The sequence below is a fragment of the Pituophis catenifer genome, unplaced genomic scaffold (assembly GCF_029215685.1).
Source record: "Pituophis catenifer annectens isolate HBS135680 unplaced genomic scaffold, rPitCat1.0.hap2 SCAF_13, whole genome shotgun sequence".
Classification (NCBI taxonomy): domain Eukaryota; kingdom Metazoa; phylum Chordata; class Lepidosauria; order Squamata; family Colubridae; genus Pituophis; species Pituophis catenifer.
In genome coordinates, this window is record NW_027256893.1 from 3,909,998 (window position 1) to 4,054,176 (window position 144,179).

The 144,179-nt window shown below is 44.4% G+C and overlaps 2 protein-coding genes across 3 annotated transcripts in view; one reads left to right on the forward strand and one right to left on the reverse strand.

Annotated features, from left to right (window-relative positions):
* Nucleotides 1–15,013: 15,013 nt before the first annotated feature.
* WDR59 (WD repeat domain 59) lies at nucleotides 15,014–95,599 on the reverse strand. Its single transcript, XM_070952916.1, is given in 27 exon segments — nucleotides 15,014–16,250; nucleotides 20,148–20,290; nucleotides 22,510–22,633; nucleotides 23,147–23,219; nucleotides 23,322–23,463; nucleotides 25,419–25,531; nucleotides 27,255–27,336; nucleotides 29,120–29,253; nucleotides 42,798–42,951; nucleotides 44,804–44,873; nucleotides 46,465–46,621; nucleotides 47,698–47,793; nucleotides 55,163–55,225; nucleotides 55,227–55,328; nucleotides 56,758–56,882; nucleotides 59,346–59,478; nucleotides 62,073–62,152; nucleotides 65,792–65,948; nucleotides 68,453–68,530; nucleotides 70,041–70,157; nucleotides 73,246–73,334; nucleotides 76,467–76,504; nucleotides 78,032–78,112; nucleotides 79,444–79,529; nucleotides 80,570–80,705; nucleotides 86,368–86,417; nucleotides 95,546–95,599. Coding segments are annotated over 27 exon segments (2,913 nt in total). The 3' UTR covers nucleotides 15,014–16,014.
* A 5,089-nt stretch (nucleotides 95,600–100,688) lies between these two features.
* ZNRF1 (zinc and ring finger 1) overlaps nucleotides 100,689–144,179 on the forward strand; it is a 55,048-nt gene continuing 11,557 nt past the window's right edge. For both annotated transcript variants that reach the window (XR_011600989.1, XM_070952767.1), the window contains exon 1: nucleotides 100,689–101,370. Coding sequence is in view for 1 of the 2 variants with exons in the window: in XM_070952767.1 (XP_070808868.1) it covers nucleotides 100,779–101,370 (592 nt within the window). In the remaining variant the exon portion in view is untranslated. The remainder of the gene's footprint in view (nucleotides 101,371–144,179) is intronic.

A 144,179-nucleotide genomic window follows, 5' to 3' on the forward strand; every position in this document is an offset into this window, starting at 1 on the left:
TCTGGATCTGCTGCACAGTGCTGGTGTGAGCCTATAAAGCCCTGATTCTCTCAAGGCTTCAGCTATCAACCCACCAACCCACCCACCCTTCAGATCATTTCTGCTACAAGGAAAAATGGCCACATTTGTTCCGGTAAGAAGCTATTTTTTCCCTTCTGTATTCTGTATTCTCCATCAGTGAAATGTGACCAAATATTTCTGCCATTTGTCCTCTAGCTAAGTAATGTTACCTGTTTACAGCCTTCCCCCCCTTACTTTAAAATGCACCATGAGAGCCCTCCAGGATTTGGGGATCTGCCTAGGTACCCTTCTTTTCTCGTGGCTAAGATCCAAGAATTTGGTCAATGCACGCAGACAAAACAATTGTCCTTTCGAACGTACCCAGCCCTCTGTTGTATGGAAATGCAAAATTGCAGGTGATAGGTCTCATGAACTTTGAATATTCAGTTTTTCACAATCCTAACATGGACAATGAATGAAAACCATCTAACTTCGATTGGATGTTGTTTATTTTTTTTATTTTTTAATCCAAGTTAGGAAGGCTGCAAGGGAAACTGGAAGGCACTTGGGAGAGGCTGTTGGAAAAAGACTTTGGAGCTTGGCCCAGAGCGAGGATTTTAGAATCACAGAGATTAAAGAGGCCTCCAAGGTCTTCTATTCCAACCCCCTGATCAAGGCAGAAAACCTTCTACCATCCCCAGACAAAACTTCTGCAACACAGCTGCCTTTTGTGGCTCTGGGAAGGGCAGCCTTCCTAATCCACTTGGGACTGCAGCTCCTTGAGTCTTCCAGACCAGGTGGCTCCAACCTTGGCAACTTTAAGACTTGTGGACTTCAACTCCCAGAATTCCTCAGCCAGCGGAGGAGCTCTGGGAGTTGAAGTCCACAAGTCTTAAAGTTGGCAAGGTTGGAGACCCGTGTCAGGTTTCGATGTCGTCTCAAATAAAATAAATTGCATTTCCAAACAAATAGTCTTTGAAGAAATCTTTCATTTTATTAAGCACGACAACCTGTCCCCGATTGTGGCGTAGCCAACACTGACTTCCTGACCCCAAACCTTCCCCTTCCGTTCCCCAATTCTCTGCGTCTCATTGGCCCTCTTCCAAATCACTCTCCCCATATCTGGTACTTCAGCTCCCAGGAATGTCCCGCCTCCCATCTCATCTCCTAGGGGATATTATCTTCAGGAAAAATAAGTAGGTGAGAAGTCAAGCGTCCTCTTGCCAGCTGCCCCCTCTTCTCCTTCTTATGTCAGCACTAGAGTAAATGCAGGTTGAAGTGCTGACACCCTGCTCCAGACAGCGTCCTCTTGTCCGCCAAAGGGCTAACCTATTGGAGAAAAGTTTAAATGGGGGGGGGCGTTTTGCAGACTCAGCCACCCCCCCCCCCCGGTCTCCTGGTGCTGAGAATTAGGGAACAGGGACGAATGAAAGATACAACAACCTCCAGCTATACTCCTTGGATCTTAAGTAGGTCCTTGGCTGCTCTAACTAGAGAGGGGAGTACATCTGGTTCCTGTCTGACTACAAACGTAGCTAATTCTGCATCTCAAACTCAGACCACAACCCACAAAATATGCAACTCCCAAATTCTGCAATGCACTTTCAGTACAGGTAGTCCTTGGAGGCTGCCATGGTCGTAAATGTGAAAAATGGTCATAACTCAAGTTTTTTCAGTGCTGTTGTAACTTTGAATGGTCCCTAAATGGACTGTTGTAAGCTGAGGACTACCTGTCCAGTTTAAAAGTGTTTTTCGGAGGAAAAAAAGTTCCGTACACTAAGTGTGTTTAGAAAAGAAGTACTCTTTTAGATGTAGGTATTTGCAAAAACTGTATATTGTGTAAAAGTGCGAACATCCTTGTTTGGAGATGCATGCATCGAATTCAAAAGAAAATTTGAAATGAGGAATGGGAAAGCAACAATTTGCAATACACAAGTGTAAATTAGAGGCAAAAAGAAGCTGACAGATTCCCCCAGCCCTAACCTTAAACTCCTGTGTCAAGTTTCCGAAAGATGCCCTAATTAATTCATGAGTCATGATCCAAACTTCAAAGGAAATATATTCATTTATTAGGCGCACCATTCCAGCAATACTCGGATGCAGTTAGGACTGATCCTACGTAGATTTACGTTCCCCTATGACCCTGTCTCTCCCCTCCTCTCTGGCCATGTCATAAATCACATTCTCCAATTAACCACTTTGGCTGGCTGTGAAACCTAACACCCTCCTTCTGATTGCGGTCAGAAAGAATGTATGGAATTCACTTCAGTTCTCCCTCTCTCCTGCTCATGGCAACTTGAAAGCTTTGCAAGTTGACACTCTGACTTTCTTCTGTGGTGCACAGTATGCCTCCTGCTACAAGAACAAGCAAGCCGTGCAGCTTCTGGGCAGAAACAGCTACTTCTCCCTCTTTGCCAATCCTCCGTGCCTGATCAACCACCGTCAGCGGCTGGCGTGCCAGGCTCCAGAAATGACACTACGGCAGATCAACCAGCTGATTCACATCTTAAGGCAGCTGAACCTGCGGGATGCCAAGAAGAAGCAACTTCCTGGTCAACAAAGGTGAGCCCCCCCCCCCAAAAAAAATGACCATTGCATCCTGACGGGGAGCATAGGCAGTCTCTGCCTGGAGTGGGATAACTCTCCATGGCCAACTCGCCATCGGGCAACTCGCTACAGAACAATTTAACAATTCAATTTCATAATTTAAATTATTTTTTAAAAAATATTTTAGTTTTTGCCATTCACATTTCATTCTGCCCCTCCTTTTGCATCCTGTCTTTAATGATTCTATTCCACTATTCCTTTGATATTAGTGTAAGTCTTGTCCCGTGGCGAGTTGTCATCGATCCATCTCTGCCACCCAACCCACAAGGAGAAGGGAGCAAAATAGGGAAACAGTAGCCCAAAGGAGTGGAATTTATGCATCTGGGAGACAGGGGGGGGGCAGGGGGGCGCTTACTCCATTTTGGGCAGTGGTAGAATTCAAATATTTTCCCCACAGGTTCTGTAGCCATGGCTTGGTGGGTGTGGCAGGGGAAGGATACTGCAAAATCCCCATTCCTTCCCCACTTCAGGGGAAGGATAGTGCAAAATGCAAAACATCTGGTGGCAGAAAAATCAGTTGCAGGAAGCACAAAGCCCTTCCTTCTGTATGCTCAGAATCCCTCTTTTAATTTCAGTGGATCATCTTCAATTTCCAAAATTCTGAGGGGAAGGGAAAAAACGTCCCGTCCATATTTTCCACATTATTTTATATATTTATTTTATTAGTTTGATTTATATGCCGCCCTTCTCCGGAGACTTAGGGTGGCTTACAATGCGTTAAGCAATAGCCTTCATACTTTTGTATATACCTGCTTAGTGGGGCTTTTGGCCCCCCCAAGCGGTGTTCTATTTTATACAAAGTCAGCTTATTGCCCCTACAAACCGGGTCCTCATTTTACCTACCTCGGAAGGATGGAAGGCTGAGTCAACCTTGAGCCTGGTAAGAATTGAACTCGCAGTAATTGCAGGCAGCTGGCACTAAGTACCACTTTAACAGTAGTTTAGTCCACTGCACCACATTAAGCAGGATTTTAGATACAAAAGTAATTAAAACTATATACTCCATGGCCATATCAAAACTCATATAAAGAATGGTTGCAGGAATTGGGTATGTCTAGTTTAGTGTAAAGAAGGACTAGAGGTGACATGATAGCAGTTGTCCAATATCTGAGCATCTGACTCTGCCCCAAAGAAGAGGGAATCAAGCTCTTCTCCAAAGCACCTGAAGGCAGGACCAGGAAAAAATGGATGGAAACTAACCAAGGAGAGAAGCAGCTTAGAACTAAGGAGGAATTTCCTGACAGTGAGAACGATGAATCAGTGGAACAACTTGCCTCCAGAAGTTGTGGGTGCTCCAACACTGGAAGTTTTTAAGAAGAGATTGGATAACCACTTGTCTGAAGTGGTATAGGATTTCCTGCCTGAGCAGGGGGTTGGACTGGAAGACCTCTAAGGTCCCTTCTGACTCTGTTTTTCTTATTATAATTCTAAACTGCCTTTTTAAAGACAGCTTGCAGCATACCAGATTTCAGTTTGGGATGGAGAAAGATTTGTAACGCAGGGCGGGCTGTATCAGGTTTCTTATCTGATAGAGATTGTCTGATTATCTGATGACTTGATTTATCTTGGCACCCCTCTCCCCTTTATCTTCTAGGAGTCGTTCAAGCAGTTCTTCCACAGAATCCCAAACTTCGGACCAGCACTGCCTCTTCTGCTTCCAGCTGAAACGTACTTCCGACCCTCCCTGCGTGGGATGAAGCCCCAGAAACCAAGAGGCCGAGCAAGAAAAGCTTAGCGTGGCCCCCGTTCCCCACTATTTGGCTCTCTCCGATTCCCCTCCCACCGTTTCAGGGAAGCCCAGGCTTAGCTCCCAAGCAGAGATGCAGGTTGTTGTTTTTTTTAATTTGATTTATATGCCACCCTTCTCCGGAGACTCAGGGCGGCTTACAATGCGTTAAGCAATAGCCTTCATCCTTTTGTATATTTATACAAAGTCAACTTATTGCCCCCACAATCTGGGTCCTCATTTTACCTACCTTAGAAAGGATGGAAGGCTGTGTCAACCTTGAGCCTGGTGAGATTCGAACTTACAGTAATTGCAGACAGCTGGTCTTAATCACAATGCTATCAGTCTGCTGAGCCACCAGGCTCTTAAGAATTCCTCACAATTCAGGAAAATGCCTTAATATCAGCACTGCCCTGCCCCAACCAGGTGCTCTCCAAATGCAGAGGAGGATTAGGGAAGCTGAAGTTTTAGAGCAGCTGGAGGAAGGATTTAAACAAATTTTGCCATGTATTCAGAGTTGGGGTGGGGGGAGGCTGAGTTAATTTAGGAGGGAGGGAGGGAGAGAGACGCACGCACACACAAACAGAAGTCCCTTACCCCCCAAGGCAGCCGCATCCCTTCACTAACCTGCTTTCCACCCCCAGGAGCATAACAAATTAAAGTTTAATTTGTGTGTATTGTTTAATGGACTGCTAAATTGGCCACGCCCAGCCAGTCACATGACCACCCAGCCACATCCACCCAGCCGGTCCGGGCCCCCCAACAGTCTGAGGGACCATGAATTGGCCCCCCTGTTTAAAAAGTTTGAGGACCCCTGATTTAGAAACTTTGTTCTAAGACACAGGTACCCAAACTTGGCAGCTTTAGGACTTGTGGACTTCAACTCCCAGAATTCCTGAGCCAATATGAGTCTAATGCAGGGATCCTCAAACTTGGCAGCTTTAAGATTTAAGCTACGCTGGCTGGAGAATTCTGGGAGTTGAAGTCCACAAGTCTTAAAGCTGCTAAGTTTGAAGACCTCTGTTCTAGGATATCCATTCCATATTGCTACCATGGTTAGCTTTCACTCTTTAGGGTTGCATTCCACTTATTCTTTAAATTTTACGGGGTAGCTGAGACTGTCCCCCCTTCCGCCCTTTCAACTACTGCAATGCTCTCTACATGGGGCTCCCCTTGGGGTGCACCCGGAGGCTGCAGTTAGTCCAGAATGTGGCCGCGCGGGGGATTATGGGAGCGACGGGGCGCTCACATATGATACCTCTCCTGCGCGAGCTGCACTGGCTTCCTGTGGTCTTCCGAGTGCGCTTCAAGGTGTTGGTGACCACCTTTAAAGCGCTCCATGGCCTAGGGCCAGGGTATCTGCGAGACCGCCTTCTGCCGCCCATAGCTTCCCACCGACCGGTTCGCTCCTCCTCAGGGTGCCGTCGGCCAGACAGTGCCGGCTGGCGACCCCCAGGGGGAGAGCCTTCTCTGTGGCAGCACCTGCCCTCTGGAATGACCTACCCCCTGAGATACGCACGATATCAGACCTCCGGACTTTTCATCGGGCCCTGAAAACACACCTATTCCATCTAGCCGGGCTGGCTTGATCCCATCCTCTCAGTTTTAATTGAATTCGGTTTTAATTGGGTTGTTTTTAAATCTTGGGCCGAAATTATTTAATTGTTTTTTAAACTGTTTTTAAATTTTATATGCAATATTTTATCTCGGCTGTACACCGCCCTGAGTCCCGCAGGAGAAGGGCGGTATAGAAATTAAATAAATAAACAAACAAACAAACAAACAAACAAACAAACAAACAAACATTTTAGCAATCCAGGAATGGCTGGTGAGACAGACTTTTCTTCTCTAAGTATGCTGGGCTTTTTAAAAGAATCCTGTCTGGGCTGAAGCTAGTAGGGTTTTTCAGTAATTCCAAGAAATGTTTGGCAGATTGGAAAAAAAAAAAAAAAAACAGGCAAGCAAAATGTAGAATGTAGAAGAGACTAGAGCTGGAAGGGACCTTGGAGGTCTTCTAGTCCAGCCCTCTGCTCAAACAGGAGAATCTACAGCGACTGTCCAGTCTCCTCTTCTTCTTCTCTCTTCTTCAAATGGAATAACTGCTGCCTAATAATCCTGGGATCTCAAACTGTGGGCCGGAATCACTCTGGATGTTGTGAACAATTTAGAATAGAGTCCCAAAGGGCCTTTTTCCCCAAAAGGGGAAAAAAATTAGCCGGTTTTCCGAGGCAGAGAGGGAGCCTTATCTGCATTTATACATTGTCACTTAGTTTGAGAAGCCTTTGTGAAAGAGACTAAAATTTGTAAAAAAAAAAAAATGATGAGCCCTTTGTGATGACCTTAGCCACGCTATTAAAAAGGAGGCCTCGTGGAGGTTACCTTGATGTCTTATTTTGGCATTTAACGAAAACAAGAGAATTTCCTGACTCTTGGAGGAATGGGGGTTAAACACACATGCCGCACTTGGATTTACATCCCTGGATGAGCACAAAACTCTCAAATTGGATTCCCATGGAACTGCATCCCAAACGCACGAGAATTTCTCCAAAACCCTCTCCTCCTTTGAAAGGAAGGCAAAAAGCTCTTTTCTGTCATGAAAACAGTGGAGTGAACTGTTGCAGGGGACAGTTCCCCTTCCCCACACAGGCAAACACACAACCAGGCACTCCTGTCAAGATTTTATTAAGCAATCAGACTAGAAACCCTTGCAGATAAGAGTTTTGGCAGTAAACTGTGAAATGCCTGCCAAGTCAGTTTTCACTCACAGTCAGCAAGTTTCTCCTCAGTCTGATTCAGTGGCAAAAAGTAATCCATGAAGCCAGAATTGGCCAAGGTCCAATCCAGATTTCAGGTAACGCGATGCGACTCTCAGGTTTTTAACTTTGACCGTCACAAAGCCTGAAGAGCAATCACACCCACTGTTGAGCCCCAGCTGGGTCTTGCCACTTTTTAGTGGGAGAGAGTGGGAATTTCTGTATGAGGAGATATTTTCAGGTCCAGTTATGGTGCAGGATGCAATTTGGCTTGAAAAAAACCGAGTCTTCCCAATGGAGCATGGTATAGGGCTGTGATGGCGAACCTATGGCACGGGTGCCACAAGTGGCACACGGAGCCATATCAGTGGGCACGTGAACTTTGCCATAGCTCAGCTCCAGTGCGCTGGCCAGCTGATTTCTGGGCCTTCCGGTCCCACTGGAAGTTGGGAAATTGGCTGTTTCAATCCTCTGGAGGGCCTCCAGGGGGAGTGAGGAAGGCTGTTTTTGCCCTCCCCAGGCTTCTAGAAAGCCTCTGGAGCCTGGGATGGGGGAAAAACAGGCCTACTGTGCCATCACGTGCTAAAAGTAGGGGCAGAGCACATTGAATTATGGGTATGGGCACACACCTGAGTCAGTGGTGGGTTCCTCCCGGTTCGGTCCGGTTCGGCCAAGCCGGTAGCGGTGACAATATGACGTCACCAAACCGGTTCTCCCCCCCCCCAGCCCTCCCACCCACCCCCACGTTATTCTTACCTTTTATTTGGTCCCACCCCCAATCTATTGCTGCCTCCTGAGTCCCAGCTGATGACTAGAGGGAAAAAAACTGTTTAAACTCTTGCTGCGGGGCTTCAAATGGCCGTCCTACAGCTGATCAGTGTTAAAAGCAAACAAATGAGTCGGGTCGTAAGTGCGAGGACTGGTCGTAAGTGCGAGGACCTTCCAGAAATGACTCTGACCAGCTAGCCATGCCCACCTAGTCACATGACCTCCAAGCCACACCCACAAAATAAGCCACAGCCACAGAACCGGTAGTAAAAAAATTTAGAACCCACCCCTGACGTGGGTGACCTCCATGCGCTCCCCCCACTTTTGGCAAGCGACGGCAAAAAGGTTAGCCATCACTGGTATAGGGTCTCCTGCTTGATCCAGGAGTTGGACTAGAACAGGATGTCCAACCTTGGCAACTTTAAGACTTGTGGACTTCAATCCCAGAATTCCTCAGCCAGCTTTGCTGAGGTCTTTGGCCATGCGGGGTAGACATTTTGGGTAGTCCAATACAGTGGTGGGTTGCTACTGGTTCACCCCGGTTTGGGCAAACCGGTAGCAGTGGTGGCGGGAGGCTCCGCCCACCTGCCCAGTGCGTGCGCGCCCACAAGCAAACCAGTAGCAACGGCTTTTGAAACCCGCCCCTGGTCCAATACCCGTAGTTGGAGCCTGTTTAGAAAAGGCCAGCTGCCTTCTCGAGGGAGAGTCAATTTCAGCAGGGTTGGGAGATGAAGCATTGTGGGGTAGGCCCTGTCCTTGGATATACGAGCCTTGATAGTACAGTGTTATTAACATAGCTGCCTGCAATTACTGCTGGTTCGAATCTCCCCAGGCTCAAGGTTGACTCAGCCTTCCATCCTTTCTAAGGTAGGTGAAATGAGGACCCAGATTGTGGGGGGCAATAAGCTGACTTTGTATAAAAATATACAAAAGTATGAAGGCTATTGCTTAATGCACTGTAAGCTGCCCTGAGTCTCCGGAGAAGGGCGGCATATAAATCAAATTAAAAAATAAAAAATACGTAGAGTATTGCAACATCACCCCACTCCATCCACCATCTGCATGGTTTGGAATCCTTCTGGGGTTGCTCTTGGGAAAGGCTGCTCCAGGAGTACATTCGAAGTAACTTCCCTCTGTGGACAGCCATCTTTCGATATTTGAGGGGCTGTCAGTCACAGAGAAGAGGGGGTTGACCTATTCCCCTGAGGGCAAGACAAGAAGGAAAAGATGGAAAAGTGATGAAAGAATAGAGTGTAACCTAAAAGTAAGGAGAAATTTCCAGTCAGTGGGAATAATTCAGCAGTTGGAAGGGCCTGCCTCCAGAGGTTGTGGTTGCTCCATCCCTGGAGGTCTTAGATTGGACAGCCATTTTGTCTGGAATGGCACAGGGCAGGCATCAGGGATGAAATGCTCCCGGTTCGGACCGGAACACCCAATCCGGTAGTGATGGTGGCAGGTGGTTTCGGAGAACTGGTAGCAAAAATCCCTGCCCACCCCTCCATGCCCAGCTGAACCGCACAATCATCAAGAGGCTTTTTAAAATTACGTTTAAAAGCATTTCTTCTTATAACCTCTTCGGCTGAACAGGTTGCAGAAAAAAATGCTTTGAAAAGCCTCTGACGATCCCAGCTGTGCCACGCGAGCATCAGGGGCTTTTTTTTTTTTTTTTTACTTTTAAAAGCATTTTTTTCGGCCGAAGAGGTTGTAGAAAAAATGCTTTGAAAAGTAAAAAAAAAAAAAAAAGCCTCTGATGATCGCGCAGCTCAGCTGGGATCGTCAGAGACTTTTAAAAGCATTTTTTTTACAACCTCTTCAGCAGAAGAGGTTGTAGAAAAAATGGTTTTAAAAGTTAAAAAAAAAAAAAAGTTGGACACGCCCATCCAGTCACATTACCCCCCCCCCCCATACACACACCAAGCCACGCCCCCAGAATCAGTAGTAACAACTTTTACATTTCACCACTGGCAGGCATGGCCAACTTGGGCAACTTGTGGACTTCAACTCCCAGAATTCTCCAGCCAGCTAATTCTGGGAGTTGAAGCCACAAGTCTTAAAAGTTCCCAAGGTTGGACACCCCACCTGGTGCAGGGTCTCCTGCTTGAGGAAAGGGTTGGGCTAGAAGACTCCTTTCCAATTCTGCATTGGGGAAAGGAAGAACAACAGGATAACAGAGTTGGAAGGGACCTTGGAGGTCTTCTAGTCCAACCCCCTGCTCAAGCAGGAGATCCCATTGGTGGAAATCCCATTCTCAGGATTCTGTTTCGGGGCTTCACTTACCAGTAGCAGCATGAACCACTTGAGCTTTGCAAATAAGACATTTTCATTTCACCAGCTCCAATGCTCCTTCAAGTGTAAGCCCAGGGCTGGATCATCTCAACTATTCCAAACCAGATTTTCCTTGCGTATCTTTCAGAGCGGAGGCGACCTTTTTGCTAATGACTTTAAATTAAACCAAGCTCGTTCCAATAGTCATTTAGGACAGGGGTCCCCAATCCATGGGCCACAGCCTATTCAGAATTGGGCTGCATGAGCGGTTAGGCAGAGTGGGTGCGCATGCATGCACTCAAACAGCCTGAGCAGCGAGCCGGCAGGCACTTACATGCATGTGCGATGGCCTGTTGCTCACTCCAGGGCTGCCCAGTTCCCCTCTCCCAGCTGGGCCACCAAGCTGCCAAGGTTGGGGAACCCCTGCACCCTCCTTGGAATTCTCCTGGTTTCTTTTCCCACTTGCCGTTTTATTTTTTATTTTTTATTTATTTATTTTTTTTAATTTGATTTATATGCCGCCCTATTCTGGAGACTCAGGACGGCTTATAATGTGTTAAGCAATTTTGAAAACCATGTAAGTTTTATTAAAGATTTTAAAAAAGAAGATAAAATTAATACAAACTAAGATAAGAGCCTTGGTACTACAGTGGTTTAAAGCACCCTGTTATTAACACAGCTGCCTGCAATTTACTGCTGGTTCGAATCTCTCCAAGGCTCAAGGTTGACTCAGCCTTCCATCCTTTCTAAGGTAGGTTAAATGAGGACCCAGTTTGTGGGGGCAATAAGCTGACTTTGTATAAATATACAAAAGTATGAAGGCTATTGCTTAATGCACTGTAAGCCGCCCTGAGTCTCTGGAGAAGGGCGGCATATAAATCAAATTAAAAAAAAAAAAAATTAAGTGGTAAGAAAGGGGGGGGGGGAAATCAAAGATAAAATTAAAGATGCAAGAAAGGGGGAAAGCGAACAAAAAATAGAAAAGAAAAAAAAAAGGAGAAAGAAGTGGCTTCTGATCTCCTTTACAGGAATTTTAAGTACAATTATAAATCAATCTCGGCCTCTATGGTAATTCTCTTCTTTCTATAATCTATCCTACTCATCACAATCATGTTTGGGTTTTTTCTCCACCCTGCCGCTTTAGATTTTGAAACTATTATTTCCATTGCTTAAAAAATGGAGAGATATCAAGCCAAGTCATTTGTTGCCAGGGGCGCATTGGGGTGCCCGTGGAGTTCCTTACAAAACCCAGGCTCACATGTGGTTGCCCTGGAGGCTCTGCCAGGCCGCATATCAGACAAGGGAAAGAGAGAACGAAGAAAAAAAGGGAGGAAACTGGATGCAAACTGTACCAACGGGAGAGGCAGGCCTGGCAGGCAGCGTTTGGGCAACCCGAGTGCTTTGGCTGGCACTGGGTGTGTAATGGGAAGGTTGGTTTGGCAATTGGGAAAGCCTGATACCCTTTTGCTGCAATTCTATGAAAAGGTCCCAGCATTGGACAAATGCATGCATCCCTGTTCCGAAGCGTCAAGAATGCCGTGTTAAATAATAAAAGAACAACGAAATAAAAGTCCCTTTTTGAATATGGGATTCTGGTGGTTTCCCCAGAGCAGGGGTCTCCAACCTTGGCAACTTTAAGACTTGTGGACTTCAACTCCCAGAGTTCCTCAGCCAGCAAAGCAAAGCAAAGCTGGCTGAGGAACTCTGGGAGTTGAAGTCCACAAGTCTTAAAGTTGCCAAGGTTGGAGACCCCTGCCCCAGAGTACCAACGAATACAATATAGGAAGTCCTCAACTTACAACGGTTCATTTAGTAACCATTCAAATAATAATAAATAATAATAATCATTTTATTTATATACCGCCCTTCTCCCGAAGGACTCGGGGCGGTGTACAGCCAGAATTAAAATATAAATATACAATGTCATAGTTGAAATTAATTAAAATAATTAAATAGTTTTGGCCGAATTTTAAAACCCAAAATTAAAACCCAATTTAAAATCATTCAGTTTAGACAGCCCCGCCTGTCGGAACAGTAGGGTCTTGAGGGCACGGCGAAAGACCCGGAGGTCAGAGATGTTACGAATATCCGGGGGCAATTCATTCCAAAGGGCAGGAGCTCCGACAGAGAAGGCTCTCCTCCTGGGTGTCGCCAGCCGACATAACTTGGATGAGGTACCCTGAGGAGTCCCTCTCTGTGGGAGCGAACTGGTCGGTGGGAGGCTGTTGGTGGCAGAAGGCGGTCCCGTAGATATCCTGGTCTTATGCCATGGAACGCTTTAAAGGTGGTGACCAACTTGGAAGACCACTGGGAGCCAGTGCAGCTCATGCAGGAGGAGTGTTACATAGGTGTAACGAGGTGCGCCCATAACTACCCGCGCGGCCGCATTCTGGACCAGTTGGAGCCTCCGGGTGCTCTTCAAGGGGAGCCCCATGTAGAGAGCATTACAATAGTCCAGACGGGAGGTGACGAGGGTATGAGTGACCGTGCGCAAGGCGTCCCGGTCCAGAAAGGGCTGCAACTGGAGGATCAGGCAAACCTGATAAAAAGCCCCCCCCATTCAAAGTTACAAAGGCACTGAAAAAAGTAACTCATGACTGTTTTTCGCAGTTACCACCTGCTCAGCGTGATCAAAATTCAGATGCTTGGCAGCAGATTCATACTTATGACCGTTGCCGCGTCCCGAGGTCAAGCGATCCCCATTTTGTGACTTCCTGGGGGAAGGGGGAAGCCAGATTCACTTAAAACAAACAGGTGACTTAACTTATCAACTGCAGTGATTCACTTAACAACCGTGGCAAGAAAGGTCGTACGGTGGGGCAACACTCGCTTAACAAGCGTCTCACTGAACGACAGAAATTTTGGGCTCGATTGTGGTCGTTAAGTCGAGGACACCTATAGCTTCAACTGGGGGTTCTGATTCACTTGTGGCCCTTCCTCACAACCCAGGCACTACCTAGGAACTGGGGGGGGGAGGGGAAAGAGACTGGTGACCAGTCCTTGCACTTACAACTGCTGTTTTGGACACGTGATCAAAATTTGCAATCAGCAAATATTTACTGCAATTGCAGGTTCCTGGGTTCGTGGCCTCGGCAGCCGGCATCCGACAGACAGAGTCAGTGGGGAAAGTTGGATTTGCTGAATGACTGTGTGATTCATTTAACAACTGTGGCAACAATGGTTGTGGAGTCAGGTGCGAGTCACGTAACAACTGCCCTGCTTTGCAGTTGCGATTGTCACCTTGTGAGCATGCAACCTAGTTCAGTGGAAGCGAACAAACCGGCTGACTCTGGACACGAAGGAAGGCTCCCGTGTTTCCAGCTGAGCCTGGAGTCCTTCAGCTTCTACCCATGGTTCTGGGCGATAAACGAAAGGGAGCCCCCAGGAAGGCCATCGCTTTGCTGCAAGCTCCCTTTGCTCTACCAGCAGCCCACAAGGTAAAGCACGAGGACAGGAAGGCAGCTTCAAAGGCCTGGAGCACTGCAAGGGCCCAAGGGAGGCTCCCCTCCCAGGAAGGAAAGAGACTGACGTGGCCCCATGTTTTTCTGGGGCCCCCTGGACAAACAGCCGGAGAGGAGGACTCCGCAACCCATTCAACCACTCCGGCCCATGAAAGCCAGGGAGCCCCAGGAGCAAGATGGGCAGCAGACAAATTGACTTCACAAAAACGGCAGTGATTGGCTTGAAAATGGCAGTGATTCGCTTAACAACTGCAGTGCTTCACCTGACAATCGCCGTGATTTGCCTGACAACTGCAGTGTTTCGCTTAACAGCTGCAGCGATTCATTTAACATCTGCAGTGATTCAATTGACATTGCAGTGATTCGCTTAACTGCAGCGATTCACTTAACACCTGCAGTGATTTGCTTAACTGCACTGATTCTCCTGACAACTGCAGTGGTTCATTTAACATATACAGTGATTTACTTAACTGCAGTGATTTACTTAACACCTGCAGTGATTTGCTTAACTGCAGTGATTCTCCTGACAACTGCAGTGGTTCATTTAACACCCGCAGTGATTCTCTTAACTGCAGTGATTCGATTGACATCTGCAGTGATTCACTTAACACCTGTAGTGATTTGCTTAACTGCAGTGATTTTCCTGACAACTGCAGTGGTTCATTTAACACCTGCAGTGATTTGCTTAACTGCAGTGATTTACCTGACAACTGCAGCAAAAAAAGGTTGTAAAATGGAGCAAAACTCACTTAACAACAGCCTTGCTTAGCAGTGGAAATTTTGGGCTCCATTGTGGTTGTAAGTTGAGGATTCCCTGTACTCCTCAGTTCCTCCTTGGAAACAAGGGTGCAAGAAGAGGCTTTTTCCTGGACATCCTACAAAATTCTATGCAAGGCACAATTTATTTGATGGGGCCCTGGAACCAGGCTTTATTTCAAATCAGTCTCACTCCTTACTCCTTACTGCAGGAAAACTGTGCGTGTCCACACAGGTGTGCATCTCCTGGCACTGTGCAAAGTTTACTGTGAGTCCACAACTCCAGGCACAAGCCACTGCTGCCATCTATTGGTAAGAATAAGCCATCTCTCACTTCTTTGTGTATCTCTTACTATACAGAAAGATCCTCGTGGACCAGTTTGCTGAAAGGAGCAGTAATAGGCTTTAAAACAGTGTTTCTCAACCTTGGAAGCTTGAAGATGGGTGGACTTCAACTCCCAGAATCCCCCAGCCAGCACTGCTGGCTGGGGGATTCTGGGAGTTGAAGTCCACCCATCTTCAAGCTTCCAAAGTTGAGAAACACTGCTTTAAAAGATCATATATAATAAAATAATAAATACATGCAACAAAAGGCAGCTAATCTTGGAGTCATGTTGAGGGAGGGAGGGAGGACGGGGTTTAACTCTTCCCCCAAATTTGCCAATAACTTCAACAGCTGCAGAACACGGAAATTTTTATAAAACTTTCTTAATTATTCAGTAAATATACAAAAATACACTTCTTCAGCTTCGTGGCTTGAAGGAAACTCTGACATGGTCTCTATGCTTCAGAGATGGTCGGCAAACCGAAATCCAGGCACCGAAGGATCTAATCGAAAGTGGGAGGGCTCAGTCCAGATTCCTGTCGGTACCACAAAGAATTTATAGGGAGCCAGAAACCATCGTTTCCATCGATGTGCATTTCAGCACCAAAAACACAGATAGCTCAGTCCTGAAATTGTTAATCCAAAGCCAAATATTGGCCCTGTTGTTTCAGAATCCAAGCCCCCTTTAAAAAAAATAAAATAAAATAATCTGCTCCTACATTTGTCAAATGAGTCAATTCCAGGGAAGCAATTACAGCTCAGCATCTTTGAAAAAAGGGTAATTTTCCAGTGGCAGGTGAGGTGAGGAAGAAAGTAAATACCTGCCACAGGATAGGTAAACCTCTCCAATTTCTCCAGGGTCCGTGCTGCAGTTGGGCACTCCCTTCCTCCCAAAGGACATGCTGATTCATTCAAGCATCCTACCCTGCAAAGATTGAAGACTTTTTTCGTGTCTTGGTAAAAATTATTTGTTCACTCTGATCTCCTCGTATAATCTCAAGACTTTAGAGGTCCGTCGAAAAAAGCAACTGATGTTGCAATGTTACTGGACAGAAGGCCTTCCAGAAGTACATGTTTTGGAGGGGGGGAAGACGCTGCCCCCCCCCCCCCGTTGTGAACTTTTCATCATACCAAGTTGCTCTTCAGCTTCCGTTCTCTCTTCTCTTCCGCTCGGTTAGCACAGAACATCCTCAAAAAGTTAGGCAACCACCAGGCACCGCATTTCACTTCTGTCAAGAGTGCCCTCAAGGAGACTGGCCATCCGTGTCAGAAGTCACCTGGGGCCTTCCTTGCCGGTCAGCAGGAGATCATCTGGCCTGGGAATGATCCAAGTCAAGCGCCGAAGATGGCCGGTCAGAAAGTGCTCTCCAGCAAGCAGTGGCAGCCGCAGCCCGTGGGACAGACTTCCTGGCTACGGAACCATTCCATCATGTGGCTGGTGTGCCCCCCGTGGCCGCAAGTCAGGCAGAAGTTGGAAGAGCCCCGCACGGCCACGTGGCAGATGGCACACTGGAAGGCAAAGCCTTTGCAGATGGCGCACTGAATGCCGCGCACTTCGCTGCGGCAGTAGCTGCAGAAGACGCCAAACTCTGCCAGGGGAGCAAGAGAGAAGGGGGGGAGTTGATTGGAGGGGGTGTCACAATTAAGCCCCAGTAAAATGGGGGGGGGGCAGTAAGGCCCAAACACTTAAAGGAGAAATGATACAAATGTGCTTTGAAAACAACCACTAACATTCCCTCCTTTCCCTTCTGAAACAGTATTTATATGAGCCAGCCGTGTGCGGCAGAAGCCAAAAAACCCAATGCAATCCTAAGTAGCATTAACAGAGGAATACAATCAAGATCAAGGGAGGTACTCATACCACTCTATAAAGCCTTAGTAAGACCACACCTAGAATACTGCATCCAGTTTTGGTCACCACACTATGAAAAAAGAGGTTGAGACTCTAGAAAAAGTGCAGAGAAGAGCAACAAAGATAATGAGGGGACTGGAGGCTAAAAAATATGAACGGTTGAGGAACTGTGCATGGTTAGTCTAGTGAAGAGAAGGACCAGTGGAGACAGGATAGCAGTCTTCCAATATTTATGGGGCTGCCACAGAGAGGAAGGGATCAAGCTATTCTCCAAAGCACCTTGAAGGCCAGACAAGGAATCATGGATGGAAACTGAACAAGGAGAGATTCAGCCTGGAAATAAGGAGAAATTTCCTGACAATGAGAACAATCAACCAGTGGAACAGAAGCTGCCTTCGGAAATTGTGGGAGCTTCATCCCTGGAGGCTTTCAAGAAGAGACTGGACTGCCATCTGTCAGAAATGATGTAGAGTCTCCTGCTTGGGCGGGGGGTTGGACTAGATGACCTACAAGGTCCCTTCCAGCTCTGTTAATCTGTATATAGCTGCCCAACTCACACCCAGCAACTGTGCAGGGTCTAGGACAACTCGCCACAGACAACTTGCTGTGGGACAAAACACAATTCACCACAGGACAGCTAGCTATGGCCAACTCAATCTGCTGCAGAACCAGAGTTCCACTAATATCGAAGAAATGGTGGAATGGAATCATTAAAGAAAGGATGCCAAAGGAGGGACAAAATGAAATGTCAAAAATTAAAATAATTTCTAACTATTCTAAATAATGAAATTGAATTGTTGAATTGTTCCACAGCATGATGTCCTGTGGCGAGTTGGCCCATTCTGACGCTGCACATACTCTCCTCAACAACAGATGCCCTTTTCAGCAATACAACCACGTCTGGGACACGAAGCTAAAGGAGACAAGGTCTTTCTTCCCAAAGTCAGCCTTACAGGTAGAAGTGCTGGAGGTGACCAGGCTGAGCCCGAGGGAGGGGGCAAACGCATCAGCTTGTAAGAGATCTACGGTCCAGCCCACCTTGAATGCCTCTCTTATCTCCCACTCATTTCCCTTGGCCGTTAGTAGTTCAGGCTCTTGTCAACAGTTTAAGCTTGCAATAAAACTTTATATTTGTTTGAACTGCCCGGATCTCCTGATTTTCCCAGCGCTTGACAAGCAGACAAAACAGGGAGTGCCTTGTTGCAAAAATTGTTACACAAGGCTGAACAAATGAACCATCTTCTACAAAGCTTCTCCAATTTCTCCGATTGGGAATGGGGTCCCTGTGGGTTTAAGGCTTGTGGAAAGGGTCACTCAGGGGGCTTCAGTCAGAGATCCCCACCCACAAGGCATCTCCGTGATTTTTCCCTGATCTTGAAAAAGGGCAGGACGGGGCTTTGGAGAGGATCAGCATGTAGGGAAACAGCTCACACATTCCAACATCTGGAAAAGGAAACTGCTTGTTTTGTCTTCCACTCTCAGGAAGGCCAGAGGTTGCTCGATGCATCCTTGGAGCTCAGTGCTCGCTTCCCATTCCGGTTTGAGGGATGGGTTCTCAGGACACCCTTTTGGCCTAGCTGAATCCCCCAATCCTCGGCTCCCCCGACAAAAAGGAAGCATCTCACCAGGCCAGATGCTCTCCAACAACAGGAAATACTGTAGCTGGGTTCAAATCAAGTCAGTGTTTATTATGGTCAGGGTGGATTTGATTTAAATCACATTGATTTAAATCACAATTTAAATCACTAGTAAAAAGGCTTGATTTAAATCAACTCGATTTAAATCATAATTTTTAAAGAGCAACTGTCATCTCTGCTGTGAAATTGTGTGAATGCATCAATGCAGTGCATGTTATCTCAGCTTCCGGAACTTGGATTCATTGAATGAGTTTACCAAAAATGTAAATATTGCAGAATATACAGCCTCGTGCTACATAACTAAGCTCCAGTTCTTGCTGAATAAACTAAATTGTTAATGTATCTTAAATAGAAAACTCTCTTTAGATAGAGTTTTATTCCAAAAGCATTTTATTAAAATAAATTTGATAAAAATAAAAAAAATCCGATTTAAATTTTAAAAATTCAATTTAAATTTTTTAAAAATAGATTTTTTAATTTTTTTAAAAAAAAATCATTGATTTTTATCCACCCTGATTACAGTCAAAGACAAGTTCAAAACACTCAAGGATTATCCAGTTAAAAATATTCCTGAATAAAATAATAAATAACAAATAAAATCTATATTAAAATCACAATTTGGCATCCAATCGGTCAGTTGTACACAAAAATAAAAACCCAGCATGGCCTAACTACTGTATAATAGAATATCACACTGTGAGGCCCGTAGTCATTAGATACTAAAGTGCAAGAGAATTTGATGCATGAATTGTGTAAAATCACCTGTTTCCGACATTATTTCCACATTGACTCTCTCCTGGATCAGTTTCCATCCATTATTCCTTGTATGACCTTCAGGTGCTTTGGAAAACAGGCAGCCCCTCAAATATTGGAAGACCGCTATCGTGTCTCCCCTGGTCCTTCTCTTCACTAGACTAGCCATGCAAGTCTAGCAAGTTCCTGCAACCGTTCATCCTATGTTTTAGCCTCCAGTCCCCTCATCATCCTGGTTGCTCTTCTCTGCACTCTTTCTAGAGTCTCAACCTCTTTTTTATAGTGTGGTGACCAAAACTGGATGCAGTACTCTAGGTGTGGTTTTACTAAGTTCACATGGGAGATATAATAAGTTTGCAGATTTGTGCGTTAACCTGGCAAGATTCCTGTCAATAAAGCTACTACTCTGAAATATTTCTTTTCCTAGGTTCCTTGGGACTGATGCTCTCTCTTATTTGAATGGCTCCCTCCATAAGCATCCCTGTTCAGCAGAGTCTAAAGGGGAAGAGATGGAAGAGTAGAACAGCTGACTGGATGGGGAGCTGCTGAACTGGAACTGCCGGGCCTTCTTTTCCCTTGAGGAGGACAGGTCCTTCCAGGGGGCCAAGACCTCTCACAGGAAGAGGACTGTTGTGATCCACCAGCAACCTGCGGCACTGGCAGCGGAGTTAAACAGTGAGGAGGCTGGGGAGGAACATGGGCCAGTCCTGGAGTCTGGGGAAGGCTCGGACGAGGGATCTGTGTCGGAGGAAGAGATGGGGCTAGGGCCATCTGGGAGCGATGCGCAGACTCCAGAGCCTCCAGAGTCGGACATCAGAGAAGCAGAGGAACAGAAGGAGCCTGTTCCTAGTGCGCGCATGCGCAGAGCTGCCAGAAGGCAAGAATGGTTAAAAGAAAAGGGACAACTCGGGAGTAAGGCCAGGAGATGATTGGCCCAGAAGGCTTAAAAGAGGAGCAAAGGCATGTGAGCCCTTTGCATGAAAGCAACGTTGTTAATTCAGTTCCCAGTCGGCATCTCTTTTTGATTTTGGACTCCCTGTGGCTTTGCCAAGTAGGTCTTTGGCAGCATGTCAAGGGAGATAAAGGTTGGTGATTATCCCGAAAGACTTCTCCGGAAGGATTTTTTGCAACTAATTGGGACTCAGCTGTGAATGAACGTAATTCACAGCTGTTGCAATAAAAGAGGTTTTTGGGACTACTCAGAACAAGGACTACCTACTGGGGACCCAGAGGCTTCAACTCACCAATTCCTTTATGAGGCTCGGGGGGGCAGGAAACAAACTTGAGGACTTCAGCACGTTTCTCTCGCAGGCCCCAGCGATACAGGATTTCTCCGTAGCACTTTTTAAAGTCATCAAACTGCTGCGTGTTGGCAGGATCCAGAAGCCTGGAGGACGAAATCCACAAACGGGCCTTTAGGTCCCTGATCGGGTTTCCACCCTTGCCTGGCTAATTTTCTTTGGCTCACGATTTTCAGTTCTGGCTTTGCATTATTGCAATATGCTTGATCTCTAATAAAACTATACCTGTCTACTCCACATTTCCTAGCTTACCAAGAAGTAGGCTGTGGTCTACTTTGTAGTTACAGCATTTCGCTGGCCTACTAATTTAGTTACTTTGCCAAAGAATGAAATAAGATTGGTTTGACACGGTCTGTTTTTAACAAACCCGTGCTGGCTACTAGTTATAACTGTTTCTAGATGTTCACACATCTGTTTTTTAATTATTTTTTTCCAGTATCTTCTATTCTCGACAAATGGAGCCAAGGATAGTTTTTATTTAGAAGTTTAAGTTGAGGCAGGTTTGACAGGAGGAAGCTCGCCCTCTTCAGTCATCTGGTCTTTCATGCTGTTTATAAGGAACAGTTTTGAATTGAGAATCTTCTCGTGTAATTAAAACAAAAACTGGACTGGGGTGAGATCTGGGTTACCGTCATTGTGTCAACAAAGTGGGCAATTTTTATCTGATTAGTTTGCCGAAATGTAGACGCAGCGCAAAGCTAAAGGATCTACCAGTTGCCAGCTACGAAGCCTAGTACTTCAATCCTTTCTTTGACGACTGAAATCTTTTTGTGTGAATGCCTCTGCACAAGAGCACCCAAAGTAATGATATCTAAAAATGTGAATTACATGGAGAAGAGGATCAGGAAAGCAAGACAGGCTCCTTCTAGAGCTGTGATGGCGAACCTGTGGCACGTGGAGCCATATTAGTGGGCACGCCAGCTCAGCTCTGGGGCTCATGCGCACGCCGGCCAGCTGATTTTCAGGCCTTCTGGGCCCACCAGAAGTAGGGAAACAGGCTGTTTCCTGCCTCTGGAGGGCCTGGGGGTGGGTGGGTGGGGAAGGCCCGTTTTTCTTTCTTACCTGGCTCCAGATCCTCTCTATTTATCTGGGAAGGGCGAAAACAGCCTTTCCCACCTCCTTGGAGGCCCTACGGAGGCTGAAAGGGCCCATTTCCCGACTTCCGGTGGGACAGGAAGTGACGTTTTTTCCTGTCCCCAGCCTCCAGAGACACCTAGAGAGGCTCCTCCAGACTCCTAGAGACTCCTAGAGAGGTTCTGGAGGCTGGGGACAGCAAAAAATGTCACTTCCTGTCCCACCGGGAGTTGGGAAATGGGCCCTTTCAGCCTCTGTAGGGCCTCCAAGGGAGTGGGAAAGGCTGTTTTCGCCGTTCCCAGTTACACAGAGAGGATCTGGAACCAGGTAAGAAAGAAAAACGGGCCTACTAGGCTATCATGTGCAAGGAGTGGGGGGGGGAGAAGGGGGTTGCACACGCATGCGCGTGGGCACGTGCACGCGCGACCCTCCCCCGCCCCCCCCCTCCTGGCACGCGATGGCAAAAAGGTTAGCCATCACTGTTCTAGAGTATCTATCTTCAAAGAAAGCAAAATTAAGCTCAAGCTCTGGTTCCTAAGCAGTTTAAGAGGTTCCCATAAGTCATCCAAGCTCCTCATGAAACCCAACACTTATCTGAAGGCACAAGACAGCTGAAACCAGAGGTCTGCAACCTTAAATACTCAAAGAGCCATTTGGACTCGTTCCCCACAGAAAAGAAAACACCGGGAGCCACAAAACCCTTCCCATGCCTGACTATTTCTTTAGCAGCCACAAAACTAGCATATGTAGTTGAATTAAATGTTTTATTTTCTTCTGAAGCTTTTCTTTTCTTGGATTTATCCATGGTTGGCCTACCGGGGGTTGAAAAGCTCAATAAATCGCGCACTGGCGGGTGTCGCACATTGGCAGTGGTGACACATATTTTGAGTGACAGGGTGAAAGAGCAGCAGACGGGTGAAAGAGCCACATGTGGCTCCAGAGCCGCAGGTTGCTGACCCCTGGCCTAAAGCAAGGATGGGTAACTATGGCAACTTATGGACCTATGGACTTTAACTCCCAGAATTCTGGGAGTTAAAGCCCATAGACCTTCAAAGTCATAGGTCATAAGGTTACCATAGTTGCCCACCCCAGCCTAAAGAGTCCACAAATCATATTTGAAACTGCAGCTCTTTACAACATCCCAAAGAGGTTGGGGGAGGGGGGAGGGCTCTCCATCATGGCCCCTTGTCTCCACCCAGCCAGGAAGTGGTTGGTGACTGGCTCTGCCCACCTTTTGTTCCTGTCATGCTGGTCTCTCTCTCGGTCCCGGGGATCAGCATACACCAAGTTCCCAAGGCGAAAATCGTCAGGCGAAGATTCGGCCCAGCCTAGCGTGTGTTCCATGTCTTTGTTGGCTACAAAAGTCAAAAGCTGATTAGCTGATCCTAGTGAGGGTGGTATCCAGCAAGAGAATCCCCCTCCCAGCCCAGCAACAAACATTTCTTCCAAAGAACCTTTCTTGCTTACAAGAAATTTACATTTTTCCCCCTGAAATCCATTCCTACTCCCACCCCATTCCAAGGGTGCTCATCCCAAATTGTATAGCTAAAAGTCTGAGAGATTCTCAGCCATCCAGGTCATGGTTGTCCCAAAGGTGCTTTTTCAGGAGCCAACTGGACTTCTCTTTTTTCCAGTTGCCTCCTGAAAAAGCACCTTTGGGATAATGAGACTAATGAATCCTTCAGCTAAATTAAACTGGAATGCCTTTAACAGAATGCCATCTCTCCTTTTCAAAAATGCCAGTCATAAGACAATAGAGGTACTCAAAGCAGTTACAGCACCCCCAAAGGTGGTGAATCTTTGTGATCCCAAAAATCAGAAAGGCGAAGCCCTCCAGGATACCACCCAGGTGGCAGAAGTGTGCCTACCTGTGTTCCAACTGCTGGTGCTCAGTCCAGGATCTGACATGCTGGAACAAGAGCCAGAGGAGGTAAAGCTGGGCTGTTGAGGGCAAAACAAGAGGAAATCACATCAGAATGTCTCCGCCAAAGGGCAGACCCTGGGCTGAGAGGGAAAAGAGCAAGAATGCAAATCGGCTCGTACGTATCGACTGTGGCTGGAGGGGTGCTGAGGAGCCAGGCCTGAGGAGGGGTTTGGAATTCCCTGCGGTCTGGATTGGGTCTCAAAGACGCTGCACAGCATAGCCAAGGTCTGCACATCGTGGAGCTGGCAGTAATGTGCCAACCTGCAGAGGGAAAGAAGAAGAAGAAGGAAAAAAAAAAACAGCCTTCAGCTAATTACAGGTTAAAATTTGGAAGAGAGAGGCTGGCTTTTCTGATCTGCTGATGACAAACCCAACTGCTAAATGTAACAGCGGAGAGTATTGCCTGCGCTCACACAGCAGCTTTCTGCCTGTAATTTACTATATTCAGCTCATGTTTAGGGCAGGAAGGAAGATGGATCTAACTTGATCGCTCCCCAGAAGAGGAAGGCTGGATATGTAAACCTTTACCTACTTACCTACCTACAGTATCATCTATCTGTCTTTCATCTATCTATCTATCTATCTATCTATCTATCTATCTATCTATCTATCTATCTATCTATCATCTGTCTGTCTGTCTGTCTCTTTTTCCTTCCTTCCTTTTCTTTCTTTCTCCCTTTCTTTCTATATAGCTATTGTCTGTCTGTCTGTCTGTCTGTCTGTCTATCCATCCATCTGTCTATCTCTCTCTCTTCCCTTCCTTCCTTTTCTTTCTTTCTCCCTTTCTTTCTATATAGCTATTGTCTGTCTGTCTGTCTGTCTGTCTGTCTATCTATCTATCTCTCTATCTCTCTATCTATTTCTCTCTATCTGTCCCTCCCTCCCTCCCTCCTTCTCTCCCTCCGTCTCATTTATTTGCCCCTTCTTGCTGTGGGGCTACTCTGGGCAACTTCCGTAAAACAGAAAAAAATGTAAATGTAACACTAGTAATTACTTCTACTACATTTCTCAGTGAATCTAAACCTGGCCTCTTGGTTTAAGGGTACAATATTGTGGGGAAGAAAGGAAACAGTCTTCTGTTATTACTAGTTACCACTGTTACTCTAAAAATCAGAATTCTTGTCCATTATTATCCCTCACAGCACTTGGAAATTTTTCACTCATTTTGAAAAGCTTGGTGTTAACCCAAAGAGTTCCAAGAAGCTACATTTCTATGCCTAATAGCGGTTTTCTTCTACGGTTTTGTCCACAAAATGGACCAAAGTTAAGTATTTTCTAAGTATGGCAAGGTAGGCCTCAAGTGCAGCAGGTCAGGTTAAAGAGTCTGGGAGGACACAGGTCAAATCATGAAGAAAAATGCCCAGCAGATCCAGTTTGGCTGCTTGCCCGGAGGCCAGGCTCTAAAGGAGAGCTTAGATGAAACTCTGTGTTATGGAGGGGGGTGGGATACATGGTTTTAGGGGTTCTGTGAGAGACTAAACTGAAGTTCACTTCAGTGCAGCCAACCTCCTATCATGAGGTCTGCCTCTTAATCTAGGACATACAGGTAGTCCTTGATTTACGACGACACTTGAGCCCAACATTTCTGTTGTTCAACGAGAGATTTGTTAAGCGAGTTTTGCTCCATTTTACGATCTTCCTTGTCACAGTTGTTAAGTGAATCACTGCAGTTGCTAAATTATGACAAGGTTGTTAAGTGAATCCGGCTTCCTCATTGGCTTTGCTTGTCAGAAAGTTGCAAAACGTGACCCCCGGGACACTGCAACCGTCATAAATTCGAGTCAGTTGCCAAGCGCCTGAATTTCTATCATGTGACCACGGGAAAAGCAGCAACAATTCGAAGTGTGAAAAAGAGTCAATAAGTCTATTTTTTCAGTGCCATTGTAACTTCGAACGGTCACTAAATGAACAGTTGCAAGTTAAGGACTACCTGTATTCATGGACATATTTCACAGCTTGAAAAAGTTTGGAAACCCCCGCTGTAAAGAATCCCATAATGTAATAAAAGGCCACAGTTTGGCATTTCCAAATAGGTTAATACGGTTACAGTTACACAATCTCGGAATGCCCCTTTTTCCCTTTTCAGTGTGAGTGCCAACCCAAACTTCCTAGGCAGTGACCCAAGAAACCAACACCCTGCAGATCTCCACAACAAGCAAACAGAGCAGCCGCTGCTGGGCCGCCCTCAAATGTTCCCCTTCCTCCTGCCTCCTTACAGAGACTCCAGGAGCTGGCGGCCGAAAGGGTGCTGGGCCCAGGGGGTCTCCAAGTCTGGGTCGGCGTTGGGATCCAGGCAGAGATCGGTCGCCACCGTGGCCAGGGACCAAACCTGGAAAAGAAGGCCACATCAGAGACATGCTGTTATAGGTGAAAACCTCAGATATGATTCGCCAGTCAATAGCACAAGCACTTAGACTTATATACTGCTTCACAGTGCTTTTACAGGCCTCTCTAAGCGGTTAACAGAGTCAGCCTATCGCCCCCAACAATCTGGGTCCTCATTTTACCCACCTTGGATGGATGGAAGGCTGAGTCAACCTCTTGAGCCATTGAGAATCAAACTCTTGGCAGTGGGCTAAGTTAGCCTGCAATATTGCATTCTAACAGGAAGGAAGGAAGGAAGGAAGGAAGGAAGGAAGGAAGGAAGGAAGGAAGGAAGGAAGGAAGGAAGGAAGGAAAGTAGCAATAATACGTAAGACTTATATACAACTTCATAGTGCTTCACAGCTTTCTCTAAGCAGTTTATACAGTCGGCAAATTGCCCCCAACAATTTGGGTCCTCATTTTATCCACCTTGGAAGGATGGAAGGCTGAGTCAACCTTGAGCCTGGTGAGATTTGAACTGCCAAATTGCAGGCAGCCGGCAGTCAGCAGAAGTAGCCTGCAGTACTGCACTCTAACCACTGCGCCACCACGGCTCATTCAGTCAAATCACAATCCATCTAATTAATTAAGATTTGCCCCCCCAAATAAAACCAGCCTAAAAATGACCACGATGCCGTCAAACTCAGCAAAAGAGCACTGTCTTGATTGCTTTCCAGAAACGAAACCACAGGACAAACAGGGCATCTCGATCTCTCTCATTTTCAGAGGGAGTTCTCTACTTGGAGATGACCCTGCACGATCCAGAGGGATCCCTCTCAAATGATATTCAGGAGGCCACTGGAGACCAGGCTGCTCTCCCAGGCCCCAAGATAGGGTGATGGTTGAACCTTTGTTGTCTGGGGGTTGGGTTATACACGGCAGTCCTCGACTTACAACCATTCATTTAGCAATTGTTCCAAGTTACAATCAGTCCTCATGGTTGCAACCATCGCAGCGTTGCCAGTCACGCGATCAAAACTTGGGGGAATCGGCAATCGGCGGGTGTTTACAATTGTTAAGATCATCACTTGCGACCATCCCAGCTGGCTTCCAATATGCAGTCAATGGGGGAAGCTGGATTCAATTAACGACTGCATGATTCACTGAACAATTGCAGTGTTTCACTTAAGAACCACGGCGGGGAAAAAAGGAAGTAAATGTTCTATCCATCTCTATCCTCAAATCCCTGAATTGGACAAGACCCTTGCAAAAGGAAGCTGGGGCGGGGAGGCAGGGGACTCTGCGAAGAGCAAAAAATCCAGTAGGTGAGGTCTGTCTGCGGGAGGCAGGAGGGAGATGTGGATTTTTGCTTAAAAAACAAGGGTCTCCAGTGACATCTCCCCCTCTCAGCTCAAGAGGGTCTCCAGACCGTCCTGTAGAGCAGTGGTCCCCAACCTTTCTGGCTTTGCGGACCGGTGGGGAGGGGAGAGGAAGTGGTTCCGTGTGAGTGGCAGATGTGTGCGCTTGCAGCTCTGTTTTTGTGAGTGGCGGGGACTCGTGTGCATATGTGAAGCTCCATTTGTGAAGCTTCACGTGCGTGTTTGAGTCCCCGCCAGTCGCGAAAATGGAGCTGTGCGCGTTCACCTGCCTCTTATGTGGCTCGGTTCCGAATGGGCCTCAGCCCAGTGCCCGGCCGTGACCCAGGGATTGGGGACAGCTGCTGTAGAGTGATGGAGAAGGAGCAGCACCTGCAAGAGGTCTCGGCGTCCCACTGTCAAGGCTGAGGCGGCGTTCTTCTGGCAGGTCTCCTGAATATCCACCACGTTTAGTCTGAAAGAGAAGAGGGGTTGCTGAGGGATGCACAGCCTGTTCTCCTTCGCAGGAATTCCAGCTGCCAGGTGGAGAACTTTAATTTCCCAGCACCTAGTCTATTGAAAAACAACAACAAAACCAACCTAGGGGAGAGCTTACATCAGGGGTTCCCAACTGGGGGTGGGAGATGATATTCCAGGGGGTGCGAAAACTTGGGTTTAGAAGTTTCAAAATTATAGTGCGGTGATGGCGAGCCTTTTCGGCACCAAGTGCCCAAACCAGAACATGTGTATGTGTGCATGTGTGCCAGAGCACCGAAAACCCAAAAACCAGCTGGTCAATGCACATGCATGCACTGGCCACCTGCTCTTTGGGTTTACAGTGCACATATGCGCACCAGCCACCTGGTCTTCGTGCGCGCCAGAGCGCCGGAAACCCAAAGACGAGGTGTCCAGCGCACGCATGTGCAGCAGCCAACTGGTCTTCAGGTTTCCAGTGCTCCGGCATGCGCAAAGACGAGCTGGCCAGCACACATGCACACGCCAGAAACCAGAAGAGCAGCTGGCGATGGCGTGTGTGCCCACAGAGGGCTCTGCGTGCCACCTCTGGCACGCGTGCCATAGGTTCGTCATCACGGTTATAGTGTATATATATGCATATAATTATTTATTTTTTTAAGGGTTGCAAGAATATATCAGAAGCATTCTGGGGACATGGAGTATAGAAAAAGTTGGGAACCCCTGGCTTACATTAAGCAAAGTGCTGTGCAAACAACCAGATCCACATGTGTAGAGATCAAGTTAACTACTTTGTTATACAGTTTGCCTATTATATGGAATCTCCCCAGTTTGACAGCCTTCTCTCGGGAACAATTGGATATGGTTCCAAGGAACCCAGGGGTGGGTCAGTTCTGGATCTCTTGCAATTGGGTATGGTCTCAAGGCTAAATTCTCAGGTTGGGGCCTCTCCCTTCCCTGGCTGGGTGTTTCCCTACAGGTCTTGTGCATTCCACGTGGCATAACCGAACATATTAGTTGGATTTGCATAGCGGGATGGCCCAGAAATATATATTTAGGGTTTTGGCTTAACAAGGCTGTGTGAAACCAGTCAATGCGGTTTGCAAGCAGCCTTTGAGGACGTGTTCTGAGCAAGTCCAGCCAATTCTGGTTTATGCAAGGTGCGTTATGGCTTGCATCATGTATGCACAACCCCAATCGGTAACATCAGGGACTGCCAGGCAAGCTGTTTCTTGAAAATTTATAATAAAATGAAAAGGGGAAAGGATTTCTATCGGGATGGGCAACATGTGCCAGTCCAAGAAGGGAGCATTCTGGGGAACTCTGTGGCGTTCTGTTCTTCCCTGGGCCTTCACTTTTTAGGGACGATGGGGCGCTTTAAGAAGTCAATCTTCTGAGCAGAAGCCAAATGCCTGGTCCTCAGGTAGATAAGCTCTTGGCACCCCTAAATTTCAGAATACAATCCTCCTGTGATTCCCCTCTTCTTCCCACTAGGATGAGGTGGCCGGGCCTGCCTCTCTCCAAAGGTAGCAATAGTAATAGCGATAGTACTTTTATATACTGCTTCGTACTGCTTTCCAGCCCGCTCTAAGCAGTTTACAGAGTCAGCGTCTTGCCCCCAACAATCTGGGTCCTCCTTTTATTGACCTCGGAAGGATGGAAGGCTGAGTCAACCTTGAGCCTGGTGAGATTCGAACTCCTTGCAGTGAGCAGAGTCAGGCTGCAATACTGCATTCGAACCGCCGCGCCACCATGGTACGAGATAAAACTATACAGGTACTCACATATACATCTCCCCTAATGATTTATGGACGGGGAGCAGGCAGGAGATATCCTGAATGATGACTTTGCCAGCTGCTTTGATGGGCCGGCTGCTGGCCTCGGTCCCCTCGCGTTTGCTCTTCCATCTCCTGGACTTCTGCAGGAGGAGAGATGTCTGTCAGGAATGGGGGAGGATGGAGAGCAGCCCAAATGCAACATCGTCAAGGATCGGAAAGCTTTGGGAACCAAATGATCCCTCCAGACTCTGCTCTACTTAGCCCACAAAAGAACAGCTACTATACCGAGGCTTCAGAAAACAGAAGGAAGGGCTGTGGTATTTTGGGGAGGGAGGGAGGCCTACAGAAGGGAGCTAAAGCAGGAACACAAGAACCATAAACTGAATCACACCACAGTCCAGTTAGCAGCAGATTGCCTAAGATGGGTTTTTCACACATACACCCCTAAAAAGAAACACAACACGCATAAATTCAGGACTGACCTTCTCCATGCAAAGCACGTGCTGTGCCATCAAGCTACAACAAGATTATCTCTGGAGAGACTGCAGGAAAGGACAACCTTCCAGTGGCCAAAGGTGGGTTTCTCCAAGGAAGACACCAATGCAACCTTTCCTGACTTGGAATAGTTAACTGTGCAGGGATTGTAACTCCCAGAATTCCTACTGAGCAGGGAAAGGCTGGTCTATTGCGTGCATTAGAAAGAGAATGGAAAGAAAGAGGCTTTCTGGGAATACAAAGGCTACAGCAACACAAAGCTGGCAAGAGAAATGAGAAGCAGCATCGCACAAGAACAAGCCGGCTTATTTATCTGGGGTTGCAAGTAACTCCTTACAGTTAAGAGCTTCAAAGATGGGATCTGCTGGTCATTTTACTCATCTCATTGGCTACAGTAGTGGCCAAAATGGTGGAAACCTTTTGGGGAAAGTGTATTTTTGAGGTTTGATGGCTAATAACACTTTTTTTTGGAGTTTCAAGATAATTATATTCCACTGCTGGAATGGCCTGGGAATAGCCCAGACCTTCACCCAATTGAAAATTTATGGAGCCGACTAAAGAAATTTGTTAGTCAGAAGTGCCCCAACAATAAAACCCAGTTAATAGAAGCAATCCTTCAATCTTGGTTTCACAGTAGAACAACTACAGAACTAAAAGACTTGGTTCACTCCATGGGAAGACGTTGTAAGGCCGTAATTCATGCTAAAGGTTTCCCAACTATTAACTGACATGGTGATAATTTTTGTATATCTCATTTTTTCTATGGTGATAATTTTTGTATATTTCATTTTTTTCTACGTGTTTCACTTTTCTTTATACTGTAACTGCTATTCTAATAACAAATCCTTCATAAAAGTGATTGCATTACATTCTTGATTCAATTATCTTTCCATCAATATATAATTTTATGGTATTACTGCAAAAAAAGTGGTGTTATTAGCTAGTTTGAGAAAATACATTTTTCCCAAAAGGTTTCCACAATTTTGGCCACTACTGTAGATTTTCTTTTCTTTTTTTTTAATTGAAAAAGTTTTACAAACAACAAATTTTTTCCTCATTTTTCCCCCCCATCCCTCCCCAACCCCCCCAAACCCTCCCTCCCCATGACTTTTTCATAGATTTTCCATATCATTAGATCAGTTCCAAGTGCCCCTAAGGAGGAAGGGAATGCAGGCAGAATAGGAGGAATGGTAGCAATTTAGCCACGTGCTCTGTGGGATCTCCTAGTTTTGACATCTAATTTGTAGGAGAAGGTAGATAAATGCCTTATAACAGGATAAATTTCCCAAAAGAGTTAACGTATTTCCCAATGACTAAAAGTTATTTATTTTCCAGGGCGGTAGGCAAGAAGGGGAATAACAATGGTGACCAGCGACCTTTAAAAATCTGCAAAAAGTCAGCAAAATGTGGCCCAGAACAACAATCCCTATATGGTGATTCCAGGTCATATTGGAGTGAGGAGACCTGCAACCCTATTCCGTAGATTTGGTTGCTTTGCCAGCAAATTTTGGCGGTGTAGTTTTGTGGGTACTGAAGGAGTTGCAAACAGGATGCCAGAAGCCTCTTACTCCTACCTTTAGGGTGCTGCACTCTAAAGTCTTGTTATAAGACTTGGAATAAAACCCTTTAGATTCATTTCCTGTCTGTGCAAAGGGTTTACATTCAAGGTGAGGACTTGGTACATTTCCCAGTTTCCTCTGCGATGTGCCAATGTTTGCTGCAGGGATTAAGAATGCATGCAGGCACAGAAAATCATGCAAAGCTCGTTTCCAAAAAGGTAAAGAGTGTATCAAAGGTCAAACTGCCGGTGCCACCATCACCAAGCAACTTCCAACATCTGGCTAGATATAGAAGAGTGTTGAAATATTTGGGATATGTGGTCTTTGGAGAAGTTTCCTGCTGTGAAAAGTTATAAGTATGACCTCACAGGAGGAAGTCACATGAAGTGATGCTGTGGTCGGAGTTCATGCCTCCCCCTGTGCATTTATGCAGCTGAAATTCTCACGCGCACCTTATGGACAATGGCAGGAATTTGTTAGCTGCTACTGCAGTCCTGTCATCTAAGCCTCCTTGGTTTCTGAATGTGCAGATTGGTATGTGTTCTGTGCTTAAAAGAGAGAGAGAGCATGAAGCAAAATTTGCAATTTATCCCTTCTTTTGCAAATCACGTATGCTTGCGTTAGATTTGTAATCCTGAATTCTTGTTCTGCCTGACAAGTCCTTCCATACTTAATTGACAGGAAGTTGACAGGGAAGATCAGAAAAGAAAATCCGTACTTTTACTGTATTCTCAGCCAATCTAACACAATCCTCTACGTTTCAAAAATAAATCACTTGGTGGTTAAAGTGGCCTCACAGCTCCACAGAGTATAAATCCACACTTGGAATTTCATGAGGTATCACATACAAACTTTCACCTTTAGTTAAAAGTGAAAAGAAATCAACGCAACAGAGCCTATCAACACGTATTTAATTGGGAGCTTGCAATTGGAGATATTTATCTTTAAAAAAAAAATAAAAACCACGATGCAGCCATGGTGGGAGTAGATTGCTCCTCCTATTTATACCCTAAATTTCCTTCTCCAAGTGTTTCTTAAAAATTAAAATAACATCTCTTGAAATCCAAAAACTGTTTGTGTTCTACAGAACAACATTTAGCACTTTTAGCTGCTCTGCAGACAAGAGTTGTCGCAATTAAAGGTGGGAAGCTAGTAACCCCTAATGCAGCCAGAAACATCCATTTTCCAGCAAATATGTTTTTGGCAGAGCCCAGACCTCATTGGCCAGCAATGATCTAGCCTGGCATGGAACCATGGAGGGCAGATATTACAAGACGGGCAAGGGCACTAATGTCTAAAGGATGTAAAGGCACAGGGGAAGGACGAACATCAGCAAACTGGAGTGCCTCGTCTTCTAGAATCAGGAAGAGGTTGCAGGAAAAGAGCTGTGTTAACTTAGGTAGGCGAATATCAGGCACCTGGTAGTCCCTTCTCTAACCAACCAATTTTATTTTAGAAGATCATACCTTTTTAGAAAAACAGTTAGGCAGAAAAAATGCTACCAGACTCCTTGGGATTGCTAGCATCGGAAAAGGGACGCCAGGAGAGGGATGCAAGTAGGGGCTGCATTCCACAAAACCAGGCCACCGTTCACGGAAAGAGACAGCCAAAGCGACAGAATTACGGATTGAGACAAGGAGCCAGCCCAAGAATAAGCCACTGGGGGTTTTTGTAGCACCCGTGAGGATCTTCACACAATCAGCAGAGCAGGTCACATACCGGGTCCTCCCGCTGCCTACAACTTCTTGGAGGAGCAAGCAAGAGGTGAAAACACTAGGATGCCCCTTGGCCAGTTTGGATGGGGAAGGAAATTGGCGTTAAAGATCTATGCTACCTTTTCTGGACTGGAGTGCATTTGCGATTGAGAAGTTTCCGGAAGGGGCTTTACGAAAACAACTTTGGCCCAAGAAAAAAAAAGGCTTTTAAGAGTGCAATGAGTGACTTCAATTTTTACCAGGTGGAAGACCCCAAAACAAGGAGAGAGATGCATAAACCAATGTTTAAGGGCTTAGCCACTTCCTCCAAAATCAGAATGATTGACACAACAAAAAAGACACAGCCCACCCTCTCGTTCCCAGTTCTGGCTAATGACCCCTTAGTCCTGCTGAGCTCCCTCTGTTAAATAGGACCCCAACTATTAACTGCCCTCCTAGCAGGGGTGAAATGCTCCCGGTTCGGACCTGATCGCTCGATCCGGTAGCAATGGCGGCCGGTGGTTCGGAGAACCGGTAGCAAAAATCCCTGCCCCCCCCCCATGCCCAACTGAGCTGCGCGATCATCAGAGGCTTTTTTTTTTTTACTTTTCAAAGCATTTTTTCTACAACCTCTTCAGCCAAAAAAATGCTTTTAAAAGTAAAAAAAATAAAAAGCCTCTGATGCTCGCACGGCACAGCTGGGATCGTCAGAGGCTTTTCAAAGCATTTTTTTCTGCAACCTCTTCGGCCGAAGAGGTTATAAGAAGAAATGCTTTTAAAAGCCTCTGATGATCCCAGCTGAGTTGCCTGATCGTCAGAGGCTTTTAAAAGCATTTTTTTACAACCTCTTCAGAGGTTGTAGAAAAAATGCTTTTAAAAGTTTAAAAAAAAAAAGTTGGCCATGCCCACCCAATTACATTACCCCCCTCACCAAGCCACGCCCACAGAACCGGTAGTAACAAATTTTACATTTCACCACTGCCTCCTAGCTACTTAGGATAGGTCACAGGTCAACAGCAGCAAAAGGGACAGACAAGGATTACGATGCTAAGATTGTCCCACTTCAGACGGGAAGGAAGAGGTTTCCAGAAGATTCCTCCAGGACTGACCACAGGCTAATATAATCCATTTTCTCTTTCACCCAGTTTTCCACAGGAAAGGGATTTAAGTTATTCTCAGTTTGGATAGTTGTTTGTTCATGTTGAAACTGTTGATGGCCTTCAGGAATGGCAAACCGCTTTTCGGTGGAAGCACTAATTCTGTACCCCGAGATACCATACCTTGCATGAGGAACATCTCAGAGGAAGAGGACCTAGATTTCAAGGCCATCATCTGTCTGGGGGCCAGAGTGATGCAATGGCCTAGAGGTGGAGCTCTCGTCTCACAATCAGGAGGCTGAGCGCTTGAGAATATATCTGCTGAATACAACTCCGCATTGGTGACAGGAAGGGCATCCGGCCAGTAAACACTAAGCTCCATTCAGTTGCTCAAGACTCCACCCCACAAGGGGTTAAGAGGTCTTTAAAAGAAGATGATGATGATGATCTATCTGGGGACCAGAAATGTGGCGAGAGGGGTAGAAGCACAAAGGGACACTTTGTGCTTCAACATGCTGTTAGTTGTTTAGGTATACCAGAGTTCTCCAACCTTTCAGATTTTGTGGGGTGGGTGGGGGTTTGGTTCCGTTCGAGAGGCAGGCAAGCAAGCACGCACGCAGCTCCATTTGTGCAAGGGGAGAGCACATGTGCCCGCTGCTCGTGCAAATGGAGTTGTTGTGCGTGTAAATGCCCACTGCTCGTGCAAATAGGGATGCATGCGTCCTGAATGCATGCGTTGCGTGCATTCGTCTGGATGCGTGTGTTCCGGTTCTGAACGGCTGAAGGCCTAGTAGTGGGCCATGGTCCAAGGGGGGTTCGGGACCCCTGGAGTCAACCATATTGCATGAATTGTGCTTTAGAAAACCCGGAAAAGTGGAGTTAAGGATGTCGTGTGGATCCCACATATATGTTACAGAGAGGACCTCACACAAGATTAAGAAGTACGCCCAATAAAATTATAAGGAGGATATTAACTTGGGTGCCTCAGCTACACTGAAAACTATTAGCAAAATAAAATCCACAGACTCCACTCAGCATGGAAAACCGCTCCCCCTTTCAAGAAAGTGGACGCCATTGATTTAACATTTAGGCCCGCTGTAAAATCACCATTTTCTGGATTTAGGGTTCCATGTGAATGACTCAAGTTTGCAGACTTTGCAAAGTGTATTCTCAGAGGGAGAGGTGAGGAAGTCCAAAGGCACTGGAGTCCCACTCTTAAAATAGCCAAAGATCCTGTTAGGCCACACCTGGAACTTCTAACTTGCATCAGGTATCTCCTCATGAGGAATTGCAATTACAACCAGGACAACGATTAAATCAAGTATGGCAGAATTGGGACCTCAGAGGAAAGTTGGGCAGGAAAGGCAACGCTCATATTACCTTCTCTTGAATTTGATCAGTTAAGATTCCACCCAGAGAGTTCCTAGGCCACCATTCTATCTCTTGGTTAGCCTAAATCTTTACCAGCCTAATTTTTTTTTAAAAAAAAGTTGCATATAGGTAGTCTTTGACTTATGGCCACAATTGAGTCCAAAATTCCTGTTGCTAAGCGAGACAGCTGTTGCGAGTTTTGCCCCACATTATGACCTTTGGGTTCACAGCTGTTAAGCGAATCACTGCAACTGTTGTTAGGAACATGGTTGTTAAGTGAATCTAGGTTGCCCATTGACTTTGCTTGCCAGAAGGTCGCCAAAGGGGATCACGTGACCCCCGGACACTGCAACCGTCATAGTCACATGCCAGTTGCCAAGCATCTGAACGTGGATCACGTGACCATGTGAATGCTTCAGCAGTCGTACGTGTGAAAAATGGTCATCAATCATTTTTTTCAGTGTCATTGCAACTTTGAACGGACACTAAATGAATGGTTATAAGTCAAGGACTACCTGTAATACCATACTGATTATATTATATTATATTATATTATATTATATTATATTATATTATATTATATTATATTATATTATATTATATTATATTATATTATTATATTATATATTAATTATATATTATATTATATTATATTATATTATATTATATTATATTATATTATATATTAATTATATATTATTATATTATATTATATTATATTATATTATATTATAATTATAATTATAATTATAATTATACCGTGTTTCCCCAAAAATAAGGCTGTCATATTTTTTTGAACCCTGAAATAAGCACTTGGCCTTATTTTCAGGGAGGTCTTATTATTTTGGGGCGCGTGGAGCAAGACGGGGCTCCTCTTGCCGTCTTACCTGATTTCCAGCTCTGTTTCCCTAACCCTAGCCAGAAGAAATGGCGGGGACCAGCTGTGAATGCAGTTAAATATTTTTGGAGAGGGCTTATTTTCGGGGAAGGCTTATTTTAGTGCATGCGCTCAAAAGCCTGATTGGGCTTATTATCAGGGAATGTCTTATTTTTGGGGAAACAGGGTATTATATTATATTAATTTATTTGATTCTTTTATTCGTTTTATTGTTTTAAATGAGGTTTTATAGTCTGTAAGCCGCCTTGAGTTGCCATGGGCGAAGAGGCGGCAATATGAATTCAATAAATAAATAAATTCAATAAATAAATTACATACATACATACTCTGGAGAGAAGGAAGCCCTTCTTCAGACTCATGGTTCTCCACTGTTGTTTCCAATTATAAGAAGTCCTCGACTTACAACAGTTCATTTAGTGACTGTTCAAAGTTACAATGGCACTGAAAAATGTGAGTTATGACCATTTTTCATACTTATGACCTTTGCAGCATCCCCATGATCATGTGATCAAAAGCCAGCTGCTTGGCAAGCGGTTCATTCTTATGACCTTTGCTGTTTTCCAGGGTCACGTGATCCGCTTTTTGCGACAAGCAAAATCAAGGGGGAAGCCAGATTCACTTAACAACGGGGCTGCTAACTTATCAACTGCAGTGATTCACTTAACAACTGTGGCAAGAAAGGTCGTAAAATGGGGCAAAAACTCACTTAACCAATGTCTCGCTTAACAACAGAAATTTTGGGGCTCCATTGTGGTCGTATGTCGACGACTACCTGTACTGCCAACCCTTAAATCAAGAGCAAACATTTTGTCCCAGATTTGGAATACTGGAAGGCCTGTTCTGAACATTTAAATGCTTCCCTTGCCACAGCAGGTGCAACCAGGCATGAAACTGTCAGAAGAAGATAAATGCCCCCCCTTCATCCTTTAACCTCACAGGTTACCTCAACTTTCTAGCTTGATGGATGCAGTTCCAAGTAAAGCACTGGTCATTTTTATTGTTTAAGGATGCTTACTGCCCCTAAACCAATTGCTTCTCAACTTCAGCAACTTTAGAATGTGTGGAGTCAACTCCCAGAATTCCGTTGCCCGCATGTCTGGCTAGGGAATTCTGGGAGTTGAAGTTCATACAGCAGGGGTGTCAAACTCAAGGCCAGATGTGGTCCGCAGTGTGCTTCAATCTGGCCCACAGGGCCATCCTGGAAACAGTGAAGGACCGGCCTGTGGTGCCTCTGCCATCAAAAACAGAGCTTGCGAGGGCTGCACACGAGCTCCGTTTTTGCTGGCAGAGGGTTGCAGGAGGCCGTCGCAGCTGAAAATGGAGTTTGGGAGCCTGTTTTCACTGGCAGAGCCCTCAGCCACCACAGCCACCCCTGACATGAGTGATGTCGAGCTGGCCACGCCCACCCTGGTCACACACACACCCAGCCCCCCCCCCCCCCCCCCCGAGGTCAAACACAACCCGGGATGCGGCCCTCAATGAGATCAAGTTTGACACCTGTTCTACAGGATGTGTAGCTAAGGGATTCTGGGAGTTGAAGTCTATACATCCTAAAGTATTTCTGGCTAAGGAATTCTGGGAGTTGAAGTCCATCTGGTATATCTCACAGTTGTTGAGGTTGAGAAACACAGCCTTAGAAGACTCGCCTTCCTATCCAAGTCCAGAATTATGCAATTTTTTTTTTTTAAATTGATTTATATGCCGCCCTTCTCCGGAGACTCAGGGCGGCTTACAGTGCGTTAAGCAATAGCCTTCATACTTTTGTATATTTTATACAAAGTCAGTTTATTGCCCCCACAAACTGGGTCCTCATTTCACCTACCTTAGAAAGGATGGAAGGCTGAGTCAACTTTGAGCCTTGGCGAGATTCAAACTTACTTTAATTGCAGACAGCTGGTGTTAAATTACAGTGCCTAGTCTGCAGAGCTATCCAGGCTCCTGGATAGCTAGGAAAATATGGTTTTCCAGCCCATCCAGCCCCAAGCCAAGCCAAGCCAAGCCGAGCTTCTGCCCTGTACTTCAATCCCAAGTTATACAAAGCCAACCAAGTGGCGGGTTATTCTTGGGCCTGTGAGGAGGAGCAGACAGAGTTAGCCAAGGGCGGCAGGAACACAGCACACAGTACCGGGAAGTCGTTAATCGCTTGTATGGACCAACGCCGTCTGGCAGAGCAAGGAGACATCTGTGCATGAGAATGTTACGCCCGGAAGAAGGGAAGGAGGAGGAGAGCCGTGGAGAAAACAAGAGAAAGGAAGAAAAGAACATGCAGCTGAGAAACTCTGGTTTTTAAAGGACTTGGGAGGCCCCAAAGCTGCAGAGAAGTAAAGCATGACCCGGCTGGAGACATTCCTCCCGCTGCTGTTCCTTTTCAAGGAAGCAAAAACGTACAGGGTTGACCCCCTCCCCCCTTTGATGGTCCATTGTCCCAGGACTAGACCTACCGATGGATGGAAAGGAGGGAACTGCAATCCACCCAACTGTTCGGAGGGCATCCGTTTTTGGGTGGCTTAGTTTTCCCTTTGCAGGGAATTCGAGAAAGAGGAGCTGCTAAGATTAAACCCCCCTTTTCCTGCAAGTTCATCTGTGACCTCCTTGCATTCCTTTTAGTCGGACCAAGGAATTCAGAACAATGACGGGCTGTTCGGAGCTGCTTCCACAGAGTTAAGAAAAACATGCACAGGGTTCGTTCTCAATGGAGTTCTGAGTTAGTAGTCCTGCTCACTAATCACCGTGGCTCTGAATTTGCCCGCTGGGCCACAGCTCGGCTCAGGATGGAGCCCCCCCTTTCTTCCCCCCCCCCAGGTTCCAGTGCTTTGTGTTCCCAGCCAAGCCATCTTAGAAGGCAGATACAGTCAGAAGCAAAGAAAGTTATCTTTCCAGACCATTTTATTGACTTCAGGCAACAGAAGCAATGATTAGATAGATAGATAGATAGATAGATAAATTAAAGGATGAGCAACTATCTTCCTTTCCATGCCTAAGTGGAGTTCAGATACAGATACAGATTAACAGAGTTGGAAGGGACCCTGTACGTCATCTAGTCCAACCCCCCGCCCACCAGACCCTACACCATTTTTGACAGATCTCCCCCTGATTTACAGATTAGGCCAGTGTTTCTCAACCTTGGCAACTTGAAGAGGTGTCAACCAACCCACTGAATGATGAGAATTGGAAGTTCACACCTCTTCAAGTGGTAAATGAGCAAGTTTGCATTAGGAGTAAACTTGTTAACTGAAGATCTTACAGCAATAGCACTTAAATTTATATACCGCTTCATAGTGCTTTTTACAGCCCTCTCTAAGCGGTTTAGAGTCAGCCTCTTGCCCCCAATAATCTGGCTCCTCATTTTACCAACCTCGGAAGGAGGGAAGGCTGAGGTCAACCTTGAGCCTGGTGAGATTCGAACTGCAGCTAGCAGTCAGCTGAAGTAGCCTGCAGTATTGCACTCTAACCACTGCGCCACCTTGGCTCTTAGGATCATATGGGTAGAACTGCAGGTGATCCTCAGCTCCTGCCATTCTCTACATTTTATGGCTGCCTGGGGCAGTCATTTCGAACTATGACCTGCGTATCAAAGCTGACATACCACAATGTTTTGGGAGACACACCTATGTTCACCAGACACTCTACCACTATCCTCATCCTGGTTTTGTGCAGTTGTGCAAGAGGTCCATTGCGCTCACATGGCCTCCGGGCCCCCTGAAAATAAGTGTGAGAACAGACTCTGCTTTTGCATGACTTTTGGAGGCTGCGGAGGCCACGTGAGAAGAGAATGCACCTTTGCATTCCTCCAGAGCATCCAAACATCCTTTGAGAACAGGTGTGCTTTTATACAGTTTCGGGAGGCTGTGGAGGCCATGGTGGAGTATTCTCCCAAGCCTTCAAGAACGAAGGCCTCATGCAACCCAGACCAGCCTTGGGTAAGGCACAGGGGCTTGTCAACAGAATACCACTTCAAGCTAAGTAGGTAAGATGGCGCCCCTTGGGGAATGGCACAAGGTGGCCTTTCTGAGTGGCAGCCGAGGTGCCAGGGCTGAAGTCAAGGGCTGAATGTAGAGCTGAAGGTTTCCTTCAGCATCCAGCAGATGCTCAACACACTACAGTGATTACAGGAGTATAGAAAATTGTCTCAAATACTACTCCCCCCCATTCCGCCCCCCCGAGACATTTCTCTCGCAGAAGATGGCATCTGGCCAAAGCTGCTGCTCTTTAGCTGTCAGCTTTCAGCAATGCCTTCCATGCCTTCAACATGCCCTTGCATTATCAGCTAAAGAAGAGGTAGGGAATTATGGCCCTTTCGTGACTTGTGGACTTCAACTCCCAGAATTCCTCAGCCAGCCATGAATTCTGTGAGTTTTTTTGTTTTTTTTAAATTTGATTTATATTCCGCCCTTCTCCGGAGACTCAGGGCAGCTTACAGTGCGTTGTATATTTATACAAAGTTGTATATTTATACAAAGTCAGCTTATTGCCCCCACAAACCGGGTCCTCAATTTACCTACCTTAGAAAGGATGGAAGGCTGAGTCAACCTTGAGCCTGGTGAGATTTGAACTTGCAGTAATTGCAGGCAGCTGGTCTTAATAACAGTGCTTCTGTCTGTTGAGCTATCCAGGCTCCTTGTGAGTTGAAGCCCACAAGCCATAAAAGGGGCCATAGTTCTCCACCCCTGAACTGAAGCAAACCCCAAGTCAGAACTCTAAAGAAATTTCTGCAAATTTCCCTTTTTGACCTCATTTGTCTTAGGACAGCTCAGCTTCAAGGTGTCCCAAAGGTGCTTTTCCCCCCTGAAAGGCAACTTGTCAGATCTGCCATCGTAACCGCTCCAGGCCTGCTTCACTTTGATGGCTCTGAGGGGGAATGCGGGGGATACAGGGAGCAGAGACTTCGAGACCCAGATGTGCCAACCAGAGACAATGGTTGAAAGATCCAAGGACACAGGCATGGGAACTGAATACAAACCCCCACCAAAGAGGAGTCAAACTTTGAAATGGTTACCAAAACACCTTGTTTGAATATCGTTACATATTCACAAGATGACCAAGGGGAGAAGGGCCTGGGAAAAGGGAGAAGCACTGGGTTTACGCAGGAATATTCAGATCCGGCTTTGCTTATGCTATGACCACTTGGCTTTAGTAAAAAAATATACCTTTTGCCACAAATGGAGTCGAGGGTCTTTCTTTCCTAAATGCCCAAGCCGGGACAGGCCTGACACAATTGGACTTTCTTTGGGGTTTTTCTCTTCTCTGAAAACATTTCACTTCTCATCCAAGAAGCTTCTTCAGTTCTAACTAACTTCCATTCCCCACCAGTTGGTTAGAATCGAAAAACGTCTTGGATGAGAAGCAAAATATTAAAAAAAAAAAAAATCAAGGAAGTCCAGTTGCCTTTTGGAAAAAGCACCATTACCTGGATGATTGCAAATCTCCATAAACACTCAGCTTCAAGGCTGGGTTTTTTTCCGGCCACGAGAGGTGACCTTCTCTCTGTCCTATCACAAAGAGTCCTATTAAAGGAGGGTCCTGCAGCTCCTAAGACAATATGGCTATAACTTCCTGGAATCTTTGCTGCACAAATGACCTTCAGGTATTTTTCTCTGAATGTTTGCCCTAAATAACTGTCTAGGGACACCTAAAGAATGACAGTAAATGGAGCTGTTCAGTCTAAGAAGTCAACAGGTGCAATTTTCTACCTATTCAAGAAAGGTATTTCAGAGTTTGCAACTGAGACGGTCTGAAGTGCCTGCAATCCGAAATGGAGGGCGCTCTCCAGCCATTAGGATCCAGCAGGACCAATGCTGAGAAACCTGCCAGGTGTGTGTGTATATCCTCCTGACCAACACCCCCAAAATCCATAGTTGACAGGGATCACTATAGAAGTGCGGGCACTGCCCACCCTGGAAAAACATGGACAAGACCTCCACACAATGGAATTTTCCTAGCAAATAAAAACCTAACAACTGGACCCCAATAAGGAAGTGCCACTGTACTGAATTAGCACTCCAACGAGAACTACAGGTGGTCCTCGACTTACAACCACAATGGAGCCCAACATTTCTGTTGTTAAGTGAGACATTTGTTAAGCGAGTTTTACGACCTTTGTTGCCACAGTTGTTAAGTGAATCACGACAGTTGTTCAGTTGGCCACACGGTCATTAACTGAATCTGGCTTCCCCATTGACTTTGTTCATCAGAAAGTCACCAAAGGGGAAATCACCTGGCCCTGGGCATCTTGCATCTGTCATAAATGTGAGCCAGTTGCCAATTGTTTGAATTTTGATCACGTGATCTTGGGGACGCTGCAATGGTTCGAAAAAACGGTTGTGAGCCACTTTTTTTTAGTGCCGTTGTAACTTTGAATGCTCACTAAGCGAACTGTTGTAAGTCGAGGACTACCTGTAGCAGCCTGCTGTCTGTCTGACCAGTCCAGCTTACCGAAGTAGAATCCTTCAGGATCACAGGGGAAGCCCCTGGCCACCCCTCAGGAGCTGCTAGAAGAGTAAGGGATTCCAGCAGGCTTTGCTGAACCAGCCGGAGTATCGGGCAAGGAGTATCCATTGGCTGTGGGCTTACCCTCTCCTTGTAGTAGAAGGAACTGATGGAGACCTGCTCCTTTTCACTACGCGTGGGACTCCCACCGTACAACCGCAGGTTGCCAGGGTTCTCTGTACGGATCTTCATGGGCGTGATGAGGCCACTGTGGTAGGCCGACAGGGCTGACAAGGATCTGAATAGAAGGGAAGAAGTACTGGTCATTCTTCAGTCAGATGCACCCTCCTTTGCAGAAAAAAAGGTTTGAAGCATCCTGACTGCACAGAATGCCGCAAACATTCAGACATGAATATCCACCCAGAGTATCTTTCCCTGGCGGAGTATTTCAGCCTTCCCCACGTTGAGATCCTCCATGGCATTACAGTCGGCATCCATGGTATAAATCTGTAGAGATTCTCAGTCATCCAGGACACGATTGCCCCAAAGGTGCTTTTTCAGGAGGCAACTGGACTTTCTTGGTTTTTCTTTGAAGGTGTTTCGCTTCTCATCCAAGAAGCTTCTTCAGCTCTGACTGGAGGGTGGGGAATGGAAGGATTTCCAGAGGGAAAAATTGCAGACTACAGGAACCACTTGCACCACTCAGGTGACCCCGAGGACATAGATAAACCTCCAAGTGCTTCAACGACCCTCTAAAAGGATGCAAAGGACCAGCTGTCTGCAAGGAAAATAAACCCTTCCCTTCCCCACCATCCAGTCAGAGCTGAAGAAGCTTCTTGCATGAGAAGCAAAACGTCTTCAAAGAAAAAGCAAGAAAATGAAGTTGCCTCCTGAAAAAGCACCTTTGGGACTTCCATGGTTGGACTACAAGACCTCCAAGGTCCCTTCCAGCTTATTCTATTCTATTCCAACTAGGCTAACAGCTGTGATGGCCTGAAGATATTATGCCATTAAAGCCATCAGCCCTGTTCTCTTTTGTGGCTATTCAAATGGTGAAGACTTGTGCATTACAGGTAGTCCTTGACTTACAACCGTAACTGAGCCCAGAATTATGGTCCTAAGTTATGCTACTTGCTAAATGGATTAGTACGTGGGCGTGACTGATTTCACAACTTTTTTTATTGGCATCACAGTAATTGCTGGCCAATCATGGTCTTGTGAACACTGGACGCTGCAAACGGCCCTAAATTTGTGAGTTGCCAAGTGCCCAAAATGCAATCATAGGAGTGGGGCGGATGGGGGGGGGGGGGAGGAGGGAAGACTGGCATCAAAAATTCGAACCTGAGTCATGAGAAGCCCTTGGGAGGTCTGTTGTACCTTCTAACAGTTGCTAAGTGATCGGTTGTAAGTTGAGGACTAGCTGTCCCCATTTCACAGTTTGAATAGTCTTTGGTGCAGGAAGATATTCTTTACAAAGGGAAGAAAAATTCCTTAGGGTATTTCTGGTAAGAACAGGGTGGTTTTCCACTGCTGTGTCGAATTTCCCAATGCATGGCTGCTTTTCCAACAACAGTTATGCACCACTTGTTTGAAGGCCACGGCAACTGATTGTGAAGGGCAGTCCCTTTTTGTGTTGAATAGAATAGAATAGAATAGAACAGAGTTGGAAGGGACCTTGGAGGTCTTCTAGTCCAACCCCCTGCTTAGGCAGGAAACCCTATCCCATTTCAGACAAATGGTTATCCAATCTCTTCTTAAAAACTTCCAGTGTTGGAGCATTCACAACTTCTGGAGGCAAGTTGTTATTAATGGGTTGAAGTTTGAAGGTTGAACTTAACTCTTTTATCTCGTTCCATGCAAAAGCTTATGACTACATACGCAATAAAAAGGGTCTGGATTTCATACATTGCCAGAGAAAATTTTGACAAGAGTTAGGGTTGCAAATCCGGTAGCATTTTTTTCCCCCTAATGAACCAATTTAATTAAAAAGCCTAAGCTTTTGTGAGCTGCAGCTCACAAACGCTCATGCCTTTTAATTAAATTGGTGGGTTGGAAAAGATGCAACCAGACTCTTCCACTGAAGTCAGTTCTGTCTTCTTACAGCTGGGAAGGTCTGTGAAGGCTGCTGTCTGCCAATACTTGATGCTTACCGCGGTGTTGGTTCAGTAGGTGAGGCCGTACGGTGCATCGTCATTGGTCTGGTGAAGTATACCAGGTACCCTGAAAGAATCAAGAGAAACCTACGCTGGAGAAGTTTGCCTTGAATGAAAAGAGAGACCCAATAGCCATTATTCCATGCGCAAATTGTTGGATGTTCAGAAATTTATGATTCATTTATTATTTTAAAGGAACCAGGTTTGTTCATCAACAGTATAGGTAGTTCTTGATTTACAACAGTAATTGTGCCTGGCAATTAGGGTCATAGATCAGGACCACTGTAAAGTAGGTTGGAGCTAAGGTTTATGATGTTTTTTTGTGGAGGTTGCTATGCTAACGCAACAAACCCATTGTTTGCTGTGTGCTGGTTTTTGCCAGATCTCTGTTTCCAGCAAAACCATCATAAATCACAGTCATTTGTCTGTAGGACACTACAATTAGGGACAGTGGCCGAGTGCCCAGAATATGATCATGTGACCTGGGGGGGGGCAATGTTGGAACTTGAAACCGGGTCATAAATCCTTTTGGAAGGGGGATCTATTGTAACGTCAAACAATTGCTACATTCGGTCATAAATCAAGGACTGCCTTTAGAAGAAGGCATAAACCCCGGTCACGTCGTATCTTTAAATGTAAGCAGAGTTGGAGCAGATCTGTATGGCCTGGGAATCCCAAGGTTGTTACCAGACTGGGGTGGGGTGGGGGTGGGGGTGGGGAAGAATATTTCAGAAAATGGTGCTGGCCAAACATTAGTGGCGCAGTAGTTAGAATGCAGTACTGCAGGCTAACTCTGCTGACTGCCAGCAGTTCCAGTCTCACCGGCTCAAGGTTGACTCAGCCTTCTGTCCTTCTGAGGTGGGTCAAATGAGGACCCAGATTGTTGAGGGCAAGAGGCTGACTCTGTAAACCGCTTAGAGAGGGCTGTAAAGCACTTTATATAAGTCTAAGAGGTATTGCTATTGCCCTTGCTTCCTTTCCTTCCTTCCTTCCCTTCCTTCCTTCCTCCCTTCCTTCCTTTCCTTCCTTCCATCCATCCATCCACCCATCCATCCATCCATTGTTGGCAGTAGTTAGAATGCAATATTGCAGGCTGACTGCCGACTGTCAGCAGTTCGAATCTTACCAGGCTCAAGGTTAACTCAGCCTTCCACCCTTCTGAGGTCGGTAAAATGAGGACCCAGATTGTAGAGGGCAAGAGGCTGACTCTGTAAACTGCTTAGAGAGGGCTGGAAAGCACTGTGAAGCAGTATATAAATCTAAGTGCTATTGCTATTTCTGTAATACTGCCAAAGAAACTACAGGATGCAGTAATCAGAATTCAGGCTGACTCAGGAATGTTTTATTTTGTGGAAGAAGGCAAATTTCTGGATTTCTGAACTTGTAGCATTAGAGCAGGGTGTCAAACTTGCGTCCTCACGTGACGTATCAGGACTTTTTCCCCCTTCACTAAACCGGGCAGGGGTGGGGCCAGTACATGATGCATCCGGCCTGCCGGCTGTGAGTTTGACCCCCTGCATTAGAACAATCGCTGGTTGTAGAGAAACTGTAACAACCCAGCAACGGACAGCTCCCTCTTTCTGATAGAAAAGTTGAGACAGGACTTCCGGCCATTGTCTTTCTCTTTTCTATCTTCCTAGAGCTAAGATTCAACTCACCTGCCCCACAGAACCTCGCTCCAGAAGTTCGAGGAAAGGGAATATTGGAATCTTGATAGGAGCCGTAGGCATTGGAGACCCTCGGAAAGGTTGGCAAAGCCGGCGTTACGGAATTCGGGAGTGCATAGGGGTCAGTGGAGGAGCTGTCTTCCTGGTTCTGAAAAGACATGGAATTAAGACACTCAGGGGTCTTTCCCCCCACTTAACAGCAACCCCTTCTCACAAAGGCCTCCCTGGACATCAAACCAGGAATGGGCAGCATGTGGGTTAGGTATGACTCGCTAACTCTATCTCTGCACCTCCACAATCCAGACACAACATTTGAGAGTCGGTTTGATCTAGTGGTTAAGGGATCAGCCTAGAAATCAGGAGACGGTGAGTTCTAGTCCCGCCTTAGCCATGAAAGCCAGCTGCTAACTTTGGGCCAGTCCGTCTCTCTCTTGGCCACACCTATATCTCAAAGGGTTTTCGTTGTGGGGAAAATAGGAGAAAGACACGTTGGGTATGTTTGCCATCTTGAGTTATTTGTAAAAATAATAAAACCAGGATACAAATAAATAATTATGATGTCATGTGGTGTGATGGAGTGGTACTTCTCACCCACTCCAATAACCATTTAAAGTTTAAGACAAGAGCGTCAAGCCTTTGTGAGGCTTAACCCATTTATTTTGGGTACCAGAAAATGTTTCCTACTCCTGCCAAAGATATAAGCCCATACAAGCTTAAGCAATTTTGTTATGCAGGCCTTCAGGGGGTTAAAAAAAGAGAGAAATGCAACTCTTTTAGGAAACAAATTGCCTGAGGTCCGTTTCACTTGGGCAGCAGAAGAATTTTAATGTTTTTTCTACCAGAAAAAGAGTCTTCAACTCTGATCAGGAGTTTTTTGTTTTGTCCCACTCTGTGACAAAATTGTGGGCTGGAAAAAAGAGGCAGCAGGATGGACAAGCAGCTCACATTGCGAGTGTGCATGGACCATCACTTTGAAATTTAGTTATAAGTACTTTTTGGAGGGTGGAGAAATCTGGGAGCTGAGGTCCACAGGTGTTAAAGTCTTAAAGCGGCCAAGAGTGGATGTCCCTGCTTCAGTCACTAAGCAACTAGTCATAAATTGAGGACTCCCCTACCTAGAAAGCCTGTCAAGAACCTTCCCTGCCCTTTTAAGAACCACAACATCCTTAATGCTTTCCACTTGATTGATATGGGCAGAGCACTTTTGGGGCAAACATTTCCTACCACAACAGACTCCAGGCAGGAGACCAGCTGGCGTAGACATGGCTCCAGGCAGCACTGATTGCGTTTCACTTTCTGCATGGAAGTGTCCTTCAAGATCTGAAAGAGATCCCAGATGTGGGTTAAGTTGTTTTTCCCGAGTCTGCACACCATAATTCAAAGCTGTGGAACTGTCACAGATGGGCAATTAATTTCCCCAAAGGGTCACACGAGGAGTCCTGCTGCAGGCCCCATCGGTCAAGGAACTCTGACTGGTGGGTTCAGGAGAAGGGCCTTCTCTGCAGTGGCTCCTGCCTTTTGGAACACCTTGCCCCCTGAGATGAATAGAAAATTAGAATGGAATGGAATAGAATAGAATAGAATAGAATAGAATAGAATAGAATAGAATAGAATAGAATAGAATAGAATAGAATAGAATAGAATAGAATAGAATAGAATAGAATAGAATAGAATAGAATAGAATAGGAAGGGACCTTGGAGATCTTCTAGTCCAGCCCCTTGCTCAAGCAGAGGGATTGGCTCCCATCCTTCTGTCCTCCTGCAGTAGCCTGAAAACCTGGCTCTGCTGGATGGCCTGGGGCTCTAGTGGAAGAATCACATTGGAGATGGTTGTTGAATAAAGAGGCAATACCATCTCCCCCCCCCATCCTGTTCCCTCCCGACCGATCTTTTAACTATATTTTATTTTGACTGGGATTTGAATTTTTATCCTTTTAAATATGTTTGTTAAGATTTTAATGTTTTGGGACTTCCGGTTTGCGAGCTTCGGCGACGGCGGTGATTTTCTAAGACCGCCAGCCCCGCCGCCTGTAGAGCCGCCCCGCGAACGAGGAGCGGCTCGAAAACTCCGAAATCTTGAAGATTGCAGGAGCAGAGACAGCAGGGCACAGGTTGAGCCCCTGTAACCCCCCCAGGGAATTGTTTCTGGGGGTGAAAACAGGAGCGGCTCCCTTCCAACCTGCGGAGACTCCGGGCGGCGTGGGACGATTCTGCCTTCAGCAGAACAAGCCGACAGCAGCAAACTCTTAAAGTGAGAGGAACTAATTCTAACAAATAGCGGAAATACCAACTTGAATCCAGAAACCTGAAAATTGCAAGTATTAGTGCTTTATTGACTTTTTAAATCAAGAGAAAGTGAGCGAGTGAAAGTGATTTGGAAAAAATATGGCGTCCAGCGCCTGAGTTAACGAGCTAGTGAAAGTGAATTTGTGAAGCCTCTCTGCTTTGCTACAAAGTTGAAAAGTTGCTACAAAGTTGTCTTACCTAAAGGAAAACATTTCTTTTTGCTAAAATTTGACTTTGCTTTACTTCAGTTTTATTTGACTAAATTTGGGGGACTTTTTTAGAAGCTTTTGTGGAAGAGGGAAAGGAAAAAGAACTTTCCTCTCTAGAAAAATTAGCCTACGTGGCACAATGGCTTCAAAGAAGCAGGAAGGGAAGGCATCAGGGGGGGGATCCCCCACACACAAACATCAAACGCAACTTCCCCCTGCTCAACAACTACAAACTCAGAAAAAAGAACTTGATGTGGGAGATTTAAAAGACTTTATTGCTAAAACTTTGGATGAAAAATTTCAAGAATCTCAACAGGAAATAGATCATAAACTTCAAAAATCACATGAGGAATTTCTGCAGGAAATTAATGAAGTTAAAGATATGGTGAAGCAGAATCAAAATATGGTGACCAAAAAAATATCAGAAGTGGCGTCTGGCCTGGCAAATTTTATTGGGAAAGTTGATTTTAAAGTTGAAGAACTCAAATTAGAAGTTAATGTTAGGATGAAAGATAATGACTATAAAATTGAAGAAGCTGATAATAAAATGCAGAGAATTGAAGATGAGATTGTCATGATACAATTCCGGGCGATGGAATTTGCCATACGGCTTCGGGGAATTCGAGAGGAGGAGAGACAGGATTTGAGACAAGTTTGCTCTGAAGCCCTGGCTAAGATCTTACAAGTTAATCCTGATTTGGTATTTCACAAAATAGATAAAATTTACAGAGTCAACTCTTGGGTGGCCAGACAAAGACAATTGCCTAGAGATGTGGTCATATACTTTACTGAGAGAGAAATTAGAAATGAAATCCTCCAAAAATCTTTTCACACCTCTGTAGAAGTGGGGGGCTCACGACTTGTAGTTTTTAAAGAATTACCTCCTAAAATGCTGAAAGCTAGAAAAGAGTTTGGTTTTCTTGTTAAGGAACTGAAAGACTTACAGATACCCTTCCGGTGGGATGCACCAGCTGGGATAATTTTTAGATATAAGGGAGAAGGATATCGATTGAATACCGTGGAGAAGGCACAACATTTTTATAGTACTATTCTTAAGGAAAGAACACCATCTCCACGTACATCTACAGTTTTGGAGATTAAGGAGAGTGAAGAGAGGCAGTCGGAAGAACAGCCCAAGCAAGAATTAGAAAATGTGCAAGGTGCAGAAGGAGGTTTTCTGAGTGAGCCCTTGCTGGATTCTTCTCCAATTTTGGATTTGATTCAGCTGACTGAAGTTAAAGATCAACGTATAACTAGAGCTCAATCCAAGCTACTTAAACAAAAGCAACAACAACAACAGGAAAGACAAGACAAGATGGCAGCTAAGAGTACCCCACAAGAGAGTGGAGCTATGGGAAGAGCAAGATCGAAGCTTTTGGATGAACTTCAAATATTTTGCTCTGCGCTCCAGAAACAGGCCGATGACCCTTAAGTGTCTATCTTGGAATGTTAATGGGTTGAATTCAGCACAGAAAAGGAAGAAAATATTTACATATTTGAAACAATTTAATAATGATATAATTTGCTTACAAGAAACACATATTACAACTCAAGATCAGAAATATTTGATAAATTCAAAATTAGGAGTGCATTATATATCTTCAACTTCGCAGAAAAAGAATGGTGTGGTTATTTATGTAAATAAAAAATTAACAGCAAAAATTATAGAAGTAGATCAAGATGGTAGGTTTGTAGCAATTGAATTGCTTACAGCAAATGGTCAAATTCTTTTGATTGGAATTTATGCTCCTAACCAACAACAGGATTGTTTTTACAAGATGTTACATACTAAAATATTGCAATGGGACTATAGATCTATTTTATTTATGGGAGACTGGAATGGAGTAATTGATTCTAAATTAGATAAAAAGAGCTTGGCAAAGTCTAGAATTAGACTACCGCAGACTTTTTTTGACATGAAAGAAGATATGGAACTAAAAGATGTTTGGAGAATACATAATCCGAATGAATTGGATTACACTTTTTTTTCCGATAGACATAGATCCTTTTCTAGGATTGATTTTATTCTGTTGTCAAATGATTTACTTATTAAGACAAAAAGAACAAAGATTTTTCCAAGAACTTTGACTGACCATAGCCCTGTATGGATAGAAATTGAGATGGATAAGGTTGAGAGACGTTCTTGGAGATTAAATGAGAACTTGTTTAGATATGAAAAAAATACAATAGAACTTAAAAAGCATTTGAAAGAATTTTTTGAAATAAATTTGAATAAAGGTACCCCAATTGAAATTGTTTGGGACGCTAGTAAAGCTTATATGAGAGGGGTACTTATCTACATGAATTCTAAACACAGACTGTTCCGACAAAAGAAAAGATCTGAGTTGGAAATGGAAATAAAGAATAAGGAACAGTTACTTATTAAAAACCCAACAGATGAAAGAATAAGAAGTGCTATAAAACTTTTGAAAGACCAATTTCAAATGCTTATGGCGGAACAAGTTGCAACAAGTTTACAATACGCAAAGCATAATACATTTTGCAATGCTAATAAACCGGGCAGATGGTTGGCTTACACACTGAGGAAAAAACAAAGTATACGGACTATTGATAGTATTGACATTGGAGGGAAAGAAATTTTTCAACAAAAATTAATTAAAGAAGCTTTTGTGGATTATTATACTAAATTATATGCCAAAGAAGAGGTGCAGAATGGACTTATAGAAAAATATTTAAAGGATAAGAGAATTACAAAAATTACTGATCAACAAAAGGAAAGAATGAATTACCCTATAACAGTGGAGGAGATAATAGCAGCAATTAAGCAGCTAAAAACAGCTAAAGCGCCTGGCACGGATGGTTTGACAGCAGTGTATTACAAAACTTTACAAGCTGAAATGGTGGAACAACTTAGAGATTTATTTTGTAATATTCAACAAGGGGGTAAAATACCCCCATCTTGGACAACTGCTTATATATCTTTGATACCAAAGGAACAAGTTGGTCCTAAAAAACCAGAGAACTACAGACCAATATCTCTTTTGAATACAGACTATAAAATTTATGCGAAGGTATTAGCCAACAGGTTGATGCCAGTAATTCAAAAAGTGATTCATGAGGACCAAGCGGGATTTATTGAGGGCAGATATATGAAGGATAATGTAAGGCAAGTAATAGACTTATTGGAATATCTTGATAAGAATAAACAGATTTCTGCAGTGCTGGTTTTCTTGGATGCGGAGAAAGCCTTTGATAGAGTGGATTGGAACTTTCTACTAAAGACTTTAAAAAAGATGGGCTTTGGGGACCAATTTATACAGGCGATTTCAGCAATTTATCAAGAGCAAAAAGCACAGATTATTATTAATGGAAGTTTGACGACAGAGTTTAAAATTGAAAAAGGAACAAGACAGGGATGTCCGTTGTCCCCACTTTTATTTATATTAACATTGGAAGTCTTGCTAAATATAATACGGGACTCAAAAATCTTGAAAGGTATAGTGATAAGGCAAGAGGATTATAGAATAAAGGCATTTGCAGATGATCTGGTTGTTACCCTATCACAACCAATGGAATCAATAATCCTGATGAACGACATTATACAAGACTATGGTAGAGTTTCAGGTTTTAAACTGAACTCAAAAAAGACTAAAATGATAGTTAAGAATATGACACAAGATCGTAAACATGAGCTTGAAAGGAGGGCAGGTTTTGAAATTGTACCTAAGGTAAAATATCTTGGAATTCAGGTTGCAGAATCAAATATGAAATTGTTTCAAAATAATTACGAGGTGTTGTGGCGAGAGGTTCAGAAAGACATGGAGATCTGGAAAAAGCTGCAACTGTCTTTACTTGGAAGAATAGCAGCAGTTAAGATGAATATTTTGCCAAGATTTCTGTTTTTGTTTCAAATGATTCCGGTGCTTAAAAGTGATAAACAACTGAAAGTCTGGCAGTCTGGTGTGAATAAGTTTGTCTGGAACGAGAAAAAGCCGAGAGTGAAATTGAAAATTATGCAAGATGTTCCAGAAAGAGGAGGCCTTAAACTCCCAAACCTACAGTTATATTATGATGCAGCAGCTTTAACTTTAACAAGTGATTGGTTTGGAAATAAAAAGGCTGGAATATTGAATGCAGAAAGTTTTGATCTTGAATTTGGATGGCATGCTTATTTATTTTATGATGATAAAGTTGATAAAGTATTTAAAAGTCATATACTCAGAGATTCTTTGATGAGAGTTTGGAAGAAGCACCGACTCAAATGGGATTATAAAATACCGCTATGGCTGGATCTTGGTCATACCTTGTGGAATACAAATATAATGTCACTCGGGGGGTTTTTATACAAAGAGGTTCTTTTTACAGATGCGGGCAGATGGCAGCTGAAGACATTGCAGACACTGTTGGACGAAGGGATTAATTTAACCTGGTTACAATATAATCAATTACAAATGAGATGGAAAGAGGACCAAAAAACTGGTATTATGTTGCATGAGGAAGAATTGGTTAGACATATAAGAGAGAAAGGTCCAATGCATATTAAAAGGCTGTATAATGTTTTGTTAGAAAGAGATTCAGAAACGGAATTAGTTAAAGATTGTATGATTAAGTGGGCACAGAATTTTGAAGAACCAGTGATGCTGGAAACTTGGGAAAAAATTTGGGTTCAGAATGTTAAATTTACACAGTCGCAAAACCTGAGAGAAAATTTTTATAAAATGTTTTATAGATGGCATTTAGATCCTAAAAAGTTGTCATGTATGTACCCTAATGTTCAGCCAAAATGTTGGAGATGTGATTGTGTAGATGCTACATATTATCATGTTTGGTGGACCTGTAGGAAAGTTAAGGCTTTTTGGATAAAAATTTGGTGGGTCATGCAGAACGTTTTGAAGAAAAAAATTCAATTTTCTCCACAATTGTTTTTATTGGGTATAGTTAAGGGTTTTACACGGGGTGAAATAAAACTAATATTGTATATGATAACAGCAGCTAGATTGTTGATAGGTAAATATTGGAAGAATGAAGCTTTGCCTACTATCGAGGAATGGACTTTGAAGATGGCCAGCTTTGCAGAGATGGCGAAGATTTCAGCGTATCTAAAAGATTGTTCACAAGAGACTTACGAATGGGAATGGAAAAGGTGGATAGAATATGTTCAGAACAAATACCAAACCAGAAAGTATCAAATAGCTTTTATTTGAAAATAATGTATTAGAAATATTTTTATGTAAAGAGACAAAGAGGAAAAATTATATAGGGGGAGGGATGGGTTCAGGTTTATATATTAGTGTTATTAGTTATGAGTATGTAATAGGGAAGTCTGGGGGGGGAGGGTTAGGGAGGGTTAGGGTGGATGGGAAGTTTGGGGAGGGAGGTGGGGGGGTGAAAAAAGGGGTGAAAATGTAATTGTAAAACTTTTGCAATAAAAAAAAAAAAAAAAAAAAGATTTTAATGTTTTAATGATGGAAGTCGCCCAGAGGTGTTCACTAAAAGATGGACAGCATATAAATTAGATACAATGGATGGATGGATGGATGTAGATAGATAGATGATAGATAGGCAGGCAGGCAGGCAAAAATTGGGACTGTTGTGGAGTCATTCAGAGTCATTCACCACAAGATGGACAGCATATAAATTCATTCATTCATTCATTCGTTTATTCATTCAATCAATCAATCAATAGGCAGACAGACAGACAAATGAGAAACTGGGACTGTTGTGAAAGGCCGAACCAAAGTGTGAAGATGCATAGGTGTGCATGCACATATATGTAAATTGAAAAAAAAAATTAGTGGTATCTTCAAAATGAAAGCCATCCATTTGGCTGGACAGGGACCCCGATGTGGCCTGGGGGCCATAAAATGCCTAGGCAGACAAACCACATGCTTGTTGACAATAGCAATAGCCCTTAGACTTATATACCGCTTCACAGTGCTTTACAGTCCTCTCTAAGCGGTTTACAGAGCCTGCATATTGCCCCCAACAATCTGGGTCCTCATTTTACCTGCCTCGGAAGCACGGAAGGCTGAGCCAATCTTGAACCAGTGAGACTTGAACTGCTGAACTGCTGGCAGAGGGCAGAATTAGCTTGCAATACTGCACTCTAACCACTGCGCCACCACGGCTTTTAAAATAAGGCCCTTATCCCTGGTATATGCCTCCCCCCCCCCCACCCCCCAGCTCTTGCTAACAACCTTCTCTCAAGGAAAGCTGCTTAGGCACAGACCTACCTTCAACAACTTGGCCTTCATGGTGGAAGGGATTGTGGTCTGGTTGACAAACTGGAAGGAGGGGGGCGGCGTTGTTAGGATACTGTGCCGGGAACATCACCAACATCTTCACCCTGTGGTTGCTGCAGTGCACCGAGACCGTGCAGTTCCGATTGACTGCGTCCATCTGCCAGAGCCAAGCGAGAATGAAATGTTAGGAGAGGCTAACGTTGGGTCCACACTGCCTTCTGCTGGCATTTCCCTACAAGGATTGGTGGCTAGAAAAGGAGAGCAAAGGTGTCCCTGGCAGGACAAACTGATCCCACACTGTTCTGTCCCCGTCTCACACACAGACACACAAACAGACAGCCGGGGGTTAAATAAACTGGCAGACAACTAATTCTTTCGATAAGAGGATTGGCAGCAACCCAGTAGCTGCTTGCCAAGACTTTACTCATTAACAAAATACACACAGTTCAAGAATTGTCAAGTCCAGTCCGTAATTAAATCCAAGGCAGATAATGTTGTTTCCAAAGATGCAATGTGACTCGATAGTAGTTAGTTTTGTCTGTCACAGAGTCTGAATGGCCACCTCACCCCCTTTTATATCCTGTGGGGTGTGGTCCAGTGACTCAGCCTAATCTCTGGCACGCCTTTTCTTCTGTTGTGCGCGCTTATCTCTGCGACGCTGCCGAGGATCCAGCCAAGACTCATTTCCCTCATCACTGTCCACCTGTAGCTGCGTGGACATGCTTGGCCCCGGGCCTATCTCTTGCTCTTCGGCGGACACCGAAGGCATTGCCAGAGAGGAGGGTCCTGGAGAGGGAGGCCTTGCCAACTCCTCTCCTTCACTCTCGGAGTCCTCTCCTGCCGATGACACAGACTCAGGTAATGGAGCCACAACACACACGAAGTTAAGGAAATGAGACATTATCTGGAAGGATGAAGTCAGTTGTGGTCGTAGGTCGAGGACTGCCTGTATTCTGGACAGGCCCTGGATGAGCTGAAGTGCAACCCAAATTGTTTGGGTTGATCCAGGTTCTGGCCAAGGGAAATCCAGAGAAGTCTCAGGGGGCACTTATGGCAAGTCTGGGTCCCTGCTGCCATGTGCCAACCCAAAGAGCCACCTGTGGTTTGGCCTACTGATTTCTACCACAGAATGCCCCTGCAGAAGACATATACAGCTCAAGGACTAAAAAGCATCCTCCAGATCCACGCACAGTGGAAGCACGTATGCCTTGATAAAAGAGAATATTTATTGCTCAGGGTTGAACTGTGGAGCCCTTGATGTTCTCGCAGTCTGGTGGTTCGTTTGCAGACTTTTCTTTACCCAACCTGGTAACATCTTCAGTGCTAGAAGGGAGTGGGCTTTTCCCTCTGTTTATCTTGGAGAATAACACCAAGAGTAATATTAAACCAACAATCAAGAAGCTGGGACAAGTCACGGGAGCTCACCCCGTTACGTGGCACTAGGGATTCGAACCGCTGAACTGCCGACCTTTCAATCAACAAGCTCAGCACCTTAGCCACTGAGCCACCGCGTCCCCAGGAATTAATAGGCAATTCCAAAATCTTGTGTTCTATCCAGTAACCAGATAAAAGTTTGTTTTTCTCACCTCCATATTTACGTTGCGGATTTGCACGTTGATCAGAGAGAACTCCTGTTGTAAGGTTTGAGGCAGCCCCAGTTGGTCCAGCTTCTTTCCCACCAGGAAGCTTTTATGGGAATCTTCTTTAAAAACTGTAAGAGAGACGAGAATCTTTAGACAGGGCAGGAGGGCTTTGGGCATAGAAGGCGGCATAAACATTGAGGAGAAAGGGAAATGGATTGTTTGGGGAGCAGGCCCAGGCTCTGCAAAATACAGCAGAGGAAAAAGAAACATTCCAGGTAAACAGAACTGGCTCCTTCCTAAACTGTGAAGGAATCTTAGCATCGTCATATTAGGCTTACAGGTCGTAGCACCAGGCTGACTTTGCTAAGCAGGGCTGGACGAAGTTAGAAGCTCATTTCCTGTCATTCAGGATGCTGCTCATAAACACTGTGTGCTTAGAGCTCAAAGCATTGTTAGAGACCCCACACACCTACTTCATGGTCGGTTTCTATTGTCCTCCTCTGGAAAGAGGTTTCAAAGTATTTATTTATTTATTTATTTATTTATTTATTTATTAATTAATTAATTAATTAATTAATTAATTAATTAATTATATTTCTATACCGCCTTTCTCCCGTAGGACTCAAGGCGGTGTACAGTCAAGAAAAAAAATTCTAGCAGGACTGCCAGATTCTGGAACAGCTTTGTCCCCTAAGCCAGCCATCCATCTGGTAAACTTGCAAGATTTGTTTTTCTTGCCATGGACATGTACACATCTGAACTAGACTCTGTTGTTTCTCTGTGTCATATAATATAGGTGTTCATATGCATATTTATTTATTTAGTCTTGTTCATGTAGGGTATATTGAGAGCTGTGTGCAATGAAATTTCATTTTAATGTATGCCGATTAGTGTACATTCAAAGTGACAATAAAGTTGTTCTGTTCTGTTCTGTTCTGTTCTGTTGTTCTGTTCTGTTCTGTTCTGTTCTATTCTATTCTATTCTATTCTATTCTATTCTATTCTATTCTATTCTATTCTATTCTATTCTATTCTATTCTATTCTATTCTATTCTATTCTATTATTCTATTCTACACTCTACTCTACTCTACTCTACTCTACTCTACTCTACTCTACTCTACTCTACATTCCATTATTCTATTCTACTCCATTCCATATTTTCCATTCTATTCCATTCCATATTTTCCATTCCATTCCATTCATAATGTTGCCAGGGAATTATCGGAGAATTTAATGGGCTAACCCAGGAAGTTAAGAACAACAACTGTGAAAGTTAGCAACAATAAGCCATGTTGACAACCTACTACCATAAAAATCACTTGGGCATATCCAGGAGTCAAGCATAATTTGAACGTGTCTTTTACAAGACAGCCACTCTGGGATAGTGGTTAAGGCACTGGACTAGAGACCAGGAGACGGTGAGTTCTAGTGCCTTCTTAGGCATGAAAACTGGCTGGGTGACTTTGGGCCAATCACCAGGAGACTGGGAGTTCCAGTCCTCCCTTAGGCATGCAAGCCAGCTGGATGACTTTGGACCAGTCACTCTCTCAGCTCAACCCACCTCACAGGTGGGTTGTGGGGAAAACAAGAGGGAGGGAGGGAGAATCAGGTATGTCTGTAGCCTTGAGTTATTTTTTTAAAAATAATAAAGACTAGATTACAAAATCTCATACATAAATAAATACATTTTTGTCTTGGGCAGCAATGGTACGATCAAAGTTCCATCTTTTTTTTTTTTTTAAATACACATGTGGTGTCCAAAGATTCTGCAGAAAAAACCACGGCTACCAACCTGCCTTCCATTGAGGACCTGTATGCTGCAAGAGTCAAAAAGAGGGCTGGGAAAATATCTACAGACCTCTCGCATCCTGGACATAAACGGTTTCAACTCCTACCCTCAAAACAACGCTGTAGAGCATTGCACACCAGAACAACTAGACACAAGGACAGTTTTTTCCTGAACGCCATTACTATGCTAAACAAATAATTCCCTCAACACTGTCAAACAAGTTACTAAGTCTGCATTACTATTAATCTTCTCATCATTCCCATCACCCATCTCCTCCCACTTATGACTGCATGACTGTAACCTTGTTGCTGGTATCCTTAAGATTTATATTGATATTGTTTCCTGATTGCTTATTTGTAACCTATGACTATCATTAAGTATTGTACCTTATGATTCTTGACGAATGTATTTTTTTATTTTATGTACACCGAGAGCATATGCACCAAGACAAATTCCTTGTGTGTCCAATCACACTTGGCCAATAAAAATTCTATTCTATTCTATTCTATTCTATTCTATTCTATTCTATTCTATTCTATTCTATTCTATTCTATTCTATTCTATTCTATTCATTCTAATTCTATTTTATTCCATTCCATTCCATTCCATTCCATTCTCTCTTCTCTTCTCTTCTCTTCTCTTCTCTTCTCTTCTCTTCTCTTCTCTTCTCTTCTCTCTTCTCTTCTCTTCCCTATTCCATTCCATTCCATTCCATTCCAATTTCCCACCCCACCCTAAAATGAATTGATCATTTGCCACCACCACCAGCTCACGCCACCCCCCCCAGATACCAGGACTCACTTTCTTCCTCTCCGTGGGTGAAGTTCTGCTGAGGCTCCGTCTCTTGGACTGGCAGGGCCTTGTCTGCCTCTGGCAGGAGGGAAATCCCATCAATCAGCTCCTCCACCCCCTCCAAGAGGTCGCTGGAGCATAACTGGAATAAGAGGCAGTGAAGGTAGCTTGTAAGGCAGCCAAGCGAAGCCAAAGGTAAGCCAACACCATGCGAGTGAATGAGGCATGCCCCAGCTAAGGAGTCTGGAAGGAAGATCAGAGCCTGTGGCTTACGGTAGAGTTTGTTTAGTGACGGTTCGAAGTTACAATAGCACCGAAAAAGTGTCTTTATGACCCCTTTTTCACACTTAACAGCTGTTGCAGCATCCCCAGGGTCCTGTGATCTAAATTCAGGATGCTTGGCCAACTGACTCGTATTTATGACGGTTGCCGAGTCCCAGGGTCGCGCGATCCCCTTTCGCGACCTTCTGACAATTGTGTCGCTAATTTAACGAGGGCAGCGATTCACTTAACTATGGCAAGAAATGGGGGCAAAACTCACTTCACAAATGTCTCGCTTAGCAACAGAAATTTTGGGCCCAATTGTGGTTGAAAGTCGAGAACTCCCTGTACTCTCACCCCTTTGAGTCGGTCTGGAACAGGAAAAAGACTTTACAAGAAGACTAGGACTATGTTCTGAGACAGGCTCAGGATCTTGGCAAGCCTGCTTATGTTTTCCTCCCCTCCTGATGTTCCCCACTGAATCAAGGAGACCGCCTTCTGCCGCATAGCTCCCAGCGACCGGTAAGATCCCACAGAGTTGGTCTCCTCCGGGTCCCGTCAGCTAAACAGTGCCGGCTGGCGGGCCCGCGGGGGAGGGCCTTCTCTGTGGCTGCCCCAGCTCTCTGGAACCAGTTACCTCCTGAGGTCCGGACCATCCCCACCCTATTGGCCTTCCGAAAAGCAGTGAAGACCTGGCTCTTCCGGCAGGCCTGGGGCCGTTGATCTTGCTGCTGCGATTTGGCGAGATCTGGCCATGAATGGTGTGAATGAGTTTTAATTGTTTGTAATGGTTTAACTTTTAATGTTTTATATATGGTTTTTAAATGCATTGTAAGCCGCCTTGAGTCTTCGGAGAAAGGCGGCATACAAGTTGAACAAATAAATAAATAAATAAGGAGGAGGCAGCTCGATCTGTTCCCACCTCCTTTCCCAGCCGTGCTGCTGTCCAACAGCCTCTGAATATTTTCCAAGGTCATTTTCATGGCTGCCTCTACCTACTTGCTCTACTGAGATGAAACGGCATCGACCTCTTTGTCAGCTGATTAATTGCTCTGCAACATCACAAAACTGGTCTGGAGATATTAAAGGTTCCTTTTGTTCACCTTCTCCTTCCTTATTCGCCTGTCTTTCAGGTTAAGATGCGGTTCCCTATCTAACATTCCCAAAACCGTCACGCCACGTTTTGCCATCATTTGTCCTCCTCGCTGTGACCAGGACACAAAGCTAGAGGATGATAAGGACGTTTGCCCAAGAACGCTATGCAGCAGGGGTGTCAAACTCGATTTCATTGAGGGCTGCATCAGGGTTGTGGTTGACCTCGCAGGATGGGGGGAGGGGGCGCGTGGCGTAGCCAGGGTGTGTGTGGCCAGTCCGATGTCACTCAGCAAGGCTCCATTTTTGGCCGCGACGGCCTCCTGCAGCAGTCTGCCAGTGAAAACAGAGCCCGGGAGGGCCGCAGACGGCTGCAGGAGGCTGTTGCGGCCAAAAATGGAGCCTGGGAGGCCCATGCGTGGCCCTCCCAAGCTCCGTTTTCGCTGGCAGAGGCACCGCAGGCCAGTCCTCCACTGTTCCCAAGGTGAGCCCGCGGGCCACATCCAAGCACCCTACAGGCCAAATCTGGCCCGTGGGCCTTGAGTTTGACACCCCTGCTATACAGCAATCTTCATTTTCTTCCACTGCAAAGGTTTGACCCAGTTATTTGACTTCTGACCCTGAATCTGCCATAAATCAACTGCAGGGAAAACACATTTACGGAAATATCTAGGAAACCCTTGGGCTCCAAGATCACCGCAGATGAGGACTGCAGCCAAGAAATTAAAAGATGCTTGCTCCTGGGGAGGAAAGCTACAGCAAATCTAGAGAACATACTAAAAAGCAGAGACATCATCCTGCCAACAAAAGTGTGTATAGCCACGGCTATGGTTTTCCCAGTTGCAATGTATGGCTGTGAAAGTTTGGACCATAAGAAAGGCTGAGTGCCAAAGAATTGAGGCATTTGAACTCTGGTGCTGGAGAAGACTCCTGTGAGTCCCTTGGATTGCAAGGCCATCCAACCGGTCGGTCCTAGAGATCAACCCTGACTGCTCTTTAGAAGGCCGGATCCTGAAGATGGAACTCAAATCCTTTGGCCACCTAATGAGAAGAAAGGACTCCCTGGAGAAGAGCCGAATGCTGGGAACGATTGAGGGCAAAAGAAGAAGAGGACGGCAGAGAATGAGGTGGCTGGATGGAGTCACTGAAGCAGTCGGCGTGAGCTTAAATGGACTCCAGGGGATGGTAGAAGACAGGAAGGCCTGGAGCAACATTGTCCATGGGGTCGCAATGGGTTGGACATGACTTCACAACTAACAATAAAATAGGAGAAGTAACCTGTCAGACCTACAGTGGGAGACAGCAGCCCAGGTAGTTGCATGGACAGAGCTCTTACATTTTCAAGCCAGGGCCAGGAAAGAATTCTGAATGCTTAGGACTTACCCGCTGTAGCTGACAATCCACTCGCCACATCCGAAGGGTCTGATCTCGAGACCAGGTGACCAGCTGATAGTCCTTTGACCCTTATAAAGGAAGAGAGGAAATGCCTGTCATAAGCTACTTAGGCCTTGTTTTTGAATGCAAAGGCAGGAGAAAGTCAGAATCGATAGAAAATGAACCAGGAAAGAATCAGCAATATATTTGCGTATATAATATTGCACAGATCTTCCACCTTTTAGCCTTGGAGCAAAGGAAAGCACACAGGAAGGGCCTCTCGATCTGCCACAAAATTCTGAGAGAAAAGGGTTGGCCTCATAGCAATAGCACTTAAGCTTATATACTGCTTCACAGTGCTTTGCAGCCCTCTCTAAATGGTTTCAAAGTCAGCCTCTTCCCCCAACAATTTGGGTCCTCATTTTACCAACTTCAGAAGGATGGAAGGCTGAGTCAATCTTGAGCTGGTCAGAATAGAACTGCTGGCAGCGGGCAGAGTCAGCCCGCAATACTGCATTCTAACCATTGCCAATGATGGATGGATGGATGGATGGATGGATGGATGGATGGATGGATGGAAGGAAGGAAGGAAGGACAATAGCCATAGCACATACCACTTCACAGTGCTTTATAGCCCTCACTGCCAATCAGCCTGCAATGCTGCATTCTAACCACTGTGCATCATGGATGGATGGATGGAAGGGCAATAGCACTTAGTCTTATATACCACTTCACAGTACTTTCCAGCCCTCTCTAAGCGGTTTACAGAGTCAGCCTATTGCCCCCAACAATCTGGGTCCTCATTTTACCGATCTCAGAAGGCTGGAAGACTGAGTCAACCTTGAACCGGTCAGGATCGAACTGCTGGCAGTCAGCAAAATTAGCTTGCAATGCTGCATTCTAACCACTGCATCACCACAGCACCAAAGGACATCCTTATGTTTTCTTGGGTTAAGTGGAAACAAATCTGGGTTGCCCAAATGCCACTCTAACCATTCTAACTAGTAAAGGATGTATTACATTCTCATTATATTTTTGTCAAATGGAAGGGTTTTTCCAGTATAAAGCAGAACTAAACCCGAGAAATCTCCCAAAGGTGTTTTTTTGAAGAGGCAACTGGACTTCCTTGTTTTTCTTTGAAGGTGTTTCGCTTCTTATCCAAAAATCTTCTTCAGCTCTGACTGGATGGTGGGAAATGGAAGGATTTATATGTGCTTTCTGCAGAAAGTACAGCTACATAACACAGTCCTTTCAACAGTTCCAAGAAGGCTCCACACCCGTTTGCACCACTCAGGTGACTCTGAGGACAGAGGCAAACCTCCAAGCGGCCTCAACGACTCTCTCAAAGGATGCAAATGACCAGCGGTCTGCAAGGAGCATAAATCCTTCCATTCTCCGCCTTCCAGTCAGAACTGAAGAAGCTTCTTGGATGAGAAGCGAAACGTATTCAAAGAAAAACCAGAAAGTCCAGTTGCCTCCTTTGGGACAACCATGACCTGGATGATTTAGAATTTCTATAGACACAAACCTGAGAAATGGTACACAAGAGAAAAGCTGTACATATTCATTTTCAATCATGATGATGCATTTTGTCATCCTAGCATCAGTCTGGGGCTCCTTACTTCTTCGGGCCATTACAGATGGATCCAGCCAACCACAAATGCCACATGAATCAGGCAACGCTGAACTGAAGGAGCCGGTTCTTTGGGCTTGTGCTTTCTACTCTGACTTGAGCTCTACTTCAGCCATTACTCAGCACCACGAGTGCTGTGTAGAGTCCTGAACATCATTTGCAGAAAGACATTGACAGATAAGAAACCTGAAGGTCCAAAAGGAGGCTATGAAGGACTGTTAGGTATGTGAGCTACCTTGAGTTTTAATGTCATGGCTGCCATTCTGCTAGCTTCGTATCGCATCTGGCCACCCTGACAATAGCAACGGGGGGGGTGGGGGTGGGGGGGAGATTGGAATGCAGGAGGACAATAGGGGTGGGGGGTGGGGAGGTTGGGAGCTAAGCTGTGCCGGCCTAAAAAGTGAAACACACCAATCCAGAAAAAGAATGCAGAAATGGAAGAAGGTGCGAACTGAGGGTCCGTTCCCTAAACAACACGAGAATTTTTAATTGGATATTGACTGATAACAGGGGGTGGTCAAGAGAGAAAGGGAAAGATAATTGCATCTTTTGCACGTCAAACTGGCAGATTTGGCTTTGCTACTTCTGTAACCACTTTTGTTTTCAGTAAAAACAATGGAAAGCAATGAGCCAGGAGCAGGGGTGAAATTCACTTACCTTCCCTACCGGTTCGCAAATGTGTGTGCGCTCCGCGCGCTTTGCTCACTTGCGCCGTTGTCTGCGGATGCGCAGGCTTAAAATTGTCGCAAAAAAGTGACGTCATGATATCCGCACTGGTGGACGGAGCCTCTCGCAGCCGCCGCTACCGGTTTGCCCGAGCCGAAGAGAACCGGCTGAATTTCACCCCTGGCCAGGAGCCTTTCTTTGCTAACTAACTTAAGTGGCATGGGTGACATTGAATAAAAACAATATGATATGTCTTCTTAAGTTTTCGCGGGTATGTATATGCAAAAAATTAAAATCTTGGGTGTTTTCCTGCGTCATGTTAAATAAGTTAGTTAAAATGTTTAAAATTCTGGTTAAAATCCTAGCTTAAAATCTTCTAAAAATCCTTACAGAGCACTCTGCAAGGTCCTTTAAAACCTTAGCTAAAATCCTACCAGTACCTTAAAAGTTTTTCTTATATTGGACAGACAAATAGACGAATAAGTGTGCGTTTAGAAGAACATAAAAATGCAGTGAGGAAAGAAGAACAAACTTCTTCTTTGGTACAACACATGAAGGCCACGGGACACAATACTGATTTTAATAAAACCAGAACAGTGGCGAAAGAGGAACATCTCAACAAAAGAATAATCAGGGAGGCCATCGAAATTGAAAAGAGGCCGCAGAATATGAACAGACGAGACGACGCCTCTAGGTTATCAAGTATTTGGGGACCTGCACTGAGAGAAACTCGAGTGTTAACATCAGAAGAGAGGCAGAGATTCCAACAAGCAACAGTGGTGTTGTAAGGCCTGCCAGAATTCTTCCTTTCTTTGCAGAGGGTGGCTAGCAATAGGGAGAGAGAGAGGATCGAGCCAGAAGACAGGCTGAGATCTCAACTAACAATCAAGGGTGCTGGGATTCCTACCAGAATCCTTTCCCCTCTACAGCAGACAGATAATAATAGAGAACCTGAGAAAGTTAGGCCTGTAACACGTAGCCAAACAGCCAGGATGAGGAAGCAGGAAGAAGAACTGCTGTCCTCCAATCACAACATAGAGTTACAGGATAACCAGCATACGTCAGCAGCAGCAAACATAGAAAAGCGACAGCTCCAACCTCACAACACACCCACAGCTTCTAAACTAGATAAGAGCCTGAAGATGGCAGGGTTGTGAGCCTGTCGAAACGTTGCTATAAGAAAAACTTTTAAAGTTACTGGTAGGATTTTAGCTAAGGTTTTAAAGGACCTTGCAGAGTGCTCTGTAAGGATTTTTAGAAGATTTTAAGATAGGATTTTAATCAGAATTTTAAACATTTTAACTAACTTATTTAATATGATGCGGAAAAAGACCTGATTTTAATTTTTTGCATAGGGAATCTGTTCAGTTGAGTCCACTGCTCCAATAAAAAGGAGAGAGGATGGCCACCCCAGTCCCCAATCACACACCTTCCTTCTGTTTCCTCCACTGGAATTCTAGCACAACATCATCATGTCCCACAAAGGTGTGAACCGGCGTGTTGAGATCGCAGACATCCCAAAGGAGGAGGCTGTTCTCTCTTCGAAGCTGGGGCACCATCACCGTTACCAGCCCGTTGCTAAAAGGCTAGAAAGGCGAAAGAAGGGAGGTTAGTGGCTCACTTCCGCTTTGCTTTTCAAGGAGGTCTACAGCTGTACAGGACTGCTGGGCAGAATAGTGTGTAGTGTGTGTCCGTGTCCCAGGATAATGTTGCAGGATCCAGTTTGTGGTTTTGTCTTCCGGGTTTTCAGACTCGTGCTGGAGCCCATCCTCAGAGAACTTGTGTGTGTCCTTTGTGCTGTACCACAAACAGAACAGCACAAAGCAGAGAAGTCCCCTGAGGATGGGCTCCAGCACGAGTCCAAAAGCTCGGAAGACAAAAACTCCGGTCCCGGTGACCGACCCAGATTGGATCCTGCAGGACAGTGTGTCAGGCTTGCCTCCGTTCAAAACTCAAGAAAGAAAACCCTCGACTCCATGTTGGTAGAAAAAGGTACTTTTACTGAGTATGAACTGAATGCAGCGAAAGAAAAGCAAAGTCTGAGGCAATTGGCACGAAAATTACATATTGAAAGCATCCCCAAATCCCTCCCCCCAAGGACCCAGGTTGAGTGTCCAATCTACATCTCCCCAAGGTGTCATATGGGGTACTTCTTCAAATGGCCCCATCTATCTGATATGCCGGGACGGTTGACCTTGACAGCTATCAGCTCTCTCTGCAGCTGCTATGAAGACAGTGAGAATTTTCCTCCCTTTTCCGAGACATCTCCACCAGCTCACTTCTCCCCCCCCACCCCCAAATACCTACAATACCTCCCTCCTCCCATTACAATGGCAGCCGAAAGCAAGCAGGCATCATGAGGCTGACAGTGTGTTTACAAGCTTTCTAACCCCTCACAGCAAGTGGGCAGTAATTAAAGCAAGCTATGGGTTTCCTCCACAATTTTTTCCTTCACATCCTCAATCTGCTTCTCGGTAGCTGGGAGCCTCCTTCAAGCATCCTATCAGTTGCGCCCATGAGCTTGCAATTCTACCTTTGATTAGCAGGCAGAGGTTGAAGATTATGAAGTTTAAGGCAAAAACGTGTGTGGAATTATGGTGAGTATAATAGTAAGCAACACTAGAGGCCACATCAGCGGGCATCTCATACCACCATGATGTACCTCTTGTGGATCTTTCTTGCTCATAGGAACACAAACAAGCGACATGATCCAGAAGACAACACAATTATATTTAAGGCTTCCCCTGCCCAGCTTATCCCAGCCAAGGAATAGTGGAAGCGGCCACCGCGCCAATCAATTTTTTCAGTTTGTCTAGTTTGGCACCATTTGTGCAAGGCTTCAACGTAGTATCTCCCAGATCTGGACTGCAACTTTCTTCTCCAGGGCAACCAAGGATGACAGGAATTGCAGTTAAACCCAACAGGAGTTGGAGTTACATCAACTGACAACAGGTTTCGGGCCACAAACCGTGTCTTTCCCAACCTTGCCAGGAGAATGAACCTCCAGTGTTGGGTATGGGAAGGGTTGTGTATATGTGGGTGATCTACTGTGAGCTGCCATCCCTCCTCCAAGCAAAGGGTGGGCAATTGGGATCATCTGGGTCCACGGATCACTTTTCGCAGCTCCCAGAACATGCCCCAGATCACACTACCAAAATTTAGTGTAAGCCAACAAAAGGCAACTGTAAATAATTTTTGGGGAAAAAAAACATTTTTTAAAATAAAAAAATAAAAAAATAAATAAAGGAAGCGGACTATGCCGCTAGCAGCCCCAAAAAACTTATTTTGTTTTTTGTAATTTTCCTTCTGCTCCATCAAACACCTCAAAAGTAAAACAGATGGGGCCCAAACCTTCACCCCTTCCCTTCCAGTGAAGTCACCATGTAACTGCCACCTCTCCCACAGCATAAGTGGCTCCTGGCCAAAAAACATGTAGCTATAGTGCTTAGACTTGTATACCGCTTCACAGTGCTTCACAGCCCTCTCCAAGCGGTTTACAGAGTCAGCCTCTTTCCCCCAACAATCTGGATTCTCGTTTTACCCACCTCGGAAGGATGGGAGACTGAGTCAACCTTGAGCCTGGTGAGAATTGAACTCCTGGCAGTGGGCAGAGTCAGCTTACAATGCTGCGTTCTGACCACTGCAAAGGATGGATGGATGGATGGATGGATGGATGGGAAGGAAGGAAGGAAGGAAGGAAGGAGGGAAGGAAGGAAGGAAGGAAGGGAGATAGCAATAGCCCTTAGACTCATATACATCTTCACAGTGCTTTGCAGCCCGCTCTTAGCAGTTTACAGAGCCAGCCTCTTGCCCACAACAATCTGGCTCCTCATTTTACCCACATCGGAAGGATGGAAGGCTGAGTCAACCTTGAGCCTGGTGAGATTCAAACTGCCAAATTGCAGGCAGCCAGCAGGCAGCAGAAGTAGCCTGCAGTACTGCGTTCTAACCAGTGCGCTACCACGGCTCATGGAGTTGCTCTCTTCAGATCTGGCCACCGCCAACAGCCCCTCCAGCGCCCCATGGGGGAGTGAGAGCCGTGGCCAGCCTTTCTTTCGGCTCAGCTGGGCTCCACTGAAGCTCTCCTTACCGTATATCTGGCTTTCCAGACCGGAACTTGACAGGCCAAAATGTTGAGGTATTTTCGAGGTTGTCGGTAGTCCCAAAACTTCAAAAAAAGAAAGAAAAGGCCACTAAGGTGAAAGATGCTTAACCGGCGTAACAGAAGAAAACCACCACCGTGTTAAAAACAAATTAAAAGGCCCTAAAAGATTTGTGAAGGGAGAATTCCAGCAGCTGTTGTGGGGGAGAGGGAAGGATTGAAGGTTTGTGAAAATCTTTGGCTTTCCATTTGCGGGATCGGGTATCAAAAGGATTCCACAGAGCAAAACCTCCCATTACTCATCTGAAGAACAGCATTTTTTCCCCTATTGGCAGATATTTGTCTGTAGAGATCATTTCCTGCATATCTCCAGTACTCCTAAAATGACTAGATGATTTCTCCTCTCACGGCTATGACAATATGGCTTAGAAATTCCAGCTGTCTTTTGACTTATGACCCAAACTGGGACTGGAATGTTTGTTGCTAAGCAATACGGTTATTTAAGCGAGTTGCACTCGATTTTTTGCAGTGGTCATTAAGCAGATCACACAGTTAAATGAAGCCGGCTTTCCCCATTGACTTTGTTTCTTGGAAGCTCTCTGGAAGACATAAACAGTGATCATGTGACCCTGGATCAGTGGTGAAATCCAATTTTTTTTCTACTGGTTCTGTGGGCGTGGCTTGATAGGCGTGGCAGGGGAAGGATACTGCAAAATCTCCATTCCCACCCCACTCTGGGGCCAGCCAGAGGTGGTATTTACTGGTTTTCCAGAACCTGTCAGAATCTGCTGGATTTTACCCCTGCCCTGGATACTGCAATCATTGTAAATATATGCTGGTTACCAGGCACTCATATTTTTATCACATGATCACAGGGACACTGCAATAATCCCAAATGTGAGGCCCCACTGTCACTTTTTTTCAGTGCCATCATAACTGCAAATGATCATTAAATGAAATGGTCATCAGTTGAGGATGATCTGTGTTTTCAGGAGAACTATTCATGTCAGCTTGCAGAATGTTTTTTTTTTTAAAAAAAAAACACACACCATTTGAGTACTTACAATGGATAGCAAACATTACAATGACATCTTTATTTGTAGGAATATTATCACTGCATTAGTGGACTTTCCAGGATTTGCTGAGCTTCCCAGAGGAACAAAAAGCCTCAGCTAAACGCTGATAAATGAATACACATATAAGACAAATATAAAGATCGCTGGGCTGCAATGGTCTGATGCTTTTGCCTACAGCATTAAGTGTGTGGCTGAAACACACAATAACAAATTCTGGCAAGGATCCAGAGAAAACAGACCCCTCATTCACCAGGGATACCCACCCACCCCGTTCAAGTCGTTCAAGTCAGGAAACAGGATTCAGTCTCACACTACACTCCTTATTCATTTTCTGGTGGTCCTCATAACAAGCGAAGTAGAGACTGACACTGCTGGGGTCCCATGGATTTTCTGTCCATGGATGCTAAGCAAGCATCCAACCCACCCAATGGCTTCCACTCTGCCGGGATATCCCTGCAAATGCCAGATCCTAGCCTAGCCAACCCAGTCCCCTAACTTACCCTGACTGAATTGTCCTGACTGGAGGTGGCCAAAATATTTTCGTTGTCTGGGTGCCAATCCAGGCCGTGGATTTTAGAGAGGTGCGCGGCCAGATACTCCACAGCGGTGCTTGGTTTCTGAAAGCAGAGAGAACGATTGGGTTGGAAAGTTTCCAGAAGGGGCCACAGCAATCCCACTGGCATGTCACGGGCTGCCTTCAGGAGAAGCATCTTGACTTCTCTTCGGCGGCAAATTCCGGGGTGCGGAGCCACAGGACACTGTTCTGTTCTCTGCCATTTGTTAATGGAAAGCAAGACTCACAAAGCATATCAAGGCCTTTGAAGAGAGGATTTCAGTCATGGAGAAGAACGGTGATAGAAAATAAGTCAAGAATCTTTCAAAGAAACCTAGTATCTTTTACTGGTCTTCCCCAGAGCACAGTTGGGAAATGATCACAATGGATTCAAGTTGAAAAGCCCTACACACAGAACATGTCTGGAATCCAGTACCGTGTTTCCCCGAAAATAAGACCGGGTCTTATATTAATTTTTGCTCCAAAAGACGTATTAGGGCTTATTTTCTGGTTAGGTCTTATTTTGGGGAAAATACGGTACCAAATACATCCATCTGGCTGACAATCTTAACTGGGGCTTATTTTGGGAGTAAGGCTTATATTACGAGCATCCTGAAAAATCATTCTAGGACTTATTTTCCTGTTGAGTCTTATTTTTGGGGAAACAGTAATTGAAAAAGAAAAGGAATACTGGGGCAAGTATGTTTCTGCAGGAATTAGAAGCAAGGAATCTGCAGGAAAAATAAATATGAGCTGGGAGCAAAACTGAAATGTTCCCTCAGAACATTCCCGATGGATGTTCTTGGAACACAACTCAAAACATGTTGAGGATTCTGTTCCAATACTCAAACAAAACTCTTTTTAATGTAGACCAGTGTTTTTCAACCTTGGAAGCTTGAGGATGGGTGGACTTCAACTCCCAGAATCCCCCAGCCAAGTTTGGAACAGCCTGCTTGGAGATGGCTTCCAATGACTGGAACTCTCCGAATATCAGTGCTCGAAAGGGCTCTGTTCTGGGGAGGAGTTTGTCCTGATGTTGAAAAACACAGCTGCCAGAAACTTTATCGAAGAATGCCCGAAGTGCTGTTTTGAGAACAAAACATCTCATGCGTTTCTACAAGCTATAATTGCCACTGGCTACAAAATAGTGCATATCAGATATATCTGGGACTCAGTCACAGAGCTTCTCCTGTCCAAGGGAAATAGCCTGAAATTCCTGGCTTCTCCTGTGCAGCCAACCAGCTTTAGCTGTGCACTAACATAGGTGCCAGAATCCTTTTTTTATAAAAGTTTTTTATTTTTATTTTTCATAAACATATTTAAATGTACAGTCTCTTATTCATCATTCATCATTAATCATTCATCTTATCATTTTACTTCCATTTGTTAATTATTCGGGACTGCTCTTTTACCATTTCCTCTCCTTTATTTTACCACAACCTTTCCTCTTCCTCTTTCTTCCCTTCCCTTCCTTCTTCTATCTCTTTCTACTTTCCTCATTTCTCCTCTTCTTCCCTTTTCTACTTCCTCTCTCCTTTCCCCACTCCTCTCTTCTTCCTCTCTTTCTAACCCTCTCTCCTACTCTTCTTTCCCCTCCCTTTCCTTTCTGGGTGCCAGAATTCTGACTTAGCAGAAATCCATTGGTAAGAGACCCAGTGGAGAAGAGCAATTAAGATGATCAGGGGGGCTGGAGTCTAAAACAAGACTGGCTGCAGAATTTGGGTATGGCTAGTCTAGACAGAAGGACTAGGGGTAACATGATAGCAGGATTCCAGTATTTAAGAGGCTGCCACAAAGAGGAAGGGGTCAACTTATTTTCCAAAGCACCAGAAGGCAGGACAAGAAACAATGGACGGAAACTAATCAAGGAGAGATGCAACCTGGAATTAAGGAGAAACTTCCTAACAGTGAGGACAATTCACCAGTGGAACAGCTTGCCACCAGAAGTTGTGGGTGCTCCATGACTGGTGGTTTTTAAGAAGAGACTGGGCAGCCACTTGCCCGAAATGGTATAGGATCTCCTGCTTGAGCAGAGGGTTGGACTGGAAGACCTCCAATGTCCCTTCCAGCTCTATTCTGATTGACGATTGAAGATATTCCAAAGAAAAACTTAGTGTGAACTGATTTATCTTTCTTAATGGCATGTTTATTAGTTCTGGCTGAAGCCCTACCCTCTTATAACAGGGATGTTCTTGCATTACAAGAGACATATGAATGCTGACTGGTGCCACCATCTGGATTCACACAAGACCACAACTCCCGCTTCAACAGATGGAAGAAGCCTGAGATGCAGGCGGTGGTGGAATTGCAAGACAACTTGGAGGCACAAAACAGGAAATGCCCATGTTTGCATTTCTTGAGGATACAGTGTGGAGGTTATGGCCCAGGGTCCAATGGCAAGATCCAGGAAGTAAGATTTTTTTAAAAAAAAGATAATTGGGTTATTTCTGTGCTGTAAGAATCTAAAGAATTTTCACAGCAATGGTAGGATGATCAAATTTCCCTCCTAAGGGACAAGTTGTTTCCTGCACAGGGAATCTCTCAGAAGATATCTGTTACCATATTCTTTCCTCTAAATCTTAATGCTATTTTTTTGATTTGGGCAATTGTATTGTGTGAACCCAGCCACTGTGGTTTGTCTAAACCATAAGCCATCATTCATCATTGCTATTTACCACAAACCATGGATCTCCCAAAGGTGCTTTATTTCAAGAGGCAATTGGACTTTCTGGTTTTTCTTTGAAGATGTTTCACTTCTCATCCAAGAAGCTCCTTCAGCTCGGACTGGATGGTGAGGAATGGAAGGATTTATATTCCTTGAGGTCATCATTATATTCCATCCATTAAGAATTGAAGGAGCTTCTTGGATGAGAAGTGAAATGTCTTCAAAGAAAAACCGGAAAGTCCGGTTGCCTCTTGAAAAAGCACCTTTGGGACAACCATGACCTGGAGGACTGAGAATCTCCGTAGGCAAACCATGGATCGAACGTATTGCTTGTGAAGTAGACTTCAGTGAGCAAAGGGGTCTAACCAGTTTGCAATATCCACGGTCTGTCTGTCTCTCTCTCTCTCTCTTTCTCTCTCTCACTCACACACACACACACACACACTCCTTAGACAGAAGCAGGGAAAGGAAAGGAACAAGGACTCACCCTTTTGTCCCAAATGCGCACATTCCCATCATGGCTGGTTGCCAAGCAGTTGGCATTTTTCTTATTCCACTTTACCTGGGAGGCTCCAGCTGCAGAAAGAGCAGAGGACTAGGAGTCAACGAGCGCCTTCCAGAAAGAAACATGGTCACTACGATAGAGCTAACCTCTCCGGCTCATTCAAAGCACAAGGGAGTATTGGGCTCTGTCTAGCACAAGTGGTGATTATGGTTAGTGCAGACTTAAGAAGTTTCCAAGATAGGAATAGACCCCAGAGTTATAACATGGAGCAGGGATCTCCAACCTTGGCAACTTGGCAAGCAAAGCTGGCTGAGGAACTCTGAGAGTTGAAGTCCACAAGTCTTAAAGTTGCCAAGGTTGGAGACCCCTGTTCTGGGGAAACCACCAGAATCCCATGTTCAAAAAGGGACTTTTATTTTGTTGTTCTTTTATTATTTAACACGGCATTCTTCAGAAGAGGGATGCATGCATTTGTCCAATGCTGGGGCCTTTTCACAGAATTGCAGCAAAAGGGTGTCAGGCTTTCCCAATTGCCAAACCAAACCTTCCTATTACACACCCAGTGCCAGCCAAAGCACTCGGGTTGCCCAAACGCTGCCCGCCAGGCCTGCCTCTCCCGTTTGTACAGTTTGCATCCAGTTTCCTCCCTTTTTTCTTCGTTCTCTCTTTCCCTTGTCTGATATGCGGCCTGGCAGAGCCTCCAGGGCAACCACATGTGAGCTTGGGTTTTGTAAGGAACTCCACGGGCACCCCAATGCGCCCCTGGCAACAAATGACTTGGCTTGATATCTCTCCATTTTTTAAGCAATGGAAATAATAGTTTCAAAATCTAAAGCGGCAGGGTGGTGATTATGGTTAGTGTAGACTTAAGAAGTTTCCAAGAAAGGAATAGACCCCAGAGTTATAACATGGAGCAGGGGTGTCCAACCTTGGCAACTTTAAGACTTGTGGACTTCAGCTCCCAGAGTTGGGAGTTCTGGGAGTTGAAGTCCACAAGTCTTAAAGTTGCCAAGGTTGGACACCCTGTTCTAGTCCAACCCCTGGATCAACATGGAGCACTGCAGGGGAATCAACTCATGTGGCTGCTCCAAGCTGTCACAGGATGGTGCCACTCCAATGCTAGAACCTCAAGCAACCTTCTCACTGTCCTGCCATGATGGAAGTTTGGTCTCCAGGAGTATGGAACGGACTTCATGCTCTAGCTCAGGGCTCTGCAACCTTATACACTCATAAAGATACATTTGGACCCATTTCCCACAGAAAAGAAAACACCGGGAGCCACAAAACCCTTCCCGTGCCTGACTATTTCTTGAGCGGCCACAAAACTAGCATATGTAGTTGAATTAAATGTTCTGTTTTCTTCTGAAACTTTTCTTTTCTTGGATTTATCTATGGTTGGCCTACCGGGGGTTGAAAAGCTCAATAAATTGCGTGCCAGCGGGTCACACATTGATGGTTGTGACGCATATTTTGAGTGACAGGGTATTACAGCAGAGGGGTTAAAGAGCCACATGCGGCTCCAGAGCTGCAGGTTGCTGACCCCTGCTCTAGCTAGAATTACATGTCTGTCTACCACATTCCTGAGGCCTTATAAGCCAGGTGCTGTCATGGGCTACTAGCTAATTTACACAAGAAACAAGGTACTTCCAAGTACTTCTCCAAAGCACCAGAGGGCAGGACAAATAGGCGGAAGTAGTAGGTGGAAGCTTGTTAAAAAGGTGAACGTAGAAATCATGAGAAATTTTCAAACAGTGAGAACACTTAATGGAATAGCTTGCCTCCCGATTTGTGAATGCTCCATCACTGGAGGTTCTCAAAAATAGACTAGACAACCATTTGATCAGGATGGTATAAGGTCTCCTGCCTTGACCATGGGGCTGGACTGTAAGACCTCCGAGTTCCCTTCTAGCCCTACAATTCAGTGAGCCTATGATACAATGAGAGCAACCAACCAGTGGAACAGAAGTTGCCTTCAGAAGTTGTGGGACCTTCATCAGTGGAAGCTTTCAAGAAGAGACTGGACTGCCATCTGTCAGAAATGGAGTAGAGTCTCCTGCTTGGACAGGGGGTTGGCCTAGATCAGCGGTCACCAACTGGTGGTCCGTGAGAAAATTTTGGTGGTCCGCAGAAAAATTATTTGCATTTTTTATACTGCGCTAAATCAGGGGTCCTCAAACTATGATCCCTGGGCTAAATACATGCAATGAACGTTTGTGTTGCTGCAGAGAGTCTCCCCCTTCGGGGTCTTTTTGTGTGGGTCGGAGGGGGACAGAAACTCCAACTTTGGGGTCTGCTTCAGCCTCCTGGTGCGGGGCTTTGGGCAAAGGCTGGAGGGAAGTGCTGCTGGTGGCAAAGAGCCGGAGGGCCTCGTTCCGGTGGGAGTGCATCATGGCCTGGAACTGGCTGACCATCTCAGCCCGCTGAGCCTCCAGGCGCCTTTACCTGGCCTTGCGCTCCTGCAGGTCTTCCCTTTGCTTGGAAAGCCTATGCTCGTAGTCCTCAGTGAGGTGCTTCTGCTGAGCCTCCTTCTTGGTCAGATCCAATTTGAACTGAGCTGTTTTGCCAACTCTTTCTCGTGGTGGCTGCTTAGCTCCAACAACTGCTTCCAGTTGGGGCCCTAAGGAGCTCGGGCGGGCAGGTGAAGAGTGGCTGGGAGGGGAGGGGCAAGTAGAAGCGCCCCTTGACATGAGTGACATCAAGTTGGCCATACCCACCCAATCACATGACCACCTAACCATGCCCACCCAGCCAGTCATTAGGCAGATCATATTAGTGGTCCGCGGGATTTAAAATTATGAATTTAGTGGTCCCTGAAGTCCGAAAGGTTGGTGACCCCTAGACTAGATGACCTACAAGGTCCCTTCCTGTAATTCTATGCTCTATGTACCCACTCATGACTGGCATATCCAGCACCGTAATGGCATTTAGACACCAACTGCCCCTATGGGCTGTCTGGTTCACTATACTACCGTGTCCTGTTATTACGATACTGCAGCAGTAAATGAAACAATCACAACTTGGGTGAAGGAAAGAGCAGCAGTGGAAAAATTTCGGAACAAAAGATCTGACAGGGGTTTCATGGTGCTGGGGGAGGAAAACCCAAATGACGATCTATGGGAGTCACGTCCATGACCTGTGCAGAAGCCCCATGAAAGGCAAGCAGTGAATATTTCCAACCAGGCTTGTCACCCACCGGTACTTACCAACCGCGGAGAGAGAGACAGTAGGTTTTCGGGTATCTCTGAAAGACAACAAAGCTGCCATAAGAACATACAGCTTAACGACGCTCTCCTAAATGCCTACAACCAAATAATTGGAATTCTATGCATACATCATCATTTAAGGACCCCCATAATCCCTTGCAGGGTGGAGTCTGGGCAACTGAATGGAGCTAGCAGAGCGTTTTAATGGCCGGATGCCCTTCCTGTCGCCAATGCGGAGTTTTTTGTTCAGCGGATATATTCTCATTGTGCCCAGAGAGAGAAATATCTGCCTCTACTTAGGATCAAACTCACAGCCTCCTGAATGTGAGGTGAGATCTCTACCTCTAGGCCACCGCACCACTCTAATTAGAATTCTATGCATACGTTGCTCTAAAACCCAAGGGGGGGAGGGAGTTACTTTCATAGCATATGCACTGGATTAAAATAAACCCACCTACACAGATCACCCTTGCTATTTCTGCGTGAGTCACTGATCAAGGCAGACCCTGCTTGAAAAGAGGCAGGCCCGAAGCTGTGATTCACACACAGATGCAGCTGCAGGAGCTACTCCTGAGAGACCAGCCATCTTCCTGTTGATCTGCACCAGAGTCACAGCAAAACCATTTGCCTCGAGTGCGGAAAATGAAAATCTCTGGCATGTACTGCCGAGATTAAGCAGGCAACTGGGGTTCTTTGGTTGGTCCACAGGACATGGGACAACCTTTGTGGCAAACTGCTGGGAAACAACTGGTTCCAGCGATCACATTATTCCAAAACATGCCAGAAGCCTGAAGGGTCCTCAGGCCAGCAAGGTCCAGGTGGGTCTTTCAGTGTAACCTTGAATGGCTGTGTAACAAATAAATGGCTGTGAGCCAAGGCCCACCTGGACACTGCTGGCATGAGGACCCTGAAGGCAGGTTTATGGCACGTATTGGAATGTGACTCACAACTGATACTCACACTAACAACTGTTGCAGCATTCCCCCAAGTCACCTGATCAAAATTTAGGTGCTTGGTAAATCCGGCATGGATTTAAGAGGGTTGCAGCATCTTGGGGGGGGGGGGGGGGGTGTGTATGTCACATGATTGCCATCGGCAACTTTTCAAATCAGCAAAGTCAATGTGGGAAGCCGGATCTGCTTAATGACTGTGATTCACTTAACAACTGCAGTGATTGACTTAACAACCGGGGCAAAAAGATAGTAGAATTGGGGGCGCCTCACTTAACAACCACATTGCTTAAAAATGGAGAATTCTGGTCCCAATTGTCGTAATAAATTGAGGACAACCTGTAATTCAATTTTAGAGATTTCTCCCTCACCTCATCTACACACATACACCAAAAAAACCAAAACTTGGGTAGAAATTTAACACCTCTTTGCACCATAGCAAAGGCAAACCCTATTCGCTAAGCTATAATAGGAGAAGACAACATTAATAATACCCTAGGTCTTATGGAAGCACCCCACTTAAAAACAGCAGCAGCCGCCACGGGTGCCCTACAGCAGGGGTCACCCAACCCCCAGTCCATGGACTTACACCTTACAGGCCACCAAAACTCTTACTTGATGTCCCAGATGTAGATGTATGTGTCAACCGAACTGGTAACCAGTAGATCTGACTCGAACACCGCCCAGTCCAAATCACTAGAAAAGGCAGAGAGAGAGAAAAAGAGATCAGGGGTGGGTAAGTATGGCCCCCCTTTATGGCCCGTGGACTTCAACTCCCACAATTCCTGAGCCAGCACAACCGTGGCAATTCCTGAGCTTGGCTGGCACAGGGATTCTGGGAATTGAAGTCCACAGGTCATAAAGGCATACCACTATATAGAAGGAGAAGAGAACTTTGCAGAAGGTAGAGGGACAGAAGGTCCCTTCCAACTCTATTATTTCAGGAGCCTTGGTGGCGCAGCAGACTAAAGTGCTGTTAAGTAGCACTTAGGTACCTGCAATTACTGCAAGTTCAAATCTCACCAGGCTCAAGATTGACTCAGCCTTCCATCCTTTCGAGGTAGATAAAATGAGGACCCGGATTGTGGGGGCAATAAGCTGACAATGTATAAAAAAAGAACACCACTTGGGGGGGCCGAAAGCCCTACTAAGCAGGTATATACAAAAGTATGAAGGCTATTGCTTAACGCATTGTAAGCTGCCCTGAGTCTCCGGAGAAGGGTGGCATATAAATCGAACCAACCAACCAATCAATCAATCAATCAATCAATCAATCAATCAATCATTCTAGGTTCATCCCTGACATAGATGAACAGGAGACCTCAACAGTGACAGCTTATAATGATAAGGCTTTGTGCAGTCACTTGCCACCACCTTCTTCACTGTCAGGAAAAACCATACCGGTATTTTGCAAGAAAATCTGGAAACCTGCCCCATTTGGCTTCTCTCTTCCTAGGCTGCTCTTTTCACACAGGGCTACCTCAACGGAATCTTCATGGGAGACTATAACAATTTTTTAAAAAACCAATAACAACTATGCAGTCTATGCTTCCTACATCGGGTCATTCTGGTCCTACAGTTTAGCCAAGGCCGATTTCTGGGAGAACTCAGCAAAGTTTTTCAGAGATAATCAGGAGTTTTTTTCCCAATAAAAACACTGCAAAATAGCTTGCCCTATGGAATCCGGCTTCTGCAACTCCAATGCTCTTGAGCAGTGAAAAGCAGAAATGTGCATCGTGATATTTTGGGAGTTCTTGGAGATGTGCAGCCAAGTTGCTAGGAAGCTGAAGTCCACAGATCTTCAAGTGGCCAAGGTTGAGAAATCCCAGCCTGGCCTCCAGTGAAGACAAGAGTTATAGTTTAGAGATTATAAAGCTAAACTCCTTGTGATATTTTCATGTCTCTTCTAGCGATGAGCTTGCAAACAAGGAGCAGCAGCAGGAGGTCTGATAGAAAGGAGGCCTCACAGCTACCACACCACTGTATTCCTGGCTCATAATGCACCGGGCTCCCTGGGGCAGCCATACCTGATGACACGCGTGTGTCCTTGCAAAGAAGTGCCGATTTCCCCATTACCGTCCTTCCATTTATACAGGTCAACACGTTGGTTGCTCTGAAATTAAGACAGAAAGCATCAGGAGCCACAAACAAAACCACAGAGTCATTTTCCAAAAACGGTGTTTGGCAGCTTGAAGATGTGTGGACTTCATCTCCCAGGATTCCCCAGCCAGCATGGGTGGTTGGAGAATTCTGGGAGTTGAAGTCGCACATCTGCAAGTTCTTAAGGTTGAGAAACAATGTTCGAGAATGGGAGCATTCCTTTAGCTTTTAAAATGAGGGGGGGAATCCTATCCCCAAGAGAAATATGTTCCCCAATATTTAGAAAATTTCCTCACAGTGCTACCTGGCTTCTTCTGATTATATCAGCCAGTTTTGTCTAGTGATTAAGGCACCAGGCTAGAAACTGGGAGAATGTGAGTTCTAGTCCCACCTTAAGCATGAAAACCAGATGGGTGACTTTGAGTCAGTCGTTCTCTCAGCCCAACACACCTCACAGGTGTCAGGTTTCGAGGTCGTCTCAAATAAATTGCATTTCAAACAAAGTCTTTGATGAAAAACTCCCATTTATTAAGCACGACATTCTAACTCTGACTCCATTGCAGCCAACACTGATTTCCTGACCCAAAACCCTCCCTTTCCTTTCCCCACTCCTCTGCACTCATTGGCCATCTTCCAAGTCACTCTACCCCTAATCTACTGCTCCAACTCAAAGGAATTTCCCCCCTCCCATCCCATCTCCTAGGGGATATTATCTCCAGGGAAAATAAGTAGGTGAAAAGACAAACGTCCCTTTCCAGACGCCTCCGCTTCTCCTTCTTATGTCAGCACTAGAGTAAATGCAGCTTGAAGTGCTGACAACAGGATTGTTGTTATGGGGGCAAATAAGAGGAGGAAAACATGTTGGGATATGTTTGCCGGCTTGAGTTATTTGTAAAAACAATAAAGGTGAGATACAAATAAGCAAATATCCAAAACTTGGATGAGATATCCATGCGACAGCTTCTACAGAATAAATGCAGAACAAGAGAATGTGATTTTGGGTACTTCAGATGTTGGGAAGGAACATCTCCCACCCTCCATCCCAGAGTTTACCGATGCAGCAAAGAAGTGTGCGTGGCTCTCGTGGGGATTCCACTGCACAGCCCCAATGTCCCACTTGCTCTGACGGGAAATCTTGCGGTGGCCATCAGTCGGTGCATCCAGGTTCACAATGTAGAGGAAACGGCGCCTGGGAAAAGGCCCACAAACACAGGAAGGAACGTTACTACAGTAGATCCAAAGTGATTTACTACCATGAGGGGCAACTCTTATCCTGAGGTAGGTAATTGAGACTGGAATTATGGTCGTAAGTCATGCTAGTTGTTAAGCGAATCACTACATGACCATGCCTGGTTTTACAGCCTTTTTATGGTGGTTGTTAAGTGAATCACTTTGGACATTAAATGAACCCTGTGGTCATTAAGTAAATCCTTTCTCCACAAACAGTTATAAATGCAGGCTGGTTCACAAGCACCCAAAATATGATCACATATTGCAGTGTGTGCATGTGTGTGCAACTCTTTGTGACACAACTTGCTGCAGAACAAGAGTTATACTATGTCCCAAAGGTGCTTATCAAGAGGCAACTGGACTTTCTGGTTTTTCTTTGAAGAGGTTTCACTTCTCATCCAAGAAGCTTCTTCCGTTCCTCACCATCCAATCAGAACGGAAGAAGCTTCTTGGATGAGAAGCGAAACCTCTTCAAAGAAAACCCAGAAAGTTCAGTTGCCTCTTGAAAAAAAGGCACCTTTGGGACAATGACCTGGATGACTGAAAATCTCCATAGACAAAAGAGTTACATTAATATTGAAGAAATAATGGAATAGAATCATTAAAGAAAGGATGCAAAAGGAGGGACAAAATGAAATGTGAATGACAAAAATTAAAATAACTTTTAAATTATTTTAAATACTTGAACTGTCCTGCTGCGAGTTGTCCCACGATGAGACAACTGCCCTGAGTTGCCCCATTCTGAGCCTGACACCCAGTAATGTAGCCCCCTAAGATTCTAAACCTTTAACATTATCATGTGATTTATATACATTAACGGTATTATATATTTTTGATGAGGCCCAAGACAATTCCTTTTCAGGGCGGTTCAGGCTAGCCAAAAGGTTGGATACCCATGGTTTATAGGAGGGGTCTCCAAATTTGGCAAATTTAAGACTTGTGGACTTCCACAACTACACAAATCTTAAAGTTGCCAAGTTTGGAGACCGTTGTTTAAAGCAAGGATTTGTATATGCGACCATTAAATGCAGCAAGCCCTGGAACTGCCTAACTGCAGAGTACCTGCATAAAGTAGTGTCTCAGGCTAAACTGACACCAAATATGCCAACCATGAAACCGATTGAGCTGCTGCTTGAACCCAAATTCAGATTACAGGTAGTCATCCTCTTACAACAGTTCATTTAGTGACTATTCAAAGTTACAATGGCACTGAAAAAACTGACTGATGACTGTTTTTCACAGTTACAACTTTTGTAGACCCCCCCCCATGGTCATGTGATCAAAATTCAGACGCTTGGCATCTGGTTCACATTTATGACAGTTGCAGTATCCCGGGGTTACGTGATCCTCTTTTGCGTCCTTCTGACAAGCAAGGCCAACGGGGAAGCCAGATTCACTTAAAAACTATTACTAATTTATCAATTGCAGTGATTCACTTAAACAACCGTGGCAAGAAAGATCGTAACGTGGGACAAACTCACTTAACAAATGTCTCACTTAACAACAGACATGTTGGGCTCAATTGTGGTCGTAAGTTGAGGACTACCTGTCCTACCAAAATGTAAGGCTACTTAGGTCCTGCTGCAGGTATTGTTCCAGCAAGAGATCGCCATAGGGCTCAGATGCACATTTCTGTGCCACCAAATGTTGGATTATAATTACAGGAAGTCTTGCACGGAAACTATAAGCCAGAATTTATCTAGCTTCTTACGTAGCTCCTGCAAAAAGCAGTTGACTATGTAAAGTTTCTGAAATAACTTTTTCAGATCACAAGTGGCGTTCCCAGGAGTGATTGTGTCTTCTTCCATTAAAAAAAAACAAACTTTCATTCATAAAATCCAGCAGACGAGGCAGAAATATTCAGCCAATCTTTCTTTTGCAAGGCGCATTCTTCTCCTACGAGAAAGAATGTGTTTAGGGAGGAGCACTCGGTCACATCGTCATCAGAACTAGAGATCAAAGATTCGCCACCTCTTCTGCACTTGGCAAATCTAGGCCACAATTTAGTTGCTTCCGGATTTGAGCTTCTGAGACAGCTTATCGGGCTATTTTTGATCACGGCAAAGTTGCTCAATAATTATTGCATTTGAATTTAACGTGGGTATTTACGAGAGAGGCATATTTGAATTGTTTAAAATAGTGTTACTACTGAATTAAAGTGTTGCAATGATATATATGTGTGTGTGTGTGATATATATATGTGTGTATGTATGTATGTATGTATGTATGTATGTATGTATGTATGTGTATGTGTATGTGTGTGTGTGTGTGTGTGTGTGTGTGTGTGTATACAAAAAAAAAACTCCTGCGAAAGAATAATTAATGTTCCGGAACTGGTTTAAAGTCAGCCATGGGGAAATTTGATGCATGTTCCTGCATGAAGTACATTTGAATTCTCTCCTAAGAATCCATTCTAGAAACAAATGTTTCTAGACAAAAATTAAGAAATTTTGCATCTGTTGTTCTGCTTTTGCTGTATATTTGAAAGAAAGAATTTTGGATAGCTTCGTTTTAATCATCATTATCACTAGCGCAGGACTGTCAAATATCTGTACAACTACGAGGATTAGAAACCTACTCATTTAAAAAGAGTGTCCTAAGAAAGCAAAAACCTGCATATACAGATAGTCCTCAACTTATAACCACAATTGAGCCCAACATTTCTGTTGCTAAGTGAAACATTTGTTAAGTGAGTTTTGCCTCATTTTACGGTTTTTCTGGCCACAGTTGTTAAGTGCAGTTGGTAGGTTAGTAACATGGTCGTTGAATGAATCTGGCTTCCCCGTTGACTTTGCTTGTCAGAAGGTCGCAAAAGGGGATCATGTGACCCCAGGATGCTGCAACTGTCATAACTATGAACCAGTTGCCAAGTGTCTGAATTTTGAGCACGTGACCTTGGAGACGCTACGATGGTAGTAAGTATGAAAAATGGTCATAAGTCACTTTTTCCAGTGACGTTGTAACTTTGAATGGTCACTAAATGAACTGTTGTAAGTCGAGGACTACCTGCAGTGCTACTTTCTTCAACTTTTTTTTGCACATCTGTGAAATCACAGCTGCCACCCGGCACAGAGCTAGGACTCTGGAAGGAAGACCCAAGTTCAGTGGGCGATCTAAAGCAGGTCTTGTTAGGCGGGCTGATAATAACCCGGTTTCCTCTTACATGCTGATAACAAGCCATCTCCTGCAGGGCACTAATAGTGCTATTAAAAAGCCAGCAGGCCTAAAATGAAAAGGACAAAGCGTAGACAATTACTGTAGCCGCTGAGCAAAGGCAACCTTTATCAAAAAAGAAGAGGTTTCGGCTAGAAGCTAGGAAAAAAAATCTTATCTTATCCCTTCACAGAGTACCATTCAATGTTGGATCTAAATGGTACGTCTGAATTCTATCTTTGCTCCATCATTGCCTGGGCGTGGAGTGGGGGTGGGGGAAGCAACTTTTATCCAGTCAGGAACCACACTTCAACTTTTAATAATGATTTGACAAGAGATCAAGGAATATAGTGATGTGCCGATGCAATACACCAATGTAACCAGGGTATGATGAAAAATTCTCAACCTATCTTATTGGGGGGGAGCTTGTGGTGGTCTTAACTGAAAAAAAAAAGGTTATTAAGCTTCTGTGGAGGAGTTAAAAGGTGGCTTTGCTGGAAAATGTCAGTGGCAAAATTTGTGGGGTACAAAAAAGAGGGGTTGCCTGTGGTTTATTGGCAACTCTACTCTCACACGCTTGTTCAAAAGGAGAGGAACTGAGGAATCTTCAATGGAAAGATGGGGCAGGTTTCATGTAAAGAAGGGCAGGTGTTTCTTCACCCGAAACAAAACAAAAGAAAAGAAATAAAGAAATGACGGAGATGGCTTCAGAAGATTTGTAGAGGAAATGTCACATAAATTCAAGGAAGATTTGTCCTACTTGGCATGAAGGCTAAATTTTCAGAGGCAGAGCATGACAGACAATGAGGGATATTTAGTGCCAAATATTTCTAGCAATATTTCCTGCTAGAAATTGAAGGAGGAGAACCAGGTTAGTCTATGGGAGTCAAAAATCAGGAGCATGATAGCAACTTTTGACTTTCATACCAAAGTTAAATTCACACATTTCATTCAAAGGCGTAAACCTTTATGAGCTATTTTATTAAATGAGTCAGTCTGAAAAGCTGCCCCCAGATTCCTTCTGGTTTTTCCTGCAAAGAGATCACTGATGGATCTATTGGGGCAGAGTTCCCCAGTGTTCCCTTTGTGGACTGGCTGGAGTGTGTGTGGAAGAGGAGGATTCTGTGTGAGTGGCGGGCAAGACCGTGCATGCAACTCCATTTGCGTGAGCAGCAGGCACGCGCACATGCTGCTTGTGCAAATGGAGCACACGTGTTGTGACCTGTTGGCCAACCAAGCCCTCAAGCAGCTGAATCAGAGGAGGAAGAGGAGGAGGCATGGGAGTCAGGGTCAGCATCAAGGCAACCTGAGAGCTCCGAGGGGGAAGAGGGAATGGAGCTGGCACAGAGAAAGAGAGAGAGAGACAGAGGCGGAGCCTGGGCCGTCCGTCAACCCTCAGATGGAGAGTCAACAGCCCCCAGGTCTGGAGGTGGCTGATGAGGAAGAGGAGGAACAGCTGGGTCCAGTGCCTGACACGTGGATGCACAGAAGGCAGAGGAGAGGAGAGCAGTGGAAATATGTGGGCTGATCCTTGGGCGGAAGAGCCACCATAGCTAGTGAAGCCCCACCCTAGCTCCGGGGATAAAAGGCAGGGGGTGGAGATGAGTAGATGTAGCAGACAACCAGGGTGGATAAAAATCAATGATTTTTTTTAAAAAATCAAAAAAATCAGATTTTTTTAATTTAAATTGGATTTGATTTTTATCAAATTTATTTTAATAAAAAACTTTTGGGGTAAAAATCTATCGTAAGATAGTTTTCTATTTAAGATACATAAATAATTTAGTTTATTCAGCATGAAATGGATCTTAGTTATGTAGCACGAGGCTATATATTCTGCAACACTGGGACTATCGGTGAGTCAACAGTGGGTCAAAGGAGTAGCAGAGATGACAGTTGCTCTTTAAAAATTATGATTTAAATCGAGTTGATTTAAATCAAGCCTTTTTATTAGTGAGTTAAATCATGATTTAAATCAAATCCACCCTGCAGACAACTATTCATCTCCCTGCCGGACAGACTTGTTAGCCTGCTGTGAGAGATTTTTTGCCAGGGCTGCTGGCGCTCCTAATAAAGGAATCATTGATTTAATTACAGAGGGTTTGTTGTTTTGGGGGAACTGGTTCAGAACAGTGTGCTTGCCTGCTGCTCACACAAGTGTGGATGTGAATGTGCGCACGCTCGCCCGCCACTTCCATGGCCCAGTTCCAAATGGCTCAAGGCCTGGAAGTGGGCTGTAGCCCAAGGGTTGGGACCCCTGTATTAGGGTCATGGAGTCTGATTTTGGATCACTCTTCGTCAACTACTGCTTGTGTTTCAATCTCCTTTTCCTCCACTTCACTGAGAAGACAAAGTTCTGGGAAATGTGAAGACAAGGTTTCCTTCTTCCCTCTGTACCTATCATCAGGTACCAGTCCAGGTGTTGCCAACAGTAACTGCAATTCCACCCTGAAGGTTTTAGCACTCACCCAGAAAGGACCGCATGCTGCCCAAGACAGTCTACGGACATTGCTGTTGCCTGTGAAAATAAGAGAGAAATGAATTTCCCCAGCTTATCAATAATACATTAAAAGTAGCAAAAATGTCCTCGGGTAGCACTCAACTGGCTATATGGTTATGTAGTGTTATTGACAACAATACAGAAAAAGGGTTGACACTGCCTTCCTTCCAACTGTAAATAATACATCTGATAATCAGAGGCCACACGCTATTAAATCAGCCTATTTGATGGGAGGATATGAGGCTAAACCATTAAAGTCAATCCAACAACAACAGACTTGCTAAAAAGATGATTGGGGCGCTAATTTTCCCCCCATCTCCTTGGGAAAAGGTCAGTGATATCAACAGAAATTGCCTTTCGCTAAATATAAATAGAACTCTACTGCAAGCTGTTTTGGAGCACAAAATAGAGAACAGAAACCCATGGCTGCCAATATATAAATCATCTGCTTCTGAGTCATGCAGAATTAAAATTACTTCCTCAAAGTGTTCTAACTGAAGGCCTCCGAATAGCGACCGGAAATCTTCGTGGTTTCATGAAGCACCTTTCTTTGAGACGGCCTTTTCTCTTTCACAACTCGTGTTCGATACTCTTCAAAACAGCCTATTTCAAACGCAAAGTAATTTTCACATTCAAGGAGTCTGAAATCTATGCACACCTCACTTCAAATTTTAATTCTTGAGGGGCAGCAGCTCCTCCTCTCTTAATAATCTTTGGTTTCCATCTGTTTAAGCCTTCGCTATTGAATGCAGGTAATCCTCAATTTACAACAGTTTGTTGAGTGACCATTCCAAGTTACAACGGCACTGAAAAAAGTGACTTGTGACCATTTTTCACACTTATGACCTTTGCAGCATCCCCAGGGTCACTTGTTCAAAATTCAGACGCCTGGGGTCATGTGATCAATCATCTTTTGCAGCCTCCTGTTAAGCAAAGTCAACGAGGAAGTCAGATTCACTTAACAACTGTAGGGACTCACTTAACAACTGTGGCAAGAAAGGTCATAAAATAAGGCAAAATTCACAACAAATGTTTCACTTAGCAACCAAAATGGTGGGCTCAAAGGACTATAGGCTTAAATACCGCTCCATAATGCTTTCCAGCCTTCTCTAAGCAATTTACAGAGTCAGCCTCTTGCCCCCAACAATCTGAGTCCTCATTTTACCCACCTCGGAAGGATGGGAGGCTGAGCCAACCTTGAGCTGGTGAGAATCGAACCGCCAAATGGCAGTCAGAAGAAGTAGCCTGCAGTACCGCACTCTAACCACTGCACCACCACGGCTCTATGATGCCGATTCTCCACAATCCATATTGCAACAGACACCACCTGCACATTCTCAAGCCAAACTGTTGCTTTCAGCAACATCTGGCTCTCCCTGTCACACGCCAGTCTGGCAAGCAGAGTATTATTGACTTGAGCAATCAAAAGCCAGTGCTAAACTTGCCAGGCTCTGCAGGGGGCTCCACCTCAAGCCTCCCCTAAATGAATTTAAATGGGTGAGGGAGAGCTGGTTCCTGTTAGGGTGCTTCAAGTGTACTACAAGATAAAATATGGTTTCGGGAGCTCCAGGAACAGGTTCAGGTTTTCCTCCAAATCTCCCCCCAAGAGCCACTTTCCCTGCTTCAAGAAGCCAGTCAGCTTGTGCAGGCCTGAGCTTTTGGGAAACAGGCCTAGGTGTGTCTGTGACCCGTGTTTGTTCTGAATCACTGCCCCTCGTCTTGGATGCAGCGAGCCTCCCAGCATCTTAAAGCCATTTTACAGGTAATCCTTGACTTTACGACCACAAGTGATTTCCACTGCTAAGCAAGGCAGGGGTTAAGTGAGTTGCACCTCTTTTCACGATCTTGCCACAATTAAGCGAATCACTGCCATTGTTAAGTGAATCACACAGTCATTAAGTGAATCCAGCTTCCCCAATGACTTTGCTTGTTGGAAAGTTGCAAAAGGGGGAATCATGTGACCCCAGGATAGTGCAACTGTCATTAATACACGCCAAGTGCCCAAAATTTGATCATGTGACCATGGGGATGCTGCAACGGCCACAAGTGTGAAAATAGGTCATAAGTCACTTTTTTTCAGTGCTGCTGTAACTTTGAACGGTGACTAAAGGAATGATTGTAAATCGAGTTCTACCTGTACAGGAATAATCCTGCCTGTACCTGTACAAAACCAGATGCCAGAAGGATGAACATGGTTCTAGGTCCGTGAAGGTGAACCTATGGCACACGTGCCACAGGTGGCACGCAGAGCCATATCGGTGGGCACGCGAGCACAGCTCTGGTGCACATGAGCATGCTGGTCAGCTGATTTTCGGGCATTCTGGGCCCACTGGAAGTCAGCAAACATTCCATTTCCGGCCTCCGGAGGGCCTCTGAGGGGTTGGGGAAGGCAGTTTTCACCCTCCCCAGGCTCCTAGAAAGGCTCTGGAGCCTAGGGAGGGCGAAAAACGAGCCTACCGGGCCCACCGTGTCATCGCATGCCAAAAGCAGGGGAGGCACGGGTGTGTGTGTGTGTGTCACACACACATGTGTGGGGGCGGGGCGCATAGAATAATGGGTGCGGGAAATAGGACAAAGCCAGCCAGACGAGGTAGACGCAACACCCCGGCGAGGTGATCACTTTTGGCACGCGATGGCAAAAAGGTTAGGCATCACTGTTCTAGGTACTCCATCCGACCCTGGCTCTTTAGTTCCACATCACCTTGAGGCACAATCTCTCCCCCTCCCCATTCAACAACCCCTAAAGAAGGAGGCTAACTCCTTCAATAGCATCCCCCGCTTTTAATCCCCGCTGGAGGTCCAGAAAGATAGAATGGTCAACATTATCAAAATCTGCTGAAAGATGAAGGAGCAGAAGAATGGATGCATCATCATCACCCCCATTCTGGATCTGACAGATACAATCAGTTTTAAAATGTTTATTTTATAGAACCAAGGAAATTATTCTCATCACCCTTATACAGCTGCTACAGAAGTAAAAATAAATACTGGCATATTTAAAAGTTGTTCTTTTTTAGTTCTCCATTTTGCAAAATATATAGAAACCATACAAAGCACATTCCCTTACATTTCTATACAGTGTATGTCTCAAGCAGGCAGGCACCTCCTTCTCTCCACAGCCCTATGGGAATGGGAACAAGAGTTCTCTCTCTTGTCTTCATTATCAGACAGCAGCCAGGCAATTAAAAAGATTGGCATTCTTGCATTTTTCACCATAACGATCAATTTGCAAGAGAGCAATCAATGGGCAGGCAACACCCCCACCCCTTTATTTGAGAATTTACTTGTCACACATCCTATTTTCCCACAGGTTTATCTCAATGCTGAACTTTATAATACATTTAGGAGGAGATTCTGTCTTTTTTAGATGCTCCCAGTTTGGGAAATGAATCCATTTATACAATCGTGAACAATTGAGGGCAAAAGAAGAAGGGGACGACAGAGAAGGAGGTGGCTGGATGGAGTCACTGAAGCAATAGGCGTGAGCTTATTAAATGGACTCCAGAGGATGGTAGAGGACAGGAAGGCCTGGAGGAACATTGTCCATGGGGTTGCGACTTCGCAACTAACAACAACAAATACAAGCGTAATATTCTCAAATAAGAAATATCTGTGTTGGTAATAATATATTTCCAACAAGGTTCCTGGGTGAGGGTCTGTGCAAAAAGCTGTAAACAAAAATATACTAGTAAACATTATTTTAAAAGGGGACTCTTACTTATGTGCATGAATCTTAGGAACCATCTCAACTTGATGGGATTAGCCTGTCCCACCTGTGCTGGTAGAAGAGACATGCAGTGGACCCTGTCAATCAAGAAATTCCAGCTGGCGGGGGCCCAGGAGAGCCTATTCTGGCATGGTGTGGGCCCTCTGGAGCATCCTGTCCCCCTCCCCCCCCCCAGGTCAGAGCCACATCCTTGAAGACTTGGCTCTGCCAACTAGCCCAGGGCCACAATAGGGAAGTGAAATCCCAGAGATGGTTACTGGGTTAGTTAGATGCCTACCTACTCCACTTATGCATTTTGCTTCCTTCCTCTCCATCTTGGGCAACTGAATTTTAACTAAATTTTAAATTCATGGTCTTTGTTTATTGTTTTAATGTTTTATATGGTATTTTTATGGAATGACTGTAAACCACCTAGAGACGCCTTGGCGAGATGGGTGGCATAGTAAATACACAGTAGTACTTTATAGCCAATTTGCATGAATTGTGTGTGTGTGTGTGTATGTATGTAGCATATGTATGTATGCATGTATGATGTTTGCATGTAACAGTAACAGAGTTGGAAGGGACCTTGGAGGTCATCTAGTCCAACCCCCTGCTCACGCAGGAGACCTATACTAGGGATTTGAATTGCCGACCTTTCTGATCGACAAGCTCAGTGTCTTAGCCACTGAGCCACCTAGCCAGGGTACGTATGTAGGTACGTATGTGTGTAAAACAATATATATAAATAAACTACATTCATGCAAATTGGCTAAAAAATACTACTACGTATTATTTCCCATTGTATTTAGAAAATCTTAATTTCTCATAGTTTTATAATGTACAGTATTTAAGAAGCATTGGCTCTTATAGGTCTCTTTAAAAAACTATCAAAATATGATTTTTCCTCCCTTATTCAAAAGGGGAAGAATAGAGACCTCTTTTCCTAACAACAAAACAACATCTGATTGCTAAGCGTAAGATCAGAGCTGGTATTTCTTCCAAGGGCACTGCCATGGGAATTGATGAAATAATAGCTAGATTTACATACGGTTAAGTTGGTTATTAAACACACCCATTTTCTTGATATCCATAAACCATAAATGAGCAGGTAGACTGCATTTAAAATTAACCAGGCTTAGTATAGTTTGCACACACAACTACTAAATCTTGTAACCCTCTTGAGTATCTTATGTCATTGTTATCAGCAAAAAGACTGGAAAATAAAGGATTTATCAAACTGAATACATCCAGTTGTAACAATGTACAGATTCCATCTGTCCAGAATAATGGTAGTGTTATTCTTTCTTATGAATTTCTGGTTGGTATGAGCAAAGTTTCAACAGTGATGAAATTTTCCCTTTTAGAATATTTACTTCTCAACTTCCCCTTGCCACCATGGTCTTTTGAAGGAAACAGAGGCAGGAGTGATGGCAATTACCATTTGATGACACTGGCACCCAGCATTCAAAGATCCTTAAAGAGAATTTATATTTTATGCCTCAGTATATTCTCAAAAAAACAATATAGAAACCTAATTCGCATACCATGCTAAATCATATTTTTATTTGTTTCCCTGTGGAAGCTCGTAAATAATAGAACACACAGCTTAGCATAACTGTGAGTTCAGCCCATGTATGTTCACATATCACAATATATGACAATTTGTTCACTAAACCAGAATTGGCTAGGTTTCTTCATTGAATTAAACCATAAATATGATTTTATTAACTAGAAAAGTTGGTTCATGTGAAACACAAAGAGCCTAAGTGCAATGTGCAAAATCCAGCCAATAAATATCTTCTCTGATGACTGATTTATAGGCGTGTTTATGAAGATATTATACATCTAGAAATCTGTGTGCATTAGTATTGATTATTTTAACTATTAACCTTATTCAGCAGTGGCAAACACTAGCTGTTAGAAACTTCTGAATACCTCATAGCACAAATTTGTTTTGTAGACAAGACCGCAGTTCGTAAGATATTGTAACATTAGCATAATTGGGTAGGAAAAAATGTACAGTACAGGAGAAGGAATATAAAGAACAATATAAATACCTTAATAACTCATATTATCAGTCTAAAAATATCTTTGTAATATTATCCTAATTAGTCATCCATCTATGGCTTTCTTGTTTTGTAAAACTTATTTTGAAATATTATAACATTCATTTCCATGTTTTATTATCTAGCCATTGGTAAAATAAATCCCATATCTTATAGTATTGTTTATGATATGAGAAACTGGATAATTAGTAAGTTAGGAATATGGTGAGGAAGCACAAAAGACTTGTAACCAACCAACACACTGTTTGCAATTGTAATGGATGAGGGATTTATGTTTTATGTTTTGTTTTAAAATAATAATAAAAAAACCCTTAATAACATTTGTTATGTACCTGTTGGAATCAATCAACTAACAATCCAATTAACCCAGATCGGACCTATATAATGTCTACTGTAGCAATCTTGCCAAAATTCAAAATGTCCAATTTATAACAGAATAGCAAGGCAGCTTTTTAACATGGGTCAGTTGTTAAACTTTTAGCTGTAGCTTAAAGGGGGGAAAACAAATGATCATCTCAGCAGAAATCTGCTCCAATTTAACTCCCCCAGGTCATTGCAGAAGCCTCTGGAGCACTGTTCTTAAAGTGTTTAACAGTGTGTTTCTCAACCTTGGAAGCTTGAAGATGGGTGGACTTCAAGTCCCAGAATCCCCCAGCCAGTGCTGCTGGCTGGGGGATTCTGGGAGTTGAAATCCACCCATCTTCAAGCTACGAAGGTTGAGAAACACTGGTTTAACACAATTACAGGTAGTCCTTGACTTACAACCACAACATTTCTGTTGTGAAGCATGACAGTTAAGTGAGTTTTGCCCCATTTTAGGAGCTTTCTTGCCACAGTTGTTACATGAATCACGGCAGTTGTAAAGTTAGTAAAACAGTTGTTAAGCGAATCTGGCTTCCCCATTGACTCTGCTTGTCAGAAGGTCGCAAAAGGTGATCAAATGACTCTGGGACACTGCAACCGTCATAAATACATGCCAGTTGCCAAACGTCCAAATTTTGATCATGGAGCTGCTGCAATAGGTGAAAAATGGCCGTAAGACTCTTTTTTTCAGTGCTGTTGTAACTTCGAGATGGTTGTAAGTCGAGGACTACCTCTATTCCTTTTCCTGGTCTTCAATAATGTTGTTAACCCACCCATCCATACACAAATATTTTGTTGTTTTACACAAGTGTCACAACAGCAGCTGCCCCCAACCAGATCAGAGGAGGGTTCTAATTTTTTTTAGTACCGGTTCTGTGGGCGTGGCTTATTTTGTGGGTGTGGATTGATGGTCATGTGACAATTATTTAGGATTTATCAGAGGTACTGGTCTACCAGGCTTTTAACTGCTTGCAGAGCTGTAGCGATCTACCCATTTATTTTTGCAGGCACCGGTCTACTCATTTGTTTTCTTTTTACACTGATCAGCTGTAGGGCGGCCCTTTGAAGCCCCAGGCAAGAGTTTAAACAGTTTTTATCCCTCTAGCCATCAGCTGGGACTCAGGAGGCAGCAATAGATTTGGGGTGGGGGCCAAATAAAAGGTAAGAATAACGCAGGGGATGGGGGTTGGCAGAACCGGTTCAGTGACGTCGTATTGTCACCGCTACCGGCTCGGCAGAACCGGGCCGAACTGGGAGGAACCCACCACTGAACCAGATCCTCTACAGCCTAAACCCAAAACAGCCATTTCAAAAGTTATTTATCCAGTTTTTAAAACCACCCATGTTCCTCACAGAGGCTCCATTACTCACAGGATATGCTCCAGACTAAAGCAAATATCCCAGGTTTGTCTGGCTGTTTTTAAGTAACCTTTGCTTACAATTGTTTACACTGCTTGCTTCCCAAGCTCCTTGGGAAGGTGGGGGAAGGTTCTTTATAATAAAGTTCAGAACATAAGTAATTTTGATAATAATGCCAGGAAGAGAGACGGTGGTGAAGGAGAAGAAAAAAGATTGGAAGCAGTGGCCAGGCCCATTTTATTTTTGTTTTCATTTGTTTAAATTCATTTTATATTTTCCATGCCACCCAGTCTAACAGAGAGGTCAGCCGCATTATATTTAATGTATTGTTACTATTGTTTTAATGAGTATATTTTGTAAGCCTCTCAGAGGTCGCTGGAATGGGAGGCTGCATTAGTAAAACTATTATGATTGCCTCAGTCAAGAGAAAAACCAGTCACAACAGCTGGTTGGCTCAGCCTTCCATCCTTCCGAGGTGGGTAAAATAAGGACCCAGATTGTTGGGGACAATAAGGCTGTAAATCTCTTTGAGAGGGCTGTAAAGTACTGTGAAGTGGTATATAAATCTAAGTGCTATTGCCCTCCTTTCCTTCCTTCCTCCATCCTCCCTTCCTCAGCCTCCCACCCTTCCGAGTAAACTGAGGACCCAGATTGTTGGGGGCAAGAGGCTGACTTTGTAAACCGCTTAGAGAGAGCTATAAAGCACTGTGAAGCGGTAGATAAGTCTAAATGGTATTGCTATTGTGCTTCCTTCCTCCCTCCCTCCCTCCCTCCCTCCTTCAGTCTTCCCTCCTTCTGAAGTGGGTAAAATGAGGACCCAGATTGTTGGAGGCAAATAGGCTGACTCTGTAAACCGCTTAGAGAGGGCTGTAAAAGCACTGTAAAGCAGTATATAAGTCTAAGTGTCCTTCCTTCCTTCCTTCCTTCCTTCCTTCCTGTTAGAATGCAGTATTGCAGGCTAACTCTGCCCATTGCCAAGAGTTCGATTTTCAATGGCTCAAGCGGTTGACTCAGCCTTCCATCCTTCCGAGGTGGGTAAAATGAGGACCCAGATTGTTGGGAACAAGAGACTGACTCTGTAAACCATTTAGAAAGGGCTGTAAAAGCACTGTAAAGCAGTATATAAGTCTAAGTGCTATGGCTATCTTCCTCCCTCCCTCCCTTCCTTGCCAGTTCAATTCTCACTGGCTCAAGAGGTTGACTCAGCCTTCCATCCTCCCGAGGTGGGTAAAACGAGGACCCAGATTGTTGGGGGCAAGAGGCTGACTCTGTAAACCGCTTAGAGAGGGCTCATGTGAAGCGGTATATACGTCTAAGTGCTATTGCTCCTCCCCTCCTGCTGCTGGGGATGATGGGAGCTGTAGTCCAGCGCTCCCGAAGACTGCCGGGGCGAGATCCAGGCCAGTCGGCGCGGGGCAGCGTCCCTTCGTGCGACGCCAGGCAGCCTTCCCATCCCCTCAGCGGCTCCCCGCATCTCCCAAGAGGAAGGCGCGGCAGGGATGCCTCCCACCACCCCGAGTGCCAAGGAACGGGAGGGGGCGGGAGAGAGAGAGAGAGAGAGAGAGAACTCTGCCGGCAAGGCAGGTAGGCAGCCCGCCCGCCCGCCCGGGGAACGACGACCGCGCGGCCCCAAAAACGGCCCCGGATACCTGCGAGTCCCTGAATTCCACCACCACATTCTCGCTACTCCAGCGCGCCGCCATTTTGGCTGCCCTGGAGGCGGCGGCGCGACGGCGGGCAGGAAGTCGTCGCGCTCGGAGCGCAGGGCCTGCCGGGAGACGTAGTTCTCGACGTTTAAAGGAGCCGGAGCTACGTAAGAGGCCGAGCTCCGTTTCTTCCATCAGGGTTGGACTTCAACTCCCAGACTCTCCCCTCGCCTGGCTAGGAACCCTGGGAGTCGTGGTGCGACGTCGGTTTGTTTTGATCTTTCTTAAGGCAGCGTGCCTCCCAGTTGCCCCCCCCTCTTCTTTTTTTTCTTTCTTTCCTTGCATACCTTTGTCATTGCATTTGCACAACAGGCTAAATCACACACACAAACACAAATCCCTCTCTTGTAAATTGAAACAAAGCTTACCGTGCTTATGAGTGCACACATTGTATTCTTGCCTGAGTTATGCAACTTTGTGTGAACATAATGTTGAAGGAGGTGGAGATTTATTTATTCATTCATTTATTCATTCATTCATTCATTCATTCATTTATTTATTAGTTCGATTTATATGCCGCCCTTCTCCACAGACTCAAGCGATAGCCTTCATTCTTTTGTATATACCTGTTCAAAGGATTAGATTAGAGGACTGCAAAGTGGCTGTTTTCGTTAATCTATATCACTATTTAGTATATGCATATTTACTAATATGTATTTACATTATAGAGACAGGACAGCCATTTATCTGAAATGGGGTTTCCTCCTTGAGCAGGGGGTTGGACTCAATGGTGGGATTCAAGTAATTTAACAACCGGTTCTCTGCCCTAATGATTTCTTTCAACAACCAGTTTGCCAAACTGCTCAAAAAAATAACAGTCGGTTCTCCTAAAGTGGTGGAACTGGCTGAATCCCACCACTGGTTGGACTAGAAGACATCCAGGATCCTTTCCAACTCTTATTATTTCTATGTAGAAGGACTCCAAATCAATCAATCCAAAATAGACATTGGAGGCAGTGAGTCACCTGGATCACCTTTGAGTTTCAGAAGTGGATCTGAATTAAGCTATACCAACTGTGTTGTTTCCATCTCTGGAAGGAACTTATCCACGCCACTGCTGTGTTTTTGCACAATTCTTCTGGACATGTTTCCTAATGATGATGCATATCTCTACTCATACAAAGACTGGGAAGAGATCTGTCAACCCTCTATTCAAGTTTAGAATAGGGATTTTAGTCAACCTTTACCTATGTGAGATATGAATCTCTTTCCATTCCTGATTAGATAGCACAGTATAACTTTGGCTGAAAGTTCACAACTGCCACTTCAATTACATCACCCAAGTTAATCGCACAAAAGATGAAGGGTGTTGTAAATGACATGTCTCTAGGAGCTTCATTCCAAACAAATATCCCTGGGCCTACTCCTAAATAAAATCAGGTTCTTACAAGTTGGGACAAAACTCTCCTGGCTGCCTACTGACCAGCAAGTGTCCCATCCCAAGGAGTTCCTGGAGTTTGTACAATCACATTTCAAAAGCTCTTATGTCTGGAATTGTCTGAAAGAGCACAAATAAAATGGGCGCAAGCATATTCTCTTCTCAGCGGACAGTGCTCAAAATTTTAGAACCCCTTACCTGAAATTGGTGTTAAGGCTTGTGTGGCCCACTGTAAAAAATTGGTTGAAAACTGGTTCTGTTTTCTACTGTTTTTTGTCCGTTTTTGTCTTTCTTTTATAATCCCAGAACTCCCCAGACTGTATTGTCAGTCTGACTTGGCATCACACCCTCAAAATGTGGAAGTATGATTTATCTTGATAGTGGGATTTTTTTAAGGAGTGCAAAGGAACTACATTGGGTGAATACATACTAGCCTGGTGCAAAATCTTGAAAAGAATGGAACCTAGAATAAGATTCTTATTTCAGAAGTAGGGAGTGATGGCCACCTGTCCAGAAGATAACAGAACACCAAACAGAATGCAAAGTATCTGGAGCAAAGTCAGGATTCATTATGCACAAATGTTTCCACTTCAAACACTCTTGGACAAAGGAAGACACCCCTTTAGGTGTTATTCATCAACAGGCAACATATCTCAATTTTAGTGTATAAAAGAATAAAGTGCTAGTTTATTGTATTTGTGTGCATGTTGAACATTAGCAAGAAAAAAAAACCATGTAGCACAATCAAGTGACTTAAAGGTTTCAATCAGAATAGAGCTGGAATGGACCTTGGAGGTCTAGTCCAACCCCATGCTCAAGCAGAAGACCCTATACCAGTGATGGCGAACCTATGGCACGCATGCCACAGGTGGCACGTGGAGCCATTATCTGTGGGCACACTAGCGTTGCCCTAGCTCAGCTCCAGCGTGCATATGCGTGCCAGCTAGCTGATTTTTGGGCCTTCTGGGCCCACCGGAAGTTGGGAAATGGGCCATTTCTGGCCTCTGGAGGGGTGGGGAAGACCATTTTCACCCTCCCCAGGCTCCAAGAAAGCCTCTGGAGCCTGGGGAGGGCGTAAAACGGGCCTACCAGGCCCACTGGTAACCTTTTTGCCGTCGCGTGCCAAAAGTGGGGGGACCGCAGGAGGTCGCATGCACGGGCATGGGGAACATTGAATTATGGGTGTGGGCATGTGCACGTACGCGACCCCCCCCATTCCCCCCACTTTTGGCACACGACAGCCAAAAGGTTAGCAATCACTGCCCTATACCATTTCAGACAAGTGTCAGTCCAGTCTCTTCTTAAAGACCTCCAGAGAGGTCTTTTGTAGGCTTCTGTTTTTGCCTGCCAAAGAGTCCTCTGCACCAATGGATTATATCTGCTTCTTTAGCCTGTCTCATATTCTTCTCTCCCCCAGGGGTTAGGGCCTAACCCATTTTATGGGTATCAACTGATCGTTGACAGTTGTCTCTGGAAATGTATGTACTCAAGCTGTGAGATTCATGCATCAGGAGGCAGCAACATTTTTAAGATGAGATTTTAACATAACTGACGATAAAAATGGAACAAGAGCCGATTCATATTTTGTGCCAAATCAAAATCTGTTAACCATGGTTTATTAAACTACAAATGGCAAGTCATTGATGAAATTGATAAATCATGCAAGCCACAAAGTAGAAAACCTGTGGGCGATACTTTGTAATTGTTGTTTGTCCTCTTTCCAAAAATGTATCTCCTGAGGTTGTTGTAAAGATAAAATCAAGTGTGAGATGAAGAAATATTGCTCTTCGCAGCAGAACGTAAATGTGCTGAAGACATACACCTCATGTAACCCTAACAGTTTTCAAGGTTATTCAATACATCTTTGATCCAACACTAAGTTTCACTATGTTCTCTCTATTAGGGCTTCATTTGATGCATCCTGTAATGGAGCCTGTACAGATAGTCCTCGACTTACGACAATTGAGCCTAAATTGTTGTTGTTAAGTGAAACATTTAAGCGAATTTTGCCCCATTTTACGACCTTCCCTGCCACAGCTGTTAAGTGAATCACTGGGGTTGTTAAATGAGTAACACGGTTGTTAAGTGAATCTGGCTTCCCTGTTGACTTGTCGGAAGGTCGCAAAATATGAACACAGGATCCCCCGACACTGCAACTGTCATAAAAATGAGTCCGTTGCTGAGCACCAGAATGTTGATCACGGGCACGTTGCAACGGTCGTTAAGTGTGAAAAACATTCGCAGGTCACTTTTTCCAGTCTGTTTGTTAACTTTGAACGGTCCCTAAACAAAGTGTTGTAAATCGAGGACTCCCACTATGAGAGGGCGCAACGTGTTAATCCATAAACCCCGATTAGCCATGGGGCCCGCATGCCCCCATTCCCTCCAGCCCCAGACAGACCCTAGTTTCCACCACACAAGCCAGGATGTGCAATGTGGTGCACATTGGTGGCGCTGCAGACTAAAGCACTGTTAAGTAACACCAGCTGCCTGCAATTACTGCAAGTTCAAATCTCACCAGGCTCAAGGTTGACTCAGCCTTCCATCCTTTCGAGGTAGGTAAAATGAGGACCCGGATTTGGGGGACAATAAGCTGACTTTGTATAAAAAAGAACACCGCTTAGGGGGCGCCAAAAGCCCTACTAAGCAGGTATATATTGCTTAAGGCATTGTAAGCCGCCCTGAGTCTCCGGAGAAGGGCGGCATATAAAAATAAATAAAAATAAAAAATAAATAAATAAAAATATACAAAAGTATGAAGGCTATTGCTTAAGGCATTGCAAGCCGCCCTGAGTCTCCGGAGAAGGGCGGCATATAAAAATAAATAAAAATAAAAAATAAATAAATAAAAATATACAAAAGTATGAAGGCTATTGCTTAAAGCATTGTAAGGGCGGCATATAAATCGAACTAATAAATAAAGAAATAAAGAAATCCCTGCAAGTTGACCAGGCAAACCGGGGTCCAGTCAGTCCAGCCCTTGGAAGCTATCCGGCCGGGGCTCTGCTTATCGACGCCCGAGTTCAGAAAGCGCTCCGGGAGCGTTAACGGAAAAGGCCGGGGACCGTCGGTTAAGCCGTTCCAGGGCTGGCTCCCAGCCTCGGCATCATCCCCGCCTTCGACTGTCCGTTGGCCGGGCAAGCTCGGCAGGGGCCGGGGCGGCCTTCTCCAGCCACAGGAGCCTGGCCGGGGCAGGGGACACAGGCGCGCCCTCCCTCCCTCCTTCCGTCGGTCCCTCCCCGTCGCCGCCGCCCGCTCAGCCTCGCTGCATCCCGCGGCGGCGGCGGAGAAACGGGGCGGGGGGGGGGCGGAGAGGAGGAGACGGGGAAGCCGCGGCGCAGGCGCTGTACGCGGCTCTATTGTCTGGGCTCTGGGAGCCCTCGGGAAGCCCGGCTGGGGGACGGCCGGGGACGCGCCAGCACCAGCCCAGCCTGCCCGGCGCCCTTAAGAGCCCCGACGGGCGGACGGAGCGAGCCTCCCTCCTGCTTGGCCCCCGGACACCGCTCGCCCGTCTGTCCTGCGCTCGCATGCGGAGCGGGGCTCGGGGAGCCTCGCTCTTCTTCCTCCTCCTCCTCCGCCGCCGCCGCCTTCCGTAGGGCGGGACCCCCCAGCCGCCCCCGCCGTGGATGAGCCCGGGAGGCGCGGCGGGCCGCCCGTTGGGGCGAGGCAGCGGCGGCGGCCGCTGCTGCTGCACGGAGAGGCGGAGACCGGGAGCGGGGCCGGCAGCGCCGCTGCTGCCCGCCGCACGATGCCCGGCGCCGCCGGGGGTGGCTTGAGCGCCTAGTGGCCCCGGCGGCCATGGGGGGCAAGCAGAGCACGGCGGGCGCCACGGCCGCGGGGCGCTCGCGAGGAGGAGGCGGCGGCGGCGGCGGCGGCGGAGGAGGAGGCCCCGTGGCCGGAGACGACAGCGCGGGGCCGCCGCCCGGGGGAGGCGCCCCGCACTTCGGACACTACCGCGGCGCGGGCGGCGGAGGAAGCGGAGGAGGAGGAGGAGGAAGCGGCGGCGGGAGCTCGGCGATGGGGCTGCGCAGCCGCTCCGTCAGCTCCGTGGCCGGCGTGGGCGTGGGGATGGGCGGCGTGGAGCCGGCCGGCGCCGGCAGCGTCCCCTTCGGCCTGTACGCGGCGGCGGCCAGCACCACCACCACCACCACCACCACCTCCACCACGAGCAGCGCGGCTTCGGCCGCGGCGGCTTCTTCGGGCGACTCGGAGCGGGGTCCAGGCGGCGGGTCGGGCGCGGACTCCGCCCCTTACGGCCATGGCAACGGTTACCAGGAGACGGGAGGAGGCGGTCACCACAGAGACGGGATGCTGTACCTGGGCTCCAGGGCCTCGCTGGCCGATGCACTACCTCTGCACCTCGGACCCCGGTGGTTCAGTTCACACAGCGGTGAGTGGACGGACTCCAGAGGGGGTGACCTGGCCAGGCGCTCTGGGGAGATGCGGCTTCTAGAGGCCTAAAGTCCAGTCCCGGTGCTGGGTTCGAATCAGGAGCCAAAGGCCAGCAGGCCAGGCAGGAAACAAATAGCCCTTGAGCAGTCTTGGGATGTAAGAGCTGGAGGAAAGGATGGGCTGGACCCATTGACTGAGGTCAGCTTTACTGATCGCCAGCGGTTGAGTTAGCTGGTGGTTGTATAAAGTGCCGATGTGTGGATTTTATGTAAATTGCAATATAGTATTTTCTACCTATGTACAATTTTAATCGACTATAGTCCATATAGATTGGAGCTAAAAAATTTAAAACACATGAACTGTGAGTTTGACCGAGTGGTTTCCACCACTGCTCTTGTTGCCGTTTTCCACTTCAGTCTGGTCGTGTGCCAGCAATATGTCTTGGATGTTTTGGTTTTTTTGGTCTATGACTGCAAATAGCCCTTGAAATCTCAGAAGGCAGAAGGGTAAAACTGCTGGTCAAGGTGTAGTAGTGTTGGGGGTTAAAAGGCCCTCGCGGCTTCCTTCACACGTGCCCTGTTAATCTGGGTCAGGCTTCTGTGCGTGCAGGATAAAGTTGGGTTAAGCCAACCTCTTCCGTGTTCAGGACGGTGTTGTGCGTGTCCAAAAATGGGTAAATACAGTAACCTATTACAGTTTGTTAAGCTGACAATTCTATGCTGTAAGTAAGAGGTCCTTCAGGTGTTCAGAGATTTTATTATAAAAACCATGTGCTGGGAATTAGTTGACTTCGTTGATCTTCTCTTTCCTACTTAGCAAGGGAGGAAGTGCTTACTCTAGCAAGCATCCTGAGCTCTGGATTTGGACTAAGCCTGACACAACTTTGCTCTTCATATATGGCCTGGGTAGCGTTTTTGCCTTGTTTGTTTCTGTGGTACATGAAACCAGGGGGCTTGTGACACTCTTCAGAGAATATTGTGCTCTTGAAGTGACATTCTGGCTAGGTTTGAACTACAGGCCAGGCTAAAATGTGGCAGTGGGATGATACGTTGTGTGTATCTAGATATGTACCATATGGGAATGTAGGCAGTTGGAGTAAACGCCATCTAAAATATTAGCCAAATAGATCCCTTGTCTTCCCAGACAAGGTTAGCTGGGGACAGAGTAAGAAGGGGGTAAGAATGGAGGGTGGACAAAAACTTTGCCAGCTGCTTGTAAATACCTGGAGTAATTTGATTAGTTAGTTCATGCCCTGGAGCCTCCCAGGACTTATTTTCTTTGTTTAATTTTGCTTTAGCTGTTGATTTTAGATCAAAGGTAGGCAATTAATTTCCCCAGATGGCCACATCAGAAACTGGGACTGTTGTGGAATGCCAAACCAATAAGGCTGTGAAGGTACATAGGTATGCACACACATAGGTAAATTGGGGGAAACATAGTTACCTTCAAAATAATAGCAATCCATGTATCCCAAAGGTGCTTTTTCAGGAGGTAACTGGACTTTCTTTTTTTTTATTTTGAAGATGTTTCGCTTCTCATCCAAGAAGCTTCTTCAGCTCTTGACAGGATAGTGGGGAATGGAAGAATTTCCTCCAAGTGCTTCAACGACCCTCTAAAAGGATGCAAATGACCAGCTGTCTGCAAGGAATATAAATCCTTCCATTACCCGCTATCCTGTTAGAGCGGAAGAAGCTTCTTGGATGAGAAGTGAAACGTCTTCAAAAGAAAAAACAAGCAAATCCAGTTGCCTCCTGAAAAAGCACCTTTGGGACAACCGTGACCTGGATGACTGAGAATCTCTACAGACTTTTAGCAATCCATGTGGGCTGGACAGAGGCAGCCGAAGGTCTGGATGTGGCCCAGAGGCCGTAAAATGCCAAGGTTTGGTTTAGATGCATTTAAAAGCATCACTGTAAGGCTCTCCTACCACCATGGCTCCTTTCTTTTTCCTTTTAGTACAGGGGTGAGAAACCAGGTCCAGTCTCAAGATTTCTGCATTGTAGTTCCCTAGATTCTTACCATTGGCCAAAACCATAATAGAACAGCTTTCGAAGGCACTATGTCCCTGGTACTATTAAAACCAGAAAGATAATACGAAAGTATCTTTCCCATTACTCAGTAACTTGGGGGTGTCGTTCTCTCTGATTTGGTCTCCTTTCAGACAGGTGAACTTCAAGTTTCAGAGTTCTCATTTGTGGTCCTACAGTGGAATTCTGGGAGTTGAAGTCCACATATCTTATAATTGAGAAAGGCTAAATTGAGTTGGTGTAAAAGAATGTCAAATTAGGTAAGATTGGCTCTCCTAGATCCTATGGAAAGCATTATTTATTTATTCATTTGATTTGATTTCTATACCGCCCTACTCCCGAAGGACTCAGGGCAGTGCACAGCCAAACAATAAAACACATACATACAAAATTTAAAAGTAGAATTAAAATCAAATTAAATAGTTTTGGCCCAGACAAATTAAAACCCCAAACTATTTAAAACCAATTTTAAAATTTGAATATATAAAATACTAAAAGATATTTAAAATATTAAAATATTAAAATTGTTTAAAAAGAGGGAGAAAATTAGGCCAGGCCGCCAGGTGAAATAATAAGGTCTTTAGAGCGCGGCGGAAGGTGCGCAGATCCGGGATCCTCCGTATCTCCGGGGGGAGCTCATTCCAGATAGTAGGTGCTCCACAGAGAAGGCTCTCCCCTGGGGGCCGCCAGTACGCCCCTCTCTATGGGAGCGTACCGGCCGGTGGGAGGCTATTGGTGGTATTAGGCAGTCCCGCAAGCAATAGATAACCAGGTCCTGAGCCATGGAGCGCTTTAAAGGTGGTAACCAAAACTTTGAAGCGCACCGGGAAGACCACCGGGAGCCAGTGCAGCTCGCGCAGGAGGGGTGTTACATGGGAATAATGTTAATAATGTTACATTATATCATAATGTTACATTATGAGTTTTAGGAAGTCTTGTTTTTTTGTTCTGGTGAGAGAATGAAAAAGGTTAATACTGTGGAAGATCACATTGGCTTACGGAAAGTATACTCGTTTCTGAGGGGGGGAAATGGAGGGATTTTCCCAGCAAACTCATTAGGAGGAAGTTAACAGAAAAAAATATTTCAGACAGAGAATGGGATACGTTTTTTTAGCTTAGGCCTCGGGTAGTCAGTTCCCGAAATTGACTTTGGGGATGCCCCCAGGAGCATGCCTGGAAATGCTGCCAAGAATCTCCATTGGTTGGGTTGCAGGGAGAAAGTATGCTCAAATTAAGCAGTATCCCCAAGCAAAGCAATTTATAACTTAGTTTTGGCAGGAGGTAGAGGAAATAATGTTCCTTTTGCCAGCCAATTGTGCTTCCTTTATCTGTTCAACAGTTCCTTAATTGATTAACTTTTCAATTACACTGGATTATATCAGCAAATGTGAGATACTGTAGCTCATTTTCCCTCAAACTTATTTCCTGCTCTGTTCAGTTCAAGTACGAAGGTTCTGTTTTGCTTCCAGTTCTGTGACTTACAAGAATTGCATTGGCTGCCCCAAGTTAGAGGTGTGAAATTGCTCTGCCGTTGAATTGTTTGCACTTTCCTTTTTATTTAGATGGAGTAGACGTCTTGTGTGCATATTTGTGTGTGTTCTGTGTTCATGTGTATGAGTGCATTGTGTGGATAGGGTGTTCCATGCCAGTTATATTCAATTTAGCTTTGAAGATTCAGTGCATTAAAAGTGAGCTATCACATCAAACTGATGCAAGCCAGTAGATATAAAAGCCTTCTGCACAGATGCAAAATCTTTTTTGTCCAATTCACTAGGACAGGAGTCTGCAACCTTAAATACTCAAAAAGCCATTTGGACTCGTTTCCCACAGAAAAGAAAACACCGGGAGCCACAAAACCAGAGTGGGTGTGGCCAACTCGATGTCACTCACTTCCACCAGTCACATGACCCCCTAGCTATGCCTACCCAGCCGGTCATTAGGTCAGAGAACAAGTTGTTAAAAAACACTGGGAATCACAAAACCCTTTTGACATGTTTCTCTCTGCCCTCCCTTCCTCTCTCCCCTCCTCTCTCCCCCTCTCTCTGTATCTCTCTGTCTCTGCCCTGGCCGCTTCTCCATCCTCTGCTGTAGCCCTTACCTTCTCAGGCCAGGTGAGGAGTGACTGGGAGGGGAGGGCGAGGGGCGGGGCCAGCCAGTGGTGGGATCACCTGACAGGGAGCCACAGCAGAGGGCCCAAAGAGCCGCAGGTTGCTGACCTCTGCATTAGGACTTCCATCTTAACTCAAGTCATAAGTCTACACCGACAGACCAATCTGGATGTTTACATTTTTAACAGTTCTAATTCAGTTGATTGCATTTTCAGATCAATTTTATAAAACATTTTGGATGGATTTGTATGAATCAGGGTGGATAAAAATCAATGATTTTTTTAAAAAAATCAAAAAAATCAGATTTTTTTTTATTAAAATCGGATTTTTTTGATTTTTATCGAATTTATTTTAATAAAAAACTTTTGGGGTAAAAATTTATCGTAAGATAGTTTTCTATTTAAGATACATAAATAATTTAGTTTATTCAGCATGAAATGGAGCTTAGTTATGTAGCATGAGGCTGTATATTCTGCAACACTGGGACTATCAGTGAGTCAACAGTGGGTCAAAGGAGTAGCAGAGATGACAGTTGCTCTTTAAAAATTATGATTTAAATTGAGTTGATTTAAATCAAGCCTTTTTACTAGTGATTTAAATCATGATTTAAATTGTGATTTAAATCAACTTGATTTAAATCAAATCCACCCTGGTATGAACAAATCCAGTTAGCAATTCTTCAAGCCTTCTTGACTTCAGTTTTACCTCTACCATGCTAAAGAGCTGTTTTGTCTTCTGGAATTTTGAATGGTGTTCCAGCTGCTTCTCATGCCTAGTTTGTGTTTCACTTACTCCCACCTACATAGGAGCTGCATTGCTACCATAACTTTGACTCAGAATGATGCACCGCTTCAATATTGATTGATGCATTTTGAGGCTAATGTTCTTCAAACTAAGCTCCAAGGGTAAATCCCTGTATGTTTTGCAAAATCATTGGTTACTGATGTGGTGCCTTCGTCCCTTGACACTGTGGTGGTGACTCTGGTAGTACTAATTAAAAATCCATGTCTTCAGTGTCCAGATAATTAGGTTAATCGTGCAATTAATACATTCCATCAGCCTCCATTTCTCTGAACAGCTGGAGGTTTGCCTGCTTGGCACACGCTCCCTGTGTCGAAACCCTCTAGATGTCTTCTTCGGGAGAGGACTTATTTTTCTCCAAGGGAAAGTGAAAAAGGCCCTGAAGGTCACAGCACAAGTGATCAGAACTCCTTCATAATAATGCTTGTCTAGCGCTCTGGCACAGGCCCTTGTCTGTAGGTTCTTAAAGAATAAGGCAGTGGGGGAAAAAAGGTTTCACTTTGCAATTAAACAACAAGCAAAATTGTATATGGCCTTTGGCCAGGTTAGCCTCCATGAATCTGGTTAGGAGCTCTCCTGATATTGGTTTGCTAAATTCCTTCCTTCTCTGGAAGCTGAGATGAGATCCTCCTGACCAGACTGATTTTAAGATATAGTCAAGATCACAGCCTCCTGGATTTGGTTTGGCTCACAGCTGGTTGCCTCCTGGATTTGGTTTGGCTTGAGAACTTTTAAAGCCCAGGCTTGGACAAAAAGGGATTCGTGTATTACTGTATTTACTTGCTCAGGTATTTGTTTTCCTTTTTTTTAGCTGCTTAAGGTTGGTGGTTTGGCGACCACCTCAAGAACACACTCCGTTCTTGCCAATAAAAGTAGCCTGCAAATTCATATCTAGCAGCCTACGCATACCTAATCTTAGTCTTTTGGGGCCAGAGGGAAAGAAAACCCAAATTCTGCTAAGCTTCCACAGAAATCTCTTACTCACTTGAACTCTGGCAGGTTGCTATTTATAAGCCTGCCCAAAGTGTCTCCCAAAGGTTTGGTGTTATTACTAAGGCGGAAGTTGAGACAGGTGTGATTTCAGCCTGTTTTTAGTGAGGTTGGCTGCGCAGAACCTCCCAACTGCTCTGTCTTCTTGGTCTGGGTTGCAACCTTCGGGTTGGAGAAGACCACTTCTCACATTATTTATTTGTTGAATTTATTGGCTGCCGAGGAGCTACTCCGGGGAGCTTACAATAATAAAAAGGAATAAAATGAAAGGAGTGTAAACAGAACCGAAGTAAAATAATAGGCCAACAAAATAAACAATGACAAAGAAAGACAATGAGAATAATACATCTGTATCGGGGTGAAATGTAAAATTTGTTACTACTGGTTCTGTGGCTTAGTGGTGGCTTAGTGGTGGTGGGGTAATGTGACTGGGTGGGCGTGGCCAACTTTTTTTAAAAAAACTTTTCAAAGCATTTTTTCTAATGCTTTGAAAAGCCTCTGCTGATCAGGCAACTCAGCTGGGATCGTCAGAGAGGCTTTTTAAAAAAATACCTCTCTGACGATCCCAGCTGAGTTGCCTGATCGGCAGAGGCTTTTTTAAAAAATCAGGCAACTCAGCATTTTTTTACCACCTCTTCGGCCAACAGGTTGCAGAAAAAAATGCTTTGAAAAGCCTCTGATGATCCCAGCTGAGCCGCGCGATCATCAGAGGCTTTTTTTTTTACTTTTAAAAGCATTTTTTTGTCGGAAGAGGTTGTAGAAAAAATGCTTTTAAAAGTAAAAAAAAAAAAAGCCTCTGATGATTGTGCGGCTCAGCATGGAGAGGGGGGCACAGGGATTTTTGCTACCGGTTCTCTGAACCACCTGCTGCCATCGCTACCGGATCGGGCGATCCGGTCTGAACCGGGAGCATTTCACCCCTGATCTGTATGATAACCAAAGATGGACCGGTGGAGAACAGCGTGCAAGGCGGGGTGGAGGTGGGGGTGGGGGGTGGAGTCTCCAATCAGTCTAGCAGTCACCTCCAGCAGGTAACTCCTCCATTTGGTCCCCAGGCCACCAGTAAAGCCAGGTCTTCAGGTTCTTGTGGACACAAGGGGTCTCTTTCCTTTCTGAGCTTGCTTGTTTTCTTGCATATTTTTTTGTGGATATGACACATGCGCTTCTCTGGCCTAGCATTCGGTGCTCTTACACAACAGCCCCTTGACATTTGTGGGTTTCAGGAACCCTTTGCTGGGATTTCTTGAGCAGTCCCTCCAGCTGTGCCAACATCTTTTCCTGGGAGCCAAAGACCTTTTCCTCCCAAGTCTCCCAGCGTTGATGAGAAATAAGCAACAATAAGGAAATAGTCATTTTTCTGTTTCTTTTTTTATTCCTCCAAAGTGTCTCAGTAGGTGGGACTTGTGTGTGGGGGTGTTCTTTTCTTTTCTTTTCTTTTCTTTTCTTTTCTTTTCTTTTCTTTTCTTTTCTTTTGCTTTTTCAGGGTGTCATAAGGTACAAGGCTTGTTTTTTTTTTTAAAGACCGTCTCTACAAACATCTGCCATATTGAGTTGATGCATTCAAAGCCAACAATTTTCTGTGCTTGTTGGTTAAATTGGAAACAGCCTTTGGTAAGGAGAAGGCATTTCCTCGAGGTTCCAAGTCTTTGTTTACGTATTTTGTCAGCCGCTTGGGGAGATGGGTAGCCATATAAATGCGATTAAATAAATAAAATCAAACGTTGAGTGCAGAACCAGAGGAGAAAATGTGCTCCTGGTGTTTCCTACTGGATGGTAGCACCTGGCTGACCTTCTGAACTTAGGAGTTAAATATAGCTCCCGGCCTGGTTGTAAATAGATAAGAAAATAGCCCTTAGACTTACATGCCTCTTTATAGTTCTTTACGGAAAATAAGAACATTTGGGTGGGAGATGGGATGGGAGCGATAGGCTGGATGGGGAAGTCAAAACACCAGGCCTAGAAGAAGGGAATAGCAAAGCACTTCCATGCCATTGCTAGGAATCTAGCAGTGATGTGTCCATGCAGCCATTAGGAGTTAAACTCAGTTTGAGAGAAATGTTATCTTAATTGTGTAAGCCTTGCAAATTCAGATAACCAGGATCACATTGATGGTACTAATTCAACTGCCTGGGAATTAAAAGAGTGAAGTTGGTTGTAGTTTTCACCTACCATATAGAACCCTAATGCCAAAAGGGATCTACCAACTCTATCATCACTTGATCAACTGCACAGCCAACCAGCAACGGCACCGACCCTCAACCAACCCAAGCAACCTCCCCCAACCAGCACTTCACCTCCCAATGACCCTCACCTGACATGACCCAAACCTGACCCATTACAAGGACCCATCGCAAGTGTCATCACGTCACACCTGATGTGGCTCTCACCTGATGTGACCTCCCCATCACAAGATCTACTGACCACATGAAGCCCTTATAAGCAGAAGAACACCAATGTTGACATTCCCTAACTTCCACTGAAGATGCCTGGTAATTAAATGTTCGGAAACCTACCCAGAAGCTCAGAGAATGAACCTTCACCCTCACTTGCCAGAGAGATTATGGTATTCACAGTGATGGAAAGATTTGACAATACTATCATGTTTGGTAATCATAATTTATTTAGATAGTTCCTGCCTTTATTATTTTTATGAATAACTCAAGGCGGCCAACATACCTAATACACTTTTCCCTATGAGGTGGATTGGGTTGAGAGAGAAGGACAGGCCAATAGTCACCCAGTTTTCATGCCTAAGGTGAGACTAAAATTCACTGTCTCCTGGATTCTAGCCTGCTGCTTTCTCTACTAAGCCAAACTCACTCTAGTGATGGTGGACCTGTCTGATTGGAGAAAAGGCAACATCTAGGCTTATTGGTATGATATGCTATGATCATGATTTCTCACTTATAGCTTTTATGTACAATGAGAGTTTATGCACTGGACAAATCCCTTGTGTGTCCAATCACACTTAGCCAATAAAGAATTCTATTCTTCATTCCAATTATTCTATTCTATTCTATTCTATTCTACTCTACTCTACTCTACTCTACTCTACTCTACTCTACTCTACTCTACTCTACTCTATGACTGGAAATCCCTTAAAGACTTTTTATGTATGAAGGCAAACTCTTTTTTTACATAAAACAAATACATGAATATATGGTTTTGATGACTAGATAGGCTAGATTATAGAAAGAAAAAAATCACAACGTAACTCTCTAGAGAAAGAGGTAAAACTACAATTGTCCTTAGAACTACGGTAAAGACGTTCAGAAGCCACTTCATTATGTTTTGTTCTTTTCTATTTTTATTTTACCTTCTTTTCAGCTTTCTCTTTTATTTTCTTTTTTTCCATCTTTATTTTAATTTGCATTATATTTTATCCTTGTTTCTTTCAACTCTCAATTAAATCACATTGCAAAAAGAAAACACTACCAGCGTACGCAGTGGCTAAAGGGGCATTTGAGGCCATGGAAAAACTCTGCCTTATTGTTGAAAAGTGCCATTGTTTATGCAAAGACAGACAGGCAAATTCAGAGAGTGGCCTGTGAAAGCAGCTAGGTTGGCACTGAGGCAGCCAACGGTGATGAGCTCATTTGGCAGCCTCACAGGGACTGTTGGAAGAAAAGCAGACATAACCTTGTTCGATACGGAAAGAGAAGAGTTGGTTGTAAAGGCAAAATCCTAAATAGCATTAACGGAAGGATTCAATCAAGATCAAGGGAGGTACTACTACCACTCTATAAAGCCTTAGTAAGACCACACCTAGAGTACTGCATGCAGTTTTGGCCACCCCAGTAAAAAAAAAATGTTGAGACTCTAGAAAGAGTGCAGAGAAGAGCAACTAAGATGATTCGGGGACTGGAGGCTAAAACATACAATGAACAGTTGCTGGAACTGCATAGCTGGCTGGAGAATTCTGGGAGTTGAAGTGCACAAGTCTTAAAGCTGCCAAGTTTGAAGACCTCTGGTGTGGCCTCTTCTTCTTGAGCAGGCGGATGGACTAGGAGACCTCCAAGGTCCCTTCCAGCTCTATTCTGATTCTAAAATCCCAGGAAGGATTAGAGCTGGCAAATTAGTCTTGAATTAGGTGTACGCCTGGTGCAATTATGCCTTTTCTTCTTTTGAGAAGCGGCATATTTGTTGCGCTGGGTAACTGGTGCCACCCAACAGGAGGGGGCCAGGCGCTCGGCATGGGTGAGCTGCAGGAAACCGCAGGTGTATGTATGGTTTAAGGCTTCCTCCTGGAGAGGAAGTGGGCAAACTGCCAGAGATGGTTTACCTGTTCGTTCCAGCTTGTGAGATGCAAGTTGGGCGTTTCTCAGAGGTGCTTTTAATTCTGCAAATCTTTCTCACTGTTTTCCTTTTGAAATGTCTTTGAAATCCACACTCCTCCTCCATTTGGGTGGGTAGGCTTCATGTGGAGTTCACGGTGGAGAAGAAAAATGGCATCTATCAAAAAAAAGCATGCCATTTTGGACAGAACGGACTTCTTTTTCCCCTTCTTTGCGATTTTCATAAATATCTGTTTATTCTAGCACAAAAAGGGTTCAGGGTTGTTTGTGACTCCTGAAAACTTTGGGTGTAACTGCCCGTGACTTTCCATTAAGCTGCCAAATTGTGACTTTAATGCAGCAGAACAGAAAATAATTTTATGCTCTATTTCAGTGTTTCTCAACCATAGCCACATTAAGCTGTGCAGACTTCAACTCCCAGAATTCCCCAACCAGCATTGCATGTTACATATTACATATAGTAAAATTTTGGTGTTCGCCCGGAGCCCACCTACTCTTTTGGGCCTCTTGAGGGTTAAGATAACACATCACAAAGTCATTTTGCTCATCTTCCTTCATGCTTGACCCATGTAGAGCTTTATTTTGGATTAAAACGTCACCTCTGCTGCGATGAATCCAGATGAAATCTGAACCCCAGGGAAATATATTTGAAACGCTGAAGACAATGACAGTTTGACCTGCTGAACAACATATTGAAAATCCTAAAGTATTGTACAGGAAGTAGTCCTCGACTTACAACAGTTCATTTAGCGACCGCGTGAAGTCACAATGGTGCTGGAAAAAGGGACCCATGACCATTTGTCACACATGATCGTTGCAGCATCCCTGTGGTCACGTGATTAAAATTCAGACGCTTGGCAACTGTCTCACATTTATGACGGATCCCCTTTTGTGACCTTCTGACAGGCAGAGTCAATAGGGAAGCCAGATTTGCTTAACAACCGTGTTACTAGTTGAACAACTTGCAGTGATTCACTTAACAAATGTGGCAAGAAAAGCCGTAAAATAAAGCAGAACTCAGTTGATAAATTTCTCACTTAGCAAAATAAACTTTGGGCTCGCTTGTGGTCGTAAGTCGAGGACCACCTGTATCTTGGTTGGCTCGTAACAAACATCCCAATTTCAAAGGGGTTGGGAAATCCTGTTTTGTAAATTAGGAAAATTCTCTGTGCCTTTTTCCACCTTGGTTCCTATGGAGTCTGATTTGGGTGCCTGGCTATTTTTCCCAAAGGAAGTGGAATAAAAGGGTGAATTTGATCGCTGTTGAACATGATTTGGTGCGTTGAGTAAGGGGATTTCATTGTCTAGCAAGATGTTCAGGAAGCTCAATTTCTACCCACCAATAAACAAGAATTTGGGGGCTGATGGAGACTTCATTTTTGGAGATCCCATGATTATTCCCTGGGGTTCCGAAACTCCTTATCTGGCCTGCATTATTTCCATTTGTTCAAAAGATTTTATCTGTGTGTTTTAGGGTAGAACACAAAACCGTACGAATTTAGGCACAGGTATGACAGTGTGCAAACTGCATTTTCAGGTAAGAGAAACCTGATAGTTTAGTATTGTGGAATAATTAGAACAGTTGCAGAGGCTCACCATTGCACAGGTAGTCCTCAATTTACAACAATCCATTTAGTGACCGTTCAAGTTACAACAGCACTGAAAAAAATGATTGATGATTGTTTTTTTTTATTTCAGTCAATCAAACTTAACTTTAAATGCATTGTAAGCCACCTTGAGCCTTCAGAGAAAGGCGACATACAAGTTGAACAAACAAACAAACAAACAAATAAACAACTGTTCCAGCATCCCCACGGTCTTCCACGTGATGGAAGTTCAGATGCTTGGCAATGTCATGTGATTCCCTTCTGAGATAAGCAAGATTCACTTAACAACTGTTAAGCAAGAAAGGTTGCAAAATGGGGCAGAAACTCACTTAAACAAATGTTTCACTTAGCCACATATATTTTGGGCTCAATTACGGTTGTAAGTCGAGGACTACCTGTATAGGCAGGGTTCCCCAAGGTGCTTCAGTGCGTTATTTACAAGCCTTGTGTTTCCATTTGCTAAACCGAGTCACCTTGGTGAGCTTAGCAATATAGTCTGTTGTGCAGACACAGCCTGTTTGATTAGTGCACTTTATGGTCCAAATCCACCTAGAGAGACAAGCCGGGATTTGTAGATAAGGCAATGGGCTCGCCTTTCCTCATTCCAAACCCGGTTTCACCATCTCAACTAAACAGCAAAGGGGAAGGGTGTTTGTTCATTTATTAAGCTGAGAAGGTCACCTGCATAAGACTCTGAAACATCATGTGACGTCCATGGAAAGTTATTCCCCAAACAGATAAAATCCTATCAGGCCTCAGTACCTGCCCAACTCCAAGGCTAGGGGAAAATACAGGTAGTCCTCAAGTTAAAATGATCTTGAATATGAGCCAGCCTTGTGCAGCAGCAGCCTAAAATAGCTAACACGATCCTGGGTTGTATAAATAGAGACATAGAATCAAGATCACATGAAGTATTAGTACCGCTTTAGAAAACCCTAGTAAGACCACACCTGGAATACTGCAACCAAGTTTGGTCACCATACATGCTACAAAAAAAGATGTTGAGACTTTGGAAAAAGTTCAGAGAAGAGCAACTAAGATGATCAAAGGCCCCTGGAGACTAAAATATAAGAACGGCTGCAGGATTTGGGTTTGGCTAGTCTAAAGAAAGGAAGAATTAGGGGTGACATGATAGCAGGATTCCAGTATTTGAGGGGCTGCCACAAAGAAGGGGGGGTCAAATTATTCTACAAAGCACCAGAAGGCAAGAGAAGAACCAATGGGTGGAAACTAATCAAGGAGAGATGCAACCTGGAATTAAGGAGAAACTTCCTAACAGTGAGGACAATTAACCAGTGGAACAGCTTGCCACCAGAAATTGTGGGCGCTCCATCACTGGAGGTTTTTAAGAAGAGACTGGACAGTCATGTATCTGAAATGGTATAGGTTCTCCTGCTTGAGCAGGGGGCTGGACTAGAAGACCTCCAAGGTTCTGTTCTGTTCTGTTCTGTTCTGTTCTGTTCTATTCTAATTCTAATTCTAATTCTAATTCTAATTCTAATTCTAATTCTAATTCTACAACATTTAGTGACCATTCAAAGTTACAACGGGACTGAAAAAAAATGATTTATGACCATTTTTCATACTTACGACCGCCTAAGTAGCTCTTTCCAATGCTGAAATATCAAAAGAGCAAAGTGTCCTTGATGTGTAATTTTTTTTACAAGTTTGTTTCTTTAATGTTTTACCAAAACATCCAACACAAAATTGGAACAAAGGCTGAGAAAAAACAAAAAAACAAAACAAAACCCTACATAAAAAGAAAAAAATGACAAGAAGGAAGGCAAAGTGTGGATCTGTTTAGACATTTATTAAAGCACTCGTCTACAAAAAGGAATATGTCATGTATCCATCAAATATTAAACAATATTTAAAAGTTTCTAAATTAAAGAGAATACATTCATTCTCCTGAGATGTCAGGACATCTGTGCCAACGAAAAATCTATTGGATCATTTTTTTTGCAGAGTGGATAAAATTGCCTTTTCATAACCAGATAAATTACACAATTCCACTCCTTAAAATATTGGGAGTAATTCTACTTTTCCAATTTCTCCAAATTATTCTCTTAGCAATAGTCCCACACCCAGAATAGTCACATATTCCTCAGAAATAATCAGATTCCAAAGTTGGGAATCTAATTTAGCATAACATTCACATCTAAAAGATTTATATTTCTTTAAACGTTTACAGATTGCCCCTTAAATGACACCTTGATGGGTAATGTTGAAAATTTACACAGGTAGTCTTTAATGTACAGCCACAATTTAAGCAAAGACTGTTGTTAAGTGAGTTTCACCCCATTTTACAACCTTTCTCGCTACAGTTGTTAATAGAATGAATAAAATAGAATTTTTATTGGCCAAGTGTGATTGGACACACAAGGAATTTGTTTTTGGTGCATACGCTCTCAGTGTACATAAAAGAGGAGATAACATTCGTCAAGAATCATAAGGTACAACACTTAATGATAGTCATAGGGTACAAATAAGTGAATTAGTGTAGTTGTTACACATTTGTTAAGTGTGTTTCACTTAAGTGAAACAAAATTGGGCAATAAAATGTCATACAATGGAGCAAAACTCACTTAACAAATGTTTCACCTAGCAACAGAACTTTTGGGCTCCATTGTGATTGTAAAACAACAACTACCTATCTTTCACATGATTTTCCATCTGGGAGACAAGTAGACTTTGGAGAGTGGTGCACTGACTTAGAAGTGGAGCTCTCGCCTCACAATCAGGAGGCTGTGAGTTTGATCCCAGGTAGAGACAGATCTCTCTCTCTCTCTGGGCACACTGAGAATATATCTTCTGAACAAAACTCCTCATTGGTGACAAGAAGGGCATCCAGCCATTAAAACACTCTGCTATCTCCATTCAGTTGCCAAGACTCCATCCTGCAAGGGATTATGGGGCCGTTAAATGAAATGAGAGAAGCAGACTTTGGCCAGGATCCTACATGACATACCTCAGATTGCATCCCGTTTCACAATTCCAGAAGGCTTAAAGATAGCATTCTTTAAATTGGGGGCAGATCCAGCCCCAGACCGGAGGTGATGGTTGGTGATTGCTCAGTTGCATCTTTTCAGAACTGAAGATCACCAGCTCATCACATCTTTCAAGGGAGGAGATGACGGACTCCAAAACAAACAGACAACAACAATAAAAAAAACCCTATTATCTGCTGTGTGGCAATCCCGCAGCTCCCTTTGTTTCTCACCAGAGCCTTCAAGGTGTTCTTGATTGGTTCCTTACAAAGACCTTGGAGTCTTGACGGGACTTTTCGGTTTTTCTCAAACCGGATCTTCCAAGCCAAAAGCACACCTGGTTTTGCTCCTCTCCACTTTTGTTCTCCAGGCAGCGAGATTTAATTTTAATCGTTGCTGTGAGCCGTTGTAGGAGCAAAGCACCTGAGAGCCTCCTGGGCTGTTCCCAACACAGTCTGGATTTTTGTTTTGGGTTGGGTTGCCTTGGTTGGTTGAGATTGGGAAGAATTAGGTGCAAGATATAAATTCTATAAACTGTTTAAACTCTTGCATTTTTTCTGGCTCGAGGAAGGGTGAAACACCTCGCCATTAACTGCCCCAGAGTCCAGTGGTGCTCCAGAGCCCATAAAAACCTGTCCACAGTAGGGTTCAAACCTGGACTTTGTGCCATCTTCCTTAACTTGCATCCTCCAGATATAAGGAGGCCAGAGGTCCCAAATCCTTCAGCCGGTCCAGGGAGCTCCTGGCTCAACTTATTTGAAGGGTGCCAAACTGGGTGAAGCTAATTTAAGCCTGGGAAGATGGTGGTCAGGAATCCAGGAATGCCGTACCCTGGATTAATTTCTGTATTTTGTGTATGTGTGTCAATGCAAGATGGAAGAGGCAAGGTGGTTGTTACCACAGTTCCTGGGACCAGTGTAGGGAAGGCTGGATGTTGGTGATAAGAGGTGTTCTCCCTTTGTATCATACCACTGTAGGTTGAAGCAGAAACGGGGGTGGGGATTGGGAGAGAAATCTGTGTGTTTAGTTTTCCACACCGAAGAAAATCGTGTATCTGCTGGCATCACGCAGCTGATCCCAGCTATTTTAGAGGTGTGAGTTTCTGTGCGTACACGGGCAGGCTCCCATATGTCCTGGTGTCTATCCGAATGTGCAAGAGACAGAGAAACCAGGATTTAGACTTAGAATAACTTTATGGTCACTTTGAATGTACACCAATCGGCATACATTAAAATGAAATTTCGTTGCATGCAGCTCTCAAAGGGTCACCACCACCTCCAATATATACTACATGAACATGACTAAATAAATAAATACATACCGTGTTTTCCCCAAAATAAGACCCTGTCTTATATTTTTTTGAACCCCGAAATAAGTGCTGGGCCTTATTTTTGGGGAGGTCTTATTATTTTGGGGTGCATGGAGCAAGATGGGGCTCATCTTACCTGATTTCCAGCTCTGTCTCCCTAACCCTATCCAGAGGAAATGGCAGGGACAGGCTGTGCATGCTGTTAAATATTTTCAGGGAGGGCTTATTTTTTTGGGGTGGAGGTATTTCAGCGCATGCGCTCAAAAGCCCGATTGGGCTTATTATCAGGGGAGGTCTTATTTTCAGGGAAACAGGGTACATACATACATACATACATACATACATACATACATACATACATACGAGAAAGTGAGCTCAGAAGGCCTCCTGTCTGCCAGCCTCAACTTCCCCAACTCATTTTTAAAGATTTGAAACACACCCAAGCATCAGCATGAATCTAACTCTTCTCCATCTCTTCCACCCCGTTGATATTCGCCCAGAAGTGCAAGTTGTTGTTAGTTGTGAAGTCGTGTCTGACCCATCGCGACCCCATGGACAACGTTCCTCCAGGCCTTCCTGTCCTCTACCATCCCCTGGAGTCCATTTAAGCTCACGCCGACTGCTTCAGTGACTCCATCCAGCCACCTCGTTCTCTGCCGTCCCCTTCTTCTTTTGCCCTCAATCGTTCCCAGCATTAGGCTCTTCTTCAGTGAGTCCTTCCTTCTCATTAGGTGGCCAAAGGATTTGAGTTCCATCTTCAGGACCTGGCCCTCTAAAGAGCAGTCAGGGTTTAAGAGGTGAGCAGAGACTGAGTGTGGCACTTAAGGCAATCAGTTGGTTTCTGGGAACGTTTTAAAATACAGGTAGTCCTCAACTTACAACCACATTTCAGCCCAAAATGTTGGGAGTTGAAGTCCACAAAGTTGCCAAGGTTGGAGTCCCCTGCTCTAGAGCAGTGCCCTGCCCCCCCCAAAAAAAACCTTTTATATACCAGAGATCGGTTTTGGGAAAAACAATTTTTCCGTGGACCAACAGCGATGGCAGGAGAAGGGAGGACGGTTTCTCATGCTACCTAGATCCCAAGTGTGTGCGGACGAAGCTTGGTTCGCTTGCAAGGCCCAGTTCTTAACAGGCCATGGACCAGTATTGGTCTACAGCCTGGGAGTTGGGGCCCCAATCTAGAGCATAACTGATCTTAGTTCCCTATGTCCAGGAAGTCTAAGGAGCCGAAGCATGCCTGTCCCCTTAAATAGTCTCCCAGTGCCGATCAAACTGGCCCATCCAGAAGATGCTGAAAATCAAAACTGTTCTAGATAATACTCCCAAACTAGCTAGGGAGCTTCTTTATTTTTTTACCTTATTGTTGCTCCTTTCTGTTTGCTTTATCATGATTCACTTGGACTCTGGTTTATTTAGTTGGAGTCTGGTTTATTAACCTGAGGACAGGATAAGAGGCAATGGTTGGAAACTAACCAAGGAGAGAAGCAACCTAGAACTAAAGGGAAACTTCCTGGCAGTTAGAACAATTAATCAGTGGAACAACTTGCCTCCAGAAGTTGTAAATGTTCCAACAGTGGAAGTTTTAAAGAAGATATTAGATAAACATTTGTCTGAAATGCTATAGGGTTTCCTGCCTAAGTAGGGGGTTGGACTAGAAGACCTCCAAGGTCCCTTCCAACTCTTCTATTCTATTCTATTCTATTCTATTCTATTCTATTCTATTCTATTCTATTCTATTCTATTCTATTCCATTCCATTCCATTCCATTCCATTCCATTCCATTCTTTTAAATAGTTTACTCTAAAGACTTAACAAAATGTTTTCATCCACCACGTGTTTCTGCAGCTGAACTGGGAATGCCACACCTGGAATTTCTAGCCAGGGGTGAAAAAGAAGGGAAAATGCCTTCTTCACTCAGGCCAGGAAAACAAGTAACGAAGTGCGATGAGATTTTGCCCACCCAGGTTTAAGACTTGCTGGCCAAAATAACTCTGAACTGCAGCTTTCCTCCCGTTCTCCCTACCCACTGGAACCCCCAAGAGTCTTTTCTTGTTTCACCTAGTAGTCCAGTATTTCTCAACCTTGGCAACTTGAAGTTATGTGGACTTCAGCTCCCAGAATTCCCCAGCCAACAAACATGGCTGTGGAATTCTGGAAGTTGAAGTCCACACATCTTCAGTTTGCCCAGGTTGCAAAACACTGTACTAGTCGCTTTATGCAACAGAATAAATTTCCATCTGGATGCTTTATATCCGAATTGCAAACCTCATCAGTCCCTTGGACTTGTTTCAGAATCCCACTCCGCCCTATTTGTAAGTATGTATGTATGCACCTATGTATGTATATGTTTGTGCATGTTTGTATGTTCCTTCAGTTGCTGTCCCACTGCAATCCAATCAACATGACAGCTTTAAATAATGCAGAAATTTGAAAACAGCCTGAGCAACCCTGCCCCAATGAGAGTTCCCATCTTCCAAGGGTGGAAAGGGGAAAATCCAGAATTAGAAATGATGTTTTCAAAGGACAAGTTTGGCTCGGTTGCCAGGTCCCCTGATTCTCTTCTGTTGGGACAAAAGGCGTTGGAGAAGAGACCTTCCTCCTGAAAATAGGAGTTTGAAGCACAAGGGACACCTTCTCCCACTCCCCAAAAGATTAAATACCAGTGCAGTTTGGACAAAAGGGCAGCGCGTGGGTGGACTTCCAAAAGGAACTTACGGCCTCTCGAAATTCAGGGGTGGGGATGGACGCCGGGAAGTTGGCAAACCTCAACAACCCCATCCAGCTTATGATTAACTCACTTGCTTGGGTGAACATTGTTCTGTTGTGATAGCGTGTTTGATGAGAAAGATCCTGCATCTCGGAGCTAAGGAGAAGGAGCTTGCAGGAAACCCATTTGTTTTGAAAATGCTGTCAGGCATAAGTAATTTTAAAATTAACTTTTGGTTGATAGAACTGACGAATCAACCTATCTGCTTCTCTTGGAAGCCCACATCCCTGGCACATCACACAGCCTATTCATGTATTACAGCAGGGGTCCCCAAACTTGGCAGCTTTTAGACTTGTGGACTTCAACTCCCAGAATTCTCCAGCCAGCTATGTGGCTGGAGAATTCTGGGAGTTGAAGTCCACAAGTCTTAAAGCTGCCAAGTTTGAAGACCTCTGTATTACAGATAGTCCACATCTTACCACAGTTCATTTAGTGACTGTTTGAACTTACAACGGCACTGAAGAAACCGTTGTTCACACTTACAACCGTTGGAGCATCCCCATGGCCACTTTATCAAAAATTGGACGCTTGGCAGTTGACTAATATTTATGACAGTTGTCGTTTTCTGGGGTCATGTGATCCCTTTTTGTGATCTTCTGACCAGCAATGGGGAACCAGATTCACAACAACTGTGCTGCTAACTTAACAATTGCAGTGATTCCCTTAACAACTATGCTGCCCCTTTCTTTCCCGAAGAGATTTGCCCGAAAGGTCGGGCAAATCTCACTTAACAAATCTCCCACTTAGCAACACGAAGTTGGGCTTAATTGAAGTCGAGGACTAAGTGTTGTAGGTTAAATGTTGACTTTTGGGGGCACTTGTTGACTAAACCAGTTTAAAGAAGGATGAACTGTGTAGGATTAGTTTAATAAAAGCCATGCTGATTTCTCAGAGTCTTCCTATGCTGGATAAACCTATTTACCTTTTTGCTTTTCCTGATGGACGACTTTGTAATTTCATGGGTTGTTCTCCTCCTGAATGGTCTAAAAGTAGAGCAGTAATGGTTTGGGTTAAACAAGGAGCAGAGGAAGCAATCTCTCTGCAGGGCCTTCTGACCCTGGAGGTCTGCTCTGTAATTAAAAAGTAAAGGTGTGGAAAAGCAGATTGTCAAGGGTGTGTTACTTGCAGACAGAGGCAAAATGCAGGCATAGCCCTCGAGCAATCCAGCAATCACAGCCTTGTTTCTTAGAAAATCCTTTTATCCATCTATCTCTCCCTTTCTCTTCCCCTTGCATTCCGAAGTGACTAATATGCAGGCCATTAGAGTTGCATCAGAAATGAACCAATCAGAGGAGGTAATAATTAGTCAGCAGGTAAAAACTGTTAAAAAAGAATGTCAACGCCAGAAAGGTGGGGCTCCAAGATTTGAGGCCAAACCTCAGAGTCACTTGAACAGAATTGCTAGGCCGCCTGTCGCATTCCGCCCAATGAAATCTATACCCATGGTGGGTGCCACACAATGGCCGCCTTCACACAACCTGCTAAATCAGTGTCTGGATTCCTGCAAGGCGCTGAGATGTAGATTGCTTCCTCGGCTGGGGGAAACACAACCTTAGCAATAATAATAATAATAATAATTTAGGACACTTGCACGCTCTCAAGCAATACTGAGCAGCAAACCATGCCAAGCTCAAGAAGGCCAAGGGCCAAGGAACGTTTTAGCATGGCAATACAAGCCCTCTTGTAGGAGATGATCAGTATGAGCCTGTGGGAGAGGTCAAATGTGTCATTAGTCACGAGCCTCTTCGTGACCACAAGAGATCTAAGTTCAACCCACCCTGAATTCCGTTGACTCTTATCAACCGCCTATTTGCTTGGACCATTAATAGTACAGATTCTTGAGTGGTACAGTGGCCTAGAGGTGGAGCTCTCGTCTTATAATCAGGAGGCTGTGTGTTCGATCCTAGGTAGAGGCAGATATTTCTCTCTCTGGGCACAATGAGAATATATCTGCTGGGGAAAAAATTCCACATTAGCGTCCAGAAGGGCATCCGGCCAGTAACACTCTGCTAGCTCCATTCAGTTGGCCAGACTCCACCCCGCAAGGGATTATTGAGTCGTTAAATGATGATGATTAATAGTACAGATTCTTCTAGAGAGCGTAAGCCAGTGGTGGGTTCCTCCTGGTTCGGTCCGGTTCGGCCGAGCTGGTAGCGGTGACGATATGACGTCACCGAACCGGTTCTTCACCCTCCCACCCCCCCACCCATCCACGTTATTCTTACCTTTTATTTGGTCCCACCCCCAATCTATTGCTGCCTCCTGAGTCCCAGCTGATGACTAGAGGGGAAAAAACTGTTTAAACTCTTGCCGCGGGGCTTCAAAGGGCCGCCCTACAGCTGATCAGTGTTAAAAGCAAACAAATGAGTCGGGTCGTAAGTGCGAGGATTGGTCGTAAGTGAGAGGACCTTCCAGAATTGACTCTGACCAGCTAGCCACCCCCACCTAGTCACATGACCTCCAAGCCACACCCACAAAATAAGCCACGCCCACAGAACCGGTAGTAAAAAAAATTTAGAGCCCACCCCTGGCGTAAGCTTGTAATAAACCTGTATATTTATTTGATCCGCCTGGACTCCTGATTTCCCTGGCATTTGACAACTTCACTCTCAAGGTGAAATCCACACAGGACAAGTTGTTTTACAGCTGAAGGGAGTCTTAAGATAGGCAGCCATGGACCAGATGCCATAAAATTGTTCCAGGGGCTTATGAGCTTCCCATCAGAGGAGCTTTAAAGTCTGTTGCAAGATTTTAACAAAATGACCTGTGAGTAGAGGAATCAGAATGCCATTTGTGAAATCACTGCCTGCCTTGGAAAGTTGCCTCTAAATGTTAGAGGTTGCATTCGCAGTAAGCCCAGTTGAAACTGACGTCACCTAAGCTTTCCTTCGTAACTAAGCTTCTTTGGGTGCCCTTTCAGAATCAGTTTTACCTTCTGGCTGGACTGCCTGGTTTGCAGACAGTGGTTTGCAACTATCATCTTCTTCCTAGGGGTGGAAGAGGGGCTAGGCCCAAGTCGTCCAGCTGCCTGCATGCCTAAACCAGGATTAGAACTGGTTCTAGGCTTCCTATCTTGAAAATAAACCTTTGGCTTTGCTGGAGAGAATAGAATAGGAATAGGAATAGGAATAGGAATAGGATAGAATAGAATAGAATAGAATAGAATAGAATAGAATAGAATAGAATAGAATAGAATAGAATAGAATAGAATAGAATAGAATAACAGAGTTGGAAGGAGCCTTGGAGGTCTTCTAGTCCAACCCTACACCACTTCAGACAAATGGTTATCCAACATCTTCTTAAAAATTTCCAGTGTTGGAGCATTCACAACTTCTGGAGGCAAGTTGTTCCACTGATTAATTGTTTTAACTGTCAGGAAATTTCTCCTTAGTTCTAAATTGCTTCTCTTCTTGATTAGTTTCCACCCATTGCTTCTTGTTCTACCCTCAGGTGCTTTGGAGAATAGTTTGACTCCCTCTTCTTTGTGGCAACCCTTGAGATATTGGAAGACTGCTATCATATCCCCCCGAGTCCTTCTCTTCATTAAACTAGACATGCCCAGTTCCTGCAACCGTTCTTCATATGTTTTAGCCTCCTAATCCTCTTTGTTGCTCTTCTCTGCACTCTTTCTAGAGTCTCAACATCTTTTTTACATCGTGGTGACCAAAACTGAATGCAATATTCCAAGTGTGGCCTTACCAAGGCATTATAAAGTGGTATTAACACTTCACATGGACATTCTACTTTGGCCACTGCTGAGTGTTTCCTGCCTGTCCCTTCCTGTCAAGCTGCCCATCCCACAATTTGAAAGGATCCCTTGACATGCTCATGGTTGTAGAGTGACAAAAGTTGTTGATTGATAATGGTGAATAACCTGTAGCTCGGGTGTAGGATGAGGCTGGAGGTTCATTCTCCAAACATGTGGGTTGATTTCCAAATGTTTAGTTAACCAGACCCTTATAGCAGAATTTAGGGGGTGTTTACTGACCACACAATGCCCTTATGAGTAGACGGACATCAACACTGACATTTGCTAAACTCCGCTGAAGGTGTTAGCTAGCCTGGTAACAAAACATTTGGAAACCAACCCACAAGCTCAGAGAACGAAACTCCACCTTCATTGTTGACTCAGCTGGCAAATGGAGTCATGGTATCCACCATTACTTATTTGTAACTCTAGATTTATAACCCCAGATCTAAGGGTAACTGGACAGACTCCCTGGGTTCCAATCAGAGGTGGTATTCAGCCGGTACGGACCAGTTCAGGTGAACCGGTAGCGAAAATCGCAGGTGGGCTGAAGGTTGACTCAGCTTTGCATCCTTCTGAGGTTGGTAAAACAAGAACCCCGATTGTTGGGGGCAAGAGGCTGATTTTGTAAACTGCTTAGAGAGGGCTGTAAAGCACTGTGAAGTGGTATATAAGTCTAAGTGCTATTGCTATTGCTCTTCCTTCCTTCCTTCCTTCCTTCCTTCCTTCCTTCCTTCCTTCCTTCCTTCCTTCCTCCCTTCCTTCCTTCGTTCCTTCCATCCATCCATCCATCCATCGTTTGCAGTGGTTAGAATGCAGTATTGCAGGCTGACTCTGCCCACTGCCAGGAGTTCAATTCTGACCAGATCAAGGTTGACTCAGCCTTCTATCCTTCTGGGTTGGTAAAACAAGAACCCAAATTGTTGGGGGCAATAGGCTGATTCTGTAAACTGCTTAGAGAGGGCTGTAAAGCACTGTGAAGTGGTATATAAGTCTAAGTGCTATTGCTATTTCCCTTCCTTCCTTCCTTCCTTCCTTCCTTCCTTCCTTTGTTCTTCCTTCCTTCCTTCCTTCCATCCATCCATCCATTGTTTGCAGTGGTTAGAATGCAGTATTGCAAGCTGACTCTGCCCACTGCCAGGAGTTCAATTCTGACCAGATCAAGGTTGACTCAACCTTCCATCCTTCTGAGGTCGGTAAAACAAGAACCCAGATTGTTGGGGGCAAGAGGCTGATTCTGTAAACTGCTTAGAGAGGGCTGTAAAGCACTGTGAAGTGGTATATAAGTCTAAGTGCTATTGCTATTGCTACTTCAAGCCCGAGGAATAATGCTATGTAAGTCAGTTCTACTTTTATTGTAAAGCTATACAGTCGTAACAGTACCTTGCAAGTCTGAATGCGCTTTCTCAAATTACTTTTCTGCCCCCCGAGTCAGTGCTCTTTTATCTGACTGTTCTCTTGGTTCTTTCAGGCTCTTTCTCCTGTTCCTCAAGGTTATTCCAACTTTCCACTACATATACATCCACAAGCTTACTGAAGCTCACACATTCGTCGTTTTGCCCTTGCCTTATCACGTTTGCATTGTTTTATTTTTGTTTGGATAGAAATTAACTATTAAACATGGTGGGGGAGGGGACCTGATGTATTGGGAAGACACCACATTCCACTCAGGACAAATTTCTCTGAGATCTCCTCCCCTTTGAAAGATCTTCCTATATTTCGATTTATTTCCCGTGGGAGAAAAGCACTCCGAAAATATTCTCTGGGCACACTAGACTGGATTGGCGTGGGGGTTGGTTAATCTGCTAGAAACCCCCCCCTCGAAATCTTAGCCGCTCCTTCCTGCTCAGAGGCCAGAGAAAGGTCAGCACTGCCAAGTTTGTGTGTGTGTATGTGTGTTTGTGCGATGTGCAGGCCTCCGATGCATCTCAAGAGCACATCTAAATGCCCTCTGCTCTGCTCGGGCATGCCAAAACTGTGAACCTGGGCAACTGGCCAGCTGCCCACCTGGGCATGTCTGTCAAAGCAACATCCCTCTGTTGGGAGAATTATCGGGCGTGTTGTTGACACAGTATTTTGCCCCCTCCCCTCCCCTCCTTATTTATATCCCGTGTGGCCACATCCGGAAAGGGACTGGAGCTCCTGCTTCAGAGGGTCGGGTGGTCCCTGGTGATTTTCTCCCTTGGAGGGGCCAGGATGGTTCTCAGGTGGTTCTGGCGTTTGGCTGCCTTCCTGCTCCGAAGAGGTGAGCGCCTCGGATTCCCCCATGGAGTTTTGGGTCCCTTAAAACAGGGGATCTCCAACCTTGGCAACTTTAAGACTTGTGGACTTCAACTCCTAGAGTTCCTCAGCCAGCTTTGCTGGCTGAGGAACTCTGGGAGTTGAAGTCCACAAGTCTTAAAGTTGCCAAGGTTGGAGACCCCTGCCTTAAAAGACCTATTGACTGCAACGTGGTGCCTTGCGTGCATCTCGGGAGGTGGGGACGGCATGGTGGGCCACCCCTGGCCTTTTCCCAGGGAACGGGAATTGACTAACCCCCAGGCTGCCATCAGTTTCATGTCTCCCTTTAATCCCGCCATGGTCTCCGGCTGATGCTGTTGTTCTTCTTTTTTTTTTAAAGATTATTTTGTTCTGCGCAACTGGACTTAGGCATAGACTGAAGTTATAAAAATAGAGGATGTTTGCTTGGTTGCTGGGCGATGGGAAAGCTTTGCTCCTGGTTGCCCAGGTAAAAGTCTACTTGACAAACAGGTCTCCCTTTGCTGCTCGGGCTTGTTTTCAATGGTTGGGAAGCCTTTTTGACAGTCTGCGATTGCTGTCTTGGGTGTATCAGCCTCGATAGGGTCCCTCATTCTTTGGGTCAACCCCAGGTGGAATTCTCTATGTCAAGGGTGTCAAACTCAAGGTCCGCAGGCCGGATGCGGCCCATGGGGTGCTTAGATCTGGACCGCGAGGCTGCCCTGGAAACAGCAAAGGACCAGCCCACGGTGCCTCTGCCAGCGAAAATGGAGCTTGGGAGGGCTGCGCACAGCCCTCCCGGGCTCCGTTTTTGGTCGTGAAGGCCTCCTGCAGCCCTCTGCCACTGAAAATGGAGCCTGGGGCCCCCCATTTTTGCTGACAGACGGCTGCAGGAGGCCATTGTGGCCGAAAACAGGGCCTGGGGGGGGTCGCACATGGGGACCCCCGGGCTCCGTTTTTGCTGTCAGAGGGCTATCAAAACAAACTAAAAAGAAAAGAAAAGAAAAGGAGAAAGGTTTCCCCTTTTGCATTTGAGCATGCAAGAAGGGACAGGAATGGAGAAAGGGAAAGAGCAAAGAAAAAGAAAGAAAGATGGGAAGAGAGTGAGGAAGGAAAAGGGAAGAGACGAAGGAAGAGGAAAAAATGAAGAGGGAAGGAAGGAAGGAAGGAAGGAAGGAAGATGTCAGCACTTCAAGCTACATTTACTCTAGTGCTGACATAAGAAGGAGAAGCGAAGGCGTCTGGAAAGGGACGTTTGACTTTTCACCTACTTATTTTCCCTGGAGATAATATTCCCTAGGAGATGGGATGGGAGGGGAGGGGGGAAATTCCTTTGAGCTGGAGTAGATTAGGGGTAGAATGACTTGGAAGATGGCCAATGAGTGCAGGGGAGTGGGGAACGGAAAGGGAGGGTTTTGGGGCTGGAAGTCAGTGTTGGCTTCGATGGAGTTGGGTGTAGAATGTTCGTGCTTAATAAATAGGAGTTTTTTCTTCAAAGACTTTGTTTGAAATGCAATTTCTTTGAGACGACCTCGAAACTTGACAGAAACTTTAGTGAGAGTGAGTGAGGGTCTAAAAGGGAAGTCCTGCCTTAGCACTTGGCCACCACAGGTACTCCTGACACGAGTGACTTCAAGATGGCCATGCCCACCCTGCCCATGCCTACTCCAACCCCCCCCCCAGGTCAAACACAACCCTGATGCAGCCCGCAATGAAATCGAGTTTGACACCCCTGCTCTAGGTTGGAAAACAGCCATCTCACCTGGATGAGAGTCCACAACCTATAATACAAACCTACTTTGAAATAACTGCAAGCAGAATATATGGGCGCTCATGCTGCTAAGATGACCTCATATCGATTTACAGAATTATAAATCCATGGAAGCATTTTAACTTGTCTCTTAGGTGCACACAAAAATTCCTGATTTAATTCGCTGAACTACGGTACAGTGTCAGTCAGTCGAAGTTTATTTTGGTCAAAGACCAGGATGGAACAAAACAACAAACTCTTGAAAAGTAAAAGAAGAGGACCAAATATACAACTTCAAGCCAAAGGATTAATACAGAATATTTTTACTGCTATTACCAGTGTATGCTATGTCCCTAGAACTAAGAAAGATGTTATTTGTCTAAAACGAAGATATATAGCTAATATTCCAAGATAGCTGTAGGATAAAATAAAATTATCTAGGAGTATATACTTACTTAATATTGAACTGTGGCTCAATAGTTATGCATAGTTATAATATATTAAGGAATGACGATTAGAAAATTTGAATCTTAATTGAACTTGGCAATGTCTAGAATTTGTTTACATTGCAGTTGTGTCTTCCTTGATTTTCCTTCCTTCCTTCCTTCCTTCCTTCCTTCCTTCCTTCCTTCCTTCCTTCCTTCCTTCCTTCCTTCCTCCCCATCTCATTTTACATGATTCTAGGCACCTTACAATAAAACGCACAATATCAAAAATAAAATGCACAGTAGCCAGACATTATCCAGCCAATCAGCAGTGCAGCCAAGAGACAGGCTCTATGCTGACTTTATATATGACACAGTTGTTGAAGAATAGATGTCTGAATTTTAAGATTTGATACCATGCTGGTGATAGCTGAAAAATAAATGTCTATCTTTGGCTTAGGGGCATTTATTTCTGTGCTTAATTGAGGTATTACATGTATCGGTATATCCTACATTTTCCCAAGAGTTAAGGGTAGCTTACCTGGAGATTGTCCTTTATTTCGTATTCACACTTGTACTCCTGTGAGATAGGTTGAGTGAGAGCCAGAGGCTGTCTGAAAGTCACGTAGTGGGCTTCCATGGTCAGTCCTAATCCTGGTTTCTCTCTGGTTCCTTGCACAAGAGCACCAGATAACTGAAGAATGAATTGACCCAGGGGCAAAAGCTTTAAGGAACAAGCAAAAAGACAGATTTATAGCGGTGTGGCATGGAGAGCACCAAATGTGTTGTTATTAATTATAATGCAGAATGTGTTTGAATATTAGTAGCTCGGGTTGGTAGTTAGGCTGTTGGCTTGAGCTCCGAGCTTGGCAATTTGGTTGCAAACGTTTGGTCACCATTCGAGGAGACATCTTCTGACGAGCACAACTCAAAATGCACTGACGATGTCTCCTCAAATGGTGACCAAACGTTTGCAACCAAACTACCAAGCTCAGAGCTCAAACCAACAGCATAATGCAGAATATTGAGTTATGTTGGGTTGATGTATCATACACTCTTTGCATTCGAAGTTTAAAACCTTGGAGTTTAAAAGCTTTACAAATCAATGTATACAAAGCTCTGCGATATGGATGTGTTCCAATATTGGAAAATGCCAAAAACAGCAAGAGGTGGTTGTTATGTGTCACACCATTGGTTGCACTTCATTTTTCAAGGATAATTTTTTTTAAAACTTTTCCTGTGATATCTCAAACCAACCTTATTTGGAGGAAAGGGGTCCAGATTTTTCTCGTTGGTTTTTCTAGGTGAAACCCTTTTGATGCTATTAGTCAAAAGCCATTGTGCAGCTCTTCTTCCTAGGGTATTTTTTGTGGGAGTGGGGAATGTATGCCGCCTTGAGTCTTCAGAGAAAGGTGGCATACAAGTTGAACAAATAAATAAAAGCCTAAAAGCAGCACTGAAAAGATGGGAAGTCATCAATGGAACATGACTTTGTCTAGATTGCCTGCAAAATTGCCCAGATGTTGTTTTATTTAGAACTACCTTTTGGGATCCAGGTAAAGGAGCCTTGAAGAGCCTTGGTGGCGCAGCAGACTAAAGTGCTGTTAAATAGCACCAGCTGCCTTCAATTACTGCGAGTTCAATTCTCACGAGGCTCAAGGTTGACTCAGCCTTCCATCCTTCCGAGGTAGGTAAAATGAGGACCCGGATTGTGGGGGCAATAAGCTGACTTTGTATAAAAAAGAACACTGCTTGGGGGGGGGGGCGAAAGCCCTACTAAGCAGGTATATACAAAAGTATGAAGGCTATTGCTTAACACATTGTAAGCTGCCTTGAGTCTCCGGAGAAGGGCGGCATATAAAACGAACCAATAAATACAATAAATAACAATAAATAAAGTCCCGTAGACCAGTATTTCTCAACCTCAGCATTTTAACATGCATGAGACTTCAACTCCCAGAATTCCTCAGTCACCATGAATTTCTAGGGAATTTGAAGTTGAAACCTACACATCTTAAAACTTATTAGCTGGGGAATTGTAGGAGTTCAAGTCCACACATCTTAAAGTTGCTGAAATTTAAAAAAAAAAAAACCCAAAACTTTGCCTTACAACATCCTGCATTTTGAGAAATGAATTTTAAAAGGCCTTTTGACAAGCAATTCTGTGGCTCAACCTACAGATAGTCCCTTCCATCCCATCGGTCTTTCTTTCAATGAGGTTGGGTTGTCTTCTCAGGCAATCACTGTCTACTTTTCCACATTTTTCTCTTGCAACATATCAATTACGGCAAGGAAAAGGGACGAGAAGCAGCACCATAATCTTTGCACAAGCCCCTTTCAGTTCTGAAGCCGGCTGAGCTGGAATCTTTTCCAAATGCAATTGCTGCTGTGTAGGCATACTTAATGAATTTGCAGATGACACAGAGCTGACAGCGCTAATACTTTGGGAGACTGAAGAAGAAATTCAAGATGATCCCGATCTCTTAGAGAAGATAACAGAATGAAGTCGAAGGGGGACAAATAAAAAAGCTTTCATTTTTTGAAAAGGGAAGGAAATGCACAGGTCGAGGAACAGACCTTAAAAGTAACAGGATAACAGAGTTGGAAGGGACCTTGGAGGTTGTCTAGTCCAGCCCCTTGCTTAAGCAGGAAACCCTACACCATTCCAGACAGTGGCTGTCCAGTATCTTCTTGAAAGCCTTCAGTGATGAAGCAACCACAACTTCTGAAGGCAAGCCATTTCACTGGTTAATTGTTTTCACTGTTAGGAAATTTCTCCTTAGTTCTAGGTTGCTTCTCTCCTTGGTTAGTTTCCATCCATTGTTTCTTGTCCTGCCTTCAGTTGTTTTGGAGAATAGCTTGACTCCCTCTTCTTGGTGGCAGCCCTCAAATACTGGAAGACTGCTATAATGTCACCCCTAGTCCTTTTTTTCAGTAGACTAGACATGCCCAATTAAAAAGGATCTTGGCATTTTACTTAAACATAAGCACATAGGATGGGATGGCTGCTATAAAGCCAATGTAATATCTAAATATGAGTAATAATAGGACCAGCATCTTCAGCATTGATGAACCTAACCTACCCTATCCTGGGCATCAACCATCTTAAGAAAAATTCAGAGGAAATCCAAACAGATGCCCAGAATGAAATGAGAATGAGAAAGAGACGATGGAATTGTGCATGTTTAGCTCTGAAAAAAAATGAGCAGACAGGAGAATCTGACAGGGCTTTTCAAATACTTAAAATGATGCCTTGCCAAAAAGAAAAAAAGAACAAGAGTTGTCTCTTGCTGTCTGGGAATTCTGGGAGTTGAAGTCCACCCATCTTAAACTTGCTGAGGTTGAGAAACATTGAGTTACAGGAAATCAGATGCTGAAGCCAGAGTAATTGGAGAATAGAACCAGTAACAAAAGACATTGGTTTCACCCTCTCTGGGTGTTTTAATTTGGATTCCTGCCTTGAGCCGAGAGGATGATACTTCACGGTCCCCTTAAATGCTGTGAAACGTGTGGAATTTGGAAAATGGAGAAACATCACACAGATACACTTGATCTCTACAATGCTCTCTACATGGGGCTCCCCTTGGGGTGCACCCGGAGGCTCCAGTTGGTCCAGAATGCAACCGTGCGGGGGATTATGGGAGCGACGGGGCGCTCCCATGTGACACCTCTCCTGTGCGAGCTGCACTGGCTTCCTGTGGTCTTCCAGGTGCGCTTCAAGGTGTTGGTGACCACCTTTAAAGTGCTCCATGGCTTAGGGCCGGGGTATCTACGAGACCGCCTTCTACCACCAATAGCCTCCCATCGGCCAGTACACTTGCACAGAGAGGGACTCCTCAGGGTGCCGTCGGCCAGACAATGTCGGCTGGCGACCCCCAGGGGGAGAGCCTTCTCTGTGGCGGCACCTGCCCTCTGGAACGACCTACCCCCAGATATACGCACGATACCAGACCTCCAGACTTTTCGTCGGGCCCTGAAAACACATCTATTTCATCTAGCCAGGCTGGCTTGATCCCATCCTTGCGGTTTTAATTTGAAATTGGTTTCAACTGGGTTGTTTTAAATTGATGGCCAAAATCATTTAATGTCTTTTAAACTGTTTTTAAATTTTATAAGTTGTGTTTTACCGTGGCTGTTCACCACCCTGAGTCCTGTTGGAGAAGGGCGGTATACAAATTAAATAAATAATAATAATAAATAATAATAATAATATTGCAGGAAGTCAAAGGTGCCTGGACATTGTATTTTGTCATTTGTTGACCTAGAACGAGCACATGTCACATGGCACCAATTGTCCTGGAAACAGGAGTCACCTACATGTTTTTCCTTGCTGTTGTGAAGAAAGGGACGGTAAATCTGAGATTATGATGATGATGATGGACAGCAACAGCAACAACAACCTGGCAATGGCTAAGAGCAGGAAAGTTGAAGAAAGAGACCAAGAGAATAATTCTGGCTGCACAAGACCAAGCCTTAAGGACAAATGCATACAAAGCCAGAACTGAGAGAACAGCAACAGACAGTAAATGCTGCCTATGCAAAGAAGCTGAAGAAACAGTTGCTGCAAGAAGATCACCCAGACTGACTATAAGCATGACAAAGTAGCAACATTGGTGCATTGGAAGATCTGCAAGAAATATCACTTACTTGCAAGCAAGAACTGGTGGTACCAGAAGTGGGTTTCAGTAGGTTCTGACCAGTTCTGGAGAACCGGTAGCAGAAATTTTGAGTAGTTCGGAGAACCGGTAGTAAAAATTCTGACTGGCCCCGCCCCCATCTACGCTCTGCCTCCCAAGTCCCAGCTGATCGGGAGGAAATGAGGATTTTGCAGTAACCTTCCACTGCCACGCCCAAGCCACGCCCACCAAGGCACGCCCACCAAGTCATGCCACCCCATCAAGCCACACCCACAGAATCGGTAGTAAAAAAAATTGAAACTCCCCACTGGTGGGACCATAAAATAGAGAAAGTCGTAGAAAATGAAGAAGTTAAATTGCTCTGGGATTTTAGAATCCAGACAGACAGGCACCTGCCACATAACACCCTGGACTTAACAGTTGTCGATAAGAAAGGCAAAAAAAGTCTGGATAGTGGATGTGGCAGTGCCTGGAAACAGCAGATTAGAAGAGAAAAAACTGGAGAAGATAACAAAATACAAAGACCTACAAATAGAAATAGAATGACTATGGCAAAGGCAAGTAAGGGTAGTACCAATAGTAATAGGCGCCTTGGGTGCAATCCCAAAACAACTGGAGCACCAATTGAGCACCATTAGGATTGGCAAATTCGCTATCAGTCAATTGCAGAAAGCAGCTTTACTTGGAACAGCTTCGATCCTACGAACCGTGGTGCATTGGAATATCTGCAAGAAATACCGCTTGTCTGCGAGCAAGAATTAGTGGGACCACGAAATAGACAAAGTTGACAACCTGGGTTCGAGATCTGAGTGCTGCACTCAGCTCCTGCCCTCCTAGCACTTTGAAAGTATGCAAATGCAAGTAGATTAATAGGTACCACTTCGGTGGGAAAGTAATAGCATTCTGTGCGCCTTGGCATATATAGTCATGCTGGCCACATGACCAATGGAAGTATCTTTGGACAATGGTGATTCCCTTGGCTAAGAAACGGAGATGAGCACCACGCACTAGAGTCCCCCTGGACAGGGGAAACCTTTATGAAGAGCTAAAGTGTCCCCGGACTTTAGAATTCAAACAGATAAGCACCTGCCACATAACACTCCAGGTTTAACAACTGTCAGTAAGAAAGACAAAAAAGTTTAGACAAAAAAGTAGACATGATAGCATTTGGAGACAGCAAAATAAAGGAGAAAGATCTGGAGTGGGGGGACCACAAAATACTAAGACCTGTAAATAGAACAACAATAGCAAAAGAAAGCAAAGTTAATACCAATAGTAACAGGTGCCTTGAGTGCAACCCCAAAAATCTGGAGCACAATTTGAATACCATCGGCATTGACAAAATCCCTATCAGTCAATTGCAAAAGCAGCTCTACTCAGAGCATCTTACATCCTGCAATGATAACCTTTAACATAATCAAAGAACAACATCTGTCTATCTCAGGTCCTTGGGAAGTACTCAGTAAGGTAGATAAAAATGCCAAACGCTGACTGTGTGACCAACCATAACAATAATTGAAGAGTCACAATTTGCTGTCTGGGAGTGCAGTGAATTATATCTTCAGCAAGAACAGTCCTTCTTTTTCTTCCCTTGCAAACGTTGTCCCCCTCCTTCGCGTGGCGTCCAAGGACAAGGTGTAAAAAAATGCTGCGAAGCAGGTTCTGCTGCCGTAAACCTTCTGCTCCAGTGGAGAATTACTTGGCTGGATTGGAAAAGAGAGAACCCAGCAGCATAAAAACCAGCCTGAAAAGTTACAGGAAGGAGAAGCCCCAATCAATAAAGGGCGAAAGAACCTCCAGAATCGGTCCGGGAGCAAGCACCATGCATGGAAGGGTCCTGCATCACAGTCCCGGGATAAAATGCTCATGTAACAAAATCCTTGGTTAATTTTAGCCAGCCCCTTCATTCTGCAAACATCCTTAGTTCCTGGGAGCTGAAAATCCTGAAACAGAAACACCAAACCTATCACACAGCCATGAGAAGCACAATTCTATCACTGAGCAGTCTAGTTGGGGCAGTTTAGTAGAGTTGGAAGGGACCTTGTAGGTCATCTAGTCCAACCCCCATCCAAACAGGAGACTTTACACCATTTCTGACAGATGGCAGCCCAGTCTGTTCTTCAAAGCTTCCAGCGATGAAGCTCCCACAACTTCTGTTCCACAGGTTGATTGTTCTCACTGTCAGAAAGTTCCTCCTTATTTCTAGGTTGAATCTCTGTTTGATCAGTTTCCATCCCTTATTCCTTGTCTGGCCTTTGCGTGTCTTGGAAAACAGATTGACCCCCCCCCCTCTCTGTGGCAGCTCCTCAAATATTGGAAGGCTGCTATCCTGTCTCCCCTGGTCCTTCTCTTCACTAGACTAGCCAGGCCCAGTTCCTGCAATGGTTCATCGTATGTTTTAGCCTCCAGTCCCCTAATCATCTTTGTTGCTCTTCTCTGCACTCTTTCCAGAGTCTCAACCTCTTTTTTATAGTCTGGTGACCAAAACTGGATGCAGTACTCTAGGTGTGGTCTTACTAAGGCTTTATAGAGTGGTATTAGTACCTCCCTTGATCTTGATTGTATCCCTCTGTTAATGCAGTTTAGGATTGCCTTGGCTTTTTTGGCTGCTGCCGCAGACTGCTGGCTCATATTTAATTGGTTGTCCACTAAGACTCCAAGACCCCCCTCACAGCTATTGCTATTAAACCTGGTTTCACCCAGTCTATATGTGTATTTTTGGTTTTTCTTGTATAATTTTACTTTTCTCTACATTGAATTTTATTTTGTTAGATAGGGCCCAATGTTCAAGTCTGTCAAGATCCATTTTGACAGCATGAAGGACATGTTGGTCTTCCTGTTGGTGGAAGCAGATCTGGACCTGTTCCTGGGTTTTGTCGACAGAGCTTTCCCCTTAGGCTGCGTCTGCCCTTCCTAGTCTGATTTTTGCAATTCTCCAGCCGAGAGCCTGGCCGGCAGCCTTGCCCTCTGCCAGATGAGCTGGCCAATTTTTTGCAGTGGGGAAGAGATGCCAGCCAAGATTCCCAGCCCAGGATGATGGCTTTTTGGTGGAAAAGCACGACTGAAGGCTAAGTAAACTTGCGAATGATAAGCAGAAAGTCATTTTTGCTTTCGGTCTGACTGGATCCGGTCCTCCTCTTTTCCAGGACTGTGACAGAGCGAGATAATCAAAATAATTTTACTAAGGAACCTTGAATGGAAATGGTTCTGTATAGAGATCCCCATTCGTCACCTCTCCTCGTTGGTTAGATTCTATCCTCCTTTTTAGCACAGGGTAGATTCCACACCGCTGTCCCTTCCTATTTTCCCTATAGCAAGAGCCCTGACAGGTGGGTTGGGCTGAGACCAACAAGGAGATTGTGTGGTGGAGAGGGAGGACTTGAACCCAGATCTGCCCTGGTGTAGGAGATGCCGAGGCTGAGCCCAAGGGAGGAGTCAAACACATCATCAGTTAGGAGTCCCTGCACCCACAAGAGACCTAAGCCCAGCCCACCTTGAATTCCTTCTCCTCTTATCTCCTGCTAATTTCCCTTGACTGTTAGTAGTTCAGATTCTTGTAAAGAGCTTAAATTTTATACTATTTGAACTGCCTTAATCTCCTGATTTTCCTGGCATTTGAAACCTAGGCAGTTACCACTATACCAGATGGGCTTTCTGCTATATAAGTTGTGGCTCTGTAGCCCCCATGTTTGTGGCAATGGTTCTGGGGATTCAGAGGAGTTCTGGTCAGGGTGTTGCATGGCGCATTTCCCGTCCTCTTTAAAATAAATCAGATTATCCCACATAGATTTCCCCCCAGTTTCATACCATTGCTAGTAAGCCTAGTAATAGCTGCAGAGGTGCTTAAAAGTTTGTGAACCCTTTTAAATTTCCCATATTCCTGCATAAGCATGTCCCCAAACGTGATCCGTTCTCCACACACAAATCCTAAAATGAGAGAAAGAATATCCCGTTTAAAACGAGGCAGAAACTTGGCCATTGTTTCTTGTTGTGGCCTGCCAGCGGCCTGCGCGGATCGTGGCTGATCCCGATGACGAGGAGGCTGGTGTGGGGTTGCGCCAGCAGCCGGCACAGCCAGCGCTCGCGTCGGACAGCGAGGAGGCTGAAGAGGATGTGGTGTCAGAGGCAGAGAGACTCAGCCTGGGCCTTCAGAACCTCCAGAGGCTCCTTCAAGTGGAGAGAGTGAAGTGGAGGAGCCTCTCCTCAATGCTCGAGCCCACAGGGCTGCCAAAAGGCAGGAGTGGCTACTCAGGAGGAGGAGGTCTCCTCGAGAGTAAGATTTGAGGATAATTGGGGAGAAAAGGTTCTTCGGCCAGCTGAAATGGAAGTGCTGTGCAGGATCTTTGAAAAGGGAGTTTACCCAGATAACCTTCATGGAAAAAAAAAGATGATTTGTGAAGGAGACAAGCATTTTGCTCAACAACTGCAATCCTGGCACTCCTGGTTACGGTCGTTAAGCCATCTCTCAGGTTGTTAAGCAGATGGGGCAAAAGAGCTGCTTGCTGAGTTCTACCCGGAAAGGAGCTGCTGCAGAAACGGAGCTCCGCTCTTTAGCTTCTGAGCTCCGTCTCTCTATCTCCACAAGAGACGTCCATTTCCCCTCCATGCACAGAAGAAAACGGCTCAGGTGGGAATGGAGCTTGGAGGAGTTGGTCTCCTCTCGATACACAACCCAGCGCCCAGAGCCGAGAGGGAGTCTTACCTGTAATATATCAGTGTTTTCAGAACCTTTTGATTTTTGTTTGTTTGCATTTGTTTGTTTTTGAACATCAGTTGCCTGTTCTGAAAAAAAACAAAACAAAATTGGGTTGGACTTGGTTGAAAGGCCACTAGTAAATCTCAGGGTTGCAGGCCAGAGTAGAAAATCCAGAAATTACTCTGGAAGAAATCAGCGGCAACCACCCTTTTTACATTACAGGTAGTCCTCAAAGTACAACGGTTCATTTAACGACTGTTCGGCACGAAAAAAGGGACTTGCACGTATGACCGTTGCAGCATGCACCAAAAGTCATTCAAACAGAATTTGGGTGCAGGGCAGCCAGCAAGTACTTAGGATGGTTGCAGAACCCCGGATTCCTGTAATTGCCGTTGGTGACTTTTCCTTGTGGCATCTCAACCAGCAAAGTCAAAGTCGTTTAACAGCTGCAGTGATTCACTTAAAACCAGGGGGGGAAAAAAGATTGCAAAATCGGGTGCGACTCACTTAATAACCTCCATGCTTAGTCGTAGAAATTCTGGGCCCCATTGTTGTTGTAAGCTGACACTGCATATTCTGAGCCTTGCTTGCCTGGCTAATAGAGTGGCGTCAAACCAGGGGTGAAATCTAAAATGTGTTACTACCGGTTCTGTGGGCGTGGCTTGGTGGGGGGGGTAATGTGACTGGGTGGTCGTGGCCAATTTTTTTTTTCTTTTAAAACCATTTTTTTCTACAACCTTTTTGGCTAAGAGGTTGTAAAAAAATGTTTTCAAAAGGCTCTGAGGATCCCAGCTGAATTGCCTGCCGATCAGGGAACTCAGCTTGGATCATCAGAGCATTTAAAAGAAAAAAAGGGTTTTTTTCTTTTAAATGCCTTTGACGAGTTGCGTGATCATCAGAGGCTTTTTTTTTTTTTACTTTTAAAAGTATTTTTTCGGCTGTAGTTGTAGAAAAAATGCTTTTAAAAGTAAAAAAAAAAGCCTCTGATGATTGTGCGGCTCAGCTGGGCATGGAGAGGGGCGGGGATTTTTGCTACCGGTTCGCCGAACCACCCGCCTCCATCACTACCGGATCGGGTGATCCGGTCCAAACTGGGAGCATTTCACCCCTGCATCAAACTCAATTTCTTTTTTTTTTTTTTTTTTTTATTGCAAAAGTTTTACAATTACATTTTCACCCCTTTTTTCACCCCCCCACCACCCTCCCCAAATTTCCCATCCTCCCTAACCCTCCCTAACCCTCCCCCCCCAGACTTCCCTATTACATACTCATAACTAATAACACTAATAAATAAACCTGAACCCATCCCTCCCCCTATATAATTTTTCCTCTTTGTCTCTTTACATTAAAATATTTCTAATACATTATTTTCAAATAAAAGCTATTTGATACTTTCTAGTTTGGTATTTGTTCTGAACATATTCTATCCACCTTTTCCATTCCCATTCATAAGTCTCTTGTGAACAATCTTTTAAATACGCTGAAATCTTCGCCATCTCTGCAAAACTGGCCATCTTCAAAGTCCATTCCTCGATAGTAGGCAAAGCTTCATTCTTCCAGTATTTACCTATCAACAATCTTGCTGCTGTTATCATATACAATATTAGTTTTATTTCACCCCGTGTAAAACCCTTAACTATACCCAATAAAAACAATTGTGGAGAAAATTGAATTTTTTTCTTCAAAACATTCTGCATGACCCACCAAATTTTTATCCAAAAAGCCTTAACTTTCCTACAGGTCCACCATACATGATAATACGTAGCATCCAAACATTCGCATCTCCAACATTTTGGCTGAACATTAGGGTACATACATGACAACTTTTTAGGATCTAAATGCCATCTATAAAACATTTTATAAAAATTTTCTCTCAGGTTTTGCGACTGTGTAAATTTAACATTCTGAACCCAAATTTTTTCCCAAGTTTCCAGCATCACTGGTTCTTCAAAATTCTGTGCCCACTTAATCATACAATCTTTAACTAATTCCGTTTCTGAATCTCTTTCTAACAAAACATTATAAAGCCTTTTAATATGCATTGGACCTTTCTCTCTTATATGTCTAACCAATTCTTCCTCATGCAACATTATACCAGTTTTTTGGTCCTCTTTCCATCTCATTTGTAATTGATTATATTGTAACCAGGTTAAATTAATCCCTTCGTCCAACAGTGTCTGCAATGTCTTCAGCTGCCATCTGCCCGCATCTGTAAAAAGAACCTCTTTATATAAAAACCCCCCGAGTGACATTATATTTGTATTCCACAAGGTATGACCAAGATCCAGCCATAGCGGTATTTTATAATCCCATTTGAGTCGGTGCTTCTTCCAAACTTTCATCAGGGAGTCTCTAAGTATATGACTTTTAAATACTTTATCCACTTTATTTTCATAGAATAAGTAAGCATGCCATCCAAATTCAAGATCAAAACTTTCTGCATTCAATATTCCAGCCTTTTTATTTCCAAACCAGTCACTTGTTAAAGTTAAAGCTGCTGCATCATAATATAACTGTAGGTTTGGGAGTTTAAGGCCTCCTCTTTCTGGAACATCTTGCATAATTTTCAATTTCACTCTCGGCTTTTTCTCGTTCCAGACAAACTTATTCACACCAGACTGCCAGACTTTCAGTTGTTTATCACTTTTAAGCACCGGAATCATTTGGAACAAAAACAGAAATCTTGGCAAAATATTCATCTTAACTGCTGCTATTCTTCCAAGTAACGACAGTTGCAGCTTTTTCCAAGTCTCCATGTCTTTCTGAACCTCTCGCCACAACACCTCATAATTATTTTGAAACAATTTCATATTTGATTCTGCAACCTGAATTCCAAGATATTTTACCTTAGGTACAATTTCAAAACCTGCCCTCCTTTCAAGCTCGTGTTTACGATCTTGTGTCATATTCTTAACTATCATTTTAGTCTTTTTTGAGTTCAGTTTAAAACCTGAAACTCTACCATAGTCTTGTATAATGTCGTTCATCAGGATTATTGATTCCATTGGTTGTGATAGGGTAACAACCAGATCATCTGCAAATGCCTTTATTCTATAATCCTCTTGCCTTATCACTATACCTTTCAAAATTTTTGAGTCCCGTATTGTATTTAGCAAGACTTCCAATGTTAATATAAATAAAAGTGGGGACAACGGACATCCCTGTCTTGTTCCTTTTTCAATTTTAAACTCTGTCGTCAAACTTCCATTAATAATAATCTGTGCTTTTTGCTCTTGATAAATTGCTGAAATCGACTGTATAAATTGGTCCCCAAAGCCCATCTTTTTTAAAGTCTTTAGTAGAAAATTCCAATCCACTCTATCAAAGGCTTTCTCCGCATCCAAAAAAACCAGCACTGCAGAAATCTGTTTATTCTTATCAAGATATTCCAATAAGTCTATTACTTGCCTTACATTATCCTTCATATATCTGCCCTCAATAAATCCCGCTTGGTCCTCATGAATTACTTTTTGGATTACTGGCATCAACCTGTTGGCTAATACCTTCGCATAAATTTTATAGTCTGTGTTCAAAAGAGATATTGGTCTGTAGTTCTCTGGTTTTTTAGGACCAACTTGTTCCTTTGGTATCAGAGATATATAAGCAGTTGTCCAAGATGGGGGTATTTTACCCCCTTGTTGAATATTGCAAAATAAATCTCTAAGTTGTTCCACCATTTCAGCTTGTAAAGTTTTGTAATACACTGCAGTCAAACCATCCGTGCCAGGAGCTTTGGCTGTTTTTAGCTGCTTAATTGCTGCTATTATCTCCTCCTCTGTTATAGGATAATTCATTCTTTCCTTTTGTTGATCAGTAATTTTTGTAACTCTCTTATCCTTTAAATATTTTTCTATAAGTCCATTCTGCACCTCTTCTTTGGCATATAATTTAGTATAATAATCCACAAAAGCTTCTTTAATTAATTTTTGTTGAAAAATTTCTTTCCCTCCAATGTTAATACTATCAATAGTCCGTATACTTTGTTTTTTCCTCAGTGTGTAAGCCAACCATCTGCCCGGTTTATTGGCATTGCAAAATGTATTATGCTTCGCGTATTGTAAACTTGTTGCAACTTGTTCCGCCATAAGCATTTGAAATTGGTCTTTCAAAAGTTTTATAGCACTTCGTATTCTTTCATCTGTTGGGTTTTTAATAAGTAATTGTTCCTTATTCTTTATTTCCATTTCCAACTCAGATCTTTTCTTTTGTCGGAACAGTCTATGTTTAGAATTCATGTAGATAAGTACCCCTCTCATATAAGCTTTACTAGCGTCCCAAACAATTTCAATTGGGGTACCTTTATTCAAATTTATCTCAAAAAATTCTTTCAAATGCTTTTTAAGTTCTATTGTATTTTTTTCATATCTAAACAAATTCTCATTTAATCTCCAAGAACGTCTCTCAACCTTATCCATCTCAATTTCTATCCATACAGGGCTATGGTCAGTCAAAGTTCTTGGAAAAATCTTTGTTCTTTTTGTCTTAATAAGTAGATCATTTGACAACAGGATAAAATCAATCCTAGAAAAGGATCTATGTCTATCGGAAAAGAAAGTATAATCCAATTCATTTGGATTATGTATTCTCCAAACATCTTTTAGTTCCATATCTTCTTTCAAATCAAAAAAGGTCTGCGGTAGTCTAATTCTGGACTTTGCCAAGCTCTTTTTGTCTAATTTAGAATCAATTACTCCATTCCAATCTCCCATAAATAAAATAGATCTATAGTCCCATTGCACTATTTTAGTATGTAACATCTTGTAAAAACAATCCTGTTGTTGGTTGGGAGCATAAATTCCAATCAAAAGAATTTGACCATTTGCTGTAAGCAATTCAATTGCTACAAACCTACCATCTTGATCTACTTCTATAACTTTTGCTGTTAATTTTTTATTTACATAAATAACCACACCATTCTTTTTCTGCGAAGTTGAAGATATATAATGTACTCCTAATTTTGAATTTATCAGATATTTCTGATCTTGAGTTGTAATATGCGTTTCTTGTAAACATATTATATCATTATTAAATTGTTTCAAATATGTAAATAGTTTCTTCCTTTTCTGTGCTGAATTCAACCCATTAACATTCCAAGATAAACACTTAAGGGTCATCGGCCTGTTTCTGGAGCGCAGAGCAAAATATTTGAAGTTCATCCAAAAGCTTCGATCTTGCTCCTCCCATAGCTCCACTCTCTTGTGGGGTACTCTTTGCTGCCTTCTTGTCTTGTCTTTCCTGTTGTTGTTGTTGTTTTTGTTTAAGTAATTTGGATTGAGCTCTAGTTATACGTTGATCTTTAACTTCAGTCAACTGAATCAAATCCAAAATTGGAGAAGAATCCAGCAAGGGCTCACTCAGAAAACCTCCTTCTGCACCTTGCACATTTTCTAATTCCTGCTTAGGCTGTTCTTCCAATTGCCTCTCTTCACTCTCCTTAATCTCCAAAACTGTAGATGTACGTGGAGATGGTGTTCTTTCCTTAAGAATAGTACTATAAAAATGTTGTGCCTTCTCCACAGTATTCAATCGATATCCTTCTCCCTTATATCTAAAAATTATCCCAGCTGGCACATCCCACCGGAAGGGTATCTGTAAGTCTTTCAATTCCTTAACAAGAAAACCAAATTCTTTTCTAGCTTTCAGCATTTTAGGAGGTAATTCTTTAAAAATTACAAGTCGTGAGCCCCCCACTTGTACAGAGGTGTGAAAATTTTTGGAGGATTTCATTTCTAATTTCTCTCTCAGTAAAATATATGACCACATCTCTAGGCAGTTGTCTTTGTCTGGCCACCCAAGAGTTCACTCTGTAAATTTTATCTATTTTGTGAAATACCAGATCAGGGTTAACTTGTAAGATCTTAGCCAGGGCTTCAGAGCAAACTTGTCTCAAGTCCTGTCTCTCCTCCTCTCGAATTCCCCGAAGCCGTATGGCAAATTCCATCGCCCGGAATTGTATCATGACAATCTCATCTTCAATTCTCTGCATTTTATTATCAGCTTCTTCAATTTTATAATCATTATCTTTCATCCTAACATTAACTTCTAATTTGAGTTCTTCAACTTTAAAATCAACTTTCCCAATAAAATTTGCCAGGCCAGACGCCACTTCTGATATTTTTTTGGTCACCATATTTTGATTCTGCTTCACCATATCTTTAACTTCATTAATTTCCTGCAGAAATTCCTCATGTGATTTTTGAAGTTTATGATCTATTTCCTGTTGAGATTCTTGAAATTTTTCATCCAAAGTTTTAGAAATAAAGTCTTTTAAATCTCCCACATCAATTTCTTTTTTCTGAGTTTGTAACTGTTGAGCAGGGGGAAGTTGCGTTTGGTGTTTATGTGTGGGGGATCCCCCCCCTGATGCCTTCCCTTCCTGCTTCTTTGAAGCCATTGTGCCACGTAAGCTAATTTTTCTAAAG